Source organism: Lates calcarifer, linkage group LG21 (assembly GCF_001640805.2).
Source record: "Lates calcarifer isolate ASB-BC8 linkage group LG21, TLL_Latcal_v3, whole genome shotgun sequence".
NCBI lineage: Eukaryota > Metazoa > Chordata > Actinopteri > Centropomidae > Lates > Lates calcarifer.
In genome coordinates this window covers 244,129-366,024 of record NC_066853.1, presented here as the reverse complement: position 1 = coordinate 366,024, position 121,896 = coordinate 244,129, and the positions used below count along the sequence as shown (strand labels likewise).

Below are 121,896 nucleotides of genomic sequence, written 5' to 3'. Positions count from 1 at the left end.
TTTATCCAAACCAGAGTAAACAGACGAGGAGAGCTGATCAAGGGGCAGAGAGGTGAACTGTCCTGAAAGATAGCATACCTCTGAAAACTGGTGTTCAGATGTTGATTGTACAGTGGGCAGGCTGGACAAATGCTCAGCTCTTCATACAGTAAGTGTATGTGAAGTAGTATTTCTATTTTGGACAACTGAAAATTGGGTTCGAATCCATTCAGAAGAGGGCCAACATTGCAGGTAATCAGTGCACAGTGCAACATTTCCCTATTAAATATGAATCCCTATTTACAACATGGACAATGGGCAGGTTCACTAGATACCACCACTCAAAGCCAGGGTGAAAGGTCTGTCACAGAGAGGTTAAGGTGCTAAGTCCAGTGAATGTTTTCGCCAGATGTAATGAAATTCCCTCTAGGCCTTCCAGATATATATCAGAAGAAGCCATGACCTTGACCTCACTTTGAGTCCAACTGAATATTTGAGCCAAATATGATGGGATTCCTTCGAGGCATTACTAAGACCAAAAACGTGTTTTGTGAGCCATTGTGTTCCATTCCCAAGTCTTTGCCAATGCTTCCCCCGGACTCCCATCACACACAGTGGTCTTCTGAGGTTAGCCACCAGTGAACAGACCACAGTTTCACTGAGGTAGACCAAGGGGGCCTCTGTATTGGATTCATCATTGGTAGAACCATAGACCCAAAACAAGAAGATGATTCACTGGGTCCAACTGGGAGGGAGAAGGTCGTCATGTCCTTTGCATTTTTGTTGAGGGGCATACAAACTTTTAGGGCCAGGGTGAGGTCTGTTGAGTACCTTGTCCTGGGACCCCTGAAACTGTACCTTCACTCCTGACACTCCAAGATACTTAAACATTATCTTTTAGGGCAGCAAGGTCCTCACAACACAAAAACTGTTATTTGCCTTTAACCCTAAAGAAAAACAGTCTTTCCACAAAGGCAATCATGATGAGGTGATGTGAGGTGCTCATATGAAAAGCTAAAGAAATAGATTTTGCCTACATAGTTTAACTTAACTTAAAATCAGTGGGATATTTTGATGGTGAGGTCAGACTGCTGCTGTGGGCGTCCATCAACTTGAAAAGTTTAAAAGAAGCAGAAGTGAGTTTCAGCTCAGTTATTGTGACTCACACAGTTTAATTAACTGTGTTCTGTAGTTTATCATCAGCATCACATTGAGTTTAAGGTTTTAAGTCTATGTTCACTGGATGATGAATTTCTTCTTGTGTAAGTAAACTGAGTATTGTTCATGTGTGATTGATGTATTGTTTTCATACACTGACCAACAATCATGAATGTGAAGTTTTAATTAATTAACCCTCTGTAAATCTCTAACAAAATGTGAAATAATCATTATTAGTTCATCCTGTAAACAGTGTTATGAACCAAAGGAGGATCATGATGAACTCTACACAGGTTTCTTATTTCACACTTACTGCCTACTTTGACACTGGATCCTTAAAATATTTATTTTTCATTGTTGTTATGTCTTTATATATTTCAATTATTTTTTCAAATGTGTTGTTGATAGTGATTATCTGTATGAACAGAAGTTTACATGAACCTATGTACCTGTTTCTGTGCAGCATGTTTGTAAATGAACTGTATGGTAGTACAGCAATGTTTCCATTCCTTCTGCTTCAGATCCTCTCTGACATTCACACTGTTTCTGTTCCCTTTTGTTTCCTGCAGATTTTCTGTTTGTACTCAAGCGCAATTGTGGAATTGGTTAACTTAGCCGTTATGTCTTATGACAGATATCTTTCTATCTGTTATCCTCTACAATATAACACACGTATGACATTTAAAAAGGTTGCCATACTTATTGTTGTAACATGGTTTCATGCTTTTCTTGTAGTTATTGGCACAACATACTTGAGTTCCTCTTTACAGCTGTGTGGAAACATCATTGATTATGTGTACTGTGTGAACTACTCTGTTGTCAAACTGGCCTGCTCTGACACAACAGTAAATAACATTTATGGACTATTTGCCACTTCCTTCTCAGTCTTTGTTCCTCTAATTTTAATTCTTTACACTTACATAAAGATTCTAAAAGTTTGTTTTTCTGCTTCTAAACAAACCAGACAAAAAGCTGTCAGTACCTGCACACCTCACCTGGCTTCCCTCATTAACTTTTCTTTTGGTTGTTTATTTGATACACTTCACACTAGATTTGACATGAGCAGCATACCCAGTGTGCTGCGTATCTTTCTGTCTATGTATTTGGTGATAATCCAACCACTTTTGAATCCTATCATGTATGGATTACAAATGTCCAAAATACGGAATACATGTAAAAAACTCCTCTGTTATACAAAGTTGACTACACACACATCTTCCATGTAAAGGTTCAGTACATCTTTTGTAGTATTTTGCCTAGGAATGTTTGGTGACTTAAAAAGATACCATGGTGTGGGAAAAGCTCTGTGTTTTTTATTGTCACTAAATGATGTAAAAATAAATATTTAAGAGGGTAATTTTACAACTTAATTGTCCTGTCAAGCGCAATTGTGGAACTGTTAAACTTAGCCGTCATGTCTTATGACAGACACCTTGCTATGTCCTATCCTTTACAATATAACAAACATACAACAATTCACACGGCTGCCATGTTTATTGCTGTAACATGGTTGACTGCTTTTCTTGTAGTTATTGGCACAACATACTTGAGTTCCTCTTTACAGCTGTGTGGAAACATCATTGATTATGTGTACTGTGTGAACTACTCTGTTGTCAAACTGGCCTGCTCTGACACAACAGTAAATAACATTTATGGACTATTTGCCACTTCCTTCTCAGTCTTTGTTCCTCTAATTTTAATTCTTTACACTTACATAAAGATTCTAAAAGTTTGTTTTTCTGCTTCTAAACAAACCAGACAAAAAGCTGTCAGTACCTGCACACCTCACCTGGCTTCCCACAACAGTAAATAACATTTACAGACTCATTGCCACTGCTCTCTTAGTTGTTGTTCCTCTCATTTTAATCATTTACACTTACATTAAGATTTTTAATGTTTGTTTTTCTGGTTCTAAACAAACCAGACAAACAAACCTCACCTTGCTTCTCTGCTCAACTTTTCTTTTGGGATTTGCTTTGAGGTATTACAGAGAAGCTTTAATATGAACAGTGTTCCTAATATATTGTGAATCATGTTAACATTATATATTGTAACATAACACTCGTTCTGTAATCCTACACTGTATGGACCGAAAAGGTCTAAAATACGTAACATATGTAAAAGTCTGTCTTGTTTTGAAGTGTAGATAGTCAGACAAATTTGTTCTATTTGAATAAAATATGAATGCTGTTAAAATGTCAACTACAATGTCTGAACTCAACTGTGTATAAAAAAGAGATAAAATAAACAACACATCAGTAAAATGTATGAGAAAAATCCTTGTGTTTGTCTTAATTACTTTGATTTCATGTTTATCTTTAACATGAATTAAAAACTGAGGGTCTATATTCTTACATTTATACTAATACTCAAAAAATAAAAAGATACAAATATTCATTAAATATTGATATGAATCAAATTCCAATCTGGAACCATAATTCTGCCAAAACATGGCATTTGTAGAGTTCAGTGAATCTAAATTCAACAGTGACCCCAAAGCCATGATTTCAAACCAGGGATGGAATCTGTTGGCCTCAGTAATATCCTTATTATTAGTCATTTAATAGGTTATTGCTATTCTGATCTGCTCTGTCCATTTACTATGATGACCTAATTTTAGTGGGTTAATTATCTGACCATGCTTATTACTTCCAACATGGTCTTCACTGTAAAAGTATTTTAATGTGGAAACAGTGGTAGGTCTCCTTTTAATTCTACAGAAAGTGTATTATGGAAAAAAAGGTTGGGTATAAATAATAAGGTAGATTTATTCATAAGCAACAAAAATAACATACTACTTTGCATACATATCCTTTCAGTCCATCTGACTTTGCTACCTATCCCATCTAGCTCAGTCTTTCCCCATCCTTGTGGAGTCTGTCCTAAGAAAAGCCACTGCTTTCCATTCTTGCGTCATCTGATATTTTGCCAGAACTCAACTCCTATCACACACAGTGGTCTTCTAAAGTTAGCCAGTAGTACATAGACCACAATGTCATTCAGGTAGACTAAGGAGGCCTCAATACAGGGTTCATCATTTGTAGAAATGTGGATGTGGGCACCATAAACTCAAAACAACAAAATGATTTACTGGAAAAGTCCACTTGGGAGGGAGAAGGTAGTCATCTCCCTTGTACTTTTGGTGAGGGGCTTGCAAAATCTAGACACTAAGGATATCTTTGTTTTTCCATATCTGTTCCCATGACTAAGCAAAGAGATGTACTGGCTGCTTGGGGATTGATTACAATATGGCTACAATGGCTTCTTCCATGATCAGACTAGAAATACAGCCTTGCAGTTGTATGCCTCTGCCCACCAGTCCAGCTGCAGTGAGTTAATGTGTGAATTCTTGAGTCATTGCCAGAAATGTGCATTGTGTGGTCATAGTATCTTTGACCACCAAAATCTAATCAGTTCATCAGTGACTCCAGGTGAATATTTGTGACAGATGTAATGAAATTCCCTCCCGGCCTTTGTACTTTATTGCGCTCACAAGAACATGAGATCACCATGACCTTAACCATACAATCAGTTCAGTCAGCCGGGAGTGTTACTGGCATGGATGCATAAAAAGAGTACTCACTGGTGGGTGATTACGTTGAGTGTAACAATACATTGATCTACATCGATTCAATTCAATTCAGTGATCAATGATCCAATTGCATCGACCCAAAATGAAAACATTAAGCGCTCATCATATATTTTCAACGTCCCTCACCACGCCAGCCTGGAGACGTCAGCTGGTTTCATCACAACTTTTATTAAGCCCCAATAACACTAACACTGCTGCCATTCTACGATCAATAAGGACCAGTGGATATTTTTGATGGTGAGGTCAGACTGCTGCTGTGGGCGTTCACCAACTTGAAAAGTTTAAAAGAAGCAGAAACAGAGTTTCAGCTCAGATGGTATGATACACACAATGTCTTAAACTGTGTTTTGTAATTTAATATTACTATTATATTGACTTCAAATCAACTAGTTTGTAAAATTTGTTACTGTTGTTTATTGGATCATTTACTTGTTTTTGATGTATTGTTCTCACACTGACCAACAATCATTAATGTGAAGTTTTAGCTAGTTAACACGGGAAAGAGATAACAAGATGTAGTTTAATTACTTAGTTCACTCTGTGAACAGTGATAAAACTGCTTACTGAGCTATAAGAGGATCATTATGAACTCCACACAGTTTTCTAACTTCAAACTTGCTGCCTACTTTGACACTGGACTGTTAAAATATCTATTTTTCATGAGTCTCACATTGTTGTATATATTAATTCTTTGTGCCAATGTGTTGCTGATAGTGATTATCTGTATGAACAGAAGTTTACATGAACCTATGTACCTGTTTCTGTGCAGCCTGTTTGTAAATGAACTGTATGGTAGTACAGGGTTGTTTCCATTCCTTCTGCTTCAGATCCTCTCTGACATTCACACTGTTTCTGTTCCCTTTTGTTTCCTGCAGATTTATTGTGTGTACTCTTATGTGTGTGTAGAATTTTTCAACTTAGCCGTCATGTCTTATGACAGATATCTCGCTATCTGTTATCCTCTACAATATAACACACAAATGACATTTAACAGGGTCGCCGTACTTATTGTTGTAACATGGTTACCTGCTTTTCTTGTAGTGGTTGGCACAGTATCCTTGACCTCCTCTTTACAGCTGTGTGGAAAACATCATTGATAATGTGTACTGTGTGAACTACTCTATTGTCAAACTGGCCTGCTCTGACACAACAGTAAAATAACATTTATGGACTATTTGTTAGTGGTTTCACAGTGTGTGTTCCTCTAATTTTAATCCTTTTCTCTTACATGAAAATTCTTAAAGTCTGTTTCTCTGGTTCTAAACAGACCAGACAAAAAGCTGTCAGTACCTGCACACCTCACCTTGCTTCTCTGATCAACTTCTCCTTCGGGGTTTGCTTTGAAGTGATACAGAATAGATTTTATATGAACAGTGTACCTAATGTGTTGCGCATTTTTTTGTCTTTATACTTTCTTACTTGTCAGCCACTGTTTAACCCTGTACTGTATGGACTGAAAATGTCAAAAATAAGTAATAATATAAAAGCCTATTTTGTTCATAAGTAGAAGGTCTGACTGACTTATTGAGTTTGACTAACAGAAAAAACAAAACAAAATATGAATGTACTGACTTGTAAAACACTATAGTTTTGGAGTTAACTGTGGATAAGAAATTAAATATTAAAGTTATACAGAAATGGCTCGGGCTGAATTTTGTGGAGAAAGTTGGAATTCTTAAATGAAACCAAAAATGTTTGCAATTAACAAATAAAAGTAATATGACATTCAAACTAAAAATGCAAAGACTATGATAAAGATTATGTCAGCAAAACTTTCTGCTGATGTAGAAAATATGACTTTTATGAAATCTGTATAAATCTGTCAGACTGTTGTTGTGCTGACCTCTGGAGTAGTCTCAACAAAACGTTTTCATTTTAAAATGAACATGATGTGTTTTATTACTAAAAACATATTAATGTAGATGTAGTCTCACTTTCAGCACAATGGCAAACACTTTCCCACTGAGTCTATGTTCAAAACAATGTGTGACAGCTGTTAGAGTATAGCCTCTGGTAACCATCAACCCTGTCAGCAAGTCTCAAGCTTTTCCCCTGACCACTATGAAACACAGAAAAAAAACATATCCACAACATCCCCCTGTTTCCTAAAGCTGCTTCCAACAATCTAATCAGTTTGTCTTTAAGTCCATGTGAACGTTTCCGCTATATTTGTAAGAATTCCCTCAAGATTTCCATGAGATAGTGCATTCAAAAGAGCAAAAACATATTTTGTATGGTCACAGTGACTGTGACCTTTGGCATCTTACGACCAAATTCTAACCAGTTCATCCTTGACTCCAACTGAATGTTTGTGCAGGATGTAATGAAAATCTCTCCTGAAATTCATAAGTTACTGCATTCACAAGAGCGTGACATCACCGTGACTTTGACCTTACAATCAGTTTAGTCAGTGGTGGGTGGTACAGGCATGGAGGCATTAAAAGCGGACTTACTGGTGGGTGATTACCTGTCACTACTGTGGATGTCAACTATATCCATATTATGAAACAATGCACCCACCCAGAGCCAGGCCTGGGGGGGAAGCTCGCCAGTAAGTGTATGGTGGCTTGGCTTGAAACCATGCATAAACAGTGAAATGGAGCAGCTGCCCTGATGGGCATTGGTGTCGGGTGCTTTGTAGACCAGGCAGCCATCAAAGGTGGCGATCCCGGCATGCTCACTCTGGATGTCACAGACTGGTTTTATGGTCATGGAATGCCACCTGGAAGAAACTATGGAGATATCTGGGGTGGCGTGATTGGGAGTAATGGCCTACCTGATCTGAACTTTAGCAGCGCTTTGATATTGAACTGTGCTAGCCATGGAGTGACCATAACAAACACAATGTGGAGCGTATGGTGGTTCATAAGCATACCTGGTATCCGAGCAAATTAGGCCAAAGGTCACTGACTTTGAAAAGATCTGCATATGTCTCGGGTGAAGAGAGTGGCAGAGCTGTCAACTGATCGCCACTTGGTGGTGACTTGGATCAGGAAATAGGGAAGGTTTCTGGACAGACCTGGCAAACCCAAACATGTAGTGAGGGTGAACTGGGCAGGTCTGACAGAGACCTCAAGCCTTCAGCTCCTTCCTCCAGAAGAATTTCTCATACATTTCAAGACAGGTCACCTCCAGTGCAAAGGCAGCAGGAGGAAGATGTGGTTAGAAGATCATCAGTGCCTGTCGAGGCAGCAACCTAAGAACCTGCTGATGGACATAAGTGGTGGAGAAAGCCAAAGAAGGGGGCATTTTGGTCCTGGTTAACCCAGGTACCCTTTGAAGGACAGACATCAAGAAGCTAGAAGGACTGCAGCTTTGGCTGTCATGGAAGCAAAACCCTGGGTGAGGAAGAAGTTCAGGGAGGCTATGGAGTAGAACTTTTGTTTGGCCTCAAGGAGAATTCAAAATGAACATTCAAAAATTGGAAATTTAATTCTGGTTGTGAAAATGTTCTAGTGTCAACTAGAAAATAGTGATGAATATCATATCAGGAAAATTTTCTGCTGATGTATAAAGTAAGAGATTTCACTTATTGCATTCATTAATTGTGCTGTGAAATCTTCTCAAAATTCTTAAATATTTGGTCCATACAGGTTTAGCCATTCTATGTTCAATAAGGATCAGTGGGATATTTTGATGGTGAGGTCAGACTGCTACTGTGGGCGTCCATTAACTTGAAAAGTTTAAAAGAAGCAGAAGTGAGTTTCAGCTCAGTTATTGTGACTCACACAGTTTAATTAACTGTGTTCTGTAGTTTATCATCAGCATCACATTGAGTTTAAGGTTTTAAGTCTATGTTCACTGGATGATGAATTTCTTCTTGTGTAAGTAAACTGAGTATTGTTCATCTGTGATTGATGTATTGTTTTCATACACTGACCAACAATCATGAATGTGAAGTTTTAACTAATTAACCCTCTGTAAATCTCTAACAAAATGTGAAATAATCATTATTAGTTCATCCTGTAAACAGTGTTATGAACCAAAGGAGGATCATGATGAACTCTACACAGGTTTCTTATTTCACACTTACTGCCTACTTTGACACTGGATCCTTAAAATACTTATTTTTCATTGTTGTTATGTCTTTATATATTTCAATTATTTGTTCAAATGTGTTGTTGATAATGATTATCTGTATGAACAGAAGTTTACATGAACCTATGTACCTGTTTCTGTGCAGTATGTTTGTAAATCAACTGTATGGTAGTACAGCAATGTTTCCATTCCTTCTGCTTCAGATCCTCTCTGACATTCACACTGTTTCTGTTCCCTTTTGTTTCCTGCAGATTTTCTGTTTGTACTCAAGCGCAATTGTGGAATTGGTTAACTTAGCCGTTATGTCTTATGACAGATATCTTTCTATCTGTTATCCTCTACAATATAACACACGTATGACATTTAAAAAGGTTGCCATACTTATTGCTGTAACATGGTTTCATGCTTTTCTTGTAGTTATTGGCACAACATACTTGAGTTCCTCTTTACAGCTGTGTGGAAACATCATTGATTATGTGTACTGTGTGAACTACTCTGTTGTCAAACTGGCCTGCTCTGACACAACAGTAAATAACATTTATGGACTATTTGCCACTTCCTTCTCAGTCTTTGTTCCTCTAATTTTAATTCTTTACACTTACATAAAGATTCTAAAAGTTTGTTTTTCTGCTTCTAAACAAACCAGACAAAAAGCTGTCAGTACCTGCACACCTCACCTGGCTTCCCTCATTAACTTTTCTTTGGTTGTTTATTTGATACACTTCACACTAGATTTGACATGAGCAGCATACCCAGTGTGCTGCGTATCTTTCTGTCTATGTATTTGGTGATAATCCAACCACTTTTGAATCCTATCATGTATGGATTACAAATGTCCAAAATACGGAATACATGTAAAAAACTCCTCTGTTATACAAAGTTGACTACACACACATCTTCCATGTAAAGGTTCAGTACATCTTTTGTAGTATTTTGCCTAGGAATGTTTGGTGACTTAAAAAGATACCATGGTGTGGGAAAAGCTCTGTGTTTTTTATTGTCACTAAATGATGTAAAAATAAATATTTAAGAGGGTAATTTTACAACTTAATTGTCCTGTCAAGCGCAATTGTGGAACTGTTAAACTTAGCCGTCATGTCTTATGACAGACACCTTGCTATGTCCTATCCTTTACAATATAACAAACATACAACAATTCACACGGCTGCCATGTTTATTGCTGTAACATGGTTGACTGCTTTTCTTGTAGTTGTTAGCACAACACCCTTGACTTCCACTTTACAGCTGTGTGGAAACATTATTGATAATGTGTGCTGTGTGAGCTTCTCTATTGTCAAACTGGCCTGCTCTGACACAACAGTAAATAACATTTACAGACTCATTGCCACTGCTCTCTTAGTTGTTGTTCCTCTCATTTTAATCATTTACACTTACATTAAGATTTTTAATGTTTGTTTTTCTGGTTCTAAACAAACCAGACAAACAAACCTCACCTTGCTTCTCTGCTCAACTTTTCTTTTGGGATTTGCTTTGAGGTATTACAGAGAAGCTTTAATATGAACAGTGTTCCTAATATATTGTGAATCATGTTAACATTATATATTGTAACATAACACTCGTTCTGTAATCCTACACTGTATGGACCGAAAAGGTCTAAAATACGTAACATATGTAAACGTCTGTCTTGTTTTGAAGTGTAGATAGTCGGACAAATTTGTTCTATTTGAATAAAATATGAATGCTGTTAAAATGTCAACTACAATGTCTGAACTCAACTGTGTATAAAAAAGAGATAAAATAAACAACACATCAGTAAAATGTATGAGAAAAATCCTTGTGTTTGTCTTAATTACTTTGATTTCATGTTTATCTTTAACATGAATTAAAAACTGAGGGTCTATATTCTTACATTTAAACTAATACTCAAAAAATAAAAAGATACAAATATTCATTAAATATTGATATGAATCAAATTCCAATCTGGAACCATAATTCTGCCAAAACATGGCATTTGTAGAGTTCAGTGAATCTAAATTCAACAGTGACCCCAAAGCCATGATTTCAAACCAGGGATGGAATCTGTTGGCCTCAGTAATATCCTTATTATTAGTCATTTAATAGGTTATTGCTATTCTGATCTGCTCTGTCCATTTACTATGATGACCTAATTTTAGTGGGTTAATAATCTGACCGTGCTTATTACTTCCAACATGGTCTTCACTGTAAAAGTATTTTAATGTGGAAACAGTGGTAGGTCTCCTTTTAATTCTACAGAAAGTGTATTATGGAAAAAAAGGTTGGGTATAAATAATAAGGTAGATTTATTCATAAGCAACAAAAATAACATACTACTTTGCATACATATCCTTTCAGTCCATCTGACTTTGCTACCTATCCCATCTAGCTCAGTCTTTCCCCATCCTTGTGGAGTCTGTCCTAAGAAAAGCCACTGCTTTCCATTCTTGCGTCATCTGATATTTTGCCAGAACTCAACTCCTATCACACACAGTGGTCTTCTAAAGTTAGCCAGTAGTACATAGACCACAATGTCATTCAGGTAGACTAAGGAGGCCTCAATACAGGGTTCATCATTTGTAGAAATGTGGATGTGGGCACCATAAACTCAAAACAACAAAATGATTTACTGGAAAAGTCCACTTGGGAGGGAGAAGGTAGTCATCTCCCTTGCACTTTTGGTGAGGGGCTTGCAAAATCTAGACACTAAGGATATCTTTGTTTTTCCATATCTGTTCCCATGACTAAGCAAAGAGATGTACTGGCTGCTTGGGGATTGATTACAATATGGCTACAATGGCTTCTTCCATGATCAGACTAGAAATACAGCCTTGCAGTTGTATGCCTCTGCCCACCAGTCCAGCTGCAGTGAGTTAATGTGTGAATTCTTGAGTCATTGCCAGAAATGTGCATTGTGTGGTCATAGTATCTTTGACCACCAAAATCTAATCAGTTCATCAGTGACTCCAGGTGAATATTTGTGACAGATGTAATGAAATTCCCTCCCGGCCTTTGTACTTTATTGCGCTCACAAGAACATGAGATCACCATGACCTTAACCATACAATCAGTTCAGTCAGCCGGGAGTGTTACTGGCATGGATGCATAAAAAGAGTACTCACTGGTGGGTGATTACGTGGAGTGTAACAATACATTGATCTACATCGATTCAATTCAATTCAGTGATCAATGATCCAATTGCATCGACCCAAAATGAAAACATCAAGCGCTCATCATACATATTTCAACGTCCCTCACCACGCCAGCCTGGAGACGTCAGCTGGTTTCATCACAACTTTTATTAAGCCCAATAACACTAACACTGCTGCCATTCTACGATCAATAAGGACCAGTGGGATATTTTGATGGTGAGGTCAGACTGCTGCTGTGGGCGTTCACCAACTTGAAAAGTTTAAAAGAAGCAGAAACAGAGTTTCAGCTCAGATGGTATGATACACACAATGTCTTAAACTGTGTTTTGTAATTTAATATTACTATTATATTGACTTCAAATCAACTAGTTTGTAAAATTTGTTACTGTTGTTTATTGGATCATTTATTTGTTTTTGATGTATTGTTTCTCACACTGACCAACAATCATTAATGTGAAGTTTTAGCTAGTTAACACGGGAAAGAGATAACAAGATGTAGTTTAATTACTTAGTTCACTCTGTGAACAGTGATAAAACTGCTTACTGAGCTATAAGAGGATCATTATGAACTCCACACAGTTTTCTAACTTCAAACTTGCTGCCTACTTTGACACTGGACTGTTAAAATATCTATTTTTCATGAGTCTCACATTGTTATATGTTTTAATTCTTTGTGCCAATGTGTTGCTGATTGTGATTATCTGTATGAACAGAAGTTTACATGAACCTATGTACCTGTTTCTGTGCAGCCTGTTTGTAAATGAACTGTATGGTAGTACAGGGTTGTTTCCATTCCTTCTGCTTCAGATCCTCTCTGACATTCACACTGTTTCTGTTCCCTTTTGTTTCCTGCAGATTTTCTGTTTGTACTCGTATGTAGGTGTGGAATTTTTCAACTTAGCCATCATGTCTTATGACAGATACCTTGCTATCTGTTATCCTCTACAATATAACACACAAATGACATCTAACAAGGTCGCCATGCTTATTGCTGCAACATGGTTCTCCCCTTTTCTTGCAGTTGTTGGAACAATATCCTTGAGTTCCTCTTTACAGTTGTGTGGAAACATCCTTAACAAAGTGGCCTGTGACAACTACTCTATTGTGAAACTGGCCTGCTCTGACACAACAGTAAATAACATTTACGGACTTGTTACCACTACTCTCATAGTTGTTGCTCTTTTAATTTTAATTCTTTACACTTACGTGAAGATTCTTAAAGTTTGTTTTTCTGGTTCTAAACAGACCAGACAAAAAGCTGTCAGTACCTGCACACCTCACCTTGCTTCTCTGCTCAACTTTTCTTTTGGGTGTTTCTTTGACGTAGTACAGACCAGGTTTAGTATGAACAGTGTACCTGTTATGTTGCGAATATTTCTGTCATTATATTTTATAACATGTCAGCCACTCTTCAGCCCTGTACTGTACGGACTGAAAATGTCTAAAATTTGTAATTTATGTAAAAGTCTGTTCTGTTGGAAAGAGTAGATCCTAAAATATCTGTCCAGCCTGACGAACAAAACAAAACAAATGGATGCATCTGACTCCACTGTTCTATTGTCACCTGTATGATTGTGTGTAGTTCTCTGTGACAGAAAGGCATTTCAGAAATACAATATCACTGTAACTCAGACACCAAAGACGGCTGATGTGTTCACTGTGGATCACCTTTGATTTCCATTGCTACCAAAGTCTATGAAATGCTGAACTGAACTGTGTCTAATATAAAACACAACTGCTTTTCAATCCAGTTTGTGTTAAAGAAACAGAACAATTTTGGTTTAAACACATTAGTGTTTAATTAAATTCTCTCATGTTATGATCCCACTGTTTTGTGCGGCATATGTTAGTAATGGTAGTGACTTTATTAGATTTTTGATGCCCTTTTCTCACCAGCTTTACCAAGAATAGCTGATTGAAAAAAAGGAAGAAGAGGGAATGTGAGAAACTGGGGGAAAAAAGAGCATGCATTGGTCTGCTGACAAATACAGTAACGGTACAATTATCACAGATAATCAATGTGTTGTACCACACCCTCTGTGAATGATGCATCCCTGATTACAATGGTTCTGCTCAAAACTGGTGGAAATGCATGTCTGGTTCACTGGATAGTACCAAGGTTCCAAGAATCCTGAACAAAACGGGTTCAAGAACTAGAGCTGATTTGGTGGAAGAAGGGTAAGTGTGAGGACAGAAAGACTGTTCCATGTCCAAAAAAGTACTGCTAACTTTGAGAGCCGTCTCAGGCTACATTCACACCAAAATGTTTTCATTTTAAAATGGAAACATCTCAGCCCAGACAAGTGTTTTAGCTGTTTATCAGAAATACCTTCTGTCCATATTAACACACCTGAAAACACACAGGACATGACCATTCCCATACACTAGACATGTACCTGCCAATGTAAACTTGGGGCCGATTGTCTTCTCTGCATGTGGTTGCTTAGTTGCTGAAAGTACTATGAAAAAAATATATAACGGTTGTGTAATTACATTCTGGACAACAGTTGCTAACAAAGATGCCAAGATCAGCAACCCTTGTAATTTGTTATCCATGTTGCCTTCACAGCTGGCAGTCAAGCCCTTAGTTGAAGCTGGTAAGAACCAATCAGGAAGTGAATGTGGGTGTCTGTGTCATCTTTACCAAAAGTCTGAGTTTTTGCTCATCCAGACAAAAATTCAACCCCTGACTTTTCAGGCTAAAACAGAACCAGCAAAAGTCTGGAAATGTCTCCATATTGGGGGCTCAAAAATTCTTTAGTAGTGTGGATGTCATCTGTAACAATAGCAATACTGTTTTAAAATTAAAACGTATTGGTGGGGATGTAGACTCACTTTCAGCACAATGGGAAACACTTTCCCACAGATGTTGTGTACAACACAATGTCTGACAATGAATGGAGTACAGCCTCTGGTAATCGTCAACCCTGTCAGCCAGTCTTCAGGTACTGCCCCTGACCACCATGAAAAAGAGTGACCAGTGACCAATGACGGTGTTCATAGTGTTCAAGAGACAGAAGTAGATTTAGCCTACACAGTTGTACCTATGTCATTCAGACTTCAAAATCAGTGGGATATTTTGATGGTGAGGTCAGACTGCTACTGTGGGCGTCCATCAACTTGAAAAGTTTAAAAGAAGCAGAAGTGAGTTTCAGCTCAGTTATTGTGACTCACACAGTTTAATTAACTGTGTTCTGTAGTTTATCATCAGCATCACATTGAGTTTAAGGTTTTAAGTCTATGTTCACTGGATGATGAATTTCTTCTTGTGTAAGTAAACTGAGTATTGTTCATGTGTGATTGATGTATTGTTTTCATACACTGACCAGCAATCATGAATGTGAAGTTTTAACTAATTAACCCTCTGTAAATCTCTAACAAAATGTGAAATAATCATTATTAGTTCATCCTGTAAACAGTGTTATGAACCAAAGGAGGATCATGATGAACTCTACACAGATTTCTTATTTCACACTTGCTGCCTACTTTGACACTGGATCCTTAAAATACTTATATTTTATGATTCTCACATTGTTATATGTTTTAATTCTTTGTGCCAATGTGTTGCTGATAGTGATTATCTGTATGAACAGAAGTTTACATGAACCTATGTACCTGTTTCTGTGCAGCCTGTTTGTAAATGAATTGTATGGTAGTACAGGGTTGTTTCCATTCCTTCTGCTTCAGATCCTCTCTGACATTCACACTGTTTCTGTTCCCTTTTGTTTCCTGCAGATTTATTGTGTTTATACATATATAAGTATAGAATTTTTCAACTTAGCCATCATGTCTTATGACAGATATCTTGCTATCTGTTATCCTCTACAATATAACACACAAATGACGTCCAACAAGGTTGCAATGATTATTGCTGCAACATGGATATACAACTTACTTCTAGTTTCTGTCACAATATCCTTGAGCTCCTCTTTACAGCTGTGTGGAAACATTATTAACAAAGTGGTCTGTAACAACTACTCTGTTGTCAAACTGGCCTGCTCTGACACAACAGTAAATAACATCTATGGACTATTTGTTACTGCCTTCTCAGTCTTTGGTCCTCTAATTTTAATCTTTTACACTTACGTGAAGATTCTTAAAGTTTGTTTTTCTGGGTCTAAACAGACCAGACAAAAAGCTGTCAGTACCTGCACACCTCACCTTGTTTCTCTGCTCAACTTTTCTTTTGGGATTTGCTTTGAATTATTACAGAGCAGGTTTGATATGATCAGTGTACCTAATGTGTTGAGAATATTTTTAGCATTATATATTGTAACATGCCAACCCCTCTTAAACCCTGTACTGTATGGACTGAAAATGTCTCAAATACGTAATATATGTAAAGGTCTGTTTTGCTGTGACGTGTAGATAATTTTATCACCTTGTTTTATTTGAACATTTGACTTGTTCATTTGAATTCTGTCTGAACTCAACTGTGGGTATAAAAAAGACGAGTATGTAAACAACATCAGTAAATTGTTTGAAAAAAATTGTCTTAATTAATTTTGTTTCATGATTATCTTTAATATGGATCAGAAATACAATGTCTATATTTTCACAAGTAAAACAAAGCTCAAATAAGCTGATAAAACCATTTATTTAACATAGATATGAATGAAATTACAATTTGGAACCTTAATTCTGCCATAACATCACATTTGTAGAGTTAATCTAAATTCAACAGCTACCCCAAACAGCATGAGCTTCAAACTGGGGATGGAATCTGTTGGCTCTGTAGTGGTCCCAATAATATCCTTACCATTAGTGTGTTAATAGATTATTGCTTATCAGATTTGCTCTGTATATTTACTATGATGATGTACTGTTAATACCTTAGTAGTTACAACATGTGCTTCACTATAAATTTATTTTAATTTCATCAGCAATAAAAATAATGTTCCACACCAATCATGACTTATATTTTGGCCATCACAGTCTTTTTTTCCCCCAAAGTTCCCTGATACAACCACTTTCCACATGTACAAGCTCAAAGCACTGTCTGTGGTCCAAAGCAACAAGACGTAAACAAAGGTTTTGAGGGAAGAGCAATTCACACATTTCACATTTAAACTGTTAACTTTGAGAAAAACATCACCACCAAATGATGATCCCCTCCAAGAATCACCACCTCAATGAGGTCATGGGCTTTGAGCAGCCACAGGACCCTGAGAGATTTGTTGGCAGGTGCAATGACTCCTCAAAGCAAATATGAGAAACCTTATGAGGAAGCAACACTGAGTCAGAGTTTATAATCAGACGAGAATTGCCTCCTCGCTGTTGTATACCTCTGTCAACAAGTCAAGGTGCAATCAATTAACGTGTGAATTCTTGAGACATGTTTTTTGAATGGTCACAGTGACCTTGACCACCAATATTTCATCCTAGATTTCGTCATATATTGCTTTCACAAGAATGTGACATCACTGTGACCTTAAACTTTGAACACCAAAATATACTCAGTTCAGCCACTCATGGCTGTTGCTGGTGTGGAGTTATCAAAATAGGTCTCACTGGGTGGTGTCCTGGAAAGGGTTCTGCCCAGGGACCTCAACTCTCACATGGGGCAATGAAGACAAAACCTGGAGGGGAATGATTGGTAGGAACGGCCTATCTGATCCGAACCTGAGTGGTTGGACTTCTGTGCTAAACATGGATTGACTGTAATAAACACCACGCTTGAATATATGGTGGTTCATAAGCATACCTGGTACTGGAACACCTTAGGCCAAAGATCGTTGATTGACTTTGTGGTTTTACCATCAGATCTGAAGCCATACCATACAGTTACCACAACCCAATCTAAGATAAGCAGTGGAAAATGAATGGATGGGTGAATGTAAATGGCAAAAGAATCTTTAACCAGGTATTAGACTTAAAAATGTAGCTCAAAAAACATGTAGCTTTATTATAATTGTTAAAGTGGTCTGTCTGAGTCTACCCAGATTGGGTATTATGTCAATTGTTTGGGGTATTTGGGTCTAACTGCAGACAACAGACATTCAAAAACTCAATGTCACATCAGCAAAACTCTCTGCTGATGTACAAAATAATTGTTCAATTTTTTTGTTATACTTAATTGTGCTGTGAAATCTTCTCAAAATTCTTAAATATTTGGTCCATACAGGTTTAGTTATTCTATGATCAATAAGGACCAGTGGGATATTTTGATAGTGAGGTCAGACTGCTGCTGTGGGCGTTCTCCAACTTGAAAAGTTTAAAAGAAGCAGAAGCAGAGTTTCAGCTCAGATGATGATACACACATCATCAATTCTGTTTTGTAGTTTAACCATTACATTGACTTTAAGGTTACAGGTTTGTAAAATTTGTTTACTGGATCATTTCTGTGTGCTGGATGTATTGTGCTCACACAAACAATGTGAAGTTTAAACCAGTTAAATTTGGACAAAGATAATAAGATGTAGTTTATTTCAGGAATCATGAACTACACGCAGGTTTCATATTTAACACTTGCTGCCTATTTTGACACCAGGGCGTTAAAATATCTATTTTTCATGATTCTCACATTGTTATATATTTTAATTATTTGTACCAATGTGCTGCTGATAGTGATTATCTGTATGAACAGAAGTTTACATGAACCTATGTACCTGTTTCTGTGCAGCCTGTTTGTAAATGAACTGTATGGTAGTACAGGGTTGTTTCCATTCCTTCTGCTTCAGATCCTCTCTGACATTCACACTGTTTCTGTTCACTTTTGTTTCCTGCAGATTTATTGTGTGTACTCGTATGCTTGTGTAGAATTTTTCAACTTAGCCATCATGTCTTATGACAGATATCTCGCTATCTGTTATCCTCTACAATATAACACACGAATGACATTTAACAAGGTTGCTGTGCTTATTGCTGTAACATGGTTGACTGCTTTTCTTGTAGTTGTTGGCACAGTATCCTTGACCTCCTCTTTACAGCTGTGTGGAAACATCATTGATAATGTGTACTGTGTGAACTACTCTGTTGTCAAACTGGCCTGCTCTGACACAACAGTAAATAACATCTATGGACTACTTGTTACTGCCTTCTCAGTCTTTTGTCCTCTCATTTTAATTCTTTACACTTACATGAAGATTCTTAAAGTTTGTTTCTCTGGTTCTAAACAGACCAGACAAAAAGCTGTCAGTACCTGCACACCTCACCTTGCTTCTCTGATCAACTTTTCTTTTGGGGTTTGCTTTGAAGTGTTACAAAGCAGGTTTCACATGAGCAGTGTACCTAATGTGTTGCATATTTTTTTGTCATTATACTTTCTCACATGCCAACCTCTGTTTAACCCTGTAATGTATGGACTGAAAATGTCCAAAATACATAACATATGTAAAAACAGATTTGTTTAGCTTGAATAAAAAAAAAACCTTTGATGTTTTGACTTGTAAACCACAATGGTGTCTGAAGGAAACTGTGTACGAAACAGAAAATTAAACATGAAAGTTACAACAGAAACAGATGGAGCAGAATTTTGTCTTAACAAATTACAAGTAATAAATCAAAGTAATATGATATATTAAATATGATTTTTTAATTGCAATTTGTAAACATTATTCTGTAAAAATGTGCCATTTGTAAAATCAAATTCATCTAAATTCAACAGGTACAAAAACAGCATGAACCCTAATACTGACCTTATTAGGTGACTCAAGATCCAAATTCTTTTGTGCTGACCTGACCGTGTGCTGCACTGACCTCATTTTAACGTTGTCAGCTATTGTTGGTATAGTATAGTTAGTATAATATATTGTGAAACTTTGTAACACAAAAATGTCATTTGTGATTGTCTAACACTACCAACTATACAGTGGCTTCAGCATGTATTCAGACCCCTTCACTTTTTCCAAAGTTTATCGTAGTGTGAAGTTACGGTTCTGAATTGATAGAATTACTATTTCTGTCCATCAGTCTACATTCAACAGATTTAGACTTTTCCGAAATTTCTGCAAATTTATTAAAAACAACTGAAATCTTTCATATACAACAGTATTCAGACCCTTTTCTTGTGGCAAACTGCGGTCAGGTGCATTCTGTTCCCTTTTTTTTCCGCCAATGTAATTGTAGTGACTATATAATTCTGTAACATTTCTGTAACAGAATCAGCTGCATACAGCCATTTTTATGTTGATTTATTAATAAGATCACTCACATGGTGAACTTCGCATATCTCATGGACCTGAGTGTTGATGGGGGTAAAAACTGATCCCAAGCAAGGAGTCCAAGAACGATTCCAGGATACTTATCAAAAGCAAAGTTCCTGGGCTAAATTAGGCAGTCTGTGGCCCTCTAAGGCTGGGTCTGACAGAGGAGCTTGCCAGTGAGAACCTGGAAGCCTGGCCTACCCTCATAGGGCCCAGCTCAAATAGATGACATGGGGACACCATGTTGTGGACCCACCACAAGAAAAAGTATGTGAACCCTTTGGGATGACCTGGTTTTCTGCATTACTCACTTATAAATGTGATCTGATTTTCAAATAAGTCATAAGTATAGAAAAACACAACAAGCATGGGCTCATAACATACAAACAAGAAAAATGTTTGAGAGGAAGTTTGAACCATTCTTCCAACAGAGCTGTTTCAGCTCAGACAGATTCTCAGAATGTCCGGTGCGAAAGACTTTCAGAGCTCATTCCACAACATTTAGGTCAAGTTTTGTTTTTTGTTTTTTGTTTTTTTTAAAGTCATTCTGTAGTAGATTTGGCATGATTTGCATCAGCAGCTGCTTCTTGTGAAAAGCAACAGACACAATCTCTTTTATCTATTAACATACAGATTTTGTTGTTCTTGTCAATTTTGAAAACATCATTCAAACACTCAGTGTAGGTTAGAAAATGTAAGTGAACCTCTCAGCTAATCAACAGAAGCTAACTGGAGTCAGAAGTGACCTGTAGTGTAAAGTGCTTTGAGTGGTTGATATGACTAGAAATACTCTATATAAATGCAGCTAATTTATCATTTCAATTCAATTCAATTCAATTTTATTTATATAGCGCCATATCACAACAACAGTCATCTCAAGGCACATTTATTAATGCACTAGTAAATCTATGTTCCAACCATCACCTATTGTCATGAATACTTTGGGTAATGACTGAAAGAAGTTTAAAAGATTGTGGAAATAAGTGGACATTATAAGATTTTCCTCTAAAGAGTGTCCGAGTTCACCCTTGAAGAATATGTGAGGACCTCCAACCTTTAAAGCCATGGACCACTGCTTCCTCATGCCACCACAACCACTACCTGGATAAGGACCAGATTATACATTGATGAAAGTGATGACAATATATATAGATTTATTTATATATTAATAAATGGAGCTTTAATATCTTTCCTGGAAGCAGGATCTTTCTCCTGCTGCTTTTCCTTAGTTTTTGCTCTGTTTTCAAATTTGGAACTTTTCCTGTGTTTATGAACTAAAGTCTAACACTTCAGAGGCCTAGGATTTATAATGATCTGACTAAGGTTGGCATTATAGCCTAGGAATAAAATATCACAAACTTAAAATAATGAAATAATGCAACAGAACTTTAATGCTCAATTAATTCTCAATACACAATTTAAAATTGCTTTCAAAATTTCACCATCTAAAATCTTGGCTGAGAATGATTTTAGATGTAATAACCTCTAAATAAACAGTAGATTTCCTTTCACTGAACACACATAAAACTGTGTATTAACTGTTGTCTATTGTCAGATAGACTGAAATCAAGCCTTTTTTTTGTGTAAAATTTGCATGATAAATTTCCTCTCGATGAAATCTGTGACTTGAAGAAATTACTATTACATAGCTGTATGGTCAAAGACATACATACATTTATTTATTTATTTTTCTTGTTATTCAAGCTGCACAAATCTGTTGGATGATCTACACTTCTCAGCAGAACCTAAAAGCAGATTTTTACATATGAAGCATATTTTGGACATATTCAATCCATACATTACAGGGTTGAAGAGCGGCTGGCATGTGAGAAAGTACAATGATAAAAATATCCGCAACATATTAGGTACACTGCTCATATCAAACCTGCTCTGTAATATTTCAAAGAAAACCCCAAAAGAAAAGTTGATCAGTGAAGCAAGGTGAGGTGTGCAGGTACTGACAGCTTTTTGTCTGGTCTGTTTAGAACCAGAAAAACAAACTTTTAGAATCTTTATGTAAGTGTAAAATATTACAGAAACTGGAACAGGAATTGTGAGAGAAGCAGCAATGAGCTCATAGATATTATTCACTCTGGTGTCATAACATGCCAGTTTTATGACGGAGTAGTTGTCACAGTACACTTTATTAATGATGTTTCCACACAGCTGTAAAGAAGCACTCAAAGATGTTGTGACAAAAACAGCTACAAAAGGAGGTAACCATATTACAGCAATAAGAAATGCAACCTTATTAGATGTCATTTGTGTGTTATATTGTAGAGGATAACAGATAGCGAGGTATCTGTCATAAGACATCACAGCTAAGTTAGTAAATTCTACACTTCCATAAAAATACAAACAGAAAATCTGCAGGAAACAAAAAGAAGTAGAAACAGTGTGAATGTCAGAGAGGATCTGAAGCAGAAGGAATGGAAACAACCCTGTACTACCATACAGTTCATTTACAAACAGGCTGCACAGAAACAGGTACATAGGTTCATGTAAACTTCTGTTCATACATATAATCACTATCAGCAACACATTGGCACAGACAGTTAAAATATATAAAGACATGATGATCATGAAAAATAAGTATTTAAAACCCTCAGTGTCAAAGTAGGCAGCAAGTGTAAAATATGAAACCTGTGTGGAGTTTATCATGATAATCATCACGGTTCAAAACACAGTAACACTGTGCAAAGGAAGAATTATGTATAACCCTAATGTTACTTTGTGTTATAGATCTGTAAGTGTGCAACTAAAGCATTAACACAAACAGTATTCCGTCTACTTATAGTCACTTACCACTCTCTTATTTAAAGTCAACATAATACTAGGCGAGACACTAAAAACATCTTATGACATTGTGATGAAGACACTGTACCTCCCTCCCAATTGAACTATAACTCTGCCTCTTTTAAACCTTTCAAGTCAGTGGATGCCCACATCAGCAGATTAATGTCATTATCAAAGGAAACAATGGTGATGATTTTCTAACTGGTGCTTGGAAAAAAAAGAGTTGCAGACTAGATATGTGTTACTATTTTAATTGTTGAGATAAAATGAGATACAAAGAAATGGTTAAAATTCAAAGTGGAAGAACATGTCATGACTAGAGTTGGGTCGATTTCCATTACATTAGCAACTTGTGCTGAAGGTATCACTGCGCTAAATCCAGTTTGTATTACATTAGTAATAAGCAATATGTCAATGTGATTGGCAAAATGTCATCTTTGTTTATTAACAGACTAACAGAACCACACGTGACTGACAAGCTACAGCCAGCAACGTGAAGGAGAACAAATTTCAGTAGAAAAATACTAGAAAGTTCACGTTTTTTGGGTTGTTGACGAGAGGAGACATGGCACTCTAAAACTGTGACAATATGGCAACATTTTGGATTTGAAGGCGTTGAAAGAGGTGAGCCAAAAATGTGGACGAAAGTATGTGTAAACACTGGAGGAAGAAAGTGACTGCAAATGGTAATAAATACATCTAATTTGCATGTCCACCTGTAAAAATGTCATGCCTCCATTGTTGCACATAGGGATTCCACAGCGAAAGAGGGAAAGTGTTCTGGGCCTTATACTTTAACACAACTATCAAAAAGTTAAAGTAAATTGCTGTTGTAAGAAATAACTAAAATTACCACCTTGCAGTTGTATAATTCCACCAGCCAGTCCAGTTGCACTTAATTAACATATGAATTCTTGAGTTACAGCCAAAAACGTGTTTTGTGTGATCCCAGTGACCTTGAACTTTGACTTTCGACCACCAAATTCCACTCACTTCATCCTTGAGTCCAAGTAAAGGCTTGTGCAAAATTTGAAGAGATTCCTTCAAGGCAGTCTTGAGATAACACATTAAAAAGAATGAGATAGGCATACGTATGGACGGACAACCCAAAATCATACTGCTTCCAGCCACAGCGGTTGCCAGCAAGGAGGGATAAAAAAACGTGTTATTTTGCTGATTGTGGAGCTGCATCATTCTCATCTTATTATTCACGTTTGTAGATTGTTTAAGTTTGTGAACCCCTTAGAATTTTCTACATTTTTAGAATTTTCTAGATTTTAGATTTTCATGCAAGTCCTAAAAAGTAGATTAAGAGAATCCAAATAAGCAAACGAGAGTAAATTATTATGCTTGATCATTTATTTATTGAGGAAAATGACCCACTATTATATATCTGTAAGTGGCAAAAGCATGTGAACCTTGTGTTAAAATCTGATGATGTTTTAGGTCATATTTATGAAGAAATAGGAAAAATTCTAAAGGGTTCACACTATTACATGTTGAACAATATGTTCAACTGAAATCTTTAAATGATAAAATCCATCTTTATTCACTTCATTACAGCCTTCCCTATAACTCAAAACTTAAGACCTGCGCATCACCTTTTCAAACTTCTCAAACATCAACATTTTATGTTTTTAATATAGTTGTTTTATTATTTTATATTTTGCTGTACATTTTGTCCCATGTATTCTCCCTACTTGTAAAGTGTATTGGAACTGAGACACCTGAGGAAAGTTTGTAACTCTGGATTTACAATTTTGGACTCACTCTTTCAGTGCATCAAATGTGAAAATTATGTTTGTTTAGTAAAGTCTAACTCTTCAGAGTTCTAATAATCTGATAAAGTTGAGCATTATCACCAAGGGAGAGTCTTAAAATGACTCTAAGCTTAAGACAAGTAAATTGACTTTGTTCCTTTATGTGATTAATAATTAACTAATTCTCAATACACAATTTAAAATTGCTTTCAAAATTTCACCATCTAAAATCTTGGCTGAGAATGCTAAGATTTTAGATGTAACAACGTCTAAATAAACAGTAGATTTCCTTTACTGAATACACATAAAACTGTGTATTAACTGTTGTCTATTATCAAATAGACTGAAATCAAGCCTTTTTTTTTTTTTTTTTTGGTAAAATTTGCATGATAAATTTCGTCTCTTTTGATGAAATCTGTGACCTGAAGAAATTAATATTACATAGCTGTTTGGTCAAAGACAAACATACATTTATTTATTTTTCTTGTTATTCAAGCTGCACAAATCTGTTGGATGATCTACACTTCTCAGCAGAACCTAAAAGCAGATTTTTACATATGAAGCATATTTTGGACATATTCAATCCATACATTACAGGATTGAAGAGCGGCTGGCATGTGAGAAAGTACAATGATAAAAATATCCGCAACATATTAGGTACACTGCTCATATCAAACCTGCTCTGTAATATTTCAAAGAAAACCCCAAAAGAAAAGTTGATCAGTGAAACAAGGTGAGGTGTGCAGGTACTGACAGCTTTTTGTCTGGTCTGTTTAGAACCAGAAAAACAGACTTTAAGAATCTTCATATAAGTGTAAAATATTACAGAAACTGGAACACAGACTGTGAGAGAAGCAGCAACAAGCTCATAGATATTATTCACTCTGGTGTCATAACATGCCAGTTTTATGACGGAGTAGTTGTCACAGTACACTTTATTAATGATGTTTCCACACAGCTGTAAAGAAGCACTCAAAGATGTTGTGACAAAAACAGCCACAAAAGGAGGTAACCATATTACAGCAATAAGAAATGCAACCTTATTAGATGTCATATGTGCATGATACTGTAGAGGACAACAGATAGCAAGGTATCTGTCATAAGACATCACAGCTAAGTTAGTAAATTCTACACTTCCATAAAGGTACACACAGAAAATCTGCAGGAAACAAAAGGGAACAGAAACAGTGTGAATGTCAGAGAGGATCTGAAGCAGAAGGAATGGAAACAACCCTGTACTACCATACAGTTCATTTACAAACAGGCTGCACAGAAACAGGTACATAGGTTCATGTAAACTTCTGTTCATACAGATAATCACTATCAGCAACACATTAGAACCAAGAATTAAACAATAAAGAAAGATAATAATTATGAAAAATAAGTATTTAAAACCCTCAGTGTCAAAGTAGGCAGCAAGTGTAAAGTATGAAACCTGTGTGGAGTTTATCATGATCCTTGTCTCGATTTAAAACAGTAACACTGCACAGGTAGAACTGTGTATAATCCTAATGTTACACTGTGTTATAGATCAGTAATTGTGAAACTAAAGCATTAACACAGACAGTATTCGGTCTACTTATGGTCAACAAATTCGTTAAGAAACATATGGCAAACCCCTCAAACTTACCACTCTCTTATTTAAAGTCAACATAATGGTTAGGCGAGACACTAAAACATTTATGACAATGTGATGAAGACACTGTGTTTCCCTCCCAACAGAACTATAACTCTGCCTCTTTTAAACCTTTCAAGTCAGTGGATGCCCACATCAGCAGACTGATGTCATTTGTTGTCATTATCAAAGGAACCAATGGTGATGATTGTCAGAAAAAAGAATTTCAGACTGAAATTGAAATTCTTTTCCAGGTACAATAATCAGTCTAAAAAGGTCCCCCAAGTGCCACCAAAACAGGTCTGACCCATGAAGGCATGGACTCCACGGATCTCTGAAGGTGTCCTGTGGTATCTAGCACCAAGATGTTACCAGAAGATCCTTTAAGTCCTGTAAGTTGCAAGGGGGGCCTCCATGGATCAGATTTGTTTTTCCAACACATCCCACAAATGCTTGACCAGATTGATATCTGGGGAATTTGTAGGCCAAGTCAACCCATGAGCAGGAAGCTATAATGCTCTGACCCAGTTATCTACTCATCACAATCTGGATCATCAAACTCGCTCCAATCCTTACACTTTACCATTTTCCTGCCTCCAACACATGAAATTTAAGAGATGGCTGTTCTTCTGCTGCCTCATATACCCCTACAATGACAGATACCATTGTAAGGAGATGATCAAGATCCTTTCTTTGTTAATTTCTGTGGAAATACATGTTGCAGAGACTGGAATGTATGTCAGAAGGTCTGCACTGTAGCTCAGCTGTGTTATATCCATGAAGAACTTGTGGATTTGAGCACTGGGAACAGTCACACTACACAAACACTGGCACCACTAATAGAGATGCTATGCGGCATAAACATTCTAGGCATAAAAAGGCCCACCACAACATCATCTAAACCAACTGCCTGGGAGAGGATGCGGTGAAAGAAGTGTGAGAGGACCTGGAAGCGAGGCAAGTGAGTGGGAGTCCGCCCTGGCTGACCAGCTCTCCCAACTATACTCCTGGCTTATGTACAATCTCTATAATAAACAGGACTACTTCAGATTCCAACTGAAATAAGGAACTGCTGTATGTTTGTCTGCACAACAGCATCCTGGGCACAGCAATCCAGTTACAAGGACTACCATCATTCTGCAGGGACAGGAACAGCGCAACTTCAGGGAAGATCAGTGGTGAGCGCTTATGTCAACAAGAACTGGTGTGCCTCTTAAGTCGCCGCTCACTGCAGCTTGAATTTCTAGTGGTGAAAAGCCGGCCATTATATCTACCAGGGGAATCCACCATCAACTACTCGATGTCATCAGTGAGCAACAGATGGCCCACCTCAACAGTTTTTTCACTCTAGCAGGGGATTTTAACTACGGCAACTTGAAAACAGTTGCACTAAAGTTCTTTTAACATGTGAACTTTGCTACAAGGGGAGATAACATGCTGAATCTATTTTACCCCCCACCCTCATCTTAGACAATCATCTCTGTACCCTGCTCCAACCAGCATACAGGCCACTGCTCAAAATGCTCCAAGCCAACACCGAGGACCTTCAGAGTTTGGCCAGAAGGAGCCACAGCAGCCCTACAGGACTGCTTTAAGAGCACAAACTGGATCATGTTCAGGTAAGCAGACACCTGTGACCAGCACACCTGCCAGAGAGAGTAAACAGACTCTGTGCCTGGGTACATAGAGTAGTGCATCAAGGATGTCACTGTAGTAAGGATTGTTATCATACATGCCAATCAGAAGCCATGGCTGACCACCAGTCAGGTGATGCAGACCTTCTCAGATCAGCCAGGGCTAAGCTTTCCAGGGCAATCAACAAAGCAAAACACCAGTATGCACAGAAGATTTACAACTACTTCTGTGAGACTAAAGACTCTAGACATACGTAGCAGGGAATCCAGGCCCTTATAGACAGCAAGACTTCACCACAGTGGGCCAACAGCAGTGACACTTGCCTCCCTGACATGCTGAGTGACTTTTGTGCACAGTTTGAAGCTCAGAACAGGCAGGTGTGCAAGTCCACACCCACCAAATCTGAATCCAACCTCATCAAGAAGTTTGCTGATGACACAACTGCAGTGGGCCTCACCAGCAACAAAAAGACATTATACATACAGGACTTGGAAGAACTGGTTGGCCTGTGCCATGACAACAACCTGTCTCTCAATGTAAACAAAACCAAAATGATTGATTGATTCCAGAAAAGACAGGCTGACCACCCTCTGCTGCTCATCAGTGGCTTTGAAGTGGAGTCAGAATCAGGAAGTTCCCTGGTGTGCACATCTCAAATGACCTCACCTGGTCTGCCAACACCAGCTGCATTGTGAGGAAGGCACATCAATGACTGTACTTCCTGTGGAGACTCAAAAGAGCCAGTCTGTGTGACTGTGTTTTGAGTATTCTGACCAGCAACATCACTGTGTGGTTTGGGAACTGCACCACACAGAAACACAGGTCCCTGCGGTGCATAGTGAGGCCAGCTGAAAAGATCATAGGGGTCTCCCTCCACCACATCTTCCAGTCACATTTCGTACACAGAACCTCTGCCATTGTAAAGGACTCCACTCACCCGGCACACAACTTGTCTGCCCCTCTACCGTCAGGCAGACAATTCCGCAGTATCAGGTCCCACACTGTGAGGCACTGCAATAACTTCTTCCCCCAAACTATCAGAGCCCTAAACTCACTGTAACACGGTCATCAGGGACACTTCAATACACATACTGTGCTGTAGCTGGTCATTAAGGATATTTTAAAGACAATGTCCGTGCACTGTCACTTTATATCGTCACTACCCTATTTTTCTACTGCCTCGCACATTACACTCTTCAGACTGTTTGCATTTTGTAGTATGTAGAATGGATGCACTGGATATGTTGAATGTATGTCTGCTGCGACTGCTACCTTGGACCGTAGGAGATGTTATTTCATTCAACTTTATAATCTGTGTATGACGAACAACAGTAAAGGCTGACTTGATTTGATTTTTCACACAACCTATCAGTGGTTTTAATGTTGTGGTTGATTAATATAAATATTACAAAAAACAAAAACACACACTCAGTGAGTCATACTGCTGCTGTGGGAGTTTGTCTTGAAAACTTTAAAAGAAACAGAAGCAGAGTTTGGATCTCAGTTCAGAGGAACTTGGTATGATTCACACAATGTTATTATCTATGTTTTCTAAGTTTAGTTTGTATAAATGCAAGCTATTGTTTATCACATGGATGGTTTTATAATTTGCTTTAAAAAAGTTTGACTTTTGCAAAACTGTGTAAAAACGTAAGATTTACATTTTAATTAGTTGCAATTAGTTCGTCCACTGAAAAGCATTCTTACTTTAACAGCTAAAATGAGGTTGAGAATGAACTCCTCACAGGTTTCATATTTAACACTGAGTGCCTACTTTGAAACTGGACCTTTCAAATATTTATTTTTCATGATTCTCACATTGTTATATATTTTAATTATTTGTGCCAATGTTTCTCTGATTGTGATTATCTGTATGAACAGAAGTTTACATGAACCTATGTACCTGTTTCTGTGCAGCCTGTTTGTAAATGAACTGTATGGTAGTACAGGGTTGTTTCCATTCCTTCTGCTTCAGATCCTCTCTGACATTCACACTGTTTCTGTTCCCTTTTGTTTCCTGCAGATTTTCTGTTTGCATATGTATCTGACTGTACAATTTTTAAACTTAGTCGTCATGTCTTATGACAGATACCTCGCTATCTGTTATCCTCTACAATATAACACACGTATGACAACTAAAAGAGTTGCAATGCTTATTGTAGTAACATGGTTATTCTCTTTTCTTGCAATTGTTGTTTTGACATCATTGAGTTTCTCTTTACAGCTGTGTGGAAACATTATTGACAAAGTTTTCTGTCTGAATTATTCTATTGTCAAACTGGCCTGCTCTGACACCAGTGTAAATAACATTTATGGACTAATTTTCACAGCTATTGCAATCATCATTCCTCTCTCTTCAATCTTTTACACTTACATTAAGATTATTAATGTTTGTTTTTCTGGTTCTAAACAGACCAGACAAAAAGCTGTCAGTACCTGCACACCTCAACTTGTTTCTCTGCTCAACTTTTCACTTGGGGTGTGCGTTGAATTTTTACAAAACAGGTTTGATATGAGCAGTGTACCTAAAATGTTGCGAAGTTTTTTATCATTATATTTTCTAACATTCCCACCATTGTTCAACCCTGTACTGTATGGACTGAAAATGTCTAAAATCAGGAACACATATGCCCGTCCTGTCTTATGACAGATACCTTACTATTTGTTAACCTCTACAATATAACACACATGACATACATCTAGGTTGCTATGATAATTACTTTAACATTATAACGTTTAACGTTATATCCTTTTCTTTAACTTCACAGTGATTTGGGAGCATGTTTGACACAATTTTCTGTGGAAACAGCTCTATTTTGAAACTGGCCTGCTCTGACACCAAAGTGAATAGTTTAAGTCTAGGCCTCATGATTTCTTTTGTCACAGTCCTTCAGATCTGATGTGAACACAGCACCAAATGTGTTAAAGACTTTCTAATGATTGTATCTTCTTACATGCCAGCCTACATTTAACTCTATAATGTATGGACTGAAAATGTCTAAAATCTGTATCAAATGTGAAAAATCTATCATGTTGGAAACTATAGATAATATAAAATGTATATTTAGCCTGACTGATAAAATAAATGGATCCATCTGACCCCACTTCTAAACAGCACAGATGTTTATTGTTAACTGTGTGTATTAAAAGATGTGAGGACAATGAAATGATGCACAGGAGGAGTATAAGTAAAGCACAATACGACTACATGATACACGCTCTTTAGTGTTGTGGTGGTGATATCAATGGGAGAATTCAGATGCTGAATTATGACCTACACTGTAGGTAACTGCAGTGGAGCTCCCATTAACCCCTAGCATCAAGCATAAATCTGGCTTTATTAATATCAGGTGTAAATGCAAAGTTACAGAGAAAATACAAATGAAGTCATGGCGAGGCCTTCAGTATTCATATGGCTGACGCTTTGGGTGACCAGCAGAGTACACCCTTAAAGACCAAGAGAGGACAGAGACATACACCACTGCAAACACACCACTCCAGATTGTTGACCTGGAGCAATCTGGAGTGCTGGTTTCAGCCCATACCAGATGCCACACACTAAACCAGGTAGGGCTTCATGGGCGAAGACAGAGGACACCAGTACTGAAAGAAAAGCACAAAAAGCCAAGACTAATGTTTGCAAAAATTTTCATAGCAAGTGACAGTCTTGATGAGATAATGCTTTGTGGACAGACAAAACCAAAATAGAGATCTTGCAGTGTATGAAGTTGTTTATAGACAACAAAATGATACCCATAAGGAAAACCCAATTCTATGTTCTATGTTATGTTCTATCATGCTAGAGGCACTGAATTTATAAAACAAATAATGAAATTCAGCAGCTGAAAAGGAAAGGATCAACTATTTTAAACTGGCCAGCAATGAGTCCTGACTTAAATCTTTTGAAAACCTTTTGGAGAGAGCTGGAGTATGTCAGTGCAAAACAGACTCCTGCTCACTTTTAAGAACTTGTAGGCAGTGCAATGGATGACCACGAGACAGCTGCAAGAAGCTTCTAGATGCCTTTCATTCATTTTCTTCCACTTATCCACAGTCAGGTCACAGTGGCAACAAACAAATTACGGCTTTCCAGGCGTCCTTCTCCAACGCAGCGTGTTCCAGCTCCACCTTTGGGATACTGAAGCATTTCCAGGCCAGATGGAATATGTAATCCCACCAGCAAGTTCTGGGTCTACCTTGGAGTCTCCTCCCAGTTGGAGCAGCAGGTCTACTCTGAACTCCGTCTGGATGTTCAGGCTCCTCACCCTATCTCTATGGCTGAACCCAGACACCCTTCAGAACAGTAACTAATTTCAGCCCCTTGTATCATTGATTCTTTCAGTCACTACCCAAAGCTTGTGACCCCAAGGAAAATTCAGGAGGTGGAGCAGTACCAACTATGTAAAGTTGGGCTTATCTCCTCGCACAGCACAGGTTCTGGAACTAAACTCCAGGAGAGGGGCTGGACTATCTCCTTTGCTAGAGTTTCCCAGGGTGAGAGGTACCAGGCAGTTATGGGGACACTCACAAGGCCCCAGCTGAGCGCCGCTGTGTTGTGACTACAAGTTGCTGAGGGGAGGGCTCTGGCTGTTGCCTGCACTTACATACCGACCTACAGCTCAGAGTATCTGGCCTTCTTGGAGTCTCTGGGCACTATCCCAGAAAGGGTTCTGTCTGGGGACTGTATAGTTCTACTGGGGAACGTTAACACACACAGATGTCAAAAGGGAAACCTGGAGAAGAGTGACTGGGAGGAGCGGCCTACCTGATCTGAACCTGAGCAGTGTCTTGTTATTGACCATAACAACCATCTTCAAACATAAGGTGGTTTATAAGAACACCTGGTACCAGAATACTTTATGCAAAACACTGATTATTGACTTAGTGGTTGATCAATCAGATCTGCGCCAGTATATCTTGGACACTCAGGTGAAGAAAACAGCAGAGATGTCAACTAATACTACCTAGTGGTGAGTTGGATCATATGTTAGGGAAGGATGCCAGACAGACCTGGCAAACCAAGACATGTAGTGAGGGTGAACTAGGAACGTCTGACAGAGACTTCTATCAGGGAGGTCTTCAGCTCCTTCCTCCAAAAGAATTTCTCATACATCAAGGGAGGCTGGGGACATGAAGTCAGAGTGGGACATGTTCAAAGCTTCCATTGCATAAGCATCAGGCTGAAGAGGCAGGCCTTTCGGGCTTGGCAGGCCTAAGGGTTTTCTAAAACAGTGAACAAGTACCAGGAGGTCAGAAGGGCTACAGCTTTGGCTCAAGTGTGTTCGGGGAGGGTTTCGAGAGGGACTTTCGGTTGGCCTCAAGGAAGTTCTGCCAAAGGTTTTTAACCTTGGAGTGCTGTCAAGGGAGTTTGACCAGTCTATATGTGTTTTCTGGACACTGAGAAGAGCTATGACACCATCAGCAAAAAAGGCCAACAGCAACACTACACTGCAGCTGCAGGTCGTACAAGTGAGACTGTCTATTTCTTTTTGTTTCCATTTCATTCTCTGAAAATTATCTGGGTTTTTAGATATTAAAACTGGGGTGCAATAAGCAGTCTAAAAAGGCACAAGAGAAGGTATTACCTTTCAATCTTTAACACAGTTTGCCAGCCAACGTGAAAAATACAAATCCTTTACTTTTAACTTTCTGCTTCCATGGTTCCTGCACACTATCTCTGTAGACCACATTTATAAGCAAACATGTATATTATCAATAATAAACACAAACACTCAGTGAGTGTGGTGATAAGGTCACATGGCTACTGTGGGCATCGGTCTTGAACATTAAAAGGAGTTTCATCTCAGTAACGAGTGCCTCAGGGTGATTCACACAATGTCATAAACTATGTGAGTGTGTATACTTAGGATATTTATCACATTTACATTTTGTGTTTGATGGTTTTGTAATTTTCTCAAAACAAATTTAACTTTTCAAAAACTAAAAATGTAAGATTTATTTGTTTGAAATTAGTTCATCCACTGAACAGCATTTTGATTACTTTAACAGCTAAAATGAGGATGAAGATGAACTCGACACAGGTTTCATATTTCCCATTTTAGCAGTGTGGTGGGTGTCTCCTAACTTGAAAAGGTTCAAAGAAGCAGAAGCAGAGTTTCAGATCAGTTGTGAGGGACTCATAATATTGAGCTTTGGACAGTGTTATAAACTGTGTTGTGTAATGTCTTACCCTAGTGTGATACAATACAACTGGTAGTTTTAAACATAGTTATCATAGTTATCTTGATAATTAACTTCTTCTCATTTACTGTTTGTAAATCACATATTCTAGGTGTATGTTGCTTCAGCTGCCCACAGTCCTAAGCGAAGCTTCATAGGTTTAGGTTAACGAAATATTATCTTATTATTTTATCTTGCAAAGTGTGTTTTTTTTTTTTTTTTTTTTTTTTTTTTTTAGCCAGAAGAATCATGGTAAATGCTACACAGGTTTCATATTTCACTCTAAGTGCCTACTTTGACACTGGACCTTTCAAATATATATATTTCACAATTCTCACATTGTTATATATCTTAATTAATTGTGCCAATGTGTTGCTGATAGTGATTATCTGTATGAACAGAGGTTTACATGAACCTATGTACCTGTTTCTGTGCAGCCTGTTTGTAAATGAACTGTATGGTAGTACAGGGTTGTTTCCATTCCTTCTGCTTCAGATCCTCTCTGACATTCACACTGTTCCTGTTCCCTTTTGTTTCCTGCAGATTTATTGTGTTCATTCATATGTGTCTGTACAATTTTTAAACTTAGCCATCATGTCTTATGACAGATACCTCGCTATCTGTTATCCTCTACAATATAACACACGAATGACAAGTAAGAAAGTTGCTATGTTTATTGTAGTAACATGGTTATTCCCTTTTCTTGCAGTTGTTGTTTTGGTATCATTGAGTTTCTCTTTACAGCTGTGTGGGAACATTATTGACAAAGTTTTCTGTATGAATTATTCTATTGTCAAACTGGCCTGCTCTGACACCAGTGTAAATAATATTTATGGACTCATTTACACAGTTATCATAATCATCATTCCTCTCATTTTAATTCTTTATACTTACATGAAGATTCTTAAAGTTTGTTTTTCTGGTTCTAAACAGACCAGACAAAAAGCTGTCAGTACCTGCACACCTCACCTTGTTTCTCTGATCAACGTCTCTTTTGGGGTTTGCTTTGAAGTCTTACAGAGCAGGTTTAATATGAACAGTGTTCCCAACATGCTGCGAATATTTTTATCATTATATTTTCTGACAAGTCCACCGCTATTCAACCCTGTACTGTATGGACTGAAAATGTCTAAAATCCGTAAAATATATGTTCGCTATGTCTTATGACATAGCGAACATATATTGTCACTGTCCTCCTCTACAATATGACACACGTGACATACTTCTAGGTTGTTTACAGCCTGTCACTGTTGTTCCTGCAGTGCTGTGTGTGTGTGAACTGTGAGGCAGCTAAAAAAAAAAAGTGTAAGAACTCGTCCACTGACTATGAGTTGAATCAGGGTCTTCCCAAGCGATGCATCAAATCACATTTAGGGGGCAGCCCTAAAACTGACCTTATGGTATCTTCATATCTCACTTAGGAGTAAAAAGAAAGCTTTAAGTTCAACAGAAATAGTGATTTGACTTATATCATACTATATATTGATATCGACCGGTATGAAAAATCATAACGTGATATTTTTCCCATGTCGACGTACTGTGGACTCATGCTGTCATGGTAGTTAGTCCTGTAATTTTAATCAAGTACCTGCACAACTCACCTTGCTTCCCTGCTGAACTTTTGGTTGTTTTTTCAATATTATTGAACAGATCCGATGTGAACACTGCACCAAATGTGTTAAACATCTTTTTATTATGCTACTGTCTTACATGCCGGATTTTCTTTCATCCTCTAATGTAAGGTCTGAGTATATCTAAAATCTGTATCATATGTAAAAATCTGTTCTTTTGTGAAGTGTAGACAAAATAAAAGACAAATTTAGTCTGACTGATAATATGAAATTAAAGGATTTCTTTGACCCCACTCTGAACAGCACTGACGTTTATTGTTAACTATGTGTATGAAAGTTATGGGTATATGACTTGACATATTAGCAAATTATTAAACATTTGGGGGTGACATAAAATAGACCTTAGGGTGGTCCAGGTAGCTGGGGCATTAATGGAGGCATGATGGGTCGATATCAGGTGTGTACGTGGGGATGTTCATAGGTATCCTGTAATGCCACTGGAAATTAAGTATCAGGGGGAAAAGTATCCAATCAAGGTTGCAGTTAGATCCCGCCTTGTGCACCCTTTAATTCTGGGAACGGATTGACCTGGGTTTATACACTTGTGGGACAATCTATTGGGGTGTATTCACAACTGGTAGGGACTTGCACTAATGTGTGCTGGGCCCAGCGGTGACTCAACATCATCCAACACTGCAGAGGTAGAGAAGGATTCAGAGGAGCCTTCATAGGAGGCTTCACTGGTTCCCTCCATATACTCCATGTAAGGTTTTCCACTCAAACAGCCTTGTGATAATACTCTACGCTTTGCCTTCAACCAAGTGATGAAAGCTGATGGTCACCTGGAGCACCCTGATGCAGTACAAATATACCTACACTTTGGTTAGGGACAGGTTGTATAGGGTGACTCGTGACACTCGTACCAGAGAAGGGAACACCCAGTTACTGGTGCTGAGAAACCAACGGGAAAGTGTTTTCCACGCAGCTCATTACAACCCAATGGCTGGTCAAATGGGATACAACAAACCATTAGACATGATAATGACACAATTTTATTGGCCAGGCATCCAGGGGGTTTGCACTGGTGGTGAGAGTCCTGCCTTGAATGCCAGTTGGTGACCCAAGCAGCCATTTCAAAAGCCATTCCCTACCATTAAAGAAGGTGCCATATGAACGCATTGGTATGAATCTCATTGGGCCATTTCACTGGAGCACATGGGGATGTTGCTTTGCATTGGTCTTAGTGGACTATGCAACACATTATCCTGAAGCACTGCCACTGTATAACATCTCTGCATGGATTGTCGTGCGGGCACTTTGTCGTCTTCCCTGTCAAGTCCCAAGTTCCAGATGGACTAAGGCACTTTCAATTATTAAGCATTAAATCTTTTAGGACTAATGTGTACCACTCCCAGACTCATGGTCTGGTTCAACAGCTAAACAAAACCTTGAAGTCTATGATTCATAGTTCATTCATAATGATGAATGGACCAATGGTTTGACCCTCTGTTATCTGCAGTGCAGGAGGTGCCCCAGGCCACCACCACAGGATTTTGTCCCTTTGAACTGCTGTTTAGCAGGAAGCCTTGAGGGGTTTTGAACTTACTTGAAAACTGGGAAGAAGATCCAAGTCCCAGTAAAAATGAAACCGAGTGCATCATGAACCTGCAAGCAAAATTCCATATACTGGGACAATTATCACAATTTCTTCTAGGCCCAGGAACATCAGCAGCATCTGAGGGGCAAGGCTCTGACAATTTTCACTAAGAGACAAAGCGCTTGTATTGCTCCCTATGTCTGTGGGGGAAACCGCCCCACGCACCTGCTGGGATATCACAACAGTTGGAAGTTGTCAGAGTGGAGTGTCATTACAGCATGATGGCAATACCCTTGGCTATTACCTGCTGGGACATCCATTCAACCTCCTAGCTTTACAACCTTTTAAGTTTAAGACCGGGGGCACAGATGGCTGTTGCTGAGCATCTGTCCCATTCTTGGGAGGGGGGGGCTAAGTCAGGCAGTGGGGGTATGTGATGGTGGTGGGGTGTGTTTATCAAAATAAAAGTTTTGGTTGAACTGAAGTCCATATTCTGTTTCTTACTTTTTTATTACCCAAGGTGGAGGTGCAGCAGAAAGCAATGAAAGGTGAGTTCAATCCAAACCTGTACCTCAAACTGAAATCCAGTGATTACTATGAAAGCATAGCTGTAGTGAACGGAAGACAGCACTGCAAGTGGGTAGCCATTTATTTAGTCTTTCTATCTGACTACAGAAACTCACAAAGAAGATAGCCCAAAGGCTCTCCAGAGGCAGGATCAAAGAGGGGACTAACTGGATGGATTACTCAGAAATGACTGAAACGGCACTGACAATGAGACAAAGATCCAAGATTATACAACAAGTAGTTCCAGGCAATCTGATGGTCAACAAGACATTTAGAATGTGCTCAAATCAGCATGACAGCACACCTTACTCATCACTAAAAATATTACTCTGCCATATACATTTTACTTTGTTGGTAATAGTTGTATAATCACAATATTAAACACGAGGGTGTACTTTAACATCATTTGAGCACTTCAGTGATGCTTGTGAACCTTTGGCACAAGCGCCACGGCTTTCTCAATCAGTGGTGTCGGTGACATGGCACTATAACTTAAAATTCATGCAAAGTTTGCGGTTGCAGAAGCTACATCTGTGTGAGTAAATAAATGCAGCATCTTTGTTATAACGTTGTTGATAAAAGTAAGCATTTATTTGTGCAGTAGGCTGTTGATTTAGTTCGGTAAATTCCGAGACCTCAATAAAGCATTAATGTCAGCTCAGAGTTCACTCATCTGGGACTAGAAAATCATTTCTGTTGCTAGGTCATTACTAAGGGTCTGATTATTTGCTGTGGGAAAAGATAACCACCATAATAAAGCCTAAGAACACACCAAGGAAGAAGGTGGTGTGTTAAAAAAAAAGCCAATAGCAACATTGCACTGTAGCTGCAGGTCAAACAGGTGGAACTGTCCATTTCATTTTATTTCCATTTCAGTCTTTCAGACTTTACAACCATTTACACTGTTTACCAGCCAACTACAAATCTTTTTTTTTAAACTCTGCATGGACAAACGTCATCAAAAATAAACACTAACTCAGTGTCAGTCACGTGGCTTCTGTGGGTGTCTGTCTGAAAATATTTTAAAACAAGCAGAAGCATGCATCGAGTGCCTCAGGATAATTAACACATCATAAACTGTGTGAGTGTGTATGTGCTGTGTATTTATCACATTTCATTTCATGGTTAAAAAAAATTGCCAAAAAGAAGTTTAACTTCTTAAAATGTAAGATTACTATATTTGCAATCACTTTATCCACCGAATGTTGTAATGATTGCTTTACAAGCCAAAATGAGGATGAAGATGAACTCGACACAGGTTTCATATTTCACTCTAAGTGCCTACTTTGACACTGGGCCTTTCAAATATATATATTTCCTGATTATCACACTTTTATATATTTTAATTATCTGTGCAAACATTTTCCTGGTTGTGATTATCTGTATGAACAGAAGTTTACATGAACCTATGTACCTGTTTCTGTGCAGCCTGTTTGTAAATGAACTGTATGGTAGTACAGGGTTGTTTCCATTCCTTCTGCTTCAGATCCTCTCTGACATTCACACTGTTTCTGTTCACTTTTGTTTCCTGCAGATTTATTCTGTCTATACATATGTGTGCGTAGAATTTTTAAACTTAGTTGTCATGTCTTATGACAGATACCTCGCTATCTGTTATCCTCTACAATATAACACATGTATGACAACTAAAAAAGTTGCAAAGCTTATTGTAGTAACATGGCTAATCCCGTTTCTTGCAATAGTGGTTTTGGTATCATTAAGTTTGTCTTTACAGCTGTGTGGGAACATTATTGGTAAAGTCTTCTGTGACAATTATTCTGTTGTCAAACTGGCCTGCTCTGACACCAGAGTAAATAACATTTATGGACTCATTTACTTAGTTATCTCGATCATTATTCCTCTCATTTTAATCCTTTTCTCTTACATGAAGATTCTTAAAGTTTGTTTTTCTGGTTCTAAACAGACCAGACAAAAAGCTGTCAGTACCTGCACACCTCACCTTGCTTCTCTGCTCAACTTCTCTTTTGGAGTTTGCTTCGAAGTGTTACAGAGCAGGTTTAATATGAGTGGCGTACCAAATGTATTGCAAATTTTTCTATCATTATACTTTCTTACATGTCAGCCGCTCTTCAACCCTATACTGTATGGACTGAAAACGTCTAAAATCCGTAACATATTTGTCCATCATGTCTTATGACAGATACCTTGCTACGTTTTTCCTATACAATAAAACACACTGCACCATGGTTATATTCTTTTCTTGCAGTTTTTATTGCAGTATCCTTGGGGTCCACTTTACAGCTGTCTGTGACTATCATTCATACACTTTTATGTGGAAACTGCTCCATTTTCAAACTGGCCTGCTCTGACACCAGAGTGAATGACACTTATGGACTTATGGTCTTTCTGATAGTGTTTGGTCCTTTGATTTTACTTTACTACTTTACTTTGTACACTTTCTTTTGGTTGTTGTCTTCAAATATTATTTAACGTGTGATGTAAACACTGCCCCAAATGTATTAATATATTGCATTGTATTGATTTATATGTCTAGTATAAAGAGTGTGGTCTAGACCTGCTTTGTTTGAAAACTCCCTTGAGATAATTTCTGTTGTGATTTGGCACTATATAAATACTAACTAACATTTATTGTTATCTGTGTGTATGAAAAGATATGAGGACTTGGCATATTTGAAAATTATGCAATTACATCCAAAGATTTTGGGTTGACTTAAAACAGATTAAAAAAATGAAGCTCAAATTTTTCTTGTGGTTGTTGGTGTTTATGTTTTGTCTCTAGAAAGAAAATATCTGTTTTTAAACCTCACTACCCCCAGTTCAAACAGAAAAAAATCTGTACAGGGGGAGGTAACATGATGCCTGCTATAAATAAAAATATTTAAGATGTGTTGTTCCTCCAAAAGACAGTGATTCAAATAGAATGTTTAATGTAACTCTATTACTTTTTGATGGATGTTGTGGGGTTTTTTTTAAGGTAAACATGAAAATGATCCTGTAGTGTGACTGTAAGATGTATATGCATGAAATAAACATTTCTAAACTAACATCTGGAACTATCTGCAAAGCCTTTTGGCATTATTTTACACATAGTTATGTAACAAATATGACGTTTTAAAATACACAAGACTTGTTCAATAATAACAGGAAGTTAAATTTTTTTGAAAATTGTGTCCTGCAGTGTGACACTGAAGACCACGATTTTTAAACAAAAGTTTCATGGACAAAGTATGGGTCCTTTTATCATTTCAGGACCAGCAAGTCCCCCACATATTTGACTATAATGTTACGTTTCTAAGGTGAGACTTAATCTCTTATTAAGTCAGCAAATTTAATACTGTCCACGAAACAATTATCGCAGCCATTTCTGTTATTCCTTACTGTTCTACTCTGTTCTACTTTTTTTTAAAAATCCCTTTGTAATATTAAAAACAGAATATTTATACAGTTAGCAAAATGCTAAGCTTCCCTTTAAATGTCCCTAAATGTCATGTTGTTTGACATACAGAAGTCAGTTGTGTTATTTGTTACATGTCTGCTTTTTTTTTAATGTAGGCTGCCTAAAGCATGTGACATCTTTTCAATACATTTTAAAGGCTTTATGAAGGTTTGATCAATCATAACCTCATGTCTTATTTAATTTAACTGTCACAATTCTACTAGTGTGAGCAATAAAAGAGGTTACAACTAAAGAACGGGACTGGAAAACAGCAAGGAATACTATGAATATGCAGAGTATTGGTAGTGGTTTGCAGAGAGGGATCCTTTGAATATATCGGATCTATTCATAAAATTATTACCATGATTTTTGTTTTGAGCATTACAATATATATATGACAGAAATTAGTAAACTTGAATTATGGAAATGAGAGACAATTCTTGTGAATTGTAACTGAATAACTACTAAGCTTGTGATATAACTCAAATAATAGTAAGTAAAAGTAAGTAAACTTCTACATAGGTATTAAAAACAATTCTATGGAAATTCTCTTTGAGGTACACTTATCAGCCTAAAAAGACATGATATGAAGGTATTTGTCTGCTAGCTAACTACAAATATTTTTTTTTCAACTCCCTGCTTCTGTGGTTACTGCACTACATTTTTGTAGGCCAGTATACAATGTAATACACATTTATACATACAAAAGCATAAAAACATAAAACACGCACACACAGACACCACACTCAGTGAGTGTGATAGTGAGGTCATACTGCTGCTGTGGGAAAACTTTAAAAGAAGCCAAAGCAGAGTTTCATTTCATTTAGGAGGGAGTCGGCATTAAGTTTTAGGTATTTGTCTTTTTGATCATGGTCTTGTTCAAGACCGTATTGGTTGTGTATTTGATGGTTTCATAATCTGCTGAAAACAAGTTTCACTTTTGAAAAACTAAAAATGTGAGATTTACATGTTTGCAATTACTTCATCCACTTAACAGTGTTATGACTGAATTAAGGCTAAAATGAAGATGAATGCAACACAGGTTTCATATTTCACACTGAGTGCCTACTTTGACACTGGACCTTTCAAATATTTGTATTTCATGATTCTTACCTTTTTATATATTTTGATTATCTGTCCCAATGTTTCTCTGATTGTGATTATCTGTATGAACAGAAGTTTACATGAACCTATGTACCTGTTTCTGTGCAGCCTGTTTGTAAATGAACTGTATGGTAGTACAGGGTTGTTTCCATTCCTTCTGCTTCAGATCCTCTCTGACATTCACACTGTTTCTGTTCACTTTTGTTTCCTGCAGATTTTCTGTGTTTACTCTTATGCTTGTGTGGAATTTTTAAATTTAGCCGTCATGTCTTATGACCGATACCTCGCTATCTGTTATCCTCTACAATATAACACACATATGACATACAACAAGGTCACTGCACTTATTGCTCTGACATGGTTGTATCCTTTTATTGTAATTCTCATTGCAGTATCCTTAACTTCGTCTTTACAGCTGTGTGGGAACATCATTGACACAATTTTCTGTGGAAACTACTCCATATTCAAACTGGCCTGCTCTGACACCACAGTAAATAATGTCTATGGACTAATTATCACTTTTCTCACAGTTTGCATTCCTCTCATTTTAATTCTTTACACTTACATGAAGATTCTTAAAGTTTGTTTCTCTGGTTCTAAACAGACCAGACAAAAAGCTGTCAGTACCTGCACACCTCACCTTGCTTCTCTGATCAACTTTTCCCTTGGTTGTTGTCTTCAAATATTATTGAACAGATCTGATGTGAACACTGCACCAAGTGTGTTGAACATTTTTTTGTCATTATACTTTCTTACATGCCAGCCTCTGTTTAATCCAGTAATGTACGGACTGAAAATGGCCAAAATTCATAACATATGTAAAAATCTGTTCTGTTGGAAAGTGTAGATAGATTTATATAGATGAGATAGATTTATGTTGAGTGATAGTATAAAATAAATTCCTCTGACTTCACTCTAAAAGCACTGAAGTTTATCAGTAATGTGTGTGTGAAACATTGTCGAAACGGGGATTTCTACAGCTTTGCCAATTGCTTGGTTGCCTTTGGAATTGTCATGGTCTTTGATAACAGCATTTGAGCCAACAGGTCTCTTTTCTCTACCATTGTGAAAAGAAACTAAAAACATTTGGGTTTTTTTTTCTATAACTTTGGACATTTCATTAGGGCCTGAGCATCAAGTGGTGCGAAGGCTCTTTTGGAATTGTTTAGATTCTTATTATTCTTCTCTGTCACTTTTTTGAGGGTTTACACACACTCAAAAACTCACAAAACTTTCCACACGCATCAGACCTGGGGAAAATGTACATATTTTAGGGGCTTCCCCCTAGAGATTTTATCATATCGACATCAACCTCAGTCAGTATACTCCAGAGTTTGTGGTAAAAAGTTGTTAGAAGCTTGTGTTTTCATCGATGGGTGTGGCCACGGCGGCACCTCAAATTTCAATGTCTTGCCATGACACATTAAGTCCCTCTAACACAACCACAATTTGTCCAGTCTGCCAAAAATTCACAAGCTTGACAAGAGGCTTGTCCTGATATTCACAGCACCACCACTGGTGACTTAAATGACATATCTTATACATTAATCTTCTCCTACCAGCAGGTTGACACAGATTACCTCGAGGCTGCCAGTCCCCTGCCGGGCCCAGGGTGCATGGGTCTGTTCAACACTGTTTGCACCTTTAATTAAATATTCTGATTATACAGTATACAATTTTGACCAGGCCTGTATGAGGACTTGAAATATCTGCACATCATTAAAGCACTGGAGTTGACTTAAAACAGACTTAACCCAGAGGCGCCCCCATAGCCGAATGATTAGGGTGCGTACCACGTGGGTCCCAGTGGTCTGAGCAGGCGGACCCCGGTTCGACTCCTGATCCGGCTGGACCTTTGCTGCATGTCATTCCCCTACTCTCTCTTGGTTTCCTGTCTTTCTCTCACTGTCCTCTAAATAAAGGCATAAAAAACCTGAAAAAATACTAAATAATAAAATAAAATTAACCCTTTCATGTATGAATTATGAAATCCTCAGTCATGATTATTTTCCTAAGCATTTTTATTCTTTTTTACGCATGACAAAAACATTTCAACCTCATTTTTTTTAAACACAGTTTTTTTTAAGGAGTTTCTCATGTCCACTCAGGTGGACTGCATGCGTTTAACTTTTCAATTGAAAAGCTATGTATTTAACAAATCAATCAATAAAATTATATTTTATGTTAAAATTAGAAAATAATATGAATGTCTAATGTTAAACTGTAAAATGTTCACATATTTTAATACTGTGCAGAACAATGTAAAAACATTAAACCCTGCTCCTGAGTCCTTAGATTCTCAGCTCCACTGTCTCTACTGTTTGTCAATACTTCTTGCTCTGGCAGCCATTAATCATCACTGCCATGAGCATCATCCTCATTTGACTCAGGTATTTGCTCCACTATCCCGTAGGCCTTTCTATCATGCGCTGTACTTGAGCTCTACAAAATATAAAAGACACTAACTGTTGCAAGTAACTGCAAGTAACATTCTAATAACATGAAGCAGTTGATTCACAGCCAAAACAGATACCACATAACAAAGATCACTTTTCATTGAGGCCACAGTAATATATTTGTGTAGAATTTGAGAAATAATTAGTGTTGACACAGATGAAATCAGTAAAGGAATTCATTCATTGCTTTTTCATGGTTGAACAGCACAGATGTGCAGACTGACCTACACTTCACCACACAACAGACGTTTACAAAGGGTACAGATTTTGGACATTTTCAGCCCAGTACAAAACAGGTGTAAAAAGAGGCTGGCATGTTAGAAAGTATAATGACAACAAAATGTCCAGCATAATGGGTACACCAGTCATATCAAATCTGCTCTGTAATATTTGAAAACAACAACCAAAAGAAAAGTTGATCAGAGAAGCAAGGTGAGGTGTGCAGGTACTGACAGCTTTTTGTCTGGTCTGTTTAGAACCAGAAAAACAAACTTTAAGAATCTTCATGTAAGTGTAAAGAATTAAAATGAGAGGAATAATGATTGATATAACTGTGTAGATGAGTCCATAAATGTTATTTACTCTGGTGTCAGAGCAGGCCAGTTTAACAATGGAGTAGTTTCCACAGTACACTTTGTTAATAATGTTCCCACACAGCTGCAAAGGTGCGCTCAGAGATATCAAAACAACAATCGCAAGAAAAGGAAATAACCATGTTACAAAAATAAGCACTGCAACTTTTTTAGTTGTCATTCGTGTGTTATATTGTAGAGGATAACAGATAGCGAGATATCTGTCATAAGACATGATGACTAAAGTAAAAAATTCTACACACACATATGTATAAACACAGAAAATCTGCAGGAAACAAAAAGAAGCAGGAACAGTGTGAATGTCAGAGAGGATCTGAAGCAGAAGGAATGGAAACAACCCTGTACTACCATACAGTTCATTTACAAACAGGCTGCACAGAAACAGGTACATAGGTTCATGTAAACTTCTGTTCATACAGATAATCACAATCAGCAACACATTGGCACAAAGAATTAAAACATATAAAGACAAAATAATGACAAAATATAAATATTTTAAAACACCAGTGTCAAAGTAGGCACTTAGAGTGAAATATGAAACCTGTGTTGCATTTACCATGATCCTTCTGGCTAAAGAAAATCAATAATAACACTTTACAAGATGAAATAATCACAGTATTTTGTTAAAGTTTAGTCAAACCTATAAAGCTTTGCTTAGGACTGTGTCAAGCTGAAGCAACATACACCTAGAATATGTGATTTACAAACAGAACAGTAAATGAGAAAGTAGAAGTTAATTATCAAGATAACCTTGTTTAAAACATTACCCAAACTACCAGTTCTATTGTATCATACAAGGATAAGACATTACACAACACAGTTTATAACACTGTCCAAAGCTTAACATTCACCTATGACCTGCAGTCACACTGTGAATCCCTCATAACTGATCTGAAACTCTGCTTCTGCTTCTTTGAACCTTTTCAAGTTAGGAGACACCCACCACAACAGACTGACAGACAGATTATGAAAATGAGCCACTGGTCAATAAAGAACCATGTGCAGGCTGTTACCAAATAACACACATATTAGTGCAGTCACACTAAATGTCCCTCCCATTCCTGTCACAAATGTATCCCTTCATATCTACCAGAATTCAATTTATGAATGGTTACTGTTGGAAAAAAGTAAAAATTACTCCTACATCACAAGGTTAACTGGTCTATGCAATTTGTTGACACTGGCAGTCACAAACTCCTGGAGGAATCTGCCATTGTTCATTAGATATAAGGGTGTGAACTGACCAGTGTGTGTTTGACAGTGTTGTGTAGCTAGCTGCATTGTTTGTGGTGATTCCACAGACACCGATTGGTCAGAGGTAGAAAATTCCTCCAGCTCTCCCTCATTGCAAACCCTCTACTTTTACAAGACATTGTGTACAAAACATTACTATGCAGTTACCCTATGCAGGACCAAGCGCTTATGCATGACTTTTCAACTTGCAGTTAAAGTGAAATTAAATCAGAATCCTTTATTACTCCCTTGTGGGAAAGCACGTTACAGGCAGAAGCCTAAATATTCAGACTAAATATTCAGAGGTGGACAGGCAGATTGGTGTGGTATCAGCACCAAAGCAAATATTGTTCCAGACTGTTGTGGTGCAGAGAAAACTGGGCCAGAAGGCAAAGATTTTGATTTACCAGTCTATCTATGTTTCAACCCTCACCTGTGGTCATGAGCTTTGAGTTGTATGTGAAAAGACGTTTTAAGACAGATTAGACATCCAGAGGGAGCTCTGAGTAGATAAAGTATGGATAGACATTAGTCAATTAGGTCCAAAGTCTGAACTTGCACCCTATTGGTCACCTCCTTCCTGTTAACACCTTAGGTACTGACATGGACACAATACACAAGAGTGTATCTGCTACTTTGTCTGCTAAGTCTGATACACTGTACTGACAAGAATAACCATTTACACATCCTTTATTGAAGGATTTAGTGGGTCTGTCCCAAACACAATGGCCCTGCTCTTTGAATCAATCACTCTCTCATTAGCGCTGAGATTACAATGTTTTTTGTAAGTTCACCGTGTCTTTAGTCTTTGTGTTGTTGTGTATACCGTAGCAGTGAATGAATGCAATTTCCCTCCCCGCCACCTACGATGAGGAAACAGGAATAATGTATTCTGGGGCAGATATGACATGAATATAAGTCACCCAGATAAGCATTTAGAAAATCTGTATTGAATACCCCACTATTATTACATGTGATCTGCTGATCACATCATCCTCCTTGGTTCCATCTTTGAGAAAAATAATAAAATAATCTATTACACTACTGAATTTTAAATTCCCTACTTGTGTTGAAATATAACAGGTCTACTGTGTTGTCTTCATAATACTGTATGTTTAGAATAGTGTTCAATCAAATCCAAGAATAAAAAAAACTTCATGCTACAAGATATTGTGGAGATATATATTTAGGGGTGTAGATATAAATAGATACATTTATTTACAGACAGAAATGACATACATATGAAACCTATGTAGGATTCACAAATAAAATTCTGTAGTGTTATCAAAAATCAACAACATTCAGGACTGACATCAAGGTTTTTGAGCTTGTAGGAGATTTTTAGACCAAGACTAAGTTTAAGTCTTTAAACATAAAAGCACTCACCATAAAAATCAAATTAGAGCATCTATGATTACTGGGTTAAATAAATCTTCCACAATCATTCCAATCAAACAGTATTCTTGTTTTAACTTAATGTATTTTAAAAATGTGGCCTTAAAACTAATTTTAGAAAATGCTGACACCATCTTAATAAACAGCAGTTATGCAGCTGAATTTCAAGTCTTACAGTTTTGACCTGAATCAACCACAAATGTATTTTTCAGTGTCTGTTGGAAGTCCTATATTTCAGCAAAGACAAGACTTTTACATATGATGCGGATTTTGGACAAATTTAAACCATACAGTACAGGGTTGAAAAGCGGCTGACACGTAAGCCAATACAAAGACAAAACAATTCTCAAAATATTGGGTAAATTATTCATATTAAACCTGCTCTGTAACACCTCAAAACAAGCCCCACATGTAAAGTTGAGCAGAGAAGCCAGGTGAGGTGTGCAGGTACTGACAGCTTTTTGTCTGGTCTGTTTAGAACCAGAAAAACAAACTTTAAGAATCTTCAGGTAAGTGTAGAAAATTAGAATTAGAGGACAAAAGACAGAGAGTGAAGTAATAAAGAGTCCATAGATATTGTTGATCATGGTGTCAGAGCAGGCTAGTCTGACAATAGAGTAGTTGTCACAATACACTTTCTCAATAATGTTCCCACACAGCTGTAAAGAGTTACTCAAGGACACCATCACAATACATAGCAGTAAAGGGCAAAACCAAGTTATAGCAATAAGTACGACAATTTTGTTAATTGTCATTTCAGTGTTATATTGTAGAGGATAACAGATAGCAAGGTATCTATCATATGACATGATGGCTAAATTTAAAAATTCTACGCCTCCATAACAGTATAAAAAGAAAACCTGCAGGAAACAAAAAGAAGTAGAAACAGTGTGAATGTCAGAGAGGATCTGAAGCAGAAGGAATGGAAACAACCCTGTACTACCATACAGTTCATTTACACACAGGCTGCACAGAAACAGGTACATAGGTTCATGTAAACTTCTGTTCATACAGATAATCACTATCAGCAACACATTGGCACAAACAGTTAAAATATATAAAGTCATAACAATTATAAAAAATAGGTATTTAAATAGTCCAGTGTCAAAGTAGGCACTAAGTGTGAAATATGAAAGCTGTGTAGAGTTTATCATGATCTTCCTTTTGCTTCATAAAGCAGCTATAACACTGTTCACAGGCTGAAGCAATACACACAGGTTACATTTTGTTGCAGTAAAGCTTTAACCATAAGCTCTGTATTAGCAGTAAAGCCTTAAACACAGTGATAACATCCAGGCTTGGCACAGTAAAGAAATGCATTATCAAGACAATTTTCCCAAACTTAACATATATAACACTAAAATAAGACAATACAGAAGTGTATGACAGTTTATGACATCCTAAACCTGTTGCAGTGAGACTGCGAGCTCCCACTAACTGAGCTCTAACTCTGCATCTGCTTCTTTTAATATTTTCAAGTCAGGAGACGCCCACAGGAGCAGTTTGACCTCATTATGAAAGGAACCTCTGGTGGATACTGATTCTTAATTTATGTTAAATGATAAATATATATAATTTGATATGACATGTGATAATACTTGTTTTTAAATAGCCTGTAGTGGTCTGTTAAGAATATAAACAAACACATCACAAACATATATCTATTGACAACCTAATGTGGAAATTAAATATATATTACATTATATATATGATATATATTCACACATAGAGCACTGCAGGAGCAACAGAGCGACAGGCTGTAAACTTTACAACCAAAGCTTGTCTTAAAATACCTGATGAAAACGGAGGGCAGAGCAACAGCACAAAGCAGGCAGTGTGATATTCTTCGCTCCAGTGTCAGATGAGTTCTACCTGCGAGAGCTGCATGCCAGTCACAACAACATGCACAGCTAAAGCAGAAACTACTGTGTTATGATGAGTTATAACCAGCTGACAGTGTCAGCAGCCCAACAGGAGCGATAACTGAGCCATGACCAAGACCCCAACTTTATGTCTGCAGTGTTTCCACTATATACATCTAGTTACATGTCTCCTTTCCCTGTAACACTCCCAACCTTATGAACTCCAACAAAGCTAATAAGACTGTGTCTGCAAAGGAATGCTGGGGCAACCTGGAAAAAAGGGTCTGTACTATGGTCAATGGCCAATCTGGTCTGTGGTCAATCTGACCACTTTATCTCATCCTGGCCAGTTTAGGACAAGGGTCCTCATAAGGGTGCTGGTAAGCCAAAGCCAAGATTCTTCAGTCCTCTACCTTAGGTACAGCTTGCAATGCGTTATTCAACCCACACAGTCACAGTGCTTGTTGACTATGGTGCCAGTTCAAGCTTCATGGATTACTGACCTACCAGTCAGCCAGGAATGGACTGAGAGTCTGCAACTAAATCTCAAGAGCCAATATAGAATTGTACCGCGGCAGTCCTCCTGAAAAAGTCTGGTAATCCCCAGCAGACACACCTGTTCAACTCTCCTCACTTACAGAGACAATCCACACATAAGCTAGCTTTTAGGCTCAACTGTGGATAGGTGTGAACATTGTACATGTCTCACATCCGTTCAGTATTCCACTCAGTCTAACCTCTCTGACCAGACCTCTCTGGGTGCCTCAAGAATATTTGGACCTTAAGAAGCCCTGCTAGGACTTGGTGTGGACAGAAAAACATCCCACATTTTCATCCTCTCTGTGTGGTCACTGGGATAAAACCTTTTCAGGTGATTGACGAGGTTTGTTGTGTTTCCAATCTTTGTTAGTACTGTCGTCAGTTCCACTCATGTCTCTTACTTGTCCATAGCTTTCTTTTCCACCAGCAGGTCAGACAATGGGTGTGTACTTGGACGTACGCGTTAATGCTGCCATGTTGTAGGTTGTTAGAATAAAAGTGTCCTGAGCTTATCATCTTAACATAAGATTTATGGCGATCCCACATCGTGATCATTTTACTGCCTAGTCCTACAGGTGACCATAACACCAGAACACCCAGTGAGTAACTAGGGGCCATTCGCTTTCTCTCCACCCAAGACCTAGGCCACGAAGAAACACATCAAGGACTCACCAGCGGTCATGATCATCATAATTGCCAGCAGGGGAAAGTTTCTTTTATGGAGAGATACCAATCCCCCTGACGCTGCATTGATTACCATCAGCTGAATGACCTCACTGTTAAGTAGAAGTGCTCCCTTCCTCTCTAATCTACCTTTGAACTCTTACGAGGGGCTATAATATTCCCCAATCTTCCTCTCAGCAATGGATATCACGTGGTTAGGATGAAGGAGAGAGATGACTGGAAAATCTCTGGCACACTGAGTGGGCCATGTAAGTACCTGGTGATGGTGTCTGGATTCAGTAACGCTCCTGCTGCTCTTCAAGGCCTAGATAGCAATGTTCAGCATCACTCACCCTGAGTCACTCACCCTGCAGGAATGGAGAAACCGGCTAGAAGGAGCTGAATGACTCTGGTGTGGATGAACCACATGAACCTTGCACGTTATCTGCAAAGCAAAGCATCCAAACTCATGGTGAGCCTGGAGTACCAATAAGCCATGACACACATCAAGGACTTGCCAGCAGCCATGATCATTGGTAACGGTAACAGTAGTCTGTTCTGCACTTATGCGCATGAGCCTAGCTCTCAATATTTATGTCTATGTCTAAAACTATGATACATATGGCTCTAAGATTTCAAAACTGCCCAAAACTGATTTAGTAAGAAATAGGCAGACTGTTTTTTTCTTAAGGGTAAAAGAACATCAATGTGTCTGTTCAAAATGGGGTCATTCTGTTGGGCATGTCCCTAGCTTGAAAGGTTAAAAGACGAAGAATCAGTGTTTCAGCTCAGTTAAGAGGGAGTCACAGTCTGACTACAGTAAGAAATCAGCTGAATGCTACTCTATACTATACTACTATTGTATTAACTGTGTTTTCTAATCTCTCACCTCAGCGCTACATTGATTTTGAATGAAGGAATGGTAACTTTAAGGAGTAATTAATACTTAATGCTTTTTTAAAATGCATATTATTACAACAGGAACTAAAATATTGGAAATAAAGTGTGACATTGATCCATCATCATGCACTGAATATGATTAATAACTGCTTTGTGACCCAAAAAGAATAATGGTTAACTCTACACAGGTTTCTTATTTCACACTTGCTGCCTACATTGACACTGGACTCTTTAAATACTTATTTTTCATGATCATCATGTCTTTATATATTTTAATTATTTGTACCAATGTGTTGCTGATTGTGATTATCTGTATGAACAGAAGTTTACATGAACCTATGTACCTGTTTCTGTGCAGCCTGTTTGTAAATGAACTGTATGGTAGTACAGGGTTGTTTCCATTCCTTCTGCTTCAGATCCTCTCTGACATTCACACTGTTTCTACTTCTTTTTGTTTCCTGCAGATTTACTGTGTGCACTCCTATGGACATATAGAATTTGTGACTTTAGCCATCATGTCTTATGATAGATATCTTGCTATCTGTTATCCTCTACAGTATAACAGACTAATGACAGCTAGTAAGGTTGCTGTGCTTACTGCTCTAATATGGTTTTACTCTTTCTTTGTAATTATAGTCACAGTGGCTCTGACTGCCCCTTTACAGCTGTGTGGGAACATGATTCACAAAGTGTACTGTGATAACTTCTCTGTTGTGAAACTCGCCTGCTCTGACACAACAGTCAACAACATCTATGGAATTGTTTACATGTTTTCCTTCATCTTTGGTCTTCTTATTTTAATCCTTTACACTTACATGAAGATTCTTAAAGTTTGTTTTTCTGGTTCTAAACAGACCAGACAAAAAGCTGTCAGTACCTGCACACCTCACCTTGCTTCTCTGCTCAACTATTCTTTTGGGGCTTTCTTTGAAATAACACAGAGCAGATTTGATATGAGCAGTGTACCCATTATGTTGCGTATTTTTTTATCATTATACTGGCTTACATGTCAACCTGTCTTCAGCCCTGTGCTGTATGGACTAAAAATATCCAAAATACACATCATATGTAAAAGTCTGCTCTTGGGGAAAAAACTGTAGACTACTAATTCTATCTGACAAATAAAAAACTTTGTCATCTTGAACATGATTAAATATAAAATAACTAATGGAATATCTTTGACGGTAGGGCTGAAAGATTATGGCCAAAATGATGATCACAATTATTCTGATCAATACTGACATCACATATAATACAGATTATGATTCTTTTCAAGGGAGTAGCTCTTCTCCTCCAGACATTTGATTTTCATCTTTCTGTTGTTACTCTGCTACTCTGAAATGAAGCTTAGCAAAAGTTCAGTCAGGAAGATGGTCTATCTGCACATACCATCTGAATCACAAGTAGTTTCCCGCCATCTCTAAGCCCCACCCACTAATTCTGTTTTCATCCAGTCACAACCTGACACAGTTAACTTGAGCCAATCACCTGAAAGCTATCAAAGTTTAAAATGTTCTCTCTCTCACCTCCATCCCTTCATCACCTCAACTGCGGATGCCTGACCATATTCTATCTGATCAGAAGTTCCCTCTCAGTCCCAACCTCAGGCTCCGTGTCCCCCACCCCCCACCCCCGGTCAAGGCAACGGTCGCCCACTCCAAGTCTGCTTCTGCCTCTTAAAAGGAAGTTTTTCTTTGCCACTGTCACCTAGTGCTGCTCACAGTGGGAATCGTTGGGTTTCTCATAACATAATGGTACAGTCTGGACCTGCTCTTATGAAAAGCGCCTTGAGATAACCTTCGTCATAATTTGGTGTCATAAATATAACTGAGTTGACTTTACTTATCATCACATCACCACCACCAGGTCTAGACTCCAGGGGGACAGCTTCCTATATATCAGAAGCACCACTTACATTTGACTGCTTCCCATGGTGATCTACTTCCTGCCGGGGTCTAAGCACCAAAAGGCTGTTTTGCCTGTGCACAATAAAATTTTATTCTGCTCCAGATTTGCACATGCTTTTTGTTTCATGTCTTGAACTGCTGCCGCAGGGTGCTGGCAGCTAGGAAGCATTTGATCGGTTATGCAGTGGAGTTTTCTATGAGGAGATCATTTTAAATGTCAGTATTGTAAACAACAATGTTCACTTAGTTGTTGGAAGCCAAAATTGTGATCACAATCAATATTCAATTAGCTGTGCAGCCATACTTGACAATAACATTATGATTGTATATCTCACACTGCAAACCTTTTCAGTGCTCACTGGAGGTTACAGTCTGATGAAACCAGCAGAACCACATAGACCACTCACTGAAATCTCGTCTCCCTGAAAAGAATACTAGATGGAAATCTTTCTTAAGAAATAAATAGACTAGATGGCTAGTACCAGTGGCCCTACTGATATTTCTCTTCATTCACTTCATATTTCTTTCATCATTTCACACAAGATATGGTGAGAGAAGTGGCCATAGGCCTTCTCCATGTGTACAAAACACATTGACTTTGCAAACTACCATGAACCCTCCTGTATCCTAACAAGGCTGCATGACAGCATCTGCATTGCCAGGGAGGCAGGACAGCATGATGCCCCTATAATTTGAGCACATTCTCCTTTCAAATACACACAAACAACTGTCACAGCAGCTGCTGGTGAGCTGGATCAGGTAAGGGGGTGGCTGTTGGAAAAACATGGTTGAGGCTCTCAGAGTCTTCAGTACCACCTCCTGATTGATTTTTCCTGCATCCTGTGGGATTTGCTTAGATATGGGATCAGAAGTTGATTGCTGGCCTTTATGGCAATAAACGGAAAACCCACTCATGTCCACCAGCTGTTGTTTCTCCCTATATGAAATGGGGCCAAAAAAATGGGGCTCTCAAGGCTTGGTTAGATTATGTCTCTCCTGAAGCCGGAGAGGCCACGGGGGGGGGGTTCTTGTAATCACCAAACCAACTAGAATTACTGCTGCTCACATCCATGTCTGTTTAGTCATACAATGTATGTTGTGAACTTTAACAAAGTTTAATAAATATTATGAAGTGTATTTTATCATAGTAAGCACAGTGACCTTGACTACCAAAATCATATTAGTTCATCATTGAACCAAGTGACTGCTTGTACCAAATTTGAAAAAAATTCTCTCAAGGCATCCCTGGGATATCGTGTTCAAAAGAATGGGACAGACAGACAGAAAACATAGTACCTGCAGCCACAGCTGTCACTGGTTCAGAAACATAAGAACTCAGGTGTGGCAGGAGTTAGGTAGGCCATGGCTTGCTTTGGTAATTTTATGCCAAAATGAACACCATAATTTCACTACTCAACCATAACTACAGCCTCAACCCTGCAGCTCCACCCACAGAGTGAACAGGTCTAATTCATTATATTGGATGAAATTTCTAAACAGGCACAAAAGCAAAAACCTAACTACCAATAAACTACGCTGCAAATGTTCCTAGCCTCACTTGATCTTGTACACCAGCAGCGATCTAGTTGTGTCTGGTTGTGTTCTGGATGACTGATAAGAAAAAAACTGTCAGGTCCAAAAGGTTCTGTTTTTTAAAAAGTGTGTGAAGATGTGTAAGTTAAACAAATGACACGTCAGTTTGACTAATTCTCTGATGAGAGTGATAAAACCACAACTTTTTATTAATAAATAGGATCCGTTCACTACTGACTTATTAATGATATACCGGTCATTACAATGGTAGCACAAACCTTGTCTTTATTCCTGTTATACTGATTGTATTGTTTGACATGAACTGGTCTGCCCCTTCATTTTGTGATTTCCTATTGATGTAAGAGAAAAGACAACACAAACAGTGTGTCGTCAGGTAATGAGTCAGGCAGTTCCTGTGGGTGTCTCTTGACTTGAAAAGGTTAAAAAGTGCCATCAGTGTCACAGCTCAGTTGGGAGGGAGTCACAACATTACTACAAAGAGCAAGCCAATCTATGGGAGGATTCATCTGATGTCACAACCTGTGTTATACTAACTTTAAATGAGGTATTGGTAAGTTTGACGCATCTGTGACATTTGCTTTCATTCAAATTAATCTGTTTATTATTACACTGGTGTGTTTAAACTTGTTAAACTTTCATAGGTTTGTGAGCAAATGATGCAGAATTATGTGTTTATCCTCTGAACAGTGTTAAGATACATCCAAAGAACTAAAATGTAAATCATGATAAACTATACACAGGTTTCATATTTCACACTTGGTGCCTACTTTGACACTGGACTCTTTAAACACTTATATTTCCTGATTGTTCTGATGATTTATGTTGCAATTCTTTGTGCCAATGTGTTGCTGATAGTGATTATCTGTATGAACAGAAGTTTACATGAACCTATGTACCTGTTTCTGTGCAGCCTGTTTCTAAATGAACTGTATGGTAGTACAGGGTTGTTTCCATTCCTTCTGCTTCAGATCCTCTCTGACATTCACACTGTTTCTGTTCCCTTTTGTTTGCTACAGGTTTTCTGTTTGTATTCTTATGGAGGTGTAGAATTTTTTACCTTAGCCGTCATGTCTTATGACAGATACCTCGCTATCTGTTATCCTCTACAATATAACACACGTATGACATTTAACAAGATTTCTCTACTTACTGCTCTAATGTGGTTCTACCCTTTTCTTAACAATACTTTTATAGTGTGTTGTCTAACTGCCCCTTTACAGCTGTGTGGGAACATCATTAACAAAGTGTACTGTGACAACTATTATATTGTCAAACTGGCCTGCTCTGACACCAGAGTAAATAACATCTTTGGACTTGTTCACATGTTCACAGTAATCTTTGGTCTTGTACTTGTAATTCTTTATACTTACATGAGGATTTTAAAAGTTTGTTTTTCTGGTTCTAAACAGACCAGACAAAAAGCTGTCAGCACCTGCACACCTCACCTTGTGTCTCTGCTCAACTTCACCCTTGGAGCTTTCTTTGAAATAGTACAGAGCAGGTTTAATTTGAACAATTTACCCAATACGTTACGCATTGTTTTGTCAATATACTGGCTTATGTGCCAGCCACTCATCAACCCTTTACTGTATGGACTTAAAATGTCCAAAATACGCACTGTATTTAAAAGTCTGCTCACTGGGAGAAAAATGTAACTATAAATATGACCATACAGTTGTCAACTACAGTGATATATTGTGACAAACTTTATGTTTTTAAATAAAACATGCAAAAAGGTTCGTGCACTCAGTTCTGTGTTCTACTTCAGTATTTTTCTGACATTTTAGTATTTTGTTTTCTGTTTAACTATTAAGCATTTATTAGCTCTTTTTATTAGCATAAAAAAGTCCATTACTACTACAACTACTATTATTATTATCATTATTATTTAAGACAGCTCTATTAATAACGTAAAACAGAAACAGCAAAGCATCTCCCTGAGTCACATAGTGCAGAGTATAAAAGTGATAATAAAATAAAACTCAATGTAATACAATGGTTTACACACATATATATATATATATATATATGTGTGTGTGTGTGTGTGTGTGTGTGTGTGTGTATACTCATATATATATTTAAACTGCATGTATTTATCTACATAGTTGTAAGTAACAGATCCAGTGCAGAGTTCTTAACTGGGGTTGTGTAAGGTTGGGGGGAAATTAAGTTAGACAGTGCTGACTTGTAATGTTCAATGACCCCAAACAGAAATATCACAAAAGTAATGAACTTAACTTCCAGCTGTCTGCATAATCTCTAGAGTTGAACTGTATGTGCATTTAACAAGAGCTGTTTAACTCATCTCCCTCTACTTAAGGACACAAACTGATCATTCAGCCCTGACCAATGGGTGCATCATTTAATATTCAAATCACAGTGCAGTTGTTGGCATACCCTGTCTTGGAAACTCTTAAAGAATTGGAGAGTTTCAGCTCAATGGGAGAAACCGCAGGTGAATGTTAAGATTCACACTATGTCATAAACTGTTGTTTCAAACATGTAACCTCGGCATTTAACTGATCTGTAATATGGTCAGAGTAAGTTTGGAAAATCTACCTGTTTATTGTTGTTACACTTAATTCTGCTTGTGTAATAGTTGTGTTGAATTTTGTGACATAATTATTAACTTCATTTTCTTAACGTTGTTTATTAACTGACTTTATTATTAACTGAATAGTGTTTATGATAATTTCATGAACCAAAGGACAAATCATGAACAACTCAACACAGATTTCACATTTCACACTTGCTGCCTATTTTGACTCTGGACTGTTTAAATACTTACTATTAATGATCATCATGTCTTTATACATGTTTATAGTTTGTGCCAATGTTTTGCTGATTGTGATTATCTGTATGAACAGAAGTTTACATGAACCTATGTACCTGTTTCTGTGCAGCCTGTTTGTAAATGAACTGTATGGTAGTACAGGGTTGTTTCCATTCCTTCTGCTTCAGATCCTCTCTGACATTCACACTGTTTCTACTTCTTTTTGTTTCCTCCAGATTTTCTGTGTTTACTCTTATGGAGGTAGAGAATTTTTTACCTTAGCTGTCATGTCTTATGACAGATACCTTGCTATCCTCTACAATATAACAGAAGCATGACACGTAAGCATGACATGTAAGTAAATTAAACTTAAATTCTAACATGACAGACCAAGATACACAACATCTGAAATAATAATTAGTTCCATAATTAGTGCTGGGGTATTGAAATCATAGGAAATTTCAATAAAAGTTATCCTTTTGGAATTTGTACCAAAAATGAATTATTGTATCAGCACTAATCTTGAGTTCATACCCAGCTCTATTCATAACTCATTATTCAGATATTAGTCATCTAACATATTCAAGTCTGAATCATTTATGTTGCCAACTTGTCAAGTTACAGTATTAGCCACTGTCTGACTAGATAAATATACATGTACACTGTCATATAATTGAATAAATCCAATATCTGTGAACCCAATCATAATTATTTAGTGTTGATATTGAGTCAGATGAGAAGTTGGAAAAGTGTATAGTGAAGCCATATTAATTGGTAGGGTTTTTAGCTTCCTACAGCTTCCTACAGTTCACACACATAGAGCAATGCAGGAGCAACAGTGTGGCAGCCCAGAAACTTGGCAACCGAGTCTTACTGTAAAATGACCAAATCATAAACTAACTTGATACAAGTAGAGACATAATAGAAAATAAGGGCAGCGCAACATCAGAAAGCATGAAGCAAGGCAGTGTGAGTGATTTCTGTTGGCTGCTCCGATACTTGCTGCATGCCCATCATCAGACCGTGACCTTCAGTGTGTCCAGGGATGGTTTGCAGCACAGTGTGAAGCAGTTGGGATTAGGATCAGCACCTCCAAATCTGACACCAGGGTTCTCTGCCGGAAATTGGTGAATTGTTCCCTCCTGGGTGGGGGTGATTTTCTGCCTCAGTTGAAGGAGTTCAAGTATCTTGGGGTCTGGGTCATGATTGTGGGTAGGATGTCCTCCCCATTGTAAGAAACAAGGAAATGCACCCTTCATTCCCTCTTCCACCCTCCCCTTCCCCTGTTTCGCAGTCAGACTGGCCAACAGGCATAGCGAGACAAATCCTGGTGGGCTGCTATATCGATCAAAAAATCCATGAAGTTTTTTCTGGCACATGACAGCGTGTTGTATGTTCCAGGACAGGGCTCACTGGATTAAGGATTACCAAGAGAAGGAGCAGTCTACCTCCTGTCACTGTCAGACCACCAGACTGTTTTGAATGGGACTGACTGTGGCTACAGACAAGAGATCAATTGCAACTTTAAGGCAAACGCATGGAGGAACATCTACCAGCAACAGCGTGTCCACAGCATACAAGAGAAGTTCCTGAGTTTGAGGAAAATGTGAAGGAATTTTGCCAAGAGGGGATGGCTGAAACACCCCAGCACAAGTGTATAGCCTACTCAGAGTTACTCTTTCTTCATCCTCTCACATTCAACCTTGTTGCCTGTGCATTAGTACAATATACAGTATAAGGACAGAAGAGCAACTCTTACTCAGGTACTCAGGTGACTGAGAATGGCAATGCAGGACGTGATCAGACTGTCCGCAAGAACAGTTTATCTACACTTACATAGAGATGGATGTTACAGTAGGGTTGCCGAGCATAAATCCTTCATTACACAGATGTATGTACTCATCTAGAGATGTGGCCATATGGTCAGATGAGTCATCCTCTATGTTGTCGATAAGTGGGCAAGTGCATGCATGGCGTACAGCAAAAGAACAATACACGGTCTGACTACATAGACCCTACAGTGAGAAAGTCTGGGGGCTGTATTACGATAGGAGAGGCATTTTGCTAGCATCATTTGGGTACACTTGTCCCTTTAGAGGAAAAGGTCACTGCTAATGAATACAAAATTGTTCTGAGTGATCACCTTTATCTTATGATGAAACATTTTTATAGGAGACTTTGGAGTGACATCTTCTCCACCACCATCATGGCTAGCTGCAACACTGTGAATTTACTGCATGCAAACACACAGATTGTGTTAGTCCATCTTTCAATACTTTATGATTTCCCTACCTTGTCAGTGGCACATATCTTAGTTCCTAATGAAGACAGAAATCTTTCAAAAATGGCTCAAAGGGCGTCCTGGTCAAGTGGATAAGACTCATACCACACACAATAGCAACAATGTCCTTATACTTATTCCATCCAGGGATGTTAATTATTGTTAGTTAAAGTAAATTTATTTATCTACTTCTATCTTCAGCATCAGAAACAACAATCGGAGTGATAATGAGGTAAGGTAATGAGGTCAGTCTGCTGCTGTGGGCGTCCCCTCACTTGAAAAGTTTAAAAGAAGCACAAGTGGAGTGTCACTGAAGTTGGGAGGGTTTCATAGTATGACTACAACTGGACAACAGATGAATGTTAGGATTGTCATAAACTGTGTCTTGTATCTTTGCGCTATAATGATGTTTTTTATATGAAAGAATGGTAAGTTTGAGGTAAATTTGTTTTCATAATGATGAATGAATCTGTTATATTGTCATGAATTCTGTTTAAATGATTGATTTTCACATGTGTAAAGTGTAAACTGCATCCATACAAACCAATAACAAAACATCACACAATAATTTAATTAGTTTGTCCAGTCAATAATATCATGAGTACTCAATGAACCAAATGAATGATCATGATAAACGCTACTGAGGTTTCATATTTTGCACTCATTGCCTACTTTGACAGTGGGTTGCTTAAATACTTCTATTTCCTGATTACTCTGACTTTTTACATCTCAATTCTTTGTGCCAATGTGTTGCCTGATTGTGATTATCTGTATGAACAGAAGTTTACATGAACCTATGTACCTGTTTCTGTGCAGCCTGTTTCTAAATGAACTGTATGGTAGTACAGGGTTGTTTCCATCTCTTATGGTTCAGATCCTCTCTGACATTCATACTGTTCCTACTTTCTTTTGTTTCCTGCAGATTTATTGTGTTCATTTCTATGGAAGTGTGGAGTTTTTTACCTTAGGCGTCATGTCTTATGACAGATATCTTGCTATCTGTTATCCTCTAGAATATAACAAACATATGACATCCAGTAAAGTTGCTATCCTTACTGCGTTTGTATGGTTATACAGTGTACTTGCAACTGTTGTCATGATGTCTTTGAGTGCCCCTTTACAGCTGTGTGGGAACACAATTCAAAAAGTGTACTGTGACAACTTCTCTATCGTCAAACTGGCCTGCTCTGACACCTCAGTCAATAACATCTATGGACTTGTTTACATGTTTACCATAATAGTTTCTCTGATAAGTTTCATTCTTTTCTCCTACCTGAAGATTCTTAAAGTCTGTTTCTCTGGTTCTAAACAGACCAGACAAAAAGCTGTCAGTACCTGCACACCTCACCTTGCTTCTCTGATCAACTTTTCTTTTGGGGTTTTCTTTGAAATAGTACAGGGCAGATTTGATATGAGCAGTGTACCCATTATGCTTCGTATTTTTTTATCATTATACTGGCTTACATGTCAGCCGCTCTTCAACCCTGTACTGTATGGACTGAAAATGTCCAAAATACGCATCATATGTAAAAGTCTTAGTTTTGGTAGAAGAATATAGCATGCCCACTGTATGTCATCTGTCATCTAACAGATTCTTTTATTCGGAATAACAAAAAAAAGTGTTGCCCCTGATAATAGTAATGACGACAGTGATAAAGACCATGTAATGCGTATATTAAATGTGTCCTAAATGATTTCAATTAAACATGTACATTTTTTTAAAAAATCTGTCAGTGACAGGTTTTTAGCCACTAAACATTAAAGCCCTTAACAGAATAGTAAGTCTATTGTCTGAATTGTGAAGAACTTTGTACATGGGTTTTGTCAAGTTTGCTATATGAGAAGGGCTGATGTAACAAGTTATTGCTTCAGCCTACACCTTTTCAATCTCTGCTAAATTCACTTTCTGACCATAATTTGTTTGCTGTGCAAGCAATCAAGTACATTTCTGTGTGTGTGAAAATATATTAATGTGCTACACAGTCTGCAATTACCTGGGAGCTCCATTGTAAATTCAGTAAATATTCTGAGAATGTTTCAAACTAAACATCTACCAGGAACAAGAAACAATGCCCTGAAAGACCTCTAAAGTATAACTCAAGTGCAGGAAGCTGCACCAGTGATACAAATGGAAGAAACCAAAAATAATTAGTGAATAAAAACAGTATTTCTGTGTGATGTTTAGTTTCATGTAGACTGTGTGATATCATTTTGAGGCTATTAGATTTGCAGTGAATGCCTGCACCATAACAGTAGAAAATGTATGAAGGGAAAAAGGTATGAGCAGAGGTACATCATTGCATACATCAGTGCTGACATGAGAGACCCACAAACTTCTTTTTCATTTCACCTCCATGATTTTGGCTTTGCACCAGCCAGTGTATTTTGCATCATTTCTAGTATTCCTTGCTTGGTTAGTGACCATCGGTTGTTCACTACTTTTCACGATGCATTGTGTGATACTTTGAGTCCAGTGTAATAATTCTCACTATACATTCAAACAGCACTACAAAATGGCGAACTCACTATATAGTGAATGAGTGAGTGATTTCTGGACACAGCCTCTGTGTTCTAATATTTTCAATTCTTGATAGTTTCCTGGCTGGATATCAGAGATGAACACTGGTTTTTCTTTAACTGATCTACAGTTCAGTGTTACTCTGGAACTCTATGGGTCTGATTCCAGCAGTTTAAGCAGATGAGTATCACTCAGACTGTACCTGCTCACCAAAGATACACAAAGCAACAACAGATTATCTTAGATAAAGAAAATAAAAGTAAATTATGAACTACACATTTCATTGCTTCACTAATCTCTTATTCCACCTATTAAACACATGAAGATAAGTTGATTTTCTTTAATATAACTAAATAATTATGCCCTGTATGAATACAAAAACAAATGAAAAAACAAGTGTTTTCCTTTGTGACCTGTTCTGTAGAAACACTGATGTCAGCAGCCCAGAGGAAAAAGCTGGAGAGCTTTATAAAAACAGGTTGAGTTCATTCAGATCAGAAAGAGAAGTAAAAGCATTAGTCTGATATCAAACACAATGTTGGCTGGGAGATTAATACAATGCCTTATTGTCTTAAACTGTGAGAATCAGAGCAGGTCTAGGACTGTCTGATGAACTATCTTTCTTATGTATATGTAATTTTTAATGTTTCACTATGAACAGCTCTGTGTCTACATTCCCCATTACCTTCACAATCTATAGCTCTCTAGGTCTGTATAATTTTGCACTTGTGATCTGTATCTTTGTCTTCTACATTTCAGGTTTGTGTATTAACCTTTTCCTTGTTGTGGTTATTTGTATCGAGTCTCGACTTCACAGACCAATGTATGTTCTGTTGGTAAATCTGGCTCTGAGCGGGGTGATGGGCAGCTCATCTGTTTGTCCAAACATTATCAAGCATCTCATAGGGAACAGGCAGGAAACTTCTCTAGAAGGATGTTTGACACAAGTGTTTTTCACCAATGTATACGGCGGCTGTATATTTTGTATCTTGGCACTGATGGCCTATGATCGTTACATTTCCATCTGTAAACCTCTGCTGTACCACTCCATCATGACGCCGGCTAAAGTCAAGCGGATGCTAATGATGGTTTATTTCATCCTCAGCTCCTCCTCAGCTGTCCAGGTTTATCTGACATCCAGACTCAGACTGTGCAGACACACAATTGATAAACTTTTATGCGACAGTTTGGTGATTGCAAACCTGTCCTGTAAAAAGACAACTCTGATCAGTGTGTACGGTTTGTGCTGCGCCATCTTTGTTATCATTCTCCCTTGTTTTCTAGTCATTCTGTCATATGTTCACATTTTTACTGTGATCCTAAAAACCTCAAAGGAGTCTCAGAGGAAAGCGCTGCAGACATGCACTCCTCATCTAGTGACCTTTATCAATTTCTCTGTGGCATCCTTTTTTGGTGTCATTTATAATCGTCTTGCTCTTGAAGTTCGAAAGGAAGTAAATATTTTCACTTGTGTGAATTTTTTTGTCCTCCCTCCTCTGCTCCATCCCATAATTTATGGTATTAAAATGCAAGAGATTCGGCAAAGTATAAAGAAACTGATGAGAGATAAAATCATACAACTGTGAGTTTGCACAAAAAAGACAGGATGTTTTTCCTTTAAAGTTCACTGCCAGTAAAATACACTGATGATCATGATGGTGAATGCTAAATGTTTAATAACCCTGTGAATTTGACAATTTGACATATAGTGGACAAAAAGCATCAGGTAACTATGGTAGAAATGAATAATGTCACTCAGAGAGAAAACTGAAAGGAAAATACCATTGAAAGTGAAATTATTAGTTTCTTTTTTCTGAGGGACAATCAGAACATGACTAAATGCTGCACAGATATTAAATATTAAAAATTTAAAAACTTTAATTTGCTCTGCTGCAGCTTCTTCCTGAAGCATCTTTATCTTCTATGTGACACTGACAGCGTTTTTGCTTCAAGTTGATGAACAATAAATGAAAGGTTTGCAGCTATAATAGCAAAAAGAATTGGATTATATTGTAAATCATCAATCAGATTTAGTGACTTGATTTATGGACTAGAGAAGATTAAGTTTGTGCTGAGCTTAGGTTTTTATTCAGTCCTCAAGGAGTGAGAAATATCTTCAAGCTGCCTGACAGTTGATAAAGTTATTTATGGTTTCTGTTTGCATTTTAAGTGAATCTGTCATGTTTGGAATGGGTTAATCTTGTAACTCTGAATTTGTTCAATAAAAACATTAAAAAAACACTTGAAGTTTCTTCACTGTGTTTTTTATTAGCAGTGTTTTTGTTATTTATTATTTATTATATTTCCAATATTTATTGCATGCCTTCGACCTTTTATCTTAAGTTTGTTGATGTTGCTGGAACTGTGAATTTCCCATGCGGATTAATAAAGTATCTATCTATCTATCTATCTATCTATCTATCCATAAGGATGGTTTCATTGAACTGGACTGTTACATGGCCACAACCTGAGGCCAAACAAAACACTGTGTTTACAAAAGGAGAGAAAAGCACTGTCACTTTGTGTAACTCCATTATGAACGTAAAGTATGAACAAAAAAAAGAGATGATGGATGATACATCAGATCTGTCTGCTCTGTTCAGTATATAATCACAGCTCAATCCAACAGGTACAACATGTAAAATACGACTGCAGTAACACTAAAACAAGCTCTCAACTATTTACAGCGGTTCCTTTAACAGCAGCCATGTTGGGTGATAGGTAATTTAGTTTATATAATATCCAGTCTTATTTTTTTATTTATTCATCATTGCCAAATGGAACAAAATTTTGTTCAACTATGTACTGTCCAGTGTAGTTTTCTGAATGACAATTAAGATGTTTGAGTTTGAGTTGAGCTGAGTTTCAGTTTATTGGCTTATTGGTTTCATGGATGGATTACTGAAGGGGTCTGCTAGGTCCAGGCCCAGAACCTCTTTCTTGATAGAAAGTCAATCAAAGGACTACAGAGAGATTCAAGACATTAGATCTTCTTCTCCTTTTATGTATCTGTGTCCATTGGCCTGTTGTCTCATAATAGTTTATTGATATCATCAGAATTTAAAGTTATTTGGTATTCATTTATCAAACTGAAGTAACAGTGGAACTATTAATAATGTCAAATTCATTCGTACTGAAGGAGGGAGCTGATGTACTGTAGGTCAAGATGTTCGGTCAGTTGAACCATGGTGATGACTACTGAGCTGTGAGTGACACTAGGTCAAATCTGACTTTCCATGTAGTGGACACAGTATGAAAGAACAAACTCCTCCAGGACAAACAGGAGGTTAAACACCCAGAGGCCTAGAGCTGCTCTGTTTTCAGTAGTAACTATGGCAACAGCAGAGCGTCCTCCCATGATTCCCTGCTGCTGCTGCTGCTAATTGGCCTGTTTGTTAAGTCCGAGTGTCCGCACAGACTCCGGTCTCTGGGGTCCGGCCTTGTGTTTTGTTACAGATGAAAATAGCTTCTGTTGATGAAGCTGTTAGAGAGAGGAGCTCCACTGGGACTCATTACTGAGAGATGATGAAACCACATCAGAGTCTCCACTGACTCTCTGTCCACCACACATCACTCTGGCCTAAACTATGAAAATTAAACATCTTTTAATGCAGAAACATCTATGAATTTATTTAATCCATTCACTCCTTCAGCAGATTTTTTTATCCAAAGCAACTTAGGCTGGTAGCTAGTGGAGGTCAACTACCCGCAGAGGGTCATGTGACCTTTTAAACTGATCAGAGACCAGACGCACGTTGGATCAGTTTCACTGTGCGTGAAAGGAGGCCCAACAGAGGAGCATTAAATGTCTCACTTACCTTTTGATGTGTTACTTACCTTATCAACAGGTGATGTGTTACTTACCTGTTCAGCAGGTGATGTGTCACTTATCTTGAGCTCCTGAAGTTAAAGATGTTTCCATAAAGTTTTCTTGACAAGAGAAACTGGCGACATGACTTCCTGCTGCTGAATGAACACAGTGGCCATTTTGTCCTGAAGAAACAGATAAAGTGATAAACGTATTTCCAAAAAGCCTTAGAGAGAAAAACATAAAGACAAATGGAAACAAAGAAGCGTCTTCATTACTTCTTTACTCTGCAATGAAGTAATCAAGAATTCAAACATGTACTATTGTGAAGAACGTACTGCAAGTTTACTGAGCCAATATAACCTGAGAATGTTCTGATAGTAATGACAAGTTCATCAGCAATCACCATTAACAAAATGCAACTAGGCCACCACTAGGCTTTGCAGAATGACGATATATCGGATGATGAAATAAAAATATCTGTTGATTCATATTATTCTCAATCGTTCATTTCATGGTGTTGTAAAATACACTGCTGTGATCTCACATGCTGCCACATGGATGCAAACAGAAACATGAACATCTGCCTCTATAGCATGGACGTGGTTTAGTTATGAAAAGTCTGACACGGACCAGAACCGGTCCCCACAACAGACTCAAACACCATGAACCTCTTCTACCACCTAAACAAGAACCATGTCAAAGAGGCTGGAGAGAATTTACGAAGGAGGCTCAAAAGAACCGTCAGGTGCTCAAAATAAACCGCGAGTCAAACATTAGAACAGATTTTGTCTGTGACACGCCACATAATAAAGTGATGCAAGGAGATAACAGCAGCCATCACAACTTCAATTTACAAAAATATGTACTGTGATAAACACTCACCAACCGCGTTATCAGGTACACCTGTACACCTTGCTAGTTATGTGTTGGAACCCCTTTAATTCTTTGTGGCAAAGATTCAACAAGCAGCTAAGGAACCCAAAGTGTGAAGAAAGAAAATATCTCCCACACCCAGCACCGCCAGCCTGAACTGTTGATACAGGCAGGATGGATCTATCTGAATGTCACAGCAGAATCCAGACTCCTCTGACCAGGCAATGATTGTCCTTCTTCTGTTGTCCAGTGTTGGTGAGTCTATGTGAACTGTAGCCTCAGTCTCCTGTTTTCGGCTGACAGGACTGACTCCTGCTGTGGTCTCTGCTTCAACATTCAGAGACGATCTTCTGCAGACCTTGGTTGTAACAAGTGGTTATTTGACTAACTGTTGCCTTCCTATCAGCTCGAAGCAGTCTGACCTCTGACCTCTGGCACCCAGAGATCTGCAGCCCACTGGATTTCTTCTGTTTTTCAGACCGTTCTCTGTGAACCACAGAGAAGGTTGTGAGGGAAAATCCCAGTAGATCAGCAGTTTCTGAAACACTCGCGCCAACAACCATGACATGTTCAAAGACACTTCGATCACCTTTCTTCCTCATTCTGATGTTTAGTCTAAACTTCAGCAGCTCGTCTTCACCGTGCCTACATAACTAAATGCAATGAGCTGCTGCCATGTGATCAGCTGATTAGATACGTGTGTTTACGAGCAGTTGAACAGGTGTACCTAACAAAGTGGCTGGTAAGTCATCAGGATATGAGATTTTGGTCGTATCACACAGCCCTACTCACCACAAAGTCCAATCAGCAGCTATTCGGAAGCTTTTGACCCTATCACATGCTCTTCATCAGCAGATGGAAAGGACAGTTTGACAGCAGCTACTGAATAAACTTTACGGCGATCTACTGCAGCCTGTGGTCTGTCACTCTCAAGATGGAAAAACTATGCCTTCTACGTCACTGTCTGGATTTAGAATAAGGACTAAAAAATGAGTTCATACCTTTAACATTTTGCTCCCAGCAGGAAGGTTGGTCCAGACGTGCAGCAGTTCAGGTATGCTGGTGGAGAAAACAAACATAAACCAAAGCTTTGTAAAATGTGGAAGGTTCTATTGTCATCAAAGAAGGAAAAACTAGAACGTAATAAAAACATGATAATGTAACATACAGATGTAGGTGGGTCAAATATGATGACTATGTAATGTTTAATGAGGAACCAAGTAATATTTCTGTACCTGTAGGAATCCACTGTTTTACTCTCCTGTTCTTCACCATCTTGTTTTCTTCCTCTGAACCTACATTTAAAGAACCAGCAGGAACCAGTCAGCATTTTACTGGGACCTGATTCACACAATGAAACAAATTCCTTCCCTTAAACAATATCATTAACACATCTCTACACACCCTTTCTAAATCCTTGATATGTTCCGTTAATTCATGTGCATGAATGAGGCCTGCAGACCTCCATAATACTGAGTTACACATTCACACCCTCTCTCAGAAATATGAGATAATAAAGACAAACTTTTCACTTTCAAAATACAAATGAACCAAAAATCCATTAAATAACATCAGAAAACCCGCAGTTTATGTTGTCTTCCATTTATTCCCACCTGTTTCTGTGAACTAAATAACATTTTAAACAAACTTATTTCGCATTCTGTCTCTACCTGACTCAGGTGACTCCAGCTAAGTCCGACAGTTTTTGCTAATTCCTGACTAAACAGACCGTTAGCAGGAGAGGAGCGCGCCGCTGGGTGTTTGTAACCTGCTTTAAAAACTGTGTCCAGGTGGAAAAACCACAACTGACTCACCTGTTCGGTTTATTTAACTCCTCTGAAGTCTGACCGTCTTTCAAACGATGCGCCGAGTTGTCCAGAAAATACACGGAGCCCGAGGGTAGTTCAGGGCGCCTAGGAGAGTGGGGCCTTCTCAGGAAATACACAAAGTTACACCAGTATTACCTGATGACAAAGCTTTTATTTTTCACCAGCATATCAGCGTATGTTCTGCCAAAGTCAGGTAATGTCGTGTTTATATTGTGTTTCTTACATGATGTCCTGGTTTTAAAACATTTAACACTGACATTATCACTCTGTATCACAGATACTGTTTTGTTCTGAATTATGTTGAAGTTTCTTTAGGAAAAGATAAAAAACGATTTAAAATAATAACTGACAAAGTTCAGTTATAGTCAGAGGGGCGGGAGTTGCTATCAACTGGCCAATGAGAGGAGCACATTAAACGTCTAGTTTGTGATTGGTGCTTTTCCGTCTGGCCACCAAGAGCAACCTATCAGAGAGTGAAGCTGGTTGAGCCTGTGTTGCTAGCTTATGGTTATTACAATTGTTAGTTTTGGTAAAATATTTAATACTATTGGATTAATAACACTTTAAATTGTAATAATTATGAGGATATATTTAAGTTTAATGGGTATATTAAGGAGAAAGTCAGGTTCCCTGTATTATGGATGTTTGACACAAATGAACACATGGTTTACATACATGCCAATTAACAGTGAAAGAGATACACATATATACACATTTTACAAATGATAAATAGTAAAATTCCTTTAAGTATAAATGAAAAATATTACATATAACTAAACACTTAGAATAGTAGCGCAGTGTACAATTGTAAAAAGAAAAAAAGAAGAATAAAGTAACATGTTAAAGGATAAAGGATAACTCTGTAGTTTTTTAACCTGGACCACACAGTAACACAGACACACTGACGGATGGAGGCAGTGGTATTCCAACAGCTCCTGGTTAAATCCCTGTTTTTGTCAGTGGAGTCTGGTAGTGATATATAGAGATGTTTCTGGTTAAACTGAAAGGATCTTCCTCTTTAATAAAAAAGCTCTGTCTCTGTAGGAATCCTATCATCATGTTGTCAGACACTGAGAAGAACAGTCTGAGTCTGTCAGTGACAAAAACTTTAGTGGACGGACTTTGACATGGATGGTTGGTTATCCTTGAAATTGATCTTGTCCCATCATATCATTTAACATTTTAGTAAGGACTATGTGCCGTTTACTGTCCTTTACCATACAAATAGTTATTCTGCAAGACTGTTGATATTATGGGCCCAAACTTCACTTTGGCTTTCTTCATTAGGATGTTGGCATACACAAGTTCCTCCAAACTGTTAGGATGAATGATTTTTCATTTCAAACAAATGAAACTGGTAGTTCCAGCCATCTCTCACACAACCAGCTGTTTTGACAAGCTGTTAAAGGTAGGGGAAATGTTAATACCCAAACATCTAAAATGGTTGACCACCTTCAGGCCTTACATCTTTGCTGTGCATCACTCCCTAACTTTGGTTTTAGAAAGTAAGTTTTCATGTTAAGTTTATTTTTTCCGGTGATGTTGCTGCTCTGTGGGATTTTCAGTCTGTCACACCAACTGATTGACAAGGTGTTAGACAACCAATGGTAGCATCAGTCGGAGAATATTAAAGTGTTGACTCAGTGGGTCAGATGGGACAGATGGATAGAGGGATGGATGGTAGTCAGTAGCTGACATTATCAACCTGCAGATGGGGCACGTTTAAGGACGAACTCCCGACAACAGGTAAGAACTTGGTTTAACTTTTCTTCAAATCAGTGAAACAGTCAGAGTGGGAGCAGATCCCTGCACCTCAGACTGTTTCAAACATTTTCTATTGGTGTTGCAGGCTAAAGGTGGATGTCTTTTGTACTGTGTGTGGGTAAACTATACTGAATTCCTCCAAAGATGATGTTGGGGTGATTTTGGAAATTACATCTGGCTCTGAAAACTGGTTCCACTTTTAAACAGAGAAATGTGACCTGTGAGTTTGATGTACATGAAACAAAGTTGAAGTTGATTCATCTCAGTAGAAATGTGATTTCAGAGTCTGTTCTCATCTTTATGTAAAACTGCCTTTACGACCTCTGGGCTCTATGTCTGTTCAAGTGCTTTGACCCTGAAATATGAGCAGTTCGGTTGCTGTATTCTAATTTTGTCCACATATCAAAGCGCGTTTGAGCTACACAGTGAACCCCAAAATGCTTCTGACATTTAAAAAAAATAAGGGATTGCTTGAATGCTGTGGAGAAAGGCAAAAAGTTCTGTTTGAGTTTGTGTCTGATGGGTAATTTTGGTCTTATGCTGGTGAAGAGATTTAGTTTAGGCTTGAGGGAACACTGAGCTGAAAAGTGTTTTATTTTGTGCATCTGTGTCAACAAATGGATTTCAAGTTTTATCAGGTATAACAATCCAAATGCACCATAATTCAAAACAAATTCTGCTGCAAGAAAAGTGCATGTCAGCCTGTCAGCCTCAGAAAACCAAATGACTTCAGCTGTGAAATGATGTTTCTTGTTTCCATGACTGAATGTGTTTTAATTTGTTGTTGACTAAAATTTGTAGAACCACAGTGACAGCATGCCAGTAATCCTAAAAATTATGCCTCTGCACATATAAATTGCAACAGTAAATACATTTTGTATGAAACAAAACTGCCAAGATGTTTTAAACCATGAATGTTAGAGCTCTGTAACAGTGTCTGTTGTGCAGTTTGCATGGACTTCATAGAAACATTTATTGCACTTGTGCTGGGATGAAACAACTTTTTAGAATTATTCTTTTGTCTCTCTCTGTTTTCAGGCTGATTGAACTAAAACCTTAGACCAAGAGGGTTTTAGGAGGAAGGGAGGATGGACAACGTCTCCTCACACAAACACTTTATCCTCAATGGCTTCAATGAACTCGGAGCACTGAGGCCCGTCCTCTTCATCCCATTCTCCATCATGTACATTGCGTCAGTGTCAGCCAACTCCCTGCTGCTGTACATTGTCATTTCAGAGAGAAGCCTCCACTCACCGATGTACATCCTCATCGCTGGCATGGCATCTGTGGACCTCAGCTTCCCACTGGTCTGCATCCCCAGCATGTTGCTGGGCCTCTTGTTTGACTGGAGGGGGATCTCTCTGGGCGGCTGTCTGGTTCAGATGGAGTTCATTCACTTTGTGGGAGCTTTTCAGTCCACGTTTTTGGTATGGATGGCACTGGACCGCTACTTCGCCATCTGCACACCACTTTACTACCATGAACGCATGGCAATACCAAGATTTCTCAAGTTTGTGATCCCATTTCTGATCAGAAACTTCCTTCTGAACACTCTGATGGTGAGTCTGGCAGGAACATTGTCATTCTGTGCTTCAAATGTGATGAACCACTGTTTCTGTGAGCACATGGCCTTGGTGGAGCTGGCCTGTGGAAGCACAGCCATCAACAACCTAGTAGGTTTGCTCACAGCCGCCTTCATCCCTGTGGCTGACTTCCTCCTAATCACTGTTTCCTACATCATCATATTCAGCTCTGTGCTGAGTTCTGGCAAAACAGGTGTCAAAGCTCTTCATACCTGTGTCACTCACATTGTGGTCATCAGCGTCAGCCTGACTGTAGCACTTACTGCCTACCTATCATATCGGTCCAAAAATGGTTTCCCTGCAGTTGTTCGTGTTTTCTTCAGCATCATGTACCTGCTGTTTCCAAGCTGTTTCAATCCGATCATCTACGGCATGAGGACCACTGAGATACGACAACACATCCTGAAGACACTGATGTGCTGTGGCTTTGTCCAAACTCTGAAATTTTAGTAAGAAACAGTTAAAACTCAGCGATGTAAAAGGTTGTCAGGTCCAGTTGCACAGTGCATTCAGTCAACTTTGTCCCCAAACACAATGTAGAAGATTTGGCTTCAGGACTGGGGAGGACTCAGTCACTGACAATAATTATTAACTCTACTAGGTTTTTGAGTAAAAACTGTAAAAATGTAAACACTGAAAGAAATTTATTGTGGCTTCATTATCTTTTCTTGAAACAAAAAAGAAAACTGGTGTTTTTGTAATTTTTAAGGGTATATTTACTGGAACAACTACACTTGCAGCTACTGGAAAACTGAAGACATAAAGATGTCATGATCATTTGGCTCTGGTCTACAACATTTCTGAAAATTCACTGCAATGAATAACCTGTTTCAACATCACTGATGAGGGGTTGTGTTTTCCTTTATTGCTTTTTCTGTGTTTAAACCAAAAAGTGGTTGATTCACAGGTGGCTGCTTTGTCTTAAACCACATGGCTTAAACTATAACCCACATGGCAGAATCAAAAGATGGCTGACTGCATGGCATGTGGGAGAGGTTCACAAAGAGATACATTTGTTGAGGCAAACTTAGATAAAATGGAGGTACCGGGTTTAGCGAGTGATTAGCAAGTTGCATGCAAGACACTTAGATGTACTTTAAGTACTGTAAGTGCTCAGGGCATTGAATCAAATCATTACAATACTCTGGAAACAGTCAAACAGTCTTGTGCTTACCCATGCTATGTAAGATAAGCTAAACTAGGCCCAGTTATATTACCAAGTCCATTGTAGGGAAACAGAAGATGTCTTTTTAGTGTGTTGCTTTGCAAAATCCAGTTTTCCTGTCTGTGTGACATCAGTATTGATGAAGAGTTCAATAGTGGTTTCTTTGTTCTCCCTGCAGAGTTAGCTGCTCAATGCTAACTCTATTTTGTAGCTGGTAAAATCAGCTGGCAGACCTTGTGTTCTGTACGATGCTATCCTTGCACTGGCTGTACTAAATCAAGATAATAATAATAATCTGTCTTTCGTAGCAGTGGGTGGTGGCTGTTCATCACTGTGAACTTTGTTACAACTTAAACATCATGTGATGATCCCCTCCTCAAATGATCACCAAAGGCAAACTGGTCACAGGTGACAGGTCAGAATAAAAGCAATATCAGAAACCTAATGAAGTGGCAAACAAATTAGTTAAGTATCATCAGGGCATGTCTAAAGTCAAGAGAGTTTCTAACCATATCAGCTTCCACACTCAAAGGTGGGATGAAAGTCTATTACCACAATCTCTCACCCAGTCTCTCCTTAAAGGCATTCAAAGCATTGCACTCAGTTGTTCACACAATAAGTGAGAGGAGCAGTTGTCTGTTGAACAACAAAAGAGCCCAAAAAATATGTTGTTGTTGTTGGAATCGATGTGGCGCTCAACTGGTCAGCTAGCCCATTAGCCTACATGCTAATTTAGTTTAGAGGCTTGTCAGTTGGCGCTGTAATTACTACGGAGCTGTAAATGTGGACATATGATGGATAGCTGTGATTAACAACATTGTACTTCGTTGTTCGTTTCATCAAGGGACTGATGAAGACACGGGCCGCCTCATTCGGTGGAGGGCCATAAATGAGGAGCAAGATAAGATAGGAGTAAGATAATTAATTTCAATGTGCATAGTTCATCATAAGCTCTTTGGTTTCTTCTACCAAGTGAATGATAATTTCACTAATGATATGCTTCATCAAAGGCTGGGTGGGTGAAAAAAAAGTGGGAAAACCTGAAGCAGAAGTACAAGTCGAGTTCAAGCATCAAAAACACCACAGTCTTGTTAAGCACAGAAGAAACATGTCATCATGTTTTTGCTTACTTAAAAAAAATATCAGGAAGTTTAGGATCTTACCAGAAATGCAGAAAATATGCTGCAATATGTACAGTAAGAGCAGTATGAACGTACTGATTTGAATATGCTATGATATATAAAGAGTAAACACTGGTGACAGTTGGAACATATTGAAATATGAACACTAGGAAATGCAGAGTAAACAGTTAAAATATGACAAGAATATGATGTGTATATAAATGGTCAAATATAAACAATAGTTTGTAGGGTATGAATATAATCTGTGTTAATATGAATACACTAGAGATTTATATGACTAGTGGCGATAAGTTAAGCCAATTGGTGATTATCAGATGACCTGTGTGTGTGTGTGTGTGTGTGTGTGTGGTCTTTTAGGAGCTGAAGGCACCTAGAACTGGTGTGAGCACAGAGGGAGGAGAGGCCACTGCTGCAAACTGGAAGTGGTTTGATGCCATGGATGAGGTGATGGGGCAGAGACCATCGATTACCCCACCAAACCTCATCACCTCATCCATGGCATCAACCTCTGCAGCAGTGGTCTCTCCTCAAGAGCAGGAAGGTAGAGAGCCAGCAAAGAGGAAGTGGGAGTCAGGAGAGAGAGGATGAGAGAGAGAGGCGACAAGAGGAAAGGGATGAGAAGAGAATTAGCGAGGCCATGGAGAGAGAAGAGAAGAAGGAGAAAGAAAGGAGAGAGGAAGAGAGAAGGAACAGTGAAAGGAGGGACAGAGAGTGGAGAGAGTGGATGGATGCGAGAGCGAGGGAGGAACAGCGAGAAAGGGAGGAGAGGGAGAGGGAGAGTCGTGCCAGGGAGGAAAGGCTGATGAACTTGTTAGAGTTGTTTAAAAAATAAAGAAATAAAAATAAAGATCTGCAGTGTTGCTTCTGTGATCATTTTGTAACATTATTTTCTGATCATAAAAAGATCAGAAACATTTATAAAATGATAGTGAAATGAAGTAAGGAGTTATATATGTAGACATCATCCCAGCAGGTACAGTAGTGTTGTCTGATGCTTGCAATGAGCAAACACTGGTCTCCCTACTCCTGAATCTTTAGAAGTGATCTGAAGGTGGCTCTGTGCTACAGACCCTCTCTTCAGTCAAATACAATCATCAGTAGCACAATTGTTAGGCGACCATGATAAAAATGTATGAGTTATGCTTAGTCTATTTTAACAAAACTTATTTTGGCAGGATAGTTGATTTTAAAGGGTTTCTGAAAATGAAGTGCAATCAGAAACAGGTTTATTACAAAAACAGGCAAGCACCTTGAAACAGAAGAAACACAGGTGATAAATTGACAACAGATGATATTTAAAAAAGTGTAACAAGAAAATGCAGATATTTAAAATGTGAATGTAAACTTTACTACAACTATGTACATGTGATCACCAGGGTTTGCCAACATTGAAATAGAAATAAGGAAAATTAAACAAAACACCTAAAAATAATCGTGTTCCTGCAGTACAGGGATCCTGCCAGTTGGAGTTGACACTGTAGCTGCAAGCCTGTTTCTGAGGCTGTCCCCAGACTGCTGCAGTGGCTCAATGGCATCACCACAGTCATTACCATCACCACCTTTACCATCTTCATCAGTCTCCACAACCTCTGCATCCGGAATGGGGATGTTTTGGCAGTCAATAATAACGTCACACAAACTCCATCTTCACCTCCAGTGCTTTCAAAAAGATGGAGCACCACCTGGGCTTCAGCACCCCAAATGCCCTCTCCACCACACACCTTGCCCTGGACAGCCTGAAGTTGTACCTGGCCTCAACAGCATTCCGGACAGACTCTCGGAATGGGGTCATCAGGCAGATGGGTTCAGCCAAACAGGGATATCTTCCATCACCTATGAGGCACCATTCTGGAGGTGGGTACAACTGGTGGTCATAGAACAGGCTGCACCTGAGGAGCCTGGCATCATGCACACAGCCAGGGAATCCTATGGTGACATCCAGAAAGCACCCCCCCCACAGATGGCACTGATCAATAAACGTGAAAAATCTTTGCTTTAAATCGCCGCCAGTTGACACTGTTGCCGCCAGTGGTGTGAAATGAATTCTGGGATACTGGTAGTATGCTTCAGTATGAACAGCCACCTACTTAAACACTCATTTAGTAAGCAGTATACAGTATATTCTGTATGAGTATGTAGTAGGCAGTACATTAGTATGCAGTTTCGTACACAGCCATAGACTAATGTCTAAAAGGTGTGGGGGCAGCTGCACCAGTAGATCAAACAAGCACTTGATTTGGACCACATAGATGGTTTCAATCCATCTGACGTTACTACTTAGCCAGTCTAGATCAGTAGTTCCTCAACCCTGATGAGTCTGTCCTGAGAAAACCCATTGCTTTAAATCCCTGCATCATCTCATATTCTGGTGGTCTTCTAAGGTTAGCCAGCAGTATATAGACTACAATGTCATTGAGAAAGACTAAGGAGGCCTCAGTGTTTGGTTTTGCAGAAAGGTGGATGTCGGCACCATAGACTCAAAATGACAAGGCTTTTTACTGGAATAGTCCATCTGGGAGGGAGAAAGGAGTTATCTCTGTCATACTTTTGGTGAGGGGCATGCCAAAAACCCTTTGTCAGTTTTGGCCAATGAAAGCACTATTTATCAAACTGTAATTACCTCCATCAGAGGTAGCTACACTCGGACATGCACCCTGCCAGTTATTGTCAGAATTGTGGCCCATTGACCTTGTGGCCATATCTCCCAAACAGGTCTCCATAAACAGTTCTACATAGATTCTCACATTATTCTCAGAGGTTAGGACATCTTTGTGGCTCTACATCTGTTCCCCTGACGAAGAGATGTACTGGCTACTTTGAGACCGGCTGTTCAGACTTCAAAATCAGTGGGATATTTTGATGGTGAGGTCAGACTGCTGCTGTGGGAGTCCATCAACTTAATAAAATAATCATTACCTAGTTAACCCTATAGACAGTGGTAAGACCACTTAATGAACTTTAAAAGGATCATGTTAAACTCTACACAGATTTCTTATTTCACACTTGCTGCCTACTTTAACACTGGACTGTTAAAATACTTATTCTTTGTGATTCTTCTATCATTATATGTTTTAATTCTTTGTGCCAACATGTTGCTGATAGTGATTATCTGTATGAACAGAAGTTTACATGAACCTATGTACCTGTTTCTGTGCAGCCTGTTTGTAAATGAACTGTATGGTAGTACAGGGTTGTTTCCATTCCTTCTGCTTCAGATCCTCTCTGACATTCACACTGTTTCTGTTCCCTTTTGTTTCCTGCAGATTTTCTGTGTGTATACATATGTTTGTAAAGAATTTTTCAATTTATCCGTCATGTCTTATGACAGATACCTCGCTATCTGTCATCCTCTACAATATAACATACATATGACATTTAAGAGGGTCGCCGTACTTATTGCTGTAACATGGTTTCCCGCTTTTCTCATAGTGGTTGGTACGATATCCTTGAATTCCTCTTTACAGCTGTGTGGAAACATCATCAATAACTGTGTGACTACTGTGTGAACTACTCTATTGTCAAACTGGCCTGCTCTGACACAACAGTCAGTAACATCTATGGACTATTTGTTACTGCACTCGCAGTCTTTGTTCCTCTAACTTTAGTTTTCTACACTCTAAACAGACCAGACAAAAAGCTGTCAGTACCTGCACACCTCACCTTGCTTCTCTGCTCAACTTTTCTTTTGGGGCTAGCTTTGAAGTGTTACAGAGCAGGTTAAACATGAACAATTTACCTGTTGTGTTGCACATTTTTTTATCATTATATATTGTGACATGCCAGCCACTTTTCAGCCCTGTACTGTATGGAGTGAAAATCCATAACATATGTAAAAGTCTGTTTTGTTCCTAAGTAGATCATCTGACTGATCTGTTGAGTTTGAGTAACAGGAAAAAATAAAACATGGATATGTTGACTAGTAAACTACAATGATGTCTGAAGTTAACTTTGTATAAACAGGATATTGAACATGAAAGTTACAACAGAAACTGATGGAGCCAGGTTTTGAGGAATTACTCACTAAAATACTTACAATTAACAAATTTACTTAACATGACATATTAAATAAATATAAAAAATTTAATTGCAATTTGCAAACAACTAAAACTACAACTAAATATAGTACCATTTGTAAAGACTGTGTATCAGTGTATCAGATGCACTGATCTGACCCTCTGCATCAATATCAGCCATAGTGCTCACTCTAGCCTTCAAAAGGTCAGGGGGCAAGCCTCGTCTGGCTGTCGGACATTTCTCCCAGCAGCACCTCAGTTGCTGGGAAAGCTGCACTACAGACCCTTGGGTGGTGGCCACACTTTCTCAGGGGTACAGTCGTCAGTTTCAGTGCCAGCCCCTGGTTTTCAGTGGGGTCAGACTGACCATAGTCAACAACACCACAAAGTCTCAGACAGGAAATATCTACCCCGGGAGAGAAGGAGGACTGCCTGTGCCTCTTAAAATCACAAACCACTCTACCAGGAGTGTCTCCACCTCCAACCCTAACCCTAACCCTCCAAGTGAGTGAGATCTGTGCTGCAGTCAGCTGGGCTACACCATGCACATTTGCCTGTTTTTATTGGGGCAGTGTTGCTGTTCCCCATGCATTAGCAGTGGCTGTCCTTCAAGAAACCTTAGTTCTCTTCATGATGATGTTGACTTATATACTCCACACTCTGTCATCCCAGGTCACACGTAATTATGTTGATATTTAATACTTGACCTGCATGTGCACAAAATGGGTATCATTCAGTGTTAGCAACTGTCCCTGGTGGTCATCCAGAATTCATAGAATTGCAAATTTAACTCTTGATTTCTGTAATGATTCAACAGATTCAGCTGCTGTGTTTAGTCATTAACTAAACTCATTGAGTTTGTCTTTACAGCTGTGTGGGAACATTATTGACTGGACTATAAAGTCTGTAGACTCGTCATTTGTTCTGTGACAGTAGCTGCACATCTCAACTTCTTCCCTGCTGAACTTTTCTATGATTGTTATTTTTAACATGTGATTGAACACATCTGATGTGAACTCTGCAGCAGATGTGTTCAATGTGTTTGTTGTTGTACTTTCTAACACACCAGCCTCTGTGTAACCCTGTAATGTATGGACTGAAAATGTCTAAAATCTGTCTCATATGTATCATCTGTTGTAAAGTGTAGATCTTCTAAAACATATGTTTAGCCTGACTGATAATAAAAAGAATGCATTTATCTGACTGCTTTCTAAATAGCACTGATGTTTACTGTTGATTGTGTATAACGCTGCAGCACGATTACTCACAAGAACTAGAGAAGAGATCATGTTTCTCTTGTGTTAGCCTCTCTACTTTGGCTCCCTGTTAAATTCAGAGTAGAATCTTAAATCCTCCTCCTCACCTACAAAGCCCTTAATGGTCGGGCACCATCCTATCTTAAAGAGCTATTAGTTCCCTACAATCCCACTAGAACCCTGTTCTCCCAGAATGCTGATTTACTGGTGGTTCCCAGAGTTTCCAGGAGCAGAATGGGAGGCAGAGCCTTCAGTTATCAGACGCCTGTAAGGAAAAACAGCCCATTCCACAGATGCTCGATCAGACTGACATCTGGGGAAGATGGGGGCCAAGTCAAGACCTTGAATTCTTAATATGTTAGCAGAATGGCAGGGAGCACTGTCCTGCTGAAAGAGGCCACTGCCACCAGGGAATATTCCTGCAGGGGTGCAGTTGGTCAACAACTATGTTTAGGTAGGTGGTCCATGTTGACTTACCACCCTCACGTGGTGGAGGGGTTTGGGTGTCCCTGTTAACCTGGGAGCTATGTTGTCAGGGGCAGTAGCCCCTGCTAGTGTCTTCTAAGACAAACTGGTCCCTGGGGTTGGGCCAGACTAGGGACAATTCAAAGACACCCAATGAAACAGCATATTTTTGGTTGCACAACCTTGCTCGGAACAGGGAAACTGGGGCACCCTCCTGGAGCCAGACCTGGAAGGGAAGCTCGTCAGCATGCATCTGGTGGCCAGGTTTGCATCCATGGGGCCTGGCTGGGCTCAGCACCAATGAGCTATATGGACCTGCCAACTCATGGCTATTCCAGACATCCCTCTCCCCAGCAACGTTTTCCAGCTCCACCTGGAGGATCCCGAGGCATTCACAGGCCAGATTGGATATGTAACCCATCCAACGAATGCTGGGACTACCCCAAGATCTCCTCCCAGTAAAGTCCTTCACTCAGGGCAGCAATATACCCCCAACCCAGTCAGAACAATCTGCCATTTTCCAACAGAGAACCATGGCCTCAGACTTGAAGGTGCCAAACCTCATCGTGACCACTTTACACTTGGCTGCAAACCAGCCCAGTACTCTCTGAAGGTCACAGTCTGATGGAGCCAACAAACCAAATCATCTGCAAAGAGCAGAGACACGATTGTGAGGTTACCAAACAGGACATGGACAGAACCTGTGCAGTGGCAGACTGGGATGATGGTTCCTATTTCCAGCAGTTTGCGCTTCAACAGCTCTCCTGTAGGATCAGCCTTCACTCCAAACACATATTGGTTGTCCTTCTCTGGACCACTTTATTTAGGTACTGACCACTGCAAACCGGGAACTCCACAAGAACCTACTGACCCAGTCCTTTAGCCATCACAATCTGACCATTTTCAAAGTCATTCAGATCATCACACTTGCCCATTTTTCCTGCCTCCAACACAATATCAGTTTCAAGAATTAACTGATATATCCCACCTCTTGACAGGTGCCACTATAACAAGATAATTCATATTCACCTGTCAGTGGCTTTAATGTTGTAGCTGATTGATGTATAAATATTATAACACACCCACTCAGTGAGTGTGATAGTGAGGTCATACTGCTGCTGTGGGTTTCTGTCTTGAAAACTTTAAAAGAACCAGCAGCAGAGTTTCATCTCAGTTCAGAGGGAGTCGGTCAAATTCACACAGTGTCATGAACTATGTCTTCTAAGTCTTTATAACATTTAAATTCTTGATCAGAATCATCTTTTATATTAATAGAAACTATTGTTTATGTTTGATGGTTTCAGAATTTTCTGTTTCAAGTTTCACTTTTGCAAAACTGTGTAAAAATGTAAGATTTAAATATTTACATTTAGTTCATCCAGTCAACAGCCTTATGACTGCTTTAAAAGTTAAAATGAGGATGAACTCGACACAGGTTTCATATTTCACACTGAGTGCCTACTTTGATACTGGACCTATAAAATATATATATTTTACAATTCTAACATTTCTATATATTTTAATTCTTTGTGCCAATGTGTTGCTGATTGTGATTATCTGTATGAACAGAAGTTTACATGAACCTATGTACCTGTTTCTGTGCAGCCTGTTTGTAAATGAACTGTATGGTAGTACAGGGTTGTTTCCATTCCTTCTGCTTCAGATCCTCTCTGACATTCACACTGTTTCTGTTCCCTTTTGTTTCCTGCAGATTTACTGTGTGCATTCATATGTGTGTGTGCAATTTTTAAATTTAGCCGTCATGTCTTATGACAGATACCTCGCTATCTGTTATCCTCTACAATATAACTTACATATGACAACTAAAAAGGTCACAAGGTTTATTGCTGGAACATGGTTATTCCCTTTTCTTGCAATTGGTTTTTTGGTATCATTGAGTTTCTCTTTACAGCTGTGTGGGAACATTATTGACAAAGTTTTCTGTATGAATTATTCTATTGTCAAACTGGCCTGCTCTGACACCAGTGTAAATAATATTTATGGACTCATTTACACAGTTATTATAATCATTATTCCTCTCATTTTAATCCTTTTCTCTTACATGAAGATTCTTAAAGTTTGTTTTTCTGGTTCTAAACAGACCAGACAAAAAGCTGTCAGTACCTGCACACCTCACCTTGTTTCTCTGATCATTGTTTCTTTTGGAGCTTGTTTTGAAATATTACAGAGCAGGTTTAATATGAGCAGTGTACCTAATATGTTGAGAATTTTTTTATCACTGTATTTTCTAACATGTCCACCTCTCTTCAACCCTGTACTGTATGGACTAAATCTGTCTAAAATCCGTAACATATATATCCGTCATGTCTTATGACAGATATCTTGACATCTCTGATCCTCTACATATAACAAACATCCTTAAGTTCCTCTTTACAGCTGTGTGGGAGCATCGCTGATACAATTTTCTGTGGAAACTACATTTTCAATCTGACCTGCTCTGACACCAGAGGAAATAAAGTCTGTAGACTCGTCATTTGTTCTGTGACAGTAGCTGCACATCTCAACTTCTTCCCTGCTGAACTTTTCTATGATTGTTATTTTTAACATGTGATTGAACAGATCTGATGTGAACTCTGCAGCAGATGTGTTCAATGTGTTTGTTGTTGTACTTTCTAACACACCAGCCTCTGTGTAACCCTGTAATGTATGGACTGAAAATGTCTAAAATCTGTCTCATATGTATCATCTGGTGTAAAGTGTAGATCTTCTAAAACATATGTTTAGCCTGACTGATGTGTGTACTGTATATAACGCTGCAGCACGATTACTCACAGGAACTAGAGAAGAGATCATGTTTCTCTTGTGTTAGCCTCTCTACATTGGCTCCCTGCTAAATTCAGAGTAGAATATTAAATCCTCCTCCTCACCTACAAAGCCCTTAATGGTCGGGCACCATCTTATCTTAAAGAGCTATTAGTTCCCTACAATCCCACTAGAACCCTGTTCTCCCAGAATGCTGGTTTACTGGTGGTTCCCAGAGTTTCTAAGAGTAGAATGGGAGGCAGAGCCTTCAGCTATCAGGCTCCTCTACTGTGGAACCTTCTTCCAGTTTGGGTCCGGGAGGCAGAAACACCCTCTGTCCCTTTAAGAGTAGACTTGAAACTTTGCTCTTTGATAAAGCTTATAGTCAGAGCTGGATCAGACCTGAACCTGAACCTAGTTATGCTGCTACAGGCCTAGACTGCCAGGGGATTTCCCATGATGCACTGAGCTCCTCTCTCTCTATCAGTACGCATTGACACCTCATAAATTTCTGTCACTAACTCAGTATCTTCTCTTTCCTGTAGTATTGTGCTCTTCCGTCTCTCTCTCCTCTTCTGTCTCTTTCTGCAGGTATTTCTGCCTCTGGAGCTGTAGAGTCTGATCTGTGATGACAAACCTCCTGCTGCTCCTACGATCCTACTCAGTGCCTGCTGTTGTAATTAAATATATGTAATACTACGTAATACTTTGGGAATGCAGTGAATCAGTTTGTTTACAGGTGACAAAATGAAGCTCATACAGAAAAAACAGCCCATTCCACAGATGCTAGATCAGACTGAGAGCTGGGGAATATGGAGGCCTGAGGTCTGAGTTGTTGTGGGAGATGGAACAGTACCATCTAGATATAGTTGGGCTCACCTCTATACATAGCACAGGCTTTGGGGCCAAACTCCTGGAGAGGGGCTGGACTCTCCTTTCCCTGAGTCGCCCAGGGTGAGAGGCACTGGGTGAGAGTGGTGATACTCGTAAGTCCCTGGCTGAGCGCTGCTGTGTTGGAGTTTTCCCCTGTGAACAAGAAGGTCACCTCTCTGAGACTCCAAGTTACTGAGGAGACTACTCTGGCTGTTGTTTGTGCTTATGTACCAAACCACATCTCAGAGTGCCTGGTCCTCTTGGACAATGTCCTGGAAAGGGTTCCAACTGGATACTCTATAGTTCTGCCGGTGGGACTTCAATACTCACATGGGTGACAATGGGAAAACCTGAAGGCGCATGATTGGGAAGAGTGTTCTTCCTGATCTGACCCTGAATGATGCTTTGTTATCGGACGTCTGTGATAATCATGAATTGGCCATAATGAACTCCTTGTTTGAGCACAAAGTGGTTCATAAGTGTACTTGGTACCAGAACACCTTAGACCAAACATCAATGATTGACTGTGTGGTTGTATCATCAGATCTGTGTCCGTATGGACACTTGAGTGAAGAGAGGACCAGAGCTGTCAGCTGATCACCACCAGGTGATGAGTTGGATCAGATGGCAGGGAAGGCTGCTGGACAAACCTGGCAAACCCAGTCAAGTAGTGAGGGTGCACTGTGAACATCTGGCAGAAGCATCTGTCCATGGGGTCTTAAAACCACACCTCCAGAAGAACTTTTCATGCGTCCCAAGGGAGGTTGGGGAACTTGAGTCCAAATGAGCCACATTCAATATCTCAATAGAAAATCTGGCAAGTAGGAGCAGTGGTCAGAAGATTCTCAGAGCCTGTCGAGGCGCCAACATAAGAACCCACCATTGGACACCAACGGTCCCCTGAAGCAGCAGACAGGTACAGAGAGGCCAGAGAAGCTGCAGCCTTGACAGTCACAGAAGCAAAACCTTGGTTGTGGGAGGACTTTGGATAAGTTATGGAGAAAGACTTTTGCTTGGCCTCAAGGAGGTTCTGGCAAACCATCCAACCACCTAGGAATGGAAAGCAGGGTTTGGCTCAGGTTGTGTTCAGCCAGGGAAGGGAAAAGTTGACCAAGACTGTGAATATCATTGAGTGATGTAAAGAGCACTTTGAGAAACTCTTGAACCCAGCCAGTACGTCCTCCGTGAAGGAGGAGTCTAATGATTTAAGGGAAGCCCCACCCATATCCTTGGCAGAGGTTGCTGAAGTAATCAAGAAACTGACCAGCGGCAAGGCGCTCAGTGTGGAGGAGATTCACCCTGAGATGCTGAAGGTTCTGAACATTGTGGGGCTGTCTTGGTTGACATGTTTCTTACATGTTTTGTGGAGGTTGAGGGCAGTACCTGTGGAGTGGCAGATTGGGGTGATGCTCTCCATTTTTGAAAAGGGAGACCGGAGGGTGTGCTCCAACTATTTGCTGCCCATACACATTGGTTGTGCTTCTCTGGACCACTTTATTTAGGTACAACATTGCAGATACACAGACTAAGTCAAAATGTAAATAGTAGTAGTAGTAATAATAATATTTTATTATTATTATTATTATTATTATAGCTAAAGAAATAGTAATGATAAGTGAAACATTAGCAGTACTAACTCTATCACTAACACTAATAAATGTTACTAAACTAAACTAATAAATAACTAGACAAGGTTGTATTTAAATCCCTGGTACAGTTATCAACAGAACCAACTGCTGCTGTAAAAGGGGCCAGGACCTCTGGTAGTTGCTCACTAAGAACAGTTAAAGTTGTGGGACCTATGTGTCTGGTGGAAGATATATTAGAGACAATTTTAGGGGGACAGACTAGAGTTGCATCAAATTTGATAAGAAAATGATCGGAGATAACCGATGTGACAGGAGAGATGGTCAGATTAGACACCTCAATCTCACGGGAAAGAATCAGGTCTAGAGTGTTACCACCACAGTGAGTAGGTTCATGTACAGACTGTGTGAACCCAAAGGTATCAATAGGTGCCAGAATGGCTTTATTTAGAGGGTCAGAGGCCTTATTTAGGTGAATGTTAAAGTCACCCATAATTAGGATATCATCACTATATGTGACAAGACATGATAAAAAATTTCCAAATTCATCTAAAAACTGTGAGTAGGGGCCAGGTGGTCTGTAAAGTACCACAAGGTTGAGTGTTTGCAATCTATTTCCCTGGTCATGGGGGTCGGAAGCTACTAGAGAAGGTTTCAATACTACAGCCTCGAAGGAGTTAAAAGTGACATTAAGAGCTGAGGTTAGACCAAAGAAAGACTTATAAATTAAAGCAACGCCCCCACCTTTTTTCGTAGCCCGAGCAACATGTGCGTTGGCATACTCAGGTGGGGAAGTTTCATTTAAAGGCAGGAACATATCTGGTTTAAGCCATGTTTCACATAGACCAACCATATCCAGATTATGTTCAAGAATCAAGTCATTTATCAATAATGCCTTGGTAGAAAGTGATCTAATATTTATGAAGCCAAATTTGAGGATCATATTGAGCCTGGAGCTGCTGGTAGCAGCCTGGTGTGGCAAGGTACCTATAGATGAAGTATTAATAGGAATGAGGCATCTAGTGTTTCTGTTAGGAAATTTAAGTGGCCTTTTATTCAGTACTTTATGGGACCTAGCACTGTCACCAGTGGCAGGAGTGGTGTTTTGTACATGGTGGTTTAGAAACTTAGGAAACTTGTGAATAGTACTGCGGGGAATGGAGACAGTCTCAATGCAGTAGATCAGTCTGAGCATCTAAAGTCTGCAAATGTTCCTGGTTAGATTCATCATCTAAGCTAGTGGACTCCAAAACCGCACCACCTAAAGACCTAGCAGGTTCTCTACTCACCTGCGACCTGCCGATCACTAGTGTCTTACTGTCAAACCCGACGTAAACACCTGTCTATATTCCTAGATAAAACAGCAGCGCCTGCTCCAGTAGGATGCAGACCATCTGCCTTCAGCAGGTCAGGACGGCCCCAGAAAGAAGGCCAGTTATCCACAAAACTATATCCCTGCTCACTACAGTGACGAGCCAGCCAGCAGTTCAGAGACGTTAATCTACTGTACACTTCATCATTACCCCGCATGGGTAAAGGACCAGAGACAACTTATCGATGCCGACACATCTTTCTAGCAAACTCAAACGTCCTAGCTAAACTAGCTTTGGTGACCTCAGACTGCTTCATTCTAATGTTATTGGTGCCGACATGAATCACAGTGTTGCTATAACTAGGTGTGGAGTGTACCTGAGCCCCCTGTTTCTCCCTGCGTGATGCCAGCACCCTAAGATTATCCTCAATGTCGGAAGCTCTGGCCCCAGGTAGGCAGTAAACATTGGCTGGCGAAGCTAATCTGACATTGATGGAGTCCTTTATGACTAGAGTGCGTTATTTAGCCCTGTCAGCGGGAGCGGGGGAGACACGCGGGCGCACAGGACTACCAACGGGGCTAGCAAGAGTCGAAAACCGGTTTGCAGTCGGGAGACTGCAACCGGTTGCTTGCTCTTACGTGCCCCTTTCCGCCGGCTGACAGGGACGAACTCCGCACTCACTGCCGACGAGGCTAAGCTAGCCCTAACAGGCTCGCTGTCAAACCTGTGGATAACACTATCTGGGGTGCCCGTCATATCTAAGGTAATGCTAGGAGAAAGGAGCTGCTCTAGTTGACGGACACGTCTCTCTAGGAGAGACACCCTGTCTTCAAGAGCAGAACAGCTAACACAGGCCACGGTAGTAGTTACTTCAAGCTAGGTTAGCTGTAGGAGTGAGAAGGTGAGGCTACAATTTAAAATAGGCTAATGAGGCTACAAACGGCTAAGCTAAGCTAAACTAAACTAACAACAAACAGGCTAGAGTCAGAGAAAATATCAATAAACAGGTAGCAATAGAAAATAAGACAGAGTAGTACAAAGCAGCAGCAGATAATGTGTGACAGAAAGTGAAGAGAGCAAACAGAGCAGTGATGAAGTGTCGATCTCACAAAATCCCGACGTTCGATACAGGAAGCGTCAGAGCGTCTCTTGTGGCTGATTGATGTATAAATATTATAATACACCCACTCAGTGAGTGTGATAGTGAGGTCATACTGCTGCTGTGGGTGTCTGTCTTGAAAACTTTAAAAGAACCAGCAGCAGAGTTTCATCTCAGTTCAGAGGGAGTCGGTCAGATTCACACAGTGTCATGAACTATGTCTTCTAAGTCTTTATAACATTTAAATTCTTGATCAGAATCATCTTTTATATTAATAGAAACTATTGTTTATGTTTGATGGTTTCAGAATTTTCAGTTTCAAGTTTTACTTTTGCAAAACGGTGTAAAAATGTAAGATTTAAATATTTACATTTAGTTCATCCAGTCAACAGCCTTATGACTGCTTTAAAAGTTAAAATGAGGATGAACTCGACACAGGTTTCATATTTCACACTGAGTGCCTACTTTGATACTGGACCTATAAAATATATATATTTTACAATTCTAACATTTCTATATATTTTAATTCTTTGTGCCAATGTGTTGTTGATAGTGATTATCTGTATGAACAGAAGTTTACATGAACCTATGTACCTGTTTCTGTGCAGTATGTTTGTAAATGAACTGTATGGTAGTACAGGGTTGTTTCCATTCCTTCTGCTTCAGATCCTCTCTGACATTCACACTGTTTCTGTTCCCTTTTGTTTCCTGCAGATTTACTGTGTGCATTCATATGTGTGTGTGCAATTTTTAAATTTAGCCGTCATGTCTTATGACAGATACCTCGCTATCTGTTATCCTCTACAATATAACTTACATATGACAACTAAAAAGGTCACAAGGTTTATTGCTGGAACATGGTTATTCCCTTTTCTTGCAAGTGGTTTTTTGGTATCACTGAGTTTCTCTTTACAGCTGTGTGGGAACATTATTGACAAAGTTTTCTGTATGAATTATTCTATTGTCAAACTGTCTTGCTCTGACACCAGTGTAAATAACATTTATGGACTCATTTACACAGTTATTATAATCATTATTCCTCTCATTTTAATCCTTTTCTCTTACATGAAGATTCTTAAAGTTTGTTTTTCTGGTTCTAAACAGACCAGACAAAAAGCTGTCAGTACCTGCACACCTCACCTTGCTTCTCTGATCATTGTTTCTTTTGGAGCTTGTTTTGAAATATTACAGAGCAGGTTTAATATGAGCAGTGTACCTAATGTGTTGAGAATTTTTTTATCACTGTATTTTCTAACATGTCCACCTCTCTTCAACCCTGTACTGTATGGACTAAATCTGTCTAAAATCCGTAACATATATATCCGTCATGTCTTATGACAGATATCTTGACATCTCTGATCCTCTACATATAACAAACATCCTTAAGTTCCTCTTTACAGCTGTGTGGGAGCATCGCTGATACAATTTTCTGTGGAAACTACATTTTCAATCTGACCTGCTCTGACACCAGAGGAAATAAAGTCTGTAGACTCGTCATTTGTTCTGTGACAGTAGCTGCACATCTCAACTTCTTCCCTGCTGAACTTTTCTATGATTGTTATTTTTAACATGTGATTGAACAGATCTGATGTGAACTCTGCAGCAGATGTGTTCAATGTGTTTGTTGTTGTACTTTCTAACACACCAGCCTCTGTGTAACCCTGTAATGTATGGACTGAAAATGTCTAAAATCTGTCTCATATGTATCATCTGTTGTAAAGTGTAGATCTTCTAAAACATATGTTTAGCCTGACTGATAATAAAAAGAATGCATTTATCTGACTGCTTTCTAAATAGCACTGATGTTTACTGTTGATTGTGTATAACGCTGCAGCACGATTACTCACAGGAACTAGAGAAGAGATCATGTTTCTCTTGTGTTAGCCTCTATACTTTGGCTCCCTGTTAAATTCAGAGTAGAATCTTAAATCCTCCTCCTCACCTACAAAGACCTTAATGGTCGGGCACCATCCTATCTTAAAGAGCTATTAGTTCCCTACAATCCCACTAGAACCCTGTTCTCCCAGAATGCTGATTTACTGGTGGTTCCCAGAGTTTCCAGGAGCAGAATGGGAGGCAGAGCCTTCAGTTATCAGACGCCTGTAAGGAAAAACAGCCCATTCCACAGATGCTCGATCAGACTGACATCTGGGGAAGATGGGGGCCAAGTCAAGACCTTGAATTCTTAATATGTTAGCAGAATGGCAGGGAGCACTGTCCTGCTGAAAGAGGCCACTGCCACCAGGGAATATTCCTGCAGGGGTGCAGTTGGTCAACAACTATGTTTAGGTAGGTGGTCCATGTTGACTTACCACCCTCATGTGGTGGAGGGGTTTGGGTGTCCCTGTTAACCTGGGAGCTATGTTGTCAGGGGCAGTAGCCCCTGCTAGTGTCTTCTAAGTACATGCGAGGACAGACTTAAGTGTCATAACGCTAAGACTTTGGCCTTAATTTATTTGACTTGTTTGCTGTGGTTCTGTGTTCATTTAGAGATTTGATTAAAATATTAAGCAATAGTAACGGTGTATTTATTTTGGTTTTTAAAAAATGCATAAAAATAAGGCTTTTATGAAAACACTGAATAAAAAATTTCATACCAACACACAGCCCATTCATAATCAGTAAATTAGGTTAAAATAGAAGGATGTGAGTGATACTACATGAAGAACCTCCCATCACCGCATCTGTCATGCCTCTTGGAAACGATGACAAGTCACGTATTCGTGCTTGATGTAGACTAGAAGGCCACATCTTATCATGGCGTTGGTGGTATAGTGGTTAGCATAGCTGCCTTCCAAGCAGTTGACCCGGGTTCGATTCCCGGCCAACGCAGCTGCTGTTTTTATTACTATTATTACTATTTTCCCTCCACTGAAACAGACATGGACTTTAACGGCTTTATTTTACAGTTGTTTTCAAACGTGGTCATTAAAGTAAAACGTATATTAGAAATGAATATTGAGAGGCTCCGGCTAAAGAAGAGAAGAGCGGCGGTAAAATACCGCAGAAACTCACCTGTTCTCCTTCCGACTGTATCGATAAACTCACAGTTTTTAGAGTTAAACTACATCCTACTGCCGTTTTCCGAATAAATTACTTGTTACAGCTCGGTAATCTATTACCGCCGCCTGTTTCTATTGGTAACCGTCTCTGTAGTCCTGGCCACCGTCCACCGGGAGGCGCTACTGCAGACCGCCGCTTTTATTTTGAAAGGAGCGAACCACAGACAGGAAGTGTTTCTCGTCGGACCGGATGTAATCCTGTGTTTCATGAAACTGAAAGGCGCCGAGCTGAAACCTGTGTCCGGTGTTCTGACCGTTAAACTCTCCTCCGGGACTCACCGGGAGGTCTGTGCTGAATCCACCGACCGACCGGCTGCTGTCGTCACCGTCCGTCCTCGTGTCTCTCCGCTGACCCCCGGAGCCGTTAACCGGAGCTGTGTCCATCATGGCGGCGGGAGGCGGCGCGGCTCCTCCGCACGTCGGTGATGTTGAAGAAGACGCTTCTCAGCTGCTGTTTCCCAAAGGTCGGTGAATCCTCACGGTCCGGTTCTGATCCGGTCCCAGAACAAACCCCTGTATCTGAAACAGATAGGTTTTCACTGTCGTTACTCAGTTACTTCTCAATTATCTCTCTGTTTACATAAAGAAATAAACATCTCTATATATCACTACCAGGCTCCATTAACAAAATCAGGGATTTTACTGGGAGCTGCTGGAATACCACTGCCTCCATCTGTCAGTGTGTCTGTGTTACTGTGTGACTTTCAGTGGTGGAAGAAGTAATCAAATACTTTACTGCAGTAAAAGTACCACACAGTAACACAGACACACTAACAGATGGAGGCAGTGGTATTCCAGCAGCTCCCAGTAAAATCCCTGATTTTGTTAATGGAGCCTGGTAGTGATATATAGAGATGTTTCTGGTTAATTAAACAGGTTCTTACTCTTTGTTGTGTTGTTGTGGTCTCAGAGTTTGAGAACGCAGAGACTCTGCTGAACTCAGAGGTCCACATGTTGCTGGAGCACAGGAAGCAGCAGAACGAGAGCGCCGAGGACGAGCAGGAGCTGTCCGAGGTTTTCATGAAGACCCTGAACTACACAGCTCGATTCAGCCGCTTCAAGAACAGAGAGACCATCACCGCCGTGCGCAGGTACAGAACCACGTTTCACCTGTCTGGATATCTCTGTGGTCTGATCTGGATCTGACCTCTGACCCCTGACCCCTGACACCCCCCCTCCTCCCCCCTCCTCAGTCTCCTCCTGCAGAAGAAGCTTCATAAGTTCGAGTTGGCCAGTTTGGCAAATCTGTGTCCTGAAGCTGCAGAAGAGGCCAAAGCCCTGATCCCCAGGTCAGTCTGATCCACATCACACCTGGACAGAAACCAGACCAGTATCAGGGTCCTGGGTTCAGTATACAGACCCAACTTATCTGGATCAAACAGGATCTGGTTCAGAGAGGATCTGTAGCCAGGGAGAGGTTTTACAGCGTAAATACAAGATTAATGATCAAACTTTTAAATCGATCAGTAGAAAGTCAGTCAGCAGCTGATGATGATCGATGCTGATTCTAGTCCCTTCAGGGTTTAATGGTCATTTCATAGATAAAATGATCAATCAGTAAATCATTGGGCCAATCAATAACTGATAATCAGTAAGTGATGATCAGTAAGTGAAGGGTCTCGTTTGTTGTTGAACCAGATCAAACTGATTCCTGCGTGTGTTTCAGTCTTGAGGGTCGGTTTGAAGACGAGGAGCTGCAGCAGATCCTGGACGACATCCAGACCAAGAGAAGCTTCCAGTACTAAGACCAGATCCAGGACCAGGACCAGGAATGCTCTCCGGGCTCTGCAACTCCTGGTTTTGCTCCTCTGACCCCCAATTCTCTCTACGGTTTTACATCCAGGATGACTGAATTGAACTGATGTCTGATGATATGTGGCTCCTGATGATCCAGACTGATCAGGTTTTGATTGATTTATAAACAGAGTCGGTCTCCATGTTTTCACTGAGCAGCTCTTCTTCTTCTTCTGTCACAATAAACTCTGATTTCTTTTTTTTTAACGACTCTTCTGTTGTTTCTGTTTTAGCTTCAGAGCTCAGCTCTGGTCTCAGCGAGGCCCCTTTCACACCTGCCTATTTTGGTCTGAACCAAAAAAAAGTGTGAAAGGTGCTGTCGACCACAGTCCGAACCAGAGAACCAAAATTTAGTCTGGACCAGAAGAAGTGGTCTCAGTCCAGCCAAAGTGCACCATGGTCTGATTTATTTCTTTTTTTTTTTAGATGCTAAAACTTTTAGACCAGGTCAGGAAGTTGAAGTTCGGCACACAATAAACAGTAGAAGAAGAAAAATAAGAGGATGTGAAGTAAAGCTGAAGAGCAGATAGTTTAAATGATGTAGCTGCTGATGTTTGGAATTTTCAAGTCATATCTTGATGCTGAACACAAGACTGGTTCCTAATAATCAGCTAAACGTCAGAGGAAGTTACCTGACAGGTGTGATTTCACCTGGACATAAACAATTTGTATTTTCTGCCACTTTTTGAATGGACTGTCAGAGAACAGAGGTCAGTGCTGAGGTAAACACGGTTTATGGTCTGAAGCTTATCAGTCAAGCAGGTAACCCAAAACACCTGGCTGAAACTTTCAAAATAAAAGACATTTCAAAGAGCTGTTTCAACATCACTGACCAAACAGTTAAAGACCATCTCTGGTTCTGGTCTTGGACCTTTGTGGCTCTAATGTCATCAAACATTAACACAGTACGCTGCGGTGGTGCTAGAGTCCTCCGAGTCCTGCAAAGCCTCGGGCAGGACTCCGCTGGACGTCCTCACCATCTGCACCGAGTTCCTGCTGAACAGAGTCCGTTCATAGTCGATCAGCTGTCTCCAGAAACCAGCGTTGGGTCTGATGAAGGGTCGCTGCTCCAGAACCTGCTCGTGAGCCTGACGGAGGCTGAGGCCTTCAAACCTGCAGACACAGAGACCAGAACTAAGAATCAGAGAGACCAGAACCATCTCTGTGTACAGAACCACCTCTGAGTACAGAACCACAAAGAAACTTGAGGTCTCAAACTGGGAGCAAACAGTGAACCTTTAAGTTGGGGAGTTGGTGGTTTACCTCATCAGGTAGGCCATGATCAGAGCAGGGGATCGGCTCCTGCCGGCAGTGCAGTGGACCAAAGTCCTTCCTGTCTGGTTCTGGTTGATCCGTTCAGCCACGGGGTCAAAGTACTGTCTCAGGGGGGCATGAGGTTGATCCTGGACTGGGATGTGGAGCACCTGGAGTCCATCCAACTGTGGGTAGGACATGTCCTCCAGTCCGCTGGCATTAACAATAAGGGTGATGTTCCTACTGGTCAACACGCTGGGCCTCAGGGCCGAGGCCAGATCGCTCAGGTACAGACCAGGAGAGACCTGAGAGACCGACATGACCAGCTGCAAGAGACAACACCTTACCTGTGAGACAACACTGAGGGCTGAGAGACGAGGTCAGAGGTCATCGAATGAATAAAACTATTTTATGTTGTGAACTTAACAACGTAAAATTAATAAATTCAAACAATAAAAATGAAAAATTCAATCTAAAATTTAGATAAAATACAAGCAGAAAATCTTTATTTAGATTTGATCGACAAACACTTTTATGTTCCAGATAATCTGCAAAATAAATGTCCTTTTCATTGTGAAATAAAATAACGGCTTCATTTAGCATAAATAAAAACAATCGACTAAATATTTGTCTGCTTTTTTTAATTATACATTTTCATTTTTAGAATAATACCTTAGTCTTTAGTTGTTTGTTGCCTCATTGTTTCTGTAATTTATGTATTCAATATTATCCTTCAATATTATTAAAGTTATTTCTATCTCTGTCAATGTGGATCAAAAGGTTCTTGTCAGAAGTGGGATTCGAACCCACGCCTCCAGGGGAGACTGCGACCTGAACGCAGCGCCTTAGACCGCTCGGCCATCCTGACAACACAGTACCATAGCTGTAGCAGGAGCATATATAAACGGGTCATGACCAGAACATGAGCTTAGACTGATCTCATGTAAATTTAAGACTTACTTATTGTTGAAGAGAGTGAATTAAAGTTGCAAAATGACTCTAATACGTTATTTAATATAAAATGGCGGCGACTGAAGATATTTTAGCTGAAAGTTCCACATAAACATAAAATTACAAACTGTCTGAGAATGAACAGATTAATCGATTAAATTGACAGATTATCAGTAAATATCGATAAAATCCTGAGGTGAAAGAGCAGCTGGGAGCTGCTGCTGTTGAACATGTCCGGACTCAGCCTGAGTCACGGGATAAATGAGTCACAGTCTGTTTAAATAGACTCAGTTTCACTTCAGTTTCAGACCAGACTCTTCAGGTCCAGGTAAGACCCGATCTCCCTCTGTTTTTAACCAGTCATAACAAACCGAGTTAGACCAGGACAGAGTCACAGAGTTTCATTATATCAACAGATACAGACAAACTGGACCAGTGGACGGAAAAACACTGGTCGGACCATTTATAGTGAGGACCCCTGCCCCGACGACTTCGCGCCAAACTTCATTCAAAAATGTTAGATTTTAACGCTTCCTCCGCTTCTCTCATTATCCACCGGTTATATTGTAATATTTAACACGTGTCCTGTAAGAAGTTTACTCTCTGAAATATTCGGCCTTAATGCAACAGTATGAAAATGTATATATCGGACTGAAGGCTCACTTACTGACCATGATTCCGGTGAGTTTTCCTGGACGAACGTAACACGGAACAACTACAAAAACACGAAATGTACAATATACAACGTTGTTCCTTTGATGTGTTTGATGCCAAATGCAAGAGAGGGTTCTAACATTTCCTCACATGTCCGAAGAATCAAACTAGCAGCTTTACTTTTGCCAAAACACAAACAAATGTATTTTCTGCCATTTTTTGAGTGGAGTTTGGTTTGAGGTTTGTAGCTATCAGAGCGTCCAGTGTTAGCGTCAGGCAGTGAAGCAGACTGTGGTGGACAGGACTGAGGTCAGCTCACCTGTTCGCTCCTGATTTAATGGACAAGAACAGATTTTCATTCAGGCTTAAATAACAAGCAACTTCCGGTCGTGGATTTCAAAATAAAAGCACCCGTAGCAGAATTGTTTCCATTTTTTGACCAAAATTAAAATAAAGAATCAGAGAGTGTGATTTATTTGTATTTGTTTCTTTACTTCTTGTCCTCAGTCCATCTGAGTCTGTGAATCTGGTTCTGGTTCTGGTCTGACAGGCAACATGACAATGCAAAATCAGAGCAAGACCTCAACAGGAGCTGAGGTCACGGGGACCAGTTGGACCCAGAGAACCGTCCTACCTGAGGTCCGGTACCATCCATCCATCCAGATTCAGAGTCCTGGAGACGGAGCACGACCCAAAACCACCAAAACCCCCAAGACAAGAACCAGTCAAACACAGAAGACCAGACCTAGAGCTGTGCACCCCCCTCAGACTGGGAGGCAGCGAGGGGACATCACCACCCAGGCTGATCCGGTTTCTGCAGTGAGACCACGTCCTGGAGCTCAGACACCCGTTCAGAGGGCTGATCCTGATCGAGATCCTCCTCAAAAATCAGATCAGCTCTCTAACAGAGCCCCTCCCAGACCGGAGCAGGTTCCTCTGGGTCTGGGGGTCCGGTTGGATAGGTCTGTGGTGGAGCAGGTGGAGGTTCTGACCCGTGGACAGAGGACCAATGAGGACTGGTTCTCCTGGAGGAAGAACCGGATCACAGCCTCAGTCGCTCATCGCATTTCTCACAGTCGTTTCGTTAACGGGAAGAGCAAAACCCCACCTAACTCCTACCTGGCTGCTGTCACAGGTAGACCATACCCCACACACCTGGACCCAGACTGTGGTGGTTCTGGTCCTCAGGATTTAAACTAACAATCATTTTCATTATGATTAATCAACGTAACAGTTCACTCTGCTTTCACTTCTATCTCTATATCTTCAACCTAAAAAACCTAAAATTACTCGGGGGGGTTTAATGACCTGAGAAATGACAGAGGACCTGATACTGGACCCTGTTGTGTTATGAGTCTGAGACAAAATCTGGTTTTGATTCAACAGGTGAGGGTCCCAGAGTCCAGACCAGAGCCATGAGCTGGGGGGTAGAGAAGGAGGCTGAGGCCGTCCGCAAGTACCAGGTACAGTTCAACACAATGATAGGTAGGTAAGACCAGGAGGTACTGTCCCCAGAGCAGTTTACACCACAGGACCAGGATCTGGTTCAGTTCATAGTCCAGGTTCCAGCAGGTGAATCAGGGTCCTGAGAAAACCTCTGCAGTTTAGAGACTAAACCTCACATCGCCTAAAAATGATGTCATCCTGCAGAGACTGAAGAGCTCTCGGTTGGGTCGGTCGGTGTCGGTTCAGGACTGCGGTCTGTTCATCGACGCTCAGCGGCCCTGGTTGGCAGCAAGTCCTGACGGCATCGTGACGGACAGCCGGACCGGCCAATGGCTGCTCTGCCTGGAGGTGAAGTGTCCCCACAAACACAGACAGAGACGGGTAGAGGACGCCTGCAGGGACGACCCCAACTTCTGTCTGGAGCTACAGGACAAGGACGGACGGGAAGCTGGAGGGGTAAAAATCATTTTACTGCTGTCTCCTCCTTCTCGTTCTACTCCCATCTGTCTGTCCTCCACCTCAGCTTCCTGTCCCAGTCGTCCTCTCCTTGTCTCTAACGTCTTCTCCTTGTCTTCCTGTCCCAGACTCCAGTCTACCGTCTGAAGACGTCTCACAGTTACTTCACACAGATCCAGTGTCAGCTGGCGGTGACGGGCCTCAAACAGGCCGACCTCGTTGTCTATACCCTGAAGGAGACGACCATTGTCCCGGTGACCTTTGACCCCAACCTGTGGGAGGAGACTGTGTCCAAGCTGGAGGTGTTTTACAGGGACGCCGTCCTGCCTCACCTCAGAGAGAAGACCCAGCAGGAGAAGGCAGCTGCCTGGACCCCAGAGCTGTAGAGACCTGTGACCTCTGACCTGAGGATGATAATGATGATGATGATGATGTCTAGGAACCTGGACACTGATCTCATCATGTAAAGAGATCAGTTCATCTTATGTGAAAACTTTCTATAATTTTGAGATATCACTACCAAACTCCATTGACAAAAACAAGAATTTAACACAGGAGCTGCTGGAATACCACTGCCTCCATCTGTTAGTGTGTCTGTGTTACTGTGTGGTACTTTTACTTCAGTAAAGTATCTGATTACTTCTTCCACCACTGAAAGTCACACAGTAACACAGACACACTAACAGATGGAGGCAGTGGTATTCCAGCAGCTCCTGTGTTCTGCTTGGTAAAATTCATGTTTTTGTCAATGGAGTCTGGTAGTGATAACGACTCAACCCAAGAAGATGGGAAAATAAGGCCCAGGTTCAAAAATACCTTTAACAGTTTGATGTATCTGATACAGAAAAGAATAAAAAAGTGTTTTTGCTCAGTTATAAATAATGAGTGAAGAGAAACTGGAGACATGATCTGATGGTTTTTATTATGTTTCTGTCTGAATGTAAATATAACATTTAACGTCAGGTCCTTTAAAACTGATAAAACTTCAAACCTCCGCTGAGTCCATACAAAACAGAACCAGGCTTAATGTGACGATGAACTGACAACGGATGTTTGACTCTTAAATAAACTTTAAATCGTCTTTGACTCCTCCTCCTCCTCCTCCAAAGTTCGCTGTGACCTCACCAGGTGAATATGAGCGACCAATCAGCTCGCAGCAGATCATCACCTGAAGCAGGAGATGAGACAGTTCAGAGAACGTCCTCCGGGCCGCTCTGATGGCCAACTGGCCGCTGTGACAGGTGTTATTATGGAGGGGGTGGGGTTTGTGTTACTAGTGGTCAGCGTGGTTGGCAGTGGGCGGAGCCTCACAGGTAACCCTCCTTCCTGAACTGCTCGTGCAGGATGTCTCGATACTCGTCAAAGCCACCATCGATGCGTCGGACCTTCCCGCCTTCGCACACCCACAGCTCCTTGCACACCAACCGAATCAGACGCTCGTCGTGCGACACCAGGATGACCCCGCCCTGAAACACATGACATCACACACCTGAAACACACCTGTCCACTGTCAAAACAAGAAGTTTCCTCTTCACTCACTCACTCTGAACTTGTTGAGAGCTTTAGCCAGAGCCTCGATGGTCTCCATGTCCAGGTGGTTGGTTGGCTCGTCCAGGATGTAGAAGTTCGGACTGAAAGACGGACAGAGAGATGACATCGACATCGACATCAACATCATCATCATCATCATCATCATCATCATCAGGCACTCAACAGCTGATCCCTGAGCTCTCTATTACCATGGCATGGTCATCTGTGCGAAGGCGACCCGGCTCTTCTGTCCTCCTGACAGACTGGCCACCGGCCTCGTGGCGAGCTCTCCGGTGATGCCATAACCTCCCAGCTGGTGACGGTACTCCTCCTCCGTCCGACCTGCGACACACATCAACAACAGCCAATCACAGCTCAGCACCTGGGTGTAAGGTTCAGGGATGGTAGTCATATTCAGTTACTGTCGTGGTTGCCATAGTTACCAGGGAACTTGTTGAGTAGCAGCTCCACAGAGCAGACGTTCAGGTCCAGCTGATCCACGTGATGCTGACTGAAGTAACCGATCTTCAAGTTCCTGATGAGACATGAAAACAGTCAGCAACACTGTTGAACTGTTCTCTAAAGACAGTTCCCTAAAAACAGTTCCCTGAAAACGGTTCTCTGTGATGGTATATAAATGTCTTTATTGATAGTTCCCTACAAATAGCTCCCTGTTCATAACAAGTTCCCTATAAAATATTTCTCAGCTGTTGCCTTTAGACACAATCTGTCAACACCAAGAAATAGTTTGGGACCAGTTTCATTAGAACAGTTCTGTAAACAGACATTAAAAGGTTCTCTGAACGGTACAAGAACAGTTCCATATAAACGATACAGTAACAGTTCCCTACAGATGCTGTTCCCTGTAAACAATCCAATTAAGGGAATATAAACGTTTCTTTTAAAATGATTCAACAGTATGAAAACAAACACTACGTATAATAAAAGTTCCCTGAATGGTTCCCTATGAGGAACAGTGTCCTGTTCGCTGTAAACTGCCACAGTCTGACATAGGTACACTGGTACCTCCTCTGCTCTGATTGGTCGGACAGTCGTCTCACCTGTGAGCTTGTCTGACTCCGCTGACCGGCGTCAACTCGCCCATCAGCAGTTTGAGGACGGTGGATTTACCGGCGCCGTTTTCACCAACCTAACAGGAAACAGAACAGGACGTGTCAACTCACAACCAACATAGAGCTGATACCGAGTTATTGATCGGTGTGATTGGTTGTATTCCACATTTTGGCTGATTTTATGGTTGACAATGACACGTACGATGCAGATTCGAGACTCAAGGTCGGCCGACAGGTTGAGTCCAGAGAACAGCCGATGGTCTGGATTGTAGTAAAACTCTACTTCATCTAACTGCAGGATGGGAGGAGACAACTTCTCAAAGTTATCTGGAAACCTGTAGGAAGACACGACATGTCAATCCATCGATCAATTGATCATCGTCTAAACAGAGATAGGATCTTTGTAGAAGAAACAAATTCAGCTGCTTTATTCTGTGGTAAACTGAAGGTAGGTCCTGATGAAACAGCTTTTGATTTCAACAGTTTGTTATGTTTTAATGAGCTGTGTCTGTATCAACCTGCCATGAAGGGGTGAAGTTGCTCAGGCCAGATGAACCTGTTCAGGGCCCTGGGGCAAATATTTGTGGTTGCCTCCAAGTTCCCATCAAGTACCCAGCTCACTATAAACCACAGCTTCTTTATCCACCTTATTTTCAACAGAAATATGGGTGCGGCTAATTTCTGTTTCTTTGTGCGAGACCTCCGGTCAGTAGCTAACCTCTTTTTGCACTTTTCAGTACAGCAGCTAACACCACAACTTTCTGAACTATGGCTTCGAAGAAAACGGGAACTGTTTGTCCGGTTAGAGGATGCCATGATAACTGGTACAATCGAAAACTTTACTTACAACAGGAGTGTTTTTTAAGTAAAGTTTTCGTGTGTACCTCCCCCTCTGAAGGATGAGGAATCCTTTCGGCTGTGCTTTAAATTTTAAGAAACCACCAAAGACTTACACAAGACAACCCTGCAGGACTTCCCCTGCCCTGCAACACAGGAGGACCTGGTCTTTGGTTGATGTGGACCCAGGCAGAGTGAACCTCAGCTTTGTTTGCACTGGGTTGGACATCAGCCTTCATAAATACCAGGTCCTACATGTTGTGTATTAATACTTGCCACTGACCTGTCATTTCAACTTTTTACTGATGTTTGGAAGTGCTCCCACGACATCGTTAAACAAGCTAGTTAATCTAAAGTTTGTAAAAAACGGATCTTGGACCAACTTTTTATCTCCGCATTCCAAAGTAAGTTGGATATTTAAAATAGAGACCCAGAACTCAGGATTAATGACGTGTGAACTAACAGAGATATTAGAACCAGATTTCACTTTAGATTAATCATGACAGAGGTTTATCTTCTCACCTTAAAGTGACCTCAGTTTCTTTCTCGATGGGCTTCAGCTCAGGTCTGTAACAGGAAACACAGTTAATACAGATTCACAGATTCGTGTGTCTGGTCTCAGATGATCAGGATCAGGACTCACAGTCTCTCCAGCAGTTTCAGTTTGCTCTGGACCTGAGCTGCTCTGTTGGCGTTATACCGAAACCTGTCGATAAAAACCTGAAACACAAACACAGTGCATTATGGGAACAGCCTCATCAGAAAACTGTCATCCAATGACAGCAGTTGTAACGTCTGTAGTACAGTACCTGTATGTGTTGTCTGTACTGCAGCTGGGCCTCGTACTCCCTCTGCTGGTTCTTCAATCTGTCCTCTTTGGTTTTAATGAAGTTTTCATAGTCGCCGCGGTAACTGTCGAGCCTCTGGGAGTGGAGGTGGACGATGTCCGTTACCACGGCATTCAGGAAGTTTCTGTCATGAGACACGACCAAGATGGTGGACTGCCACGTCTGCAGGAGGAGGAACAGACCTTTAGTGTTTGTTACTTGTTAGCTTGTGGCTAACAGTTCCCATTGTTTTCAAAGAGGAATGCTAACATTAAAGTGAGCGGTAATTCAGACCTGCAGGTAGTTCTCTAACCACAGGATGGCTCTGACGTCCAACATGTTGGTCGGCTCTGAAACAGAGGGAACACATCAGAGTACTATCACAGTACTACTGATACTGTTGCAACTACTACCACCCTAAATACTGCAACCAACACTGTTAATGCTACTACTGCCACTCCTCCTACTACTAACACTACTCATACTACCTTGTATTCCTTCTGTTACTACAGCTACTCCTCCAGCTCCCTCTTGTACTGGTACTCCTGCCTCTGTTACTCTGTGTACTCAGGCTACTACTGCCCACCTCCTCCTGCTACTACCTACAATCTGCACTAATGTAACTCACCGTCAAGCAGCAGCAGGTCCGGCCTGGAAACAAAACACAGACGGTCAGACAGAGCTCAGAATTAACAACATCAGGACGACTGACGACTTTTTATAGAGATGAAAACTCACCGAGCGAACAGAGCTCTGGCCAACGCCAACCTCATCCTCCATCCTCCTGAGAACTCCCTGAACATAAAAACACACTGTTGTCCTATTTATTCTTTAATAATGAGGTGAAATGTGTGTTAGAGTGAGAGACAGGTGACTCACTTGGTGGCTTGCTGTTGCATTTTGGGAGAGAATCCAAGACCAGCCAGGATGACGGAGGCTCTGATTAGACAAGACATTTCTGTCAATTTCGTGCGTCTGACACAGGATTTTATTTACTGATAAATTTGGTTTTAAAAATTTTGGTTTTATCTTTGTAATGCTATAGCAAATGTGATGTCATGATTAGTTGGGCAGGTGGGTGGGCGGGGCTTTGATATCTTCGACATCAAAGGTGGCGGCACTCGTATCTGCAATATTTTGGCTTCAGGTTTGTAGCAGGGGAGGAAGTGGAGACATGTCGGCCATCTGTGTTTGCAGTCGCTGGTTTCGCCGCTAATCTACTATTAAAACATTGTGGTGACGTGGATGTAAACGCAGTGTGGTTGCGTGGTTGCCATAGTTACCGGGCTGGGGCTTTGTCGGCTTCGATCTCCTCCAGCTTGCCGTAGATCTCTGACAGTCGAACGCTCTCTGTCCCGTCACCACTGAAACAAAAAGACAAAACGAAAGGTTAGGGTAAACCAGTGACTTCCTGTCAACACACCGACCTGGATTCTGAATGTTTTCAGGTTTCTGTTCATCTTACTTTCCACTGGCGATGCGAGCGTTCAGCCTCTTCTCCTCGTCCAGGAGCTCCTCCCTCAGTGTGTCGCTCTCCAGGACGCTCTGCAGCGCTGCTGTTTCATCTCCTGCCACTTCCTGCTCCACGTGGAGGATGGAGATGTGGGCCGGGACACGGAGGCTACGACTCGCCAACATCTTCAGCAGCGTTGTCTTCCCTAGACCGTTACGACCGATCAGACCGTACCGCCGACCCGACGCCAGAGAGAGCTCCGCCCCCTGCAGCAGACACCTGAACAGACCCATTAACAGAACTGTCGATCAACAGATCAATTATCAATCAATCGTGAGCTGTTGCTGCGTCATGTGATCATCCCGCTGCTCACCTCTCTCCAAACGACACGTCAAAGTTCTCGATGCGAATGTCGTAGCTGCGGTTCTTCCCTGATTGGTCGACTCTGTTGTCCTTCTTACTGCTGGCCTGGCTGGCCGACGCCTCCTCCAGGACTCTGAGGGAGACCAGAGGAGAACAGGTGAGATGAGGATGGGTATACAGGTGTGAACAGGTGAGGACAGATGTGTGCAGGTGGGAACTCACAGCGGGGTGGAGGCCTTCTGAGAGTCCTTCTCATTCCTGCGTTCGTGTTTAGCCTTCAGCTTCGCCTCGGCCTTCTCTAGTTTCTTTGCATCCACCGTCTGATGAGACAGGAAGTGATGCGTTTAGAATCAGAATCACACTTTATTGCCAATTAAGTTTGCACATACAAGGAATTTGTCTTGTATATTGGTGCTAAAGGACGGATATAGTAAAAGAAAAGAGCGAAAAGCAAGAACTATATTTACAAGGAGCATAAGTATACATAATTAAAATGTAAAGTGCAAATGTTTGAAGGTGGCAGTGATTGTCCGGATGTGCGCTAATGTAACGTGTAGTGGGGGGGGTGGGGGGTTATAGTCTGTGACAGTCTGTGTGTGTGTATTGGGGGGGGGCTAGATCTTGTTAGAGCAGTTTTTCTTTTTCCCTCATGAAGCAGAGAAACTTAATCATCTCAGTAAAGTTCAGTGAAAGTAGAGTAATGTCTCACTGTGTTCTGAGGACGTTTCATCATCCAGATCCCCTGAACATCTTTGGCTGCTGAGACTGAGGAGAAACAAACATGGCGTCAGTTCAGCAGGTAAACAGGTGAAGGTGTAAACATCTGATCAATATGATTATTGATCTGTTACCGTTGTCTGCAGAGATCTGAGAGAGCTGAACAGGAGCGTCCAACAGCACCTGTTTCTGAGAGCCATGATGGTTGTTCCTGACACACAGGAAGGAGAAACGTCAAACAGGAAGTAAACACACAGTCCCTTTAATCATGTGACCTGTTTGTTCTTACAGTTTGAGCGTGTTGAACATCTGCAGACAGATGTCTCTGACGTCGTCCTCGTTCTTGCTGTCAGCAGACACTTCCTGCAGGACGCCACCAATGGCATCGTACACCTCCTCTCCGTCCTCAAAGTCTGCGCCGCCGCTGTCCAGAACACCTGAGACACACAGTCAGGTAGTCACAGTCAGGTAACACAGAGACAGACAGACCGAGGCCAGGTTCAGGTCTGATCTGGACTCAGCTGAACACATGGAGGTGATTTAATATGACCTGATGTTTCCAGCTGAAAACATCACGTGTTCATCTTCCTCTGACAGGTGACTGATCGCTGATCAATATCTATTCATGTTGTTATCAATCAAACATCAGCTGATAATAATCTGAAACATGAGTCAACCTCATCCAGCTTCAGTTTAACCTGAACCATGTTTCTTACTGACTCTGGATCAGTTTGTGAGTCTGGAGCTTAAAGATCATTGCAGCTGTTCAAACCGATTCTGATCAATCACGTGATCACTGACATCCAGAGATTCTGATCAATAACTCTCCTGGAATATCCTTTAAACTCCTGGAATATTATAATACAACTGTCCAGGAAGATTCCTGGAATATTTCCCGTCATGCCTTTGGTGGTTTCAGGTTGTATCAGCTGCTGTGACTCTGAACTGACTCAGCTTCATCAATAAAAACTTTACAGTTTGATGTTAATCAATAATCTGAATCTTTCCTCTGCCCTGGAATATTTCCACTAACTCTCCAGGGAATATTTCCTGTGGGTCGGTGTTCGGGGTCTGGTCTGGTCAGACCGGGCTGAGTCTCAGACTGACCCGGGTTTAGGTGAAGCTAACCGGCCCATGCCGTGCTGCCCGGTGTCCCGGCTCGGCTTAGCCTAACCTGTTAGCTCGTTAGCTCCGCGGCTACAGAGCGGCGGCTCCCGGCTAACAGGCAGAGAAAAGGCCGGTGTGTCCCGCTCCGCCGGGCCGGTACACGGCGGCCACGCGGCAGCTCCGTCCCCGGCTCGCGGCGCCTCTGTCCCCGGTGTCTCACCTGTGATGTAATCGAACAGCTCCGAGTCGATCTCAGGAAACTCGCTCTTCAGGATGTCCACGTACGTCGCCATGATACCCGGCCCTGGCCGCTGCCGCGATGCGCATGCGTCAATATGCGACAGCGCTGTGAACTCTGGGAAAGGTAGTCTTTGTGTCCATGGTGGTGACGTCAGGTTCTAATAAAGACTACAAATGACAAACTTTATTATGATGAATGTACATCAGTTATTATTGATCTCTGATCAGAATTATATGTTCGATTATTATTATTATTATTATTATTATTATTATTATTATTATTATTATATAAACTAACTTTCTCATCATGTCAGTTGAGTACCAGTACAAACTAACAGAAGTATCTAAAGTCTGCAGTACTAACAGTAGTACCTGCAGTACTGTGTGCAGTACTAACAGTACTGTGTTTTGTCATCATCTGTTGTCCAGTCGCCTCCTTTCTGAGCGCCGCTCTGCGCATGCTCCGCTCTGAGTTTAGGGTGGGAGAGTTAGCCGTTAGCACGGAGAGCTAACAGCCGGAGTGTGTAATGGCGGCCTCGGTGTTGTTGGGGTCTGCGGACAACACCGGACTCAGCTTCACGGTGGGAGGCAGCGGAGGAGGCGGCGGCGCCGGGAATGTTTTAATCGGGAATAATAATGGACTGGGGCCGGCGGGGCCGGCGCCCTGGAACCGTTCTCTGGACCGGGCGCTGGACGAAGCCTCGGCCACCGGGTGTCTGAACCTCAGCGGCAGGAAGCTGAAGGAGTTCCCCCGGAGCGCCGCCAACCACGACCTGACGGACACCACCAGGGCTGGTGAGTGAGCCGCAGAGCCCGGCGACCGCACATAGGGAGCCGGGCGGGTCTCTACCGGGGCGGGTAGAATAACTTGGAGACAGTTTCTATGTAGTTTACAGCGGGGAAAGTAAAAATCCAACTTTGAGGCTCCGGAGAGGATGAGACGGGAAAACCGTCAGGGCCGGTGTTATGACAAATACTGTACCCCCTGAAAAAGTTCCCCTGTCCTGATTCCTCTGGTTTTATCTGAAGAAAGAGGAAGAAACTCAGACACGTTATAACCAACTCATTAACTTCTATCCAGAACTAACCTGTGGAGTTTAAACACCTGTAAATCTGAATAATCTCAGAGTTCATTAGCAGGAACCAAAACAACGTTAGCTCACCTCGGCTAGTTAGCGCGCTTAAATCACATCATCTTAAACTGTTAAATCAGTTGAAACCTGTGATTTGTGTTGTTTACTGATGTTAAACTGAGGTGAAGAACGGGGGTGGTGTGTGTGTGTGTGTGTGGAGGGGGGGGGTGTTGTGTCATTACACCTGTAGGTTTAATTAGTGGGAGGCGGCTGGTGTAGCATGCTAGCTAACTGACTATCTGATAAAGGTAAACATGCTAAGTCTCTGTGGCGGGTTCGGGTACGCCTGTAGAGCTCGGACCGGGACCGGAACAAGTTTCTGACGTCAGAAACTTGTTGAAAAGGTGAGCACACCTGGATCTGTTTTGTTTAATGACTGTAGAGTGGAGGAGACCAGGTCACCTGTGACAGGTTAAAGAAGATCCTTTTAGTTTAACCTGAAACATCACTATATCGATCAGTGTGGTGCAGGTCCTTCATTCGGACTGCTGTGATCTCTACCAGACTCCAGTGAAAAAAACAGGGATTTAACCAGGAGCTGCTGGAATACCACTGTGTCTGTGTTACTGTGTGACTTTCAGTGGTGGAAGAAGTAATCAGATCCTTTTTTTTCAATGGAGTCTGGTAGTGATATATAGTGATATTTCTTTCTGTTTAGAAAGTCAGATGTTATCAGCAGCTGTCTGTCTCCTCAGTAGGTGTTTTGTTGTTTACCTGAGGAGAGATTTACCTGTTGATGTTGTCCAGGTAGACAGTGAAGGACTTCCTGGCTTGCATGATGTCATTAAACACCTGTCCAATCACAGCAGAGGATGTAGCTGCGTCTGTAGCCTCAGAGGTTTAAGGTCAGACTGAGACAGTGGAGTGTGTCTGATGAGCTGACAGAGCTCAGGATGTGACGGAGGCTCTGGAAACTGGTCCAGGACTGTGTGGTGCTGCAGCCTCAGGCCTCAGCTCTGAGTGAATCAGAGCGATGAGGAGAAGTGGAGCTCAGACGAGTCAGAGGATGATTGACAGGCCCATATCATAGCAGCCACTATATCAGCTGATCAGTGATTGCAGCACAGACATGACGGGGCTGCAGCATCACAATCTAAATAAAATATCAATAGATAATATACAAGTAAAACTGGTTTTAAAAAATCACTTTATATCACTACCAGACTCCATTGACAAAAACAGGGATTTAACCAGGAGCTGCTGGAATACCACTGCCTCCATCTGTTAGTGTGTGTGTGTTACTGTGTGACTTTCAGTGGTGGAAGAAGTAATCAGATACTTTACTGAAGTAAAAGTACCACACAGTAACACAGACACACTAACAGATGGAGGCAGTGGTATTCCTGCAGCTCCTGGTTAAATCCCTGTTTTTTTTCAATGGAGTCTGGTAGAGAGATATAGTGATGTTTGTGGTTAAACAAAGAGGATCTTACTCTCACATTATCTAACTATGTATGTGACACATTTACCACCAGACATTTGGGTTGTTGATATGTTCATTTCAGTTCATCACAGACAGATGATACTGGGTTAAAGCTGGTGTATGGAAGATAACAAGGGTTCAGTAACAGTAACAACATTCCTCCCCCTGCCCTTCATCCATTCATCCTGCTGCAGTGTTCAGGTGGTTCAACAGGTCTGATCGACAGTCAGTTACAGTTACAGTCAGTTACAGTTACAGTCAGATCACAGAGACTGATACTGAGCAGATGAGAGTTGATTCTGAAGAGAGGTGAACTTTTATTTTGGTCACTTAAGGACACTTCCTGTATGTGTGTGTGTGTGTGTGTGTGTGTGTGTGTGTGTGTGTGTGTGTGTGTGTGTGCGTGAGTGTGCGCACACTGCTGCTGTACAGCAGGACGTAGATGTTACCGTGGTGATGTGTACTTCCTGCCGGCCAGGTGTTGGTCCGCTCACAGCTGCTCGGATAAATATAGAGACTGTACATCTACTGACTGTGTGTGTGTGTGTGTGTGTGTGTGTGTGTGTATGTGTATGTGTGTATGTGTGTATGGGGGTGGGGGGGTGGAGCTGATGTGTGAGAGCAGCTCAGAGTGTGATGATGATAACAGCTCAGTCACTGAGTCTGGTTTATTACTGACTGTCTCAGAGTTTACAGACTTATTTTGGCGGGCACACAGAACTAGTAAAAAGTACCAGTAAGTTAATAAAGACAACATTATGATAGGATAACTACAGAGACAGAGCTTTTTATTAAAGAGTAAGATCCTGTTTGTTCAACCAGAAACGTCTCTCTCTCTCTATCTATATATATATATATATATATATATATATATATATATATATACCACTGCCTCCATCTGTTAGTGTGTCTGTGTTACTGTGTGACTTTCAGTGGTGGAAGAAGTAATCAGATACTTTACTGCAGTAAAAGTACCACACAGTAACACAGACACACTAACAGATGGAGGCAGTGGTATTCCAGCAGCTCCTGGTTAAATCCCTGTTTTTGTCAATGGAGTCTGGTAGAGATCACAGCAGTCCGAATGAAGGACCTGCACCACACTGATCGTCCACCAGAGGGCAGCTAACACATCCTGCTGTTGTCCAGATGTTTCAGGTGAAATAGGGTATTTGTAGGGTTAAACTGAGGTGATTGGCTGATCAGTGTGAGTTGTGGTATCCTCCGTCACCATGTCAACCACACACAGGACAATCTGATTGGTTAATGAGTCTGAGGCGAGATGGAGGTTTAGAGGAACAGACGGGCTGTTGTTAGAGGTCTGGTTTCTATTTTCAGACTCAGTCACAAGTTTGTCACAGTGATCACACACACACACACACACACACACACACACACAGCTTGTTTATCATTATGTTGCTGTTGAAGTGTGAAGGAGATTAAATGTAAAAGACAAGAAACTCTGTCATCTCTGATGACAAGCCGCAGCTAACTGTTAGCAGTCACTATACACAGACTGAGAACAGCTGTTAGCCTAGCAGAGGACAACACTGTAACAGGAAGTTTGACATGAGATTTTATTTTGACGCTGAGAGGGAATAAATAAGATCTGAGTTTGAGTTGATTGAATCTTTACAGTCCTCAGGACACCTGATCAATAATCAATACCCCCCTGTGTGTTCAGATCTGTCCCGTAACCGTTTGTCGGAGCTCCCTCTGGAAGTCTGTCTGTTCGTGTCTCTGGAGAGTCTGAACCTGTACCAGAACTGTCTCCGGTCTCTGCCTGACAGTCTGCTCAACCTGCAGGCCCTCACCTACCTGAACCTCAGGTAACACACACACAGAGCTACAACAACTGTGGATCAATCCGCTGCTGAAAATAGATCCAGTGTTTCCTCCTGATTAAAACTACACTGATGCTGACACTGCCCCCCCCCCCCCCAGTCGTAACCAGCTCCCGGTCCTCCCTGTCGTGGTCTGCAGTCTCCCTCTGAAGGTCTTGATCGCCTGTAACAACAAACTGGTTTCTCTCCCGGAGGAGCTGGGTCAGCTGAGACACCTCACCGAGCTGGTCTGTAAACACTACTATCAGTTATTGATCAGTGTGATTGATGGTCAGTTATTGATGGCTGTTTGTACCGCCCCCTACAGGACGTGAGCTGTAATGAGATCCAGACTCTGCCGTCTCAGGTGGGTCAGCTGGAGGCTCTGAGAGACCTGAACATCAGGAGGAACCACCTGGTCAGACTGCCTCCAGGTAAACACACACACACACACACACACAGAGTGAATCCACCTTAAACTTGTCAGTTAAGGTGGACTGATGGGTGTTTGATGTTCAGAGCTGGCGGAGCTTCCTCTGGTGCGTCTGGACTTCTCCTGTAACAAAGTGACGTCCATTCCCGTCTGTTACCGGCGCCTCACACAGCTGCAGACCATCGTCCTCGACAACAACCCCCTACAGACCCCACCTGCACAGGTAAACCTGCGGGGACGTTACCAGACTCCTCTGATTGGGTTTGATGTGGATCACTGAGCTGTGTCTCTGTCTCTGTAGATCTGTATTAAAGGGAAGGTCCACATATTTAAGTACCTGAACCTGGAGGCCAGTAAGACGACCCCTGACCTCCCAGACTACGACAGACGACCTCTGCCCTTCAACTCCTGGTGTGACCTCATCACACACTCGCACATCATCAAACATCACTTAAAACCACGGTCTTCACAGAGAACCTCTCTGTTGAAAGGCTTTTATTGTGAAGCTAACAGGAAGTGCTGACTGTGTCTCTGTGTGTCAGTGTTGATGAGCTGTACCCTGGTCGTCCGTACGGAGCAGCTGGACTCAGGCTTCAACAGCGTCGACAGCGGAGACAAGAGGTGGTCAGGGAACGAGGTCAGACACACACACACACACATCCTCTCCCTACCTCCCAGTTCCTGTCTGTGTGTGACCTCACTTCCTGTCTGTGTTCAGCCCTCAGAGGAGCTGTCAGAGCTGCCACAGAGAGTGGCTGAGATCAGCAGAGACCAGAGACAGAGACCAGGAGGAGGAGGTCCACTGCTGGCTAATGGATCATGTGAGAACACCTGACCACTTCCTGTCTACAGTGAATCACAGAGAACAGCTCGGTTCATCACTGATCGATCTGATTGATTGATGATCTCCTGTCTGTTCTCCAGATGTGGAACTGGAGCAGATTGACTTCATAGACAGCTGTGTGGAGGAGGAGGAGGAGGGGAGGAGTCGAGGAAGAGGAGGAGGAGGAGGAGACAGCAGCAGCCTGAGCTCTCAGTTCATGGCTTACATTGAGAGACGCATCACCAGAGAGGTAGGAGCTCCGCCCACCTCACCTGTCCCGTCAGAGAATTTTATTTTGTAAACTGTGATTTTGTTTTATTTTGTAAACCTGGCTGACTTCCTGTGTGTGCAGGGTTCTCCAGTGAAGAGCAGCTCGTCCAGAACAGAGGACACACGGAGACACAACAGGTAAACACACACAAATCATCACTATCACTCACCTGAGTCACCTGTCTGTCCTCTGACTTCCTGTCTGTCCTCTGACTTCCTGTTTATCCCCTGACTTCCTGTCTGTCTTCTGACTTCCTGTCTGTCTTCTGACTTCCTGTTTGTCCTGACTTCCTGTTTGTCCTGACTTCCTGTTTGTCCTCTGACTTCCTGTCTGTCTCTGACTTCCTGTCTGTCTTCTGACTTCCTGTTTGTCCTCTGACTTCCTGTCTGTCTCTCAGGAGCGTGGTGGATGGAGTCACAGCACCCTCTACCTCCCACAGTCAGGTAACTCCTCCCTCTCCTGTCTCATATCAAACCTCAGTGAATCTAACTCCTGCTGATGACTGACTCCCCCTCTCCCTCTGTCTCCCCCCTCAGAGAGGAGGTGCAGGGTCAGGAGGGGTGGAGAGGGTGAGGAGGGAGGCTCAGCTTGCTGCTCTGAGGTACGACGAGGAGCGACAGAGGAACAGGTCTCTGCAGAGAGACGTTACCAAGGTAACCAATCACACACCTCAGGCCACCAAAATAAAAGTCAATAAAGTTTATTAATCAGAATATTTCCACCTCCCGCTGTTCTTTCACAATAAAAGCCCCTCAGAGAAGACAGACTGACCGTTGTTGTTGTTTTTCAGCATAAAGCAGCTCAGAGTCCAACAAAGTCCAGTCCAGACAGTGAGGTGAGTCCGTCCTCAGGTTTAAACTCTACGTCAGGCTCCTCCCCCTCAGTTTAGACCACACCCCTTCATCACCACACCTGTTCACCTGAAGTCACACCTGTCTGTTACTGTATGTGTTAGTTAATGTGTGTGTGTGTGTGTGTTCAGACTGTCTACCCCTCCAGACGCTCCACCCATACCGATGACTCCGCCCTCTTCATGGTAAGAGTTTGGCCCCGCCCCCATAACAGAAACTACTAACTGGCCTTCAAAATAAAAGCTTCTGTAAAAGCTTCCTCCTCAGTCCAGAACAAACTGACATGAATCATTCAGATTAAAGTTTCAGAAATGACAGAGTGCACCTGTCAACAGACACTTTATTTCCTGTGGCTCTTTCACAATAAAAGCTGTACCCACCCAGCTGTAGCTTCGACTCGCTCTGTTACATGTGTAAAATCTGAATTTAAATTGAGACCCAATGGACAGAGACAGTCTAACATGTTGGAAAGTCAAGGACAAAAAGGTGAAATAAAGTCTTAGTTTATTTTGTCTCTCTGGATAAGATAAAGAAGCTGCTACATCTGGAACCAGGAAGTCTGTTAGCATGTTAGCATGTTAGCTCTTCCTGTTCCCTCGTCCCAGAGTCAGTGTGTTTCTGGTTAAATGTCTGAAATAAGGTCTGTGGTTTTAACACAAGCTCAAGACATTTTCAGGTTTGATTCTCGGACATAAAATGGGTCAGTAAATCCCCCACTCCTGATTTGAGCTTAGTGTCTAAAAAGGCGGTTGCTAACGAGTGTCTAAATGAGACTACAGAGGTTGTCGGGGACGTTAACATGAAAACCCATCTACTCACCAGTCCACCTTTACAGCCTCGTTGTGTTTCTACTCACGCTCTTTCAAACTCTCACTAACTTTCTAAGAAGAAAGGCTTTTGTAGAAGAGCTCAGAGCTAAATGAAATGTTGGTCTGAATGATTCTGGTCTCTGTACCTGGACGGTTTTAATCAGCATGTGACTCAGCATGAACACACCTGTCCTGCTGTCACTCAGTCATCTACCTGTCCCTCATCATCTTGTCATTACAGCCCTCCTCCTCCTTCTCCCTCACTCGTTCACTCCTCAGTGCAGAAATATTTAAACTAAGAACAAATCAGAGAATTACAGGTGTGAAATGTGACTGTAGAGACAGTAACAGGTGAGACAGGTGAGAACGGTCTGTAGTTGTGACTGTGGGATGTGAATGGTTGTGTCTCTGTGATAGACTGGCCACATTGGCTGAAATATGAGACAATATTTTCCCCTTGTCTTGTATTTTAAGATGAGAAAACTATGTTTCCATTCATTACAACAGATTTAGTTTTAAAAGGAGCGAGTACCAGTCTAACTACAGTGTGTCAGAGTGTTGCATTGTGGGTTGTTTGGAGCCATATTGTGTTGCTAGGCTAACAGGTGAGTCAGCCTTTAAAGTGTTTGTTTAGTTCAGTTTAAGTCTGGCACAGTGTTAACAGTCAGAGGAAACACTGGTGATGCATTGTTAGACCTTCATTCATGTTCAGACTGAAAGATTAGATTATATCTGTATCAGACCTGGTCTGTCTGTAAACATCTGAACATGTTAACAACAGTGTCTCTGTCTCATCAGACTGTGACATCAGTAATAATCAGATCATTAACTCTGTTCTTCTCTCCTCCGTCTTCAACCATCTACTTTATTTATCTCTTTATGTTTCAACATGTTTTTCTATTTCTCTCCATTTTCACTTTGTCTTTGTTTATTCTTCTTTTTACCTCCTTCTCTCGCCTCCTCTCTCTTCCTCTCTCTCCTTCTCTCTCCTCTCTCCTCTCCTCCTCTCTCCTTCTCTCTCCTCCTCTCCTCTCTCTCCTCCTCTCTCCTCTCCTCCTCTCCTCCTCTCTCTCCTCTCTCCTCCTCCTCCCGTTTCTCTGTTGAGCTTCATCTCTTCTCCTTTGGTTGTTTTTCCGTCTCTTCCTGTCTGTCAGTCTGTGGCTGCAGTGTCTGTAGACGGCTGTCGCTCTCATTCCTCTGCCAGCTCCACCTCCTGTCTGCTGCAGTTACTGCACCCTGCTGCTGCTTCTGTCTGTTTACATGTTCACTGCTCACACTGTCAGGTGTGTTCAGGTGTGTTCAGGTGTGTTCAGGTGTGTTCAGGTGTGTTCAGCTGTGTTCAGGTGTGTTCAGGTGTGTTCACCCGTGTTCAGGTGTGTTCAGCTGTGTTCAGGTGTGTTCAGGTGTGTTCACCCGTGTTCAGGTGTGTTCAGGTGTGTTCACCCGTGTTCAGGTGTGTTCAGCTGTGTTCAGGTGTGTTCAGGTGTGTTCACGTGTTCAGGTGTGTTCAGGTGTGTTCAGCTGTGATCAGCTGTGATCAGCTGTGTTCAGCTGTGATCCGTTGTGTTCAGGTGTGTTCAGGTGTGATCAGGTGTATAACTATGGTGTGTTGTGTCTCTGCAGGGAGAGGACCGAGCAGCTCTTTCTCCAACAAGTAAGGAAACAGAAATATGACCCAGATATTCAGGTGTTACTGACTGACTCTGAGTGATTGTGGGTTTTTCTTCCAGCCAATCACTCGCCTTCTTACCCCAGCTCAGGGGGCGGGGCCTCCTGTCGCACCGCCAGCCTCAGGCCAGAGAGTTTCCTGTTTCGTCTTGGCCAGAAAGAAGAGAAGAGGAAAGGTGAGAAACCACCCAACCTCCTCTCAGGTGTTTGATCTCCACCTGTCGCTGACTCCTGCTGCTGTTCCCTCTCTGTCCTACAGGTGACGCTGCTGCTGCTCCTCAGAGCCAGGAGGAGGCTCCTGCCGCTCCTCCTCTGGTCGGAGAAGACGCTGAGCTGGTGGAGCAGCTCAGAAAGGTTCGTACCTGTTCACACCTGAGATCACGTGACCCTCAGAGACTGAATCACATGCATTAACCTCCGTTCGTCTGCTTCCTCCAGAACATCGAGGCTCGTCTCAAAGTGTCGCTGCCAAGCGACCTGGGGGCAGCACTGACAGACGGGGTGGTGCTGTGTCACCTGGCCAATCACGTGAGACCACGGTCCGTCCCCAGCATCCACGTTCCCTCCCCCGCTGTGGTGAGCATGGTTCTTCAAATCATTGTAACACACTGAGATCTAACAATAATAACATGAGGGACTGATGGCTCCTCTCTGTGTCCTGCAGCCTAAACTCACCATGGCCAAATGTCGACGAAATGTAGAGAACTTCCTGGAGGCGTGTCGCAGGATCGGAGTCCCACAGGTAACTCTCATACAGGTGTACGAACTAACTGACATGAATGACTGAAGCTGAATCCACACGTCCATCATCTGGACCTCAGTCATGATTTTTCAATGGAGATAATGCAACTTCTTCCTCTTGTAACCCAGACTAACATCTCTCCTAATGGTACTGATGTCAAAAATTCATAAAGATAATGGTAAATTTGGTAAATTACTTTTGAAAAAGTTGGGGGTCATTTGAGAACGAGACAGTTGTTGAATAAACTTCTAGATCTGAGATCTAGTCCTGTTTGTTCTGAGCTGATACTACAGTAATTCATCTTTTTACCAGAATCAAAAACTGAGCAAAATCCGATACAAAGCCAAGTTTAGAAAGAGATCACATCAATAAACTTGAGCAGGTCCATTATTATACTCCAGGTTCATTATTTTATACAGTTTAATCCTTCATCTGTAAAAACCTACGTTACCCTGCGTCAGGCCGAGCCCTCAACAACCATATTTATTAACTGTTTATCAGCTGACGTTACCTTCATAAATCCACTCAGGTAAACATCAGTTTAACAAGGTTATAAACAGTATATAAACACGTTCCTCACTGTCCTTAGCTTTAGCTATAGCAACTCAAAGCTGTTCTAACTCATACATTAGTTTTAAAGGAACTTTAATCACTGGGTAACTTAGTTCACAGTCAACACAAACATTTTAAACTTTAATGATTCAGTTCAGTTTAAATGATACTGACTGATCGTGACTGAAAACAAGTTCATAGTGTTAGAAATGAACCATCTGCCCAGAATCACAGCTGTCACAGTTGTTGAGCTCAGAAAGATCCAAGTCTGAAAAACTGTCAGAGAAAATGATTCAGTGTGGTCTGGTGAGAGTCCAGCTATTCCCAGGTCTAAGTCCAAGTCTTTGGATGTTTGGATTCTGTCTGAATGAACAGATGGCCGAGTGGTTTTTGAACTGTCTTGTTAAAGGAAGGAACTAAAAGGAGTGGACAGTGATGTCACAGTGTCACCAAATTCACAATGAAACAGGTTTTTATTCCTGATGCGACATCACTGTCTGCTCCTCTTTCAGCTGCCTCTCCTCCACTAACCGCTTTCTCTCTTCTCTTTCATCTTCCCACCTTTCATTAACCCTTGTTTATTCTGTCCATCTCACTCCTTTGTCGTCTCACTCTTGCTCCTCCACCGTGTCCATCTCACCCCGACACAAACCCTCAGGACAGTCTTTGTTCAGTGGGGGAGGTCCTGGAGGGGAAAGGAGGCGGGGTTTATGGGACGGTCGGTGAGTTGCTCTCCATGGCCCCGCCCCTGACCAGTCCCTCCCCTCGGGTCCAGTTGGCCGGCTTCGCCCTCTTCTACCTGTCCGTCATGTCAGTGCTGTGTGCCATCTACGTACACCTGGCACCACATGTCTGAGCCCGACCTGAGCACAAAACATCCAGAAACTGCACAGATCCACAAACAATAACTCGTCCTATCTTCCCCAAACATATCTCAGCACAACAAAATAACTAACACAGTAAGAGTCGCAGCACAAAACCTAAAGGAGTAGTTCAACATTTTGTGGTTACTCTTACTTAGTACACAAACTGGAGGCAGGGGGAATCAGGTAGTCCTGCTCTGTAGATCATCCACCCGTTGTCTGTGGCTTACTCAGGACTTCTGTGAGTTAGCCCAGATTCTCTAGTGCTCCTTGGTCAGGGTATTAGTTATTCAGTCCCTCCAAGGGGAGGCTTCCAGGACTCATCCTGATCAGATGCCCAAACCACCTTTACTGACTCTTCCAGTCTCCTTCTTTATGTCTGAGCCCCTCACTCTGAGTCCAGCCATACTTTAAAGGGAACAGATGTCAACCATTTGTATCTGATATATCATCCGTGACTGTAGGGAGTTGGAGGATGAATTGTTCTAAGGTTTCTGCTGCTTATCCAGGACCAGGTCAAGATGGCAGCAGGATAACTAATAGCCCACATGTCCTTCTCCCCTACTTCTTTGGAGGATCCGAAAAACCTTCCCGGACCAGATGGGATAGATCATCCCTCCTGGTTATCTGAGTTTAATGTGCCCTGAAGGCCTACAGGCCTCAGGTCTACCCTGAGATCCTCTCAGTTGGATGTACCTGGAAAACCAGAAGTTCCCTCTCGATGTCTGTCTTTAACCTGAAAGGAAAAATAATCCTGTTGAGCTGTGTGCTCATTCTTTGTGTACAGATGTACATCACTACCCATAGTTTGTGACAGTAGGTGATGGTACATGTTGAACTTTTCATCACAATAGTACAGTACAATGTTTGCATAACTTCCAACACCTCCCCAGTTCACCTGTCAGCTCTACCTTAGTCTTACTCCTGAGGTATTTGAAGTCCTTCATCATGGCCTCAGACTTTGAGATGCTGAATCTCAACCCTGCTGCTTCACAATCCTCTAAAGAAGCCAGAACCTTGCTCTTGAAAACTGCTCCTTTCAACACTTCCAAAGCTCGCTATCTGACATGGTGTGTCTTGTTCATTAACTACCCTAGTTCCAGACCTCTGAACTTCACCTGACGTTTCCAGTTTGCTCAGTGATTCCTGTAGGTCTGCAGGTGTGACGGCTGTTTCCCTGGTTGGGAAAACATTGGAGACAGTCAGAGTGGTGGTGGGGTTTGGAATGGGGTCATCATCTGCTTGTGCCAAAACTACAAAAACGAGCAAGAAAATGGCCTCAGTTGTCGATGAGATAGAGACAACTAAGTGGATCATTGTATTGCCAGGACCAGACTACAGGATAGTTTTGTCTTTCAAGATATTTATATGAAGTGATTAAAAGTTAAATTCTTGCTGTGACTTGACTGAGTGATCTCGACTAATGATATAGATGGGAAAGATAAGTCATTTACTTACAGGTTTAGCACTATCATTACCTGTGCAAAGACTTCTGGTCCAAGTTTTTCCAGAGAAAAAGTGCTCCAAACACTCTTTGACAACATCTTCTGGTATGTTGGACCCATGTTCAGAGCATGTTGCTAGGCCCTGTGGTCAGGGTTTGGTAAAATCAGATTAACTTATAAAATTTAAACCCTTTCACTTTCCTTGTTGAGTCTGTACTGATGATCATTTACAAATCAAATCACTTAAGCCTTTAAGTTGTAAAATCCCTAAACTGTCTAAACTGCAGAGGCAACACAGCTTTGACTTGAATAAAATTGAGTCCTGACCTCATTTGGACCTAAGCCCTCTGACTTGGTATGACTTGACTTGTTATCCCCAAATATTCCTAATGTTCCTGAGTTCCAACAGGTAAGCTTTGAATCAGTCCAACAGCACCCACGTTTCAAATAATGATTTCTTTTGGACTCAAAGCACAATGTTTAAGACTTGGACTTGGACCTGGAAAGAGTTGTTCTTGACTCAGGATTTGTTAACCTTGACATTTGACTTGGATTTGACACAAGTTTATTTGGGACTTGTTGGCCTTTACCTGGCTTTGACTTGAGACTTGAGTTGACAAACCAAGCTTTGCCTCGCCTCCGATAAATTTACCGTATGTCTGTTACCTCTGCGGGTCTGAGATTCTTTGAAGCCATAGAGGATCACGTGATCCCTCAGGTGAAGTCAAAACTTGACAATCCCCAACGTTGGAGGTTTACCTTGAAGCCTGTTACCTGTCTATTGAAACTCCGCCCCCCGTGCCTTATGTTTGGCTGCCTGTCTGAGTGTGTTTTTTAGTACTGTTTTTACTGTTTGTAAAGTGCTTCAGAGCTCTTGCCCCCCCCCCCCCCCCGCCTCTGGAGGCCCCCAGTGTCAGAAACCTGCTGCACTGTGTGTCCCTGTTTGCTGGAGAAGAAGCTTTGTGCACCAAAAATCAGTGTTTTCCACTCATGGTCTTCCTCTCTGTGATACCAACAGTGTTTTACCAACTCAGCTGATTCATCATTAATAGAAATAACTTCAACACAGAGCAAATGTCCCTTCACTATAGGGTGAAGTGCTGAAACCTGAGCATAAGAACCTTTCAGTGTTGGCAGGTCAGGGTCTCTCCGAGCCCTTCAAACCACTACAGGAACTCAGCAACCCAAGATGTGTCCATTATTGTTGGTTCTACTTTTGTTTCCACTGTTTTTACTCACTGTGGAGACGAGTTCCTGGAAATAAATCGGGACACTGCTCAGGAGGTGATACTAATACAAACACAACAACTGGAAACCTTTCACTGCTGCGTCTGATTGGAGCAGGAACTCCAAACCTTTACAACAAAAGAACAGTAGAGAACACTTGGAGGACACGTGTCCAGGAGAGTTTTAAAACATCAAACAAGATGGTAAAAAACAAAGGAAATGACTGGATTGTACTGGAGGTTGTTTTGAGTCAGTCAGTCTTGTGTTTAAGTCTGTTTCCTGTTTGAGTTCTGTGGTTTACTCTCCAGCGTTTTGGGTAGAACTTTGGTTTGGTCTTGATGAAGCGCTGCACAGATGGTTAGTTGAGTTCAGGGTTAGAGAGCCCACTTCACCTGGTGTTGAGACAAGAGGAAAGAAACCATGTAATAACCCTGATCCCTGAAGTATTTCGGTTTAGGGAAGCCATATTGTGGGATACAAGTCAGACTCTTAAAACTCAGACTCCACTCTTTATGTCGGTAACTATATAATATATGTATAACCATGAGGTTTAACAAGAAACCATACCTCCAGTGTGACCTGTTTCCTGACAAAGGCTCAACTCAAACCAATAGGGAACCAGACTTTGAGAGAACACCAAGTCCAGTGATCCGAGACCTTCAGTACGTCATCATTTTTATTCATGGTCTGATCAAATGTATTTCTAAACCAGCAGAAACACTAGAAGAACTCAGAAGGTTCTGAGAAGAACCAGGTTTCAGTTCCTGCAGTGGAGAGGGACTCTGAGTGTCCTCTGGGACTTGGACTCGGATGTTGTCCTTCAAACCACTAAATATGATCAGCTGTAATTCAGCCCTGAACTGGTTTTACTGGGTCCAGCTTCATTGTTGTTAGGAATAGAAAGCCAGAGGTTGGAAATGAAAGAAAAATATTAAAACTTGACTTTAGTCCTGATGGCGCTTGTTTTTTATAGGAGATGAAGAGTGAGGATGATGATGTGTTGGAGTGTTTTTTAACGGACTGTATGACTGGAGAATGATTTTCCCTTTGAACCCCGTTAATAAAATCAACTAAAGCATCGTGACTCAACTGTGTCTCTTTAACACCTGGAATGTTTTTATAACTGGTTTTATTTTGGTAGTTTAGTCCCTCAGTAATAATCAGACTGTAGTCACATGATCAGGTCCTGATCACATGATCTCCCTTCTCTGACCAATCAGATCCAACTTAAACTTTTAACTTTCGACTTTAGAGTCTTGGTTGGTCACATCATAAAAATAGTTGTGTATTTTGACAGCTAGCACTTGGTTTGCTGATGAAGACCATGATATGCTATTGAAATATCTGGAAAAGCTGATATTGATTCTTTCTTCTTGTCCAGACTGAACTTTATCTGTTTCTCACCTTTTCTTTCCTCCATCAGTTCTCATTATTTTTTTATCATTTTAAGTTGATGTTGCTCCTGTTTTATCCTTCGTTGCCATGGTTACAGTTATTTTATCCATTCATTTAATTTACCATCCGTTGACCCCCCCTCTCTGTTGTGTTTTCTTTTTCCCCACCTGTTTGTCTTCTTC

At 40.6% G+C, this 121,896-nt stretch overlaps 24 protein-coding genes, 1 long non-coding RNA gene, 2 other non-coding genes and 2 pseudogenes across 31 annotated transcripts in view; 21 read left to right on the top strand and 8 right to left on the bottom strand.

The window, feature by feature from the left end:
- Positions 1 to 1,074: 1,074 nt before the first annotated feature.
- LOC108902868 (olfactory receptor 11A1-like) lies at positions 1,075 to 2,939 on the top strand. The gene has a single exon (XM_018704877.2). The coding sequence runs from the start codon at positions 1,395 to 1,397 to the stop codon at positions 2,361 to 2,363; it is 969 nt and encodes a 322-aa protein (XP_018560393.1). The 5' UTR covers positions 1,075 to 1,394; the 3' UTR covers positions 2,364 to 2,939.
- A 2,350-nt stretch (positions 2,940 to 5,289) lies between these two features.
- On the top strand, positions 5,290 to 6,236 carry LOC108902866 (olfactory receptor 11A1-like; annotated as a pseudogene).
- A 2,188-nt stretch (positions 6,237 to 8,424) lies between these two features.
- LOC108902878 (olfactory receptor 11A1-like) lies at positions 8,425 to 10,430 on the top strand (annotated as a pseudogene).
- A 2,026-nt stretch (positions 10,431 to 12,456) lies between these two features.
- Positions 12,457 to 13,383, top strand: LOC108902934 (olfactory receptor 11A1-like). The gene has a single exon (XM_018704960.2). It carries the CDS (start codon positions 12,460 to 12,462, stop codon positions 13,381 to 13,383), a length of 924 nt encoding a protein of 307 aa, XP_018560476.2. The 5' UTR covers positions 12,457 to 12,459.
- A 1,653-nt stretch (positions 13,384 to 15,036) lies between these two features.
- LOC108902895 (olfactory receptor 49-like) lies at positions 15,037 to 16,279 on the top strand. Its single transcript, XM_018704903.2, has one exon. The coding sequence runs from the start codon at positions 15,319 to 15,321 to the stop codon at positions 16,261 to 16,263; it is 945 nt and encodes a 314-aa protein (XP_018560419.1). The 5' UTR covers positions 15,037 to 15,318; the 3' UTR covers positions 16,264 to 16,279.
- Positions 16,280 to 18,148: 1,869 nt separating this feature from the next.
- LOC108902896 (olfactory receptor 11A1-like) lies at positions 18,149 to 19,247 on the top strand. The gene has a single exon (XM_018704905.2). It carries the CDS (start codon positions 18,333 to 18,335, stop codon positions 19,245 to 19,247), a length of 915 nt encoding a protein of 304 aa, XP_018560421.1. The 5' UTR covers positions 18,149 to 18,332.
- A 2,487-nt stretch (positions 19,248 to 21,734) lies between these two features.
- On the bottom strand, positions 21,735 to 22,709 carry LOC108902897 (olfactory receptor 11A1-like). The gene has a single exon (XM_018704906.1). It carries the CDS (start codon positions 22,707 to 22,709, stop codon positions 21,735 to 21,737), a length of 975 nt encoding a protein of 324 aa, XP_018560422.1.
- A 2,373-nt stretch (positions 22,710 to 25,082) lies between these two features.
- Positions 25,083 to 26,066, bottom strand: LOC108902898 (olfactory receptor 2G6-like). The gene has a single exon (XM_018704907.1). It carries the CDS (start codon positions 26,046 to 26,048, stop codon positions 25,083 to 25,085), a length of 966 nt encoding a protein of 321 aa, XP_018560423.1. The 5' UTR covers positions 26,049 to 26,066.
- Positions 26,067 to 29,532: 3,466 nt separating this feature from the next.
- LOC127139053 (olfactory receptor 11A1-like) lies at positions 29,533 to 30,568 on the top strand. The gene has a single exon (XM_051065583.1). The coding sequence runs from the start codon at positions 29,566 to 29,568 to the stop codon at positions 30,490 to 30,492; it is 927 nt and encodes a 308-aa protein (XP_050921540.1). The 5' UTR covers positions 29,533 to 29,565; the 3' UTR covers positions 30,493 to 30,568.
- A 3,697-nt stretch (positions 30,569 to 34,265) lies between these two features.
- LOC108902899 (olfactory receptor 11A1-like) lies at positions 34,266 to 35,192 on the top strand. Its single transcript, XM_018704909.2, has one exon. The coding sequence runs from the start codon at positions 34,275 to 34,277 to the stop codon at positions 35,190 to 35,192; it is 918 nt and encodes a 305-aa protein (XP_018560425.1). The 5' UTR covers positions 34,266 to 34,274.
- Positions 35,193 to 38,970: 3,778 nt separating this feature from the next.
- Positions 38,971 to 39,918, top strand: LOC108902900 (olfactory receptor 11A1-like). The gene has a single exon (XM_018704910.1). The coding sequence runs from the start codon at positions 38,971 to 38,973 to the stop codon at positions 39,916 to 39,918; it is 948 nt and encodes a 315-aa protein (XP_018560426.1).
- A 2,281-nt stretch (positions 39,919 to 42,199) lies between these two features.
- LOC108902901 (olfactory receptor 11A1-like) lies at positions 42,200 to 43,129 on the top strand. Its single transcript, XM_018704911.1, has one exon. It carries the CDS (start codon positions 42,200 to 42,202, stop codon positions 43,127 to 43,129), a length of 930 nt encoding a protein of 309 aa, XP_018560427.1.
- Positions 43,130 to 44,906: 1,777 nt separating this feature from the next.
- LOC108902935 (olfactory receptor 11A1-like) lies at positions 44,907 to 45,890 on the bottom strand. The gene has a single exon (XM_018704961.1). The coding sequence runs from the start codon at positions 45,888 to 45,890 to the stop codon at positions 44,988 to 44,990; it is 903 nt and encodes a 300-aa protein (XP_018560477.1). The 3' UTR covers positions 44,907 to 44,987.
- A 2,296-nt stretch (positions 45,891 to 48,186) lies between these two features.
- Positions 48,187 to 49,137, bottom strand: LOC108902902 (olfactory receptor 10J5-like). The gene has a single exon (XM_018704912.2). It carries the CDS (start codon positions 49,111 to 49,113, stop codon positions 48,187 to 48,189), a length of 927 nt encoding a protein of 308 aa, XP_018560428.2. The 5' UTR covers positions 49,114 to 49,137.
- Positions 49,138 to 52,094: 2,957 nt separating this feature from the next.
- On the top strand, positions 52,095 to 53,202 carry LOC108902904 (olfactory receptor 11A1-like). The gene has a single exon (XM_018704913.2). The coding sequence runs from the start codon at positions 52,095 to 52,097 to the stop codon at positions 53,022 to 53,024; it is 930 nt and encodes a 309-aa protein (XP_018560429.2). The 3' UTR covers positions 53,025 to 53,202.
- Positions 53,203 to 55,835: 2,633 nt separating this feature from the next.
- Positions 55,836 to 57,191, top strand: LOC108902933 (olfactory receptor 142). Its single transcript, XM_018704959.2, has one exon. The coding sequence runs from the start codon at positions 56,108 to 56,110 to the stop codon at positions 57,038 to 57,040; it is 933 nt and encodes a 310-aa protein (XP_018560475.1). The 5' UTR covers positions 55,836 to 56,107; the 3' UTR covers positions 57,041 to 57,191.
- Positions 57,192 to 58,199: 1,008 nt separating this feature from the next.
- On the top strand, positions 58,200 to 61,997 carry LOC108902931 (olfactory receptor 6N2-like). The gene is made up of 3 exons (XM_018704958.2): positions 58,200 to 58,419; positions 59,215 to 59,218; positions 61,388 to 61,997. Exons 1-3 carry the CDS (start codon positions 58,200 to 58,202, stop codon positions 61,995 to 61,997), a joined length of 834 nt encoding a protein of 277 aa, XP_018560474.2.
- Positions 61,998 to 63,610: 1,613 nt separating this feature from the next.
- LOC108902905 (olfactory receptor 2F1-like) lies at positions 63,611 to 64,543 on the top strand. The gene has a single exon (XM_018704914.1). The coding sequence runs from the start codon at positions 63,611 to 63,613 to the stop codon at positions 64,541 to 64,543; it is 933 nt and encodes a 310-aa protein (XP_018560430.1).
- Positions 64,544 to 68,642: 4,099 nt separating this feature from the next.
- LOC127139060 (uncharacterized) lies at positions 68,643 to 69,747 on the bottom strand. The gene is made up of 3 exons (XR_007808943.1): positions 69,456 to 69,747; positions 68,877 to 68,936; positions 68,643 to 68,700 (listed from the first exon to the last, which is right to left on the bottom strand). It is a non-coding gene; the product is annotated as an uncharacterized LOC127139060 (long non-coding RNA).
- Positions 69,748 to 71,639: 1,892 nt separating this feature from the next.
- LOC108902908 (olfactory receptor 52K1-like) lies at positions 71,640 to 73,281 on the top strand. Its single transcript, XM_018704919.2, has one exon. It carries the CDS (start codon positions 72,323 to 72,325, stop codon positions 73,265 to 73,267), a length of 945 nt encoding a protein of 314 aa, XP_018560435.1. The 5' UTR covers positions 71,640 to 72,322; the 3' UTR covers positions 73,268 to 73,281.
- An 8,970-nt stretch (positions 73,282 to 82,251) lies between these two features.
- LOC108902910 (olfactory receptor 10J4-like) lies at positions 82,252 to 83,581 on the top strand. Its single transcript, XM_018704921.2, has one exon. The coding sequence runs from the start codon at positions 82,252 to 82,254 to the stop codon at positions 83,191 to 83,193; it is 942 nt and encodes a 313-aa protein (XP_018560437.2). The 3' UTR covers positions 83,194 to 83,581.
- Positions 83,582 to 88,816: 5,235 nt separating this feature from the next.
- On the top strand, positions 88,817 to 90,286 carry LOC108902909 (olfactory receptor 11A1-like). Its single transcript, XM_018704920.2, has one exon. It carries the CDS (start codon positions 88,889 to 88,891, stop codon positions 89,828 to 89,830), a length of 942 nt encoding a protein of 313 aa, XP_018560436.2. The 5' UTR covers positions 88,817 to 88,888; the 3' UTR covers positions 89,831 to 90,286.
- A 966-nt stretch (positions 90,287 to 91,252) lies between these two features.
- Positions 91,253 to 91,324, top strand: trnag-ucc (transfer RNA glycine (anticodon UCC)). The gene has a single exon. It is a non-coding gene; the product is annotated as a tRNA-Gly (tRNA).
- Positions 91,325 to 91,721: 397 nt separating this feature from the next.
- Positions 91,722 to 93,555, top strand: LOC108902913 (DNA-directed RNA polymerase II subunit RPB4). Its single transcript, XM_018704930.2, has 4 exons — positions 91,722 to 92,018; positions 92,465 to 92,645; positions 92,748 to 92,843; positions 93,221 to 93,555. The coding sequence occupies exons 1-4, from the start codon at positions 91,940 to 91,942 to the stop codon at positions 93,297 to 93,299; spliced, it is 435 nt and encodes a 144-aa protein (XP_018560446.1). The 5' UTR covers positions 91,722 to 91,939; the 3' UTR covers positions 93,300 to 93,555.
- A 511-nt stretch (positions 93,556 to 94,066) lies between these two features.
- LOC108902911 (dual specificity protein phosphatase 14) lies at positions 94,067 to 96,690 on the bottom strand. Of its 3 annotated transcripts, none has more exons than XM_018704922.2 (3): positions 96,225 to 96,690; positions 94,612 to 94,928; positions 94,067 to 94,461 (listed from the first exon to the last, which is right to left on the bottom strand). In XM_018704922.2, exons 1-3 carry the CDS (start codon positions 96,225 to 96,227, stop codon positions 94,239 to 94,241), a joined length of 543 nt encoding a protein of 180 aa, XP_018560438.1. In that variant the 5' UTR covers positions 96,228 to 96,690; the 3' UTR covers positions 94,067 to 94,238. The 3 variants fall into 3 exon arrangements, with proteins under 3 accessions (XP_018560438.1, XP_018560439.1, XP_018560442.1); XM_018704923.2 differs by having other exon boundaries at positions 96,221 to 96,689; XM_018704926.2 differs by having other exon boundaries at positions 96,527 to 96,687.
- On the bottom strand, positions 95,388 to 95,470 carry trnal-cag (transfer RNA leucine (anticodon CAG)). Its single transcript has one exon. It is a non-coding gene; the product is annotated as a tRNA-Leu (tRNA).
- Positions 95,754 to 99,010, top strand: LOC108902907 (uncharacterized). 2 transcript variants are annotated; one of them, XM_018704918.2, is made up of 5 exons: positions 95,754 to 95,881; positions 96,758 to 97,342; positions 97,594 to 97,670; positions 97,858 to 98,109; positions 98,238 to 99,010. In XM_018704918.2, the coding sequence occupies exons 2-5, from the start codon at positions 96,763 to 96,765 to the stop codon at positions 98,493 to 98,495; spliced, it is 1,167 nt and encodes a 388-aa protein (XP_018560434.1). In that variant the 5' UTR covers positions 95,754 to 95,881; positions 96,758 to 96,762; the 3' UTR covers positions 98,496 to 99,010. The 2 variants fall into 2 exon arrangements, with proteins under 2 accessions (XP_018560434.1, XP_018560433.1); XM_018704917.2 differs by having other exon boundaries at positions 95,775 to 95,881; positions 96,715 to 97,342.
- A 2-nt stretch (positions 99,011 to 99,012) lies between these two features.
- LOC108902916 (ATP-binding cassette sub-family F member 3) lies at positions 99,013 to 106,393 on the bottom strand. 2 transcript variants are annotated; one of them, XM_018704933.2, is made up of 21 exons: positions 106,237 to 106,393; positions 105,199 to 105,346; positions 105,044 to 105,120; positions 104,902 to 104,957; positions 104,415 to 104,512; positions 104,203 to 104,325; positions 103,842 to 104,108; positions 103,660 to 103,740; positions 103,256 to 103,315; positions 103,115 to 103,171; positions 103,005 to 103,027; positions 102,671 to 102,726; positions 102,359 to 102,559; positions 102,193 to 102,269; positions 102,072 to 102,116; positions 100,915 to 101,047; positions 100,701 to 100,789; positions 100,083 to 100,174; positions 99,849 to 99,981; positions 99,653 to 99,740; positions 99,013 to 99,575 (listed from the first exon to the last, which is right to left on the bottom strand). In XM_018704933.2, the coding sequence occupies exons 1-21, from the start codon at positions 106,307 to 106,309 to the stop codon at positions 99,417 to 99,419; spliced, it is 2,136 nt and encodes a 711-aa protein (XP_018560449.1). In that variant the 5' UTR covers positions 106,310 to 106,393; the 3' UTR covers positions 99,013 to 99,416. The 2 variants fall into 2 exon arrangements, with proteins under 2 accessions (XP_018560449.1, XP_018560450.1); XM_018704934.2 differs by lacking the exon at positions 106,237 to 106,393 and adding an exon at positions 106,017 to 106,221.
- Positions 106,394 to 106,712: 319 nt separating this feature from the next.
- The window catches only part of lrch3 (leucine-rich repeats and calponin homology (CH) domain containing 3), a 17,416-nt gene continuing 2,232 nt past the window's right edge, over positions 106,713 to 121,896 (top strand). The window contains 20 exon segments of the mRNA XM_018704931.2: positions 106,713 to 107,051; positions 110,497 to 110,641; positions 110,757 to 110,883; positions 110,964 to 111,069; positions 111,155 to 111,291; positions 111,370 to 111,479; positions 111,611 to 111,646; positions 111,648 to 111,705; positions 111,787 to 111,889; positions 111,993 to 112,141; positions 112,244 to 112,299; positions 112,560 to 112,605; positions 112,699 to 112,815; positions 112,953 to 112,997; positions 113,145 to 113,198; positions 115,446 to 115,476; positions 115,553 to 115,666; positions 115,750 to 115,844; positions 115,929 to 116,066; positions 116,155 to 116,232. Of these exon segments, the coding sequence (XP_018560447.2) occupies positions 106,784 to 107,051; positions 110,497 to 110,641; positions 110,757 to 110,883; positions 110,964 to 111,069; positions 111,155 to 111,291; positions 111,370 to 111,479; positions 111,611 to 111,646; positions 111,648 to 111,705; positions 111,787 to 111,889; positions 111,993 to 112,141; positions 112,244 to 112,299; positions 112,560 to 112,605; positions 112,699 to 112,815; positions 112,953 to 112,997; positions 113,145 to 113,198; positions 115,446 to 115,476; positions 115,553 to 115,666; positions 115,750 to 115,844; positions 115,929 to 116,066; positions 116,155 to 116,232 (2,013 nt within the window). The 5' untranslated portion in view covers positions 106,713 to 106,783.

What these genes read in the sequence shown, in the direction of transcription:
- LOC108902916 (XM_018704933.2), bottom strand. Translation starts at nt 106,309, where the DNA reads ATGGCGACGTACGTGGACATCCTGAAGAGCGAGTTTCCTGAGATCGAC. An exon ending in TCAGATCTCTGCAGACAACG is followed by an intron (nt 104,958 to 105,043) that starts GTAACAGATCAA and finishes GTTTCTCCTCAG; the next exon opens with TCTCAGCAGCCAAAGATGTT. An exon ending in CTGAAACTGCTGGAGAGACT is followed by an intron (nt 102,117 to 102,192) that starts GTGAGTCCTGAT and finishes TTCCTGTTACAG; the next exon opens with ACCTGAGCTGAAGCCCATCG.
- LOC108902897 (XM_018704906.1), bottom strand. Translation starts at nt 22,709, where the DNA reads ATGATTATCATGATAAACTCCACACAGGTTTCATATTTTACACTTGCT.
- LOC108902909 (XM_018704920.2), top strand. Translation starts at nt 88,889, where the DNA reads ATGACTGCTTTAAAAGTTAAAATGAGGATGAACTCGACACAGGTTTCA.
- LOC108902913 (XM_018704930.2), top strand. Translation starts at nt 91,940, where the DNA reads ATGGCGGCGGGAGGCGGCGCGGCTCCTCCGCACGTCGGTGATGTTGAA. An exon ending in ACCATCACCGCCGTGCGCAG is followed by an intron (nt 92,646 to 92,747) that starts GTACAGAACCAC and finishes CCCCCTCCTCAG; the next exon opens with TCTCCTCCTGCAGAAGAAGC. An exon ending in GCCAAAGCCCTGATCCCCAG is followed by an intron (nt 92,844 to 93,220) that starts GTCAGTCTGATC and finishes CGTGTGTTTCAG; the next exon opens with TCTTGAGGGTCGGTTTGAAG.
- LOC108902934 (XM_018704960.2), top strand. Translation starts at nt 12,460, where the DNA reads ATGAACTCCACACAGTTTTCTAACTTCAAACTTGCTGCCTACTTTGAC.
- LOC108902899 (XM_018704909.2), top strand. Translation starts at nt 34,275, where the DNA reads ATGGTAAATGCTACACAGGTTTCATATTTCACTCTAAGTGCCTACTTT.
- LOC108902931 (XM_018704958.2), top strand. Translation starts at nt 58,200, where the DNA reads ATGTTTATAGTTTGTGCCAATGTTTTGCTGATTGTGATTATCTGTATG.
- LOC108902910 (XM_018704921.2), top strand. Translation starts at nt 82,252, where the DNA reads ATGACTGCTTTAAAAGTTAAAATGAGGATGAACTCGACACAGGTTTCA.
- LOC108902901 (XM_018704911.1), top strand. Translation starts at nt 42,200, where the DNA reads ATGAAGATGAATGCAACACAGGTTTCATATTTCACACTGAGTGCCTAC.
- LOC108902911 (XM_018704922.2), bottom strand. An exon ending in ATCATGGCCTACCTGATGAG is followed by an intron (nt 94,462 to 94,611) that starts GTAAACCACCAA and finishes CTGTGTCTGCAG; the next exon opens with GTTTGAAGGCCTCAGCCTCC.
- LOC108902896 (XM_018704905.2), top strand. Translation starts at nt 18,333, where the DNA reads ATGAACTACACGCAGGTTTCATATTTAACACTTGCTGCCTATTTTGAC.
- LOC127139053 (XM_051065583.1), top strand. Translation starts at nt 29,566, where the DNA reads ATGAGGTTGAGAATGAACTCCTCACAGGTTTCATATTTAACACTGAGT.
- LOC108902904 (XM_018704913.2), top strand. Translation starts at nt 52,095, where the DNA reads ATGGTTAACTCTACACAGGTTTCTTATTTCACACTTGCTGCCTACATT.
- LOC108902900 (XM_018704910.1), top strand. Translation starts at nt 38,971, where the DNA reads ATGATTGCTTTACAAGCCAAAATGAGGATGAAGATGAACTCGACACAG.
- LOC108902902 (XM_018704912.2), bottom strand. Translation starts at nt 49,113, where the DNA reads ATGATAAACTCTACACAGCTTTCATATTTCACACTTAGTGCCTACTTT.
- LOC108902933 (XM_018704959.2), top strand. Translation starts at nt 56,108, where the DNA reads ATGATAAACTATACACAGGTTTCATATTTCACACTTGGTGCCTACTTT.
- LOC108902907 (XM_018704918.2), top strand. Translation starts at nt 96,763, where the DNA reads ATGACAATGCAAAATCAGAGCAAGACCTCAACAGGAGCTGAGGTCACG. An exon ending in AGGCCGTCCGCAAGTACCAG is followed by an intron (nt 97,671 to 97,857) that starts GTACAGTTCAAC and finishes GTCATCCTGCAG; the next exon opens with AGACTGAAGAGCTCTCGGTT. An exon ending in ACGGACGGGAAGCTGGAGGG is followed by an intron (nt 98,110 to 98,237) that starts GTAAAAATCATT and finishes TTCCTGTCCCAG; the next exon opens with ACTCCAGTCTACCGTCTGAA.
- LOC108902895 (XM_018704903.2), top strand. Translation starts at nt 15,319, where the DNA reads ATGAACCAAAGGAGGATCATGATGAACTCTACACAGATTTCTTATTTC.
- LOC108902898 (XM_018704907.1), bottom strand. Translation starts at nt 26,048, where the DNA reads ATGATAAACTCCACACAGGTTTCATACTTTACACTTGCTGCCTACTTT.
- LOC108902935 (XM_018704961.1), bottom strand. Translation starts at nt 45,890, where the DNA reads ATGGTAAATGCAACACAGGTTTCATATTTCACTCTAAGTGCCTACTTT.
- LOC108902868 (XM_018704877.2), top strand. Translation starts at nt 1,395, where the DNA reads ATGAACCAAAGGAGGATCATGATGAACTCTACACAGGTTTCTTATTTC.
- LOC108902905 (XM_018704914.1), top strand. Translation starts at nt 63,611, where the DNA reads ATGAACAGCTCTGTGTCTACATTCCCCATTACCTTCACAATCTATAGC.
- LOC108902908 (XM_018704919.2), top strand. Translation starts at nt 72,323, where the DNA reads ATGGACAACGTCTCCTCACACAAACACTTTATCCTCAATGGCTTCAAT.